Source organism: Sitophilus oryzae, unplaced genomic scaffold, assembly GCF_002938485.1.
Source record: "Sitophilus oryzae breed Bouriz unplaced genomic scaffold, Soryzae_2.0 scaffold_1274_pilon_pilon, whole genome shotgun sequence".
Lineage (NCBI taxonomy): Eukaryota > Metazoa > Arthropoda > Insecta > Coleoptera > Curculionidae > Sitophilus > Sitophilus oryzae.
Window position 1 is genome coordinate 3,863,615 of NW_022145920.1, and position 121,896 is coordinate 3,985,510.

The window sequence follows — 121,896 nt, forward strand, 5'->3', positions numbered from 1 at the left end:
ATCTAGGAAAATATTTGTTTGAAAGGTAGGCAATCTTAATAGCATTTTGAAGAGATATGAATTCTCCACTGAATATCGGAATAATATACTGGGTGTTCCATTTAAAATAAGAGAGTAACATGCTTTTAAAGGTGACCAATGTTCAATATTAATTTTGTCACCCTGTATAACATTTTGGATCAAGTTTAATTTCATTTAAAATACAATAGTTAATTTAACTACATATTAGGCTAGGGTAAATTTCAATTTAGGTAACTTTTGTAATTTAAAAATTGTTCTTTATTTCTAGAAAATGTTAAATATGTCAAAAACTTTACATTTTAATCATATACTTTCTCTTATAAAACTTACCTTTATTTTTCCCCCAAAATCCGAAAATCAATTAACATATAGGGTATTTCATTACAAAAAACACAACTTTGATATGTACCTTTTTTTGGAGACACCCTGTAGAGCTCTCTATATTTTTAAAAAGTGCTCTGAATTAATCGACATATGCTCACAAAATTTCATTTCAATATAAACTGTCGTTCTCCTTGGAGCCTCCGCGGCGTATGAGAGACGCCACCCTGTATAAGGATCCTCTGTAAAATTAATTTTTAATCAAATATAAAGGAATTTGCATTTATAACCTACATTTTATTGATATTAAAAATGCTCCAAATTTATACAATAAACTATATAAATAAGTCTTATAATAAAAATTAAATCACATAAATCTGAAAAATATACAAAATTATTTTCTTAAAACGTCATACATGTTTAAACTATAGAAACAGTTAGTACTTTAGTAAATATTAGAATAGACACAGATTCATATTTGTTCATTTATGCTGCACATCAGAAAATCTTGAGATAAGTTAGAGCACAAGTTTAAAATTATTAATTTAAAACATGATAAGTTGATAAGTTAATTGGAAAAAAATATTTAAAAACAGAAATGAAAAAATATTAATGATTACTCATTAGTTTCATTAATTCATTGCATTCAGCTTTAGTCATCCATACTAGATACATATATTTTGTACAACCACAGTATAAACACCAAAAATAGATCACAAATTTTTTACAATACTTTAGGCAATAGTTGCAATGTGGCTTTCAGAAGAAAGAGGTGGTATTGGAACGAAGATGTTCTAATAAACAGAAATTACTATGTGATCATATTTCAATATATTTATTTATGCATGTCCAATACACACATCTTTCTATAAACACTGACATAATTACAAAACAGAACATTCTGGACTATCAATCCTTAATTAAAAATGAGTCACAATCTTTATCTTTTTCTTTAGAAATGTTCTGATTGGCTTGATCATTTTCAAACTCAACAAAATCATCAAATAAGCTGGGCCACGCCTCATTATCATCATAACAACTGAGATCATCTCCAACATGATCTGAAAAATTCAGAAACATGTTCCAGGTATCTTTGGGAATACCCCGTATCATTGGATGAGTGTCCAAGAAATTTAACCAACGAGATAAAATGGGTGGTTGTCGCACTGTAAATACCAGTCTCCACAAGATAACAGCCATGTTTGTAGGTAGGATACGTTGTCCAGATTGAATATCCAATCCAAACTTAAACGCAAAACGGTATAAATCCTTGAAAAGTTCATCATTTTGTTCAACATCAATAACTAATTCTGGAAGTTTATTTTGTATAGATTTAATTGAATCACATTTAATGTTTCTCAAGCCTGTGACAAATTCATTTCTTGTAAACCTACACATTTGTTCCGCATTTAATTTCCAAGCAAGAATAAGAATTTTAAAGTCATCAGGTGGTATATTTAAATCTTTGCAAAACTGATCAATCCCCTCTGCTAAAATAGAGTCCTCTTGATCATCTCTGTAGTGGTCAAAAAGAGAGTTCAACTAAAACAAATATATATTTAGCACTAATGTAAACAGAAGTTAATAAAAAAAATGTACTTTAAGGTCTGAAGGTTTGCTTTCTGTTATACCCATTGTGGGAGCTGATTTTGTTGTTGATCTTCTGTTTGGAGGGTAAAATCGAGTTAGTGGATTAACAGATGCAGTTTCAACAGGTAATGTGAGATGATTACCTGAACAGAAAAATACACAAATTTTAAATTGCTTTAAATATAGATAAATTAGAATAAAACTCACCATTACTTAAAATAGTATCTAGTGGTGCTGATGATGCAGGCACATGGCTTGGAGCAGGATACAATCTCGCTTCAGGCATTTCTGAAAGACAAATTAATATTGAGTATATTTCCCTTTTCTTAATTGAAATTTAATACCTTCTTTGTTACAACTTTGAACTGAAGAATTTGGGGCCAACTGTTCTGGCTCCTTGCAGCAATTCAAGCAATTTCCCATTGGAGGGCCCCAAACCTAACCTTTCAGGCTTTTGCTGTAACTTTATTTGCATTGCCTTGAAAATAGTTATTTATAGATTATTAAATATCAGGTACCTAGTAACTTAAAAATCATTACAAAATGTAGAGAGACTTTTTCTAAATTCAAAATAAAAATGGTGTCACAGCATTAAACAAGTCCAAACATGATGATATTTTATAAGTGTTTGCCAATGTGCACGCATAGTTCATATTTTATTACTTTAATTATGAATCTTACTATCTTGAGCATTGGTGTGATATTTTTAATTAATCAAAATTAATTGTATTAATATAATTTGAAAATATTAGTAAATGTGTGAATCTCTAGATACTGGTATATATCGCTAGGCTATAATCTATAATACATAACAGACTTATTATTTTGAAGATAGTATTAGATATATTAGAGAAAAAAAGTATTGAATTAAACAATGACAACTTTATTTTGAATAACACCACTAATACTTACCTTAGCAAATTAAGTACAGTAGTTTACTTTTGTAAGGGATTCTTAAAAATTTGAATAAATATATTTTCTTTGGAACGTTCTCTCAGGAATTGCACTTTTGTAAGGAAATATTTCCATGTTTCAATAATATGTTTGTTGATAATTAGGCATTTATAAGCACTAAAATAAAACTACAGTTATTAAATAAAATTATCACTCACAACATTTTTCAGCCTCTCAGATATTTTATTGTTAAAAATTATGTTAAAAATATTAAAAATCTACATTAAATGACACTGATGACTGATGACGATGACACTCCTAAACTGTCATCTGTCATTGTCGGTCTGTCAAGTTTCCAAGCAATGACTCTGGCAATCACACTGGCAATGATCAGTATGATCACGAATCACGATCACCAAACCTTTGACATTTGATGGTGGGTTCATACAGCCAAATAAAATAAAATAAGAATAAAATAAAATAAGAAATAAGGAATTCTTATTTGTGTGCGTTCATACAGTCAAATAAAATAAAATAAGAAATATATATTTGCTCATGCGCAGTACGATGAGGCTGGATAAAAGTTAACTTTTACGATTGTTTATAGTAATTTTACTATTTATAGTATATTTATTTATTCGTTGCCTACTATATTATACATTTTACTTATGTGAAATTATAAAATAAATTAAATCCAAACTGAAAATATTTGTAGGTTATAATTAAGCGTGCGCAAAGCCGTTTTCACATAAAATAAAACAAGAAGTTAAAAGATAAAGACTTCTTATTTTATTTGTTATTTTATTTGGCTGTATGAACGCATGTACGGTATCCCATATAACCAACTTTCTTATTTTATTTTATTTTATTCTTATTTTATTTTATTTGGCTGTATGAACCCACCATGAAAGTTACATAGTGGTTACATACATAGGTTACATAAACTACACTACACCCTCTACATAAACTACATGTAATGTAGTTTATGTAATTTTTAAAAGTAACATGTAGTTTTCCAAACCCTGTATGTCAGTAATATTTCAGAACACACAACCCTGAATTTAACTTTTCAAGACATCGATGTTTTACGTCAATGTCCCATCACTATGGTAATGTCAAATAGCCACTAACCTTAAATAGTAATTAGTAATATTTTATTTTCTAACTTCATGTATATTGATAGAACATATTTATATTATATTTAAATACAATTTTTTATTTTTCTGGTCTAAAATTCCTAATTTACAAATAGTTTTGGGATTCAGCTTAGCCAAAGAAACTTGTCTGAGAGATTTGGAGCGATAAGGCTTGTGATATATTGAATAACTAATTCAACATGGTAAAAACATGATATTTGCTTGTTAACATTTTAAACATAATGATCATACTTACATTTAGTTATAAAAATGTCAGAAGTCTACAGTTATTTATTTGATGGACCTAACGTAGAAAAAACAAGTTTTTCCGTGTTTGTGGCGATATTATATATGCAAATGCTGTACGTTTTTGGTATGATGTTGTATGTTCTAACACGATACAATAACGACAATTAAATGAGAGATGAAATTATGGTTTATCTAAAGGATGTATGTTTTATATCAGTGTCATATATAAAATACAATAATTCCACATATTTTTAGGCATCAAAATTGAAGGATTCATGGAAGTTATCATACGGATTTACGAATTCATTAATCATTGCTAATTTTATTTTAAAAGAATTTAAAACCCAAGATTTCCTTGTGGTGGACTTTCTCTATCAAAGTTATTCAAAGAGTGTATGTGATTTGACAATGATATAGTTATTATATTATTTGATCTGGAATATTTTTAGATTAGAGGAGTTATTCTCAACGAGGATGAGGATTTTAATACAGGTTTACAAGTAGCAGCATTTTTGGGTGCTATTAATAAGCTACATAAAAAGTATTCTGTATTGATTCTGTGTTCCGATGATGCTATATATAAATGGCATTATTTTATGTCCAACTATGGAGGTTTTGGGGTAAAAATTATTAAATCAAATGATAGTATCTCTACATCTGATAGTGATATGGCTTTATTACTAAGTTTTTCAAATATCAAATTGGCAGAGAATTTCACAGAGGATACATTCTTGTCAGTAGTTATTGATAATCTGGATGTAGTGGCAACAAAGCTTGTTATACGTAAATTACAAGGCATTTTTAATATTGGATTATCATCTAGAAATTTTTATGTAAGTTACTTTAATGTTTTCCTTATTAAAAAATCTAAAATCTATTTTTTCTAGATTGAACCAGATCAAAAATTGCAGTGGAATATGTTAAATTGGGCAAATCCTGGGTGTGTGGGTAAATTAGCAGATTTCTATCAGTAAGTATTTAAATAAAATTATTATTGTCACATTTATTGTACACTGTTAGGATTTTGTCCCACTATCAGTTTTTTTATTTTTGGAGATAGGACATTTATTAAAAAACAAATTGTACAATTTTTTTTATACAGATTGGATAGTGAAAATTTTGCCAATTTACGTGACAACTACAAGGAATGGTGGTTTAGAATAACATGGAGTTTTTGTGATTCATTTGTAAAACCATCTAGAGAAGAGCTAAAGAAATATGAAACATTATTAGAAGATTGGATAAAGAAGTATTTTCCTGATGAGAATCCTAGAAAAAGAAAACCACGAGCACCTAGAGTTAAAAAAAACAATAATGAATGCAAGAAAACAAAATTTGACACAGTGAAAAATTCACATTCTAGTGATAATAAAGTAACACATGCAAATCCCTCCAAAACAAAAACTGTCACTCTTCAAAGTAATTTAGATGATCCACAGCCAACATCATCAGAAAATTTTTTTAAAGAAAATGAATGTTTAGTTCCCACAGGAATTGAGCGTAGTACATGTGAGAACAATGATTCAAATAATCCAAAAAATAACCCTAATAGTAAGGGCACTTTAGACGATACACAACCATCAATATCGGCAAAAGAAAACTTGATTGAAGATGATGACTATTCCTTATCAGAACAACTTCTTGGTAAAAAAAATAAACCAAGCCCTAAATGTTGGAATGAAGTAAATGATACTGTAGATGAATCAGAATTTTTTTTGAGAAGTATAGTATCTGATAATAATTTTTCATTATCCTCTCGACCTCACAATGAAGATTTTTTTAAAAGGATATTGAATGAGGACACTACTGTAAGTAACCTTGATGATGCATTGAAAAAATGCCCTGTTATGGTAAATAATTGTGATGGGACCAATTTGGAAGAAAATGAGAATTCAAGTAAATCAGAAAAAGTGTCTACAAACACTTTTTCTTTTGATATTGATGATTTGATAGAAGATATTTACAAAGAGAATTCAAATAAACCAGAAAAAATGCCTAAAAATTCTTTAGATATTGATGACTTGGTAGAAGATATTTACAAACTTGTGAAAAAATGTGATTAGATTATATTTATTTGGTGATATTTATAGAACTAAAATTAAAAATTAATTTTATTTTAAATAACTTTATTGTTAACTTTTATATATTAATTTTAATAGCAACTAAATTATATTTATATCGGGATCACTTTTGATCAGAAAATGAAATAGTGTATTTCTTTTTATAAATCAATTGACATGGAATTATTTTTAAAGTATGCTATTTTATTTTTTAATATATGTTCTATTATACTTTTCAAATACATATTTCAATTATAGGTATATATACAAGCTTGAATAAAATAAAATATTTATTTACATTTCAGAGATTTTATATCTTATTTCCCAATAACAACCAAAAAAATAAATAGAAGTTGATTTATATCTTTTTATCTATCTTAAAATATTTACACTTAGATGGAGTTCTACAGTTAATTTAATATGATTATCACAGTTGACAAAAGTACACTGCTAAACGTCATTCCTTATGTGTTTTTTTATTAGAATTTTAAAATATTTTCAAAACGAATTCTAAAAATTTGTTTTATTATCTAAAGCCCCGTGCCCCGTCCAGACATTTAACTTATTATGTCGTACCTGTTAAGTCAAAACATATCAAGTAAAACATTGTATGTACAGGAAAAAACGGACGTTTTGCCTGAACTGAATTAAGTCTCTGACTCTAGTGAACTGCAGTCAGTTCTCAGACAGTCTTCAAAACTCAGTCAAAACGTATGATAAAATGTTCTAGGCGGGACTAAAAATACTAACATTAACATATTTAGAATTGTTGTTACAAGTTATCAAATAAAACATAAGTTTTCTAAATTCTGTCCTTAACACTTAATAAAAATCCGAAAATAAACAAAAAATAACCTATTAGAAAATTCGGAATGTTTAATAAGTGCACTTTAATTTGGCATTCCATTTTGAAATTATACACAAGGGCATCCTAGATTTCACTTTTAAAAGAGTAAATTATCGGTATGAGTATTAAAAAGACTCTGTAAATATTGCCAAATTCTAAATATACACATTTAGAGCCCAAACGCACTGACGGCCATGTCGCAGCGACCAGCCAACGGCTAGAACGCCAGTGCGCGTTGTATCATTTGATATAATGGTATCACATGTGGCAGCGACCGCTTGGGCGTGGACGTTAGTGCGCGTTGCGTCATTTGATTGGTGGTCGTTGGCTGGCCGCTGCGACCTGACAGTCAGTGCGTTCGAGCATTTAAAGCTAAAACACGAGGCGGTTTATAGGCGTCACTATATACATATAAACTATATACAGATTATCGCCTTTCACTCCCTGCAATGTGTTGTAGTTGAAGACGAGTTAGAGACAAGTAGATAACCGATCCATGTATATTTCACATAAGTTCGCCTGTTAGGCAGACACTGGCGCAACTCCAAAATTCCGAATATCGATTAGCCCTTAAGCTTGATTTTCAATTCAACCAATAAAATTAATATCGTATCATCGTATCGTCGGATAATGGATGCACGAAAATCAAGCTCTGAGGATTAGCCAATAATTGTCGAACGGGAGCGTAAACGAAAGCCGTACGAAGTTGGACGGAGCCGTACAAATGAACAGCTGGTGCTAGCGTCTAGTCTCTTATTGGTCTAGTTATCCGATCGATAATTCAAAATCCAGGCTTGCGCACTACGCTTGAGCAGAGCTAACTGAGCGACTTATGCAATTCCTTCAGAAGATTTATATACCCATTTCACCGGCTTGGCTTCACAGAATGCAGTTTGGACTCAATATAATTACTTTATAAATATATGGGCGTCACTGATCGTAACCGCTTGCGCACTCGGCGGTTGGCGCCTACAAGATGACGTTTTTTTGTAACATTAAAATTAGAGTTTTCATACGTCCGGATTTACCCGGACATGTCCGGAAGTGCCCGGTGCGGTCTAGCCCGGGTTTGGAAAAGCGTACGGGAAACCCCTAGATCATATCGCTGCTTTTCGACAAAAGCGGCACAACTCAAAACTTTGTGATTTTGGAGTTTTCTAAACAATAGCGTATTTTGAATATTAAATACTTTTTAAAGGCAATATGTATTAAAAATGTACTTAAAACTATACTTATTTACTATCAAACCCAATATTAAGGATTAGTTAAAAATTGGTTGTGTAAGAAAACATGATTTTTCAATTGCCTCTACTGTAAAGTTTATTAATTTTGAGTTGTGCCGCTTTGTGTGTATACGACAATCGGTATAAAAGCTGGTTACACAGCTTTCCAAAACCGTTCCTCAAAACTTTTGTATGAAACTGTGTCGCGAAATAAGGTGAGCCGCTAGTTTTTTCTAAACAATGACAAATTTCCCTTGGGTAGTCCGTTGTCCTTATCAGATAAATAACAATATGCATAGGCGATTAATTTAGACTTATAGTACGCATCCTCATCACCTGTAATAATTAACAATTATAATTAATAATAAATTTAATCTAATGAATTTGAAAACAATAAGTTACACAGAGACAAAATTGCATTTTTCATTTAATTTTTAACAATACATAAAACTTTTCTATTTAACATTTAAAAAAACTTTGCTCTATCGTTGGCTCACCCTGTACATGCACACTTTGCGGCAACAGAAGAAATGCTTATAACATTCCCTTCTTAATTTCCCCTTTAAAAAATTCATAAATAAATTTATAGTTTCATTTTTGCAACGCCGACGTCCCGATTTTGTTCGGATTTCTGAGGTCACCTGTCCGGAATTTCCAAAAGCCTTTATGGAAACCCTAATTGAAATCCCATTAAAAAATCGACGCTGGCTGCACAGACGCTGCGCAGCGACGCCCATAAACCACCTCGTGCTTTTTGGCTCTAATTTAGGGTTGCCAACTTTCAAAATAAAAAAATAGAGGACAAGAGGGTAAAAAAGAGGCAGAGGCAAAACATTTTTTTGAAACCTAATGTCTAGAATTTACCAAAAAGTTATGTCAACAGTATGCGATTGATGGGCTTTCTAGGGTACTTACATAGTGAGGCATCTCGATGCGATGCTCGCCGCGAGGCATCCTACGCGTTCTTACTCACCCGTTTAAAACAGGGCTTAAAGGCAACAGTGCTTCTTCAGGCACCAAAGCGACAATAAAATCGCGAAACGTCGCAAAAAACATATCTTTTGAGACTTCCCAAACACAAACACCTACGATTTTTTTTCTGCGTATTAACTACTAGGAACTAACAATAATCATAGTGATTAAAACGTGCACGTAGGATGCATCGCGGCGAGCATCGCCCCACTATATATTTGTACCCTTACTTTCTTAAAAATATTTATACTCCAAAACTTGTTAAAATAAAAAAGAACATTTTCAACAAAACTTTTTTTTTCAAAACATAAGCTAACAGTACCCATAGGACTTTTTTGAAGAGATGAATCCGCCACAGAGGTATAGACATTTTTTAAACATTAAATAGTTAAACATGTTTATCGCTTCCACAAATATTTCCTGATAAATAAAAATTTCCATAAATATTTCTTCATTTTCTTTTCTGTACAAAAAAGTGGGAGTAGCGAAAGATACAGATTATAACAAATTTTTAAAGCATAGTGGCGATAGAATATTTTTAGATTTTGAGTTTGGTATGTAAAAAAAGAGGACTTTCAATACGGGAGAGAACAGAGGACAGTGAGATCAAAAAGAGGACTGTCCTCTGGAATAGAGGACGGTTGGCAACCATATTCTAAATGAATAGCTCCCTTAAAAAATAGTAGGTTAGCGACGCGACGCCCTTGATTGATATTAATTCTTATTGATTGAGAATCTTAAATTATATATTTCAAAAAACTGAACTAATAAACCAATTCTACACGCTATGAATAGTTTTAATCATAATTCAGTTTTAATGGATTCTTTAGATTTGCTACTGTAATCGTTAGTTAACCCGAATTTTAGTTTATTGAAATAAAGTTGGATGAGTTTTAAGTCCTCGGGTTTGTGTGTAAATAAAAACTGAAGCTGTTTAAGTTGTCTCAGATTATGTAACACAATTTGACGGTGGCGGTTATTTGATTTTCTCCATTGTTTTAGCATTTGTTCTATTAAAGCAACGGTATAACTTCTCACGCTAGTAAAACAACTTCTCTTTTCCTTTTCCAGCTGAAATTTAAAAAAAAATGATTAAGATGTTTCTGATGTTTACGATACAAGATACCCTATATTTGTTCAGCACAAATAATTTATTCTACACTGATCATATAAACCAATAGAAAAACCACAGAAATTCAATAGTTGGAAAATTTGTAAACACTCAGCATAAGAGTTTTCCTTGTTTTTTTTTGTATAATTAGCCGAGGTGAATGAGGTGCGCCAACCTGTATATTATTTAAAGAAAACAATCATGTACAAGTGACGATAATGGGAAAAACTATAGTATACGTATAGTTTTTGATCGCACTGTATCAGTGGCGGCGCACACACGGCAAAAATGCTATGTTTAGCTTGACAAAAATCGGTAGTTAAATGTGAGGACGCGCCATAAAGGCGCTCCACATGATTTACGCCAAGGCGGAATGATTTTCTTTATATTGTCTAATGGGATATTAAAGGTCTTTGCGAATCTCCCATATATGTACTCTGCAAATCGCAATGACTGGAAGGCCAATGTGTAAGAAAGAGATAGTGTGCGAACACAGTGCAAGCAGGTTTGCCGCTTACTGGTAGTCAGCGCCAATCTGGGCACCTATTCTTGACATCGTTCGCAACTTTGCGTATACGCATCACGTGTATTGTTATAAACAGGGTATCACAGAAATAAGTGCAAGTATTTTAAAGGGTGGTAGATCTCGATAAAAGAAACATATTTTCTCTTTATCGTTTTTCAAATAAGTCCAAAATAATGGAGTTATTTTACTTTGAAAATTTCCAAAAAAATTCTTTTTGCTAAAATTTTGAGAACCTTCTTCTTCATGTGCCTTCTCCTCATCGGAGGTTGGCGACCATCAATTGGAATTCCTCCCTGTCTTGAGCCAAACGGATAATTGCACTGGCCTCTCCTATATTAAACCACTGGCGCAAATTCCGCAACCAGGAAAACCGTTTACGCCCGATGCCTCGCCGTCCTTCAATCTTTCCCTCAACGATCAGCTGTAGGAAACTATATTTGTTATTTCGAAAAATATGACCAAAATATGCTGCTTTCCGTCGTTTTATTATAGTCAATAGTTCTTGGTCCTTACACATTCTTTCCAATACTTCGAGATTTGCTTGAGAACCACTGGATCTTTTCTGGATTTTCTTTCTTGTAAATTTAATCTACTACCTATGTTGCCATATTATCAAGAATTTATTTTTTTTAAAAAAAATTATTTTTTAGAAAATTCGGAATTTTTTGAAAATGTTTTTGGATTTTTTTTTTAGTTTTTATTAAATAAAATAATTTCTTGATAATATGGCAACATAGGTAGTAGATTAAAGTTACAAGAAAGAAAAATCCAGAAAAGATCCAGTGGTTCTCAAAATTTTAGCAAAAAATCATTTTTTTTAGAAATTTTTAAAATAAAATAACTCCGTTATTTTGGACTTATTTGAAACACGATACAGAGAAAATATGTTTCTTTTATCGAGATCTACCACCCTTTAAAATGCTTGCACTTATTTCTGGGATACCCTGTTTATAACAATACACGTGATGCGTATACGCAAAGTTGCGAACGATGTGAAGAATAGGTGCTCAGATTGGCGCTGACTACCAGTAAGCGGCAAACCTGCTTGCACTGTGTTCGCACACTTAGTGTTGGAATTCCTCCCTGTCTTGAGCCAAACGGATAATTGCACTGGCCTCTACTATATTAAACCACTGGCGCAAATTCCGCAACCAGGAAAACCGTTTACGCCCGATGCCTCGTCGTCCTTCAATCTTTCCCTCAACGATCAGCTGTAGGAAACTATATTTGTTATTTCGAAAAATATGGCCAAAATATGCTGCTTTCCGTCGTTTTATTGTAGTCAATAGTTCTTGGTCCTTGCACATTCTTTCCAATACTTCAAGATTTGTTTGAGAACCACTGGATCTTTTCTGGATTTTCTTTCTTGTAAATTTAATCTACTACCTATGTTGCCAAATTATCAAGAAATTATTTTTTTAAATAAAAACTAAAAAAAATTGCTAAAAATTCCAAAAATATTTTCAAAAAATTCCGAATTTTCAAAAAAAAAAATTATTTAGGAAAAACCTCATAGGCGTGTTTCTGGGGTTGAACTATACTACAAGTGAAGTTAAAATACTTGCACTTATTTCTGGGACACCCTGTATATGGTTACATAGATAGTAGCGCCGCGCCGCGCCGCCTCGCGCTTATAACCTTGAAAAATTAAAGCGTGTTATCAAATCGGCTAGTTCACAGTGAAAGCAGGCAGGCACCGTCAACCAGCGTTCATCGGCGTTCTCGCTTTTACCGGAACGAAAATTTATTTATTTCTGTTTTTGCACGCGCCGACGGCGCACAGGGGGTATTAAGAACTAAAAGTTGGCCAAAATTATGTTTTATGATTTTTTTGCTTTTTGCTAGTAATATTAATTATTAATTAGAGGAGAGGTTGCTAATATGGAACCCCATTTTGTTTTTCCTACACAATATTTTTTCCTCTACTCTGAAACCCTTTCCACCGATCAAATAGGGCCATTCTGTGCAAAACCAAGCAATTGGATGAGGATGCTAGAACAAAAAAGTAATTTGTATATTATAGACGATATTTGAGCGAGGATGGGTGTTAATAGGGTAAAGACTATTTCCTTTAAGAATCTATTTAAATCAATGTTTTTTTTGGCAGTGGCAAATATTGGCAAGATTTTTGTGCATATTCCAATGCTGGAGACTTTAAGCATCGAACGGATACTAATTTCCATGCGGAATATTGCCGAATAGTCTTACACCTTATAAAAATGCCACTGATTTTTTAAATATATAACATTATAAAAAAATAGAATAGAAGGAAACGTTTCAAAATAAAAATATGGCATAAAACAGAACAGAGCAAACAGACAAAGCTGGCTCTGTATCCATCATGACAGTTATTATAAACAATTTGCAAAAAAGCACTACAAACAATTCCACTATTTTTATAATCTTAGAAATATTCAGAATACACTCAAGATAATTCATACTTATAATTTAAATATATTATTTATTTGATAGTCAACTAACAACTTAAAAAAAAACTAATAAACGGGCTTACATTTATTATTTATAGATTTGTATTCAGTTAAGATAAAAAATGAAAATAAAAATATTTCACTTTTGGCCAGGTTTATAGACCAAATACCCCTATGTGTGGGAGCGGCGTTTGGATATGGTTAGGTTAGTGAATCAGGTAAATTTCCTCTTAATTAACTACTTCCGAACCCTGCTCGCATCTCCGAAAAAGCCATATAACAATACACGGCATATACGCAAAGTTACGCATCACGTGTATTGTTATATGGCTTTTTCGGAGATGCGAGATGTGAGCGATATGTGGTCAAGAATAGGTCCCCAGAGACGGCGCTGGTTGCCGGAAAGCAGAAACCTGCCTCCACTATGTTCGTACCCATAGAATAAGTAACGCGTAAAAAAAATTTCGTCGGTGTCCGCACAGTGATGCCAAATCTGAGAATTGTTCACCCAATTTAGAGTAAAAAATAATTATATTGATTGTATTTTTATTTTATTATTTTGTCAATTTTTACCTGCCCTGCTTTGATTTGCACCGCCGCGCCGCACATACGGCAAAATGCTATGTTTAGCTTGACAAAAATCGAAATTACAAATTTTTTTTTTCGTATGTTCATCCACTCACTGTTGTTCTTATTAAATCCGTGGACCTAATTTTAAATGTTATAATTTTTTCTAAGCAACTATAACGGTGTAAGCGCTACCGAAAGTTGATGGAGTCCGCAGTTTCTGGGGAGACCCTTGCACAAACGTGGAGCGCAAAAGTGTCATTTACACCTAGCACACACAGCCATTTGAAAATTAATTATCGTTATGGACAATATAGCTACAGACATCTAGTACAATTAAATAACATCAATGTAATAAATTTGAACTGTTTTGAATGTAGATAAAATATATTTTAAACACACTATTTTGTGTTTATTAGCCTGTTTATTATTACCTTTGTTATTACCCATACCAACAGGTATGGTAGGCTATTAAGATCGGCAAAAAAAAAGTTTTTTTAATTATAATGAATAAATAAATGACCTAAATACAAAATATTTTCATGGTGTCTGTCTGTTCGTCTGTAACACGATAACTCAAAAACCGCTAAACCGGTTTTAACCAAATTTGCAACAAAAATAATGTGGCGCCCGAGAATCTGGCCATTAGTTTTTGGTGGGGGTGGGTGGTTGGTAAGAGGGTATGGGAGGGGGCTAAAAATTTTAAAAAATCGTAACTCCAAAATTACAGTGCTAGCGAAACGCGGTTTTCAATTTAAGATTAGGAATAATATTTGCAACAAACTTTGTAATAACTTCAAAATCAATCAGTCGTAGTTTTTGAGATATTCCGTGTTTCCGTTGTCCGTTTTTGAGAAGATCCATGTGGAGAACTCCAAACTCCCATCGGACGCGACCCCAGGTGGCGGATAGGGGAAATAACCGCGGACCAAAATTGGAAAAATTCCTTTACTTTGAAACTAAAAGAACTGCCTACCAACTTTTTATTAACATATTTTAGTATGGGCGGCTATACGTGCCCCCCGGCGCCAATTTTTTTTTATAATTTTGTTTTCATAACGAGTTTTAGTAATGAGTTCCACGGAGTTACGCTTTTAATTTATCAAAATTAAAATCCCTAATATATGTTGATTCAGATATAAAAAATTCAGCTTTCCCAAATTTACCCTTTTTTGAAATATATATTATCTGCAGAGTCGCACTGATTGCTATACCAGTCTTGTAAAATCAAGAAATTATTTTTTAGTTTTAAGAAGACAGATATTCTAAATTATGAATTTCTAAGTATATTACAAGCTTTTTTTTTCATATATTATTAACAGTAGAAAAAAATTAAAATGGCTGTGCTGGGTGTAAATGACACTCTCTTGCGCTCCGCGAAAGGTGCGAAGTACATTAATTTTCGGTAACGCTTGCACTACTCTAGTTGAATGAAAAATGTTTATAATATTTAAAAGTAGCCCTACAAATATAATAAGAAAATCAATGTGTGGATAAATATATAAAAAAAAATTAATTTGGATTTTTGTCAAGCTAAACATAGCATTTTGCCGTGTGTGCGCCGCCACTGATACAGTGCGATCAAAAACTATACGTATACTATAGTTTTTGTCTTTTGCCTGACACTCAATGCGAAACCGGCAACTCTAATCCTCCTTCGGAGTCGTAGTGTTGCTGGGTAAAGCATTTCTTATCAGGTAAAAGTATTATTCGGTAATCCCGAAACATCTTGTGGTATTACATTCGATAATTACAAAAGACCTATTTTTTAAGTTTTTTAAAACATCCTGTAACTTTAAAACTATGCATTTCCGCACCTATGTTTATAAGGAACTTTTTCTCATATTTTTTGATGAGGAATCAATGAGCGCTTATTTAACACTTTGGCCAGTTAATGACATTAGGTTGCTATTAGACTTGGATTAATGCAAATTAAAAAAATTGTGTTTATCTCATCAAGGAGACTGAAATCAACAAAATATCAAGAGACAAGTTTTACTCAGAATTAAACGGCCTAACTGTGCTAACAAGAGAAAAAGTCAGTGGTACACGTTTTTTTTAGAAAAATATTCCAGTGATAACTCACAAGCACGTCCCTGGTGAACCTGTCGACACTTTTTTAGCACTAAAATATGTAGCACTTATAGTAAATTTTATCCTCAAAATTCCATTTGAAATCACTAAAAGTATTTGAAAGAAAATTATAAATAAAAAAAGACTAACCCCGGTAGCTAAGAAACAAAGCAGATTCGGACCTTAGTTGATATGAATAATAAATCTTATTTTTATGTGAGGAATCTCCCCACGAGACATGGCGTATGTTTTTTGAAAGTGTTGGATTCTATCCCTTCCTCCCATCCTTTACCCGAAAAACCTTAGTGGGTACGTAGCCGTAGTCGAATACGCAGCGTGACGAGAGAGTGACAAGATCGGCCGAGTACACAGTGTACACCTCCAAGCGCGCGCTATCCTCAAGTGTTTTGTTCAAGCAAAAAATCAACAGGTACGAGTCCAGAACGGGAATAAAGGTGAGTGCCCACAGTCCTGATACATTAACTCACCCTAATGAACTGAGCCCCTTAATTCTCGCCCGTAATAGAAAGACCCTGTAGTTTTTATAGTTTATCAGATCGTTGTAGCATTGAATTTCTTGCACTTTTGCCCAGGGTGTCTTGTATCAATATAAAAATCTTACTTGATAATGCAAACAAATAGAGTACATTGCGTTCAGTTTGGTTACCGAGTCAAAATTGCTTAACACAAACCCTAATAAATTCGTTAGATCTATTGGGATATCTGATGGAAAGACTCTCGTTTCTTCTTTCCTAGAAATTGAAAGATTTATACAATCATTAACAATTACTTAGCGACTTACTTGAACATTGGGAAAAATAATATAGTAGGAAAGGCATCCATAGTATATTCCCAAGGTAGGATATTTATGTCTCCATCTATCCTTCTGAATTGAAGATTTTTTACGAAGGATAACTTTCTAGCTAAGGTCAAAAATATATAAGAAATTCCATTACAATAAGAACATTGTTTGGAATAGTACATTACTAATACAGACTAAAATGATAAAAAAAACGTTAGTTTTATTAATACATATTATTTGATATTTCCTACCTTCCCCTCATTTAATACAACATCTAAAAAGTTTTTGCTAGTTAATTCTTTAACATATATAGGTTTGGATCTTTGAATAGTTTTATTAAAGTGATAAGATCGAGTAGTAACTGAAGTAATGTCTGAAATTGTATCTGTGGAACGTATTAACGTATTATTTGTAAAGTTCCTAATAAACCTTCTTATATTTGTACTCGTTACAGCATTTTTCATCACATAGTGACTCTCCAACTTAAAAAAATTAAAATATTGAAATTGTATCCAAAACTATACATTGATACAAAATAAATACATACAAGGTGATGCATTAGTGCGAGGAAGTCCCGTATCATCGTTGTCGCATATCCTAAAAATATTTTGTTGTATAACAGTCCCAAAAATGTAATGATAAAGTTGTAAGTTTTTTCAAATGTCAGCACCCATTTTTCTGAACAGAATTGGCATACAATTCTGCATATATTACGCCATGCTATTTGTTATTTACTAAAATTTTGATTAGAAATAGTATATCTGAAAACTAACAAACGCGTCAGCGATGGCTATAAAATGAAGATCGCTGTCGTTTTATATGTAAAATTGTATGGGAAATGTCATCGACTGTCATTTCCAAGCCATCTGGACGCCGTTTTTTTTTCGATCATGCGATATACATTGGTAGATGTTAAACTTAAACAACTTACTTTATTAATACTTTCTTTGAGACATCCTGTATAACCAGAATATTTTTAGGATATACATCATTTATATATATTTTTTTTCATATCTTCGTTAACAACGACGATATTGAATTTCCCTGCGCTAATGGGCCACCCTGTATGGATAATATTAGAGATAGGTACCACAACGCGTTTATAATTGACAAAATCGGTAATTTTCCAAATCAAACCTTTTCACACTGACTTGATCACCAAGTCAGTGATACATCAGTCTAAAACGTTGTGGAAATTAAGTCCAAAATTCTTTTAGTATATCTTAGTATCAGTAATCTTAATAAATGTTTAATCTTAATAAATCTCTTTATAGTACATGATCCGACTGCATGATTATTACGCTCATCGTATTTTTAATCAAAACCTAATTTTTACGTATGTATATTTATGAATAGGAGAATTACACAGGGTTATGAAAAAGTTGCCACATAACTATGTTTAATTAATAATAATAATAACTGATTTTGGAGTGGAACAAACATTACACTCATAAAAAACGCTTTTTTAAATTAAACTTTCACACTGTTTTGAACTACCCTGTAGAAGTTAAAATATTTTCCTGTAATACATCCTAGTATATACTTTAGTTTGGCATTTATACAAAATTCATAAGTTTTTTCAGGAGCTTTTTTTTAGATGTCCGACGCACGACCCACTATTGCCGGGCTCGTAGGAAAAACTTTGAACCGTGGCAACCCCTATTTGCGGCAAGTTTTTGATAGGCACCCTTATAACATCATGTACACAACAAACATACCTTTAATATGACATATATGATACGACAAATTTTATAAGCGTAATGTGGTCTCCAAAATCGGTTATTATTATTATTAATTAAACATAGTTGTGTGGCAGCAATTTTTTCATAGGCACCCTGTAAAAAGTGTATTCTCCTATCCATCCTCTCCGAATCATAGATTATTAGTATTGTCCATTCTAATAAATAAATCATTAATTTCGAATTATCCATTGAATAAAACGATTATCAAAGGAATTATCCATTGAGTACAAAAGATTAAGGAAGGAGCTATCAACAAACTTACATGGAACACAATGGGGGCTTAATATGGCTGACTTACATAAATTCCGGTTTATCAGTGACGTTCTAATTTTATATAAAACGTGGAACAATAGAAATTCACCACAATATACCAAAACACTTTACTTTTAAACAATGGAGGCGCGTTTCGCTATGTATAATGTAAGGTAGACTCAATAATTTGATAGTTTTGTTTTACGCTGTTAATAAATGTTATTAGTTATTGAAATTGACAAAAAAATATATTTCTAATAAGAATATATTTTGTCACAATAATTATTTAATAACAAAAATATACCAGATAGGTTACTGAAACATCATGTACCAGATAGGTTACTGAAAAGTTATTAAGTAATTATTTCTGACAAGCAGTAAATAAAAATAAAAATATAAGTAAAAATAGTTTTCTGAATATAACGTATTATAGTATTATATAAACGTTTGGGTTTATTTTTGATTGATGTCCTCTAAAGGACAAACGAAACACTTTTCTATAAAGGTAAATTATGTGCAATTAACTTATTTTGATTAAAAAATACGTAGTTGTTCTATGTCCACGGAATATTGGAACTCCCTGTATATTTTGCAAAAAATTAGTAAATACTAGAGGGACCAATTTACGAAAAGAAAATCTGTCGTCGGTCGAGTTGGAAAATATATATACTAAAATTTATGTAGAGGTGAGGGTAGTTTTCCCACTTCGCGTACTTTTTCTTGATTTTTGTAAAAGTAAATTGTTAAAGCACTTAGCAAAACATAGACATAGACACCCAAAATCTCATTCAAATCAGAATAACGCTTCTTAAAATATTGTTTGATGCCCTCTAGCGGACAAATGAAGCACTTGTGTATAAAGGTAAATTGTGTCCAATGAACTTATTCTGATTCCAAAAATACGTAGTAGTCCGATGTCCAAGGAATATTGGGACACCCTGTATAGTTATTTGCCAGTGAAAAGTTATTTCCATATTTCATTCAATTTTTTACCAAGATCTACCGCCATGTTGCACAAATAACTATTTTAAGTTTATTTTGTGGAATTTGCAATGCCATAGTTAATTTCTGACACAATATTCTTCTACGGTGCTGATAACTCTTTCTTTTGGGTCGGTATTTACATGTGTGGAAGTGAATCGGTGTGCTGTTGCAGCGTTGCCACATTCTCAGTGATACGAGTACGCCCTTCCCTGTCTAATGTAGTAAAATCACGGTCGAAAGGCGCTTATTTTTAATTCTTTTTTTTTTTTAATTAAATCGTAAAGCTGAAAACATGATGTACACCTTTCCCTAGAATTCTAAGTACTGAATTTCAATTTATAAAATTTATCAATTTATGCTTTCGATTGTGCCGAAACTGCCTTGTTTCGTCACTCTTCGTGTCTCAGCAATGTGCACAGTTACTCGGTTTATTTCATACGCGTGGCAACGTTTTTACTGTTCTCTCTTTATTCACTACATTATAAATGCATTGTACTTTTCTTACATACGGAAATCTCGACGTAAACATAAACCTTGCCAGCAGATACTCTGGGTTGTTCGCCACATACGACACGGAGTATTGTAGCTAAACGATTAGATTTTTACAAATTGTAAGTTTTGGGTTCGTTGAAGTTTATTACAGTTATAATTTAAAAATATTTTTACAAGATACAGAGTGTCCCATGATAAATGAGGTCTATATTATAAGAAAATGCATTTTCAACGAAAACTTCCAGAGATAGATAAAAAATGGTTTAATACAGTTTGATAGACAGTTAAATTGGCAATCTGATTCACGTAAAATATACAAGGTGTTCCATTTAAATTAAACAAGTTATTGCCGTTTAAAGCTAGTAATTATTTAATATAAATTTTTGGACACTCTGAATAAGGTAGTATAATTTTTATTATTGCAACACAATATCTGATCAAATAATCTTCAGTAAATATTTAGTATTAAAAACTTTGATCCCCTGGAGAAATGAAGCCTTAAACTTTTTACTGCAATTTCACAAAATTGAAAATATTTCAAAAACGGTAAGGTTTAAGTGTGATAAACCTTAATCAAATTTACCTTTTGTCAATCGTAGAATCTAAAAATAGAATAATATACAGGGTGTTTCATTTAAAAAAATACAATGATAATATGTTTAATTGGGACACTCTGTATCTTGTAAAATTATTTCTAAATTATAGCTCTAATAGTCTTTCAATGAACCCAAAACTTACAATTTGTAAAAATCTAATCGTTTAGCTACAATACTCTGTGTCGTATGTGGTGAACAACCCTGTATTTACATGTATAACTTTGAACAAATTGTGGAAGGAATAATAAATAACTCAAAATAAATTCAAAAAGCCCAAAATTTCAAATCAATTTCAAATATACCAATTCAAACGCTAAACAAAACTGTGAAAAATGGGGTGTCATGATGCCAGTTCCATCTTTAATTCATGAATGCATAAATATTAGACTCTTTCCTTAGTCTTCTTATTCAATGAAATTATCCATAATATGAAATAAGTAAAGAATATCTCATAATTTTTGAGAGTATAACAAACCACACCTTTTGATGTACAATCACAACACCACTTCTATCCTTTTTACTAAATAGGTCAAGTCCTAGACGCTCAGCAAAATTATAATAAATTAAACTATTTAGAGCAACAAACTCTAATGTCTGATTTGAACATCCAAGCTTAGCTACAGACAATTCTACAGATTCCAAATTTACTGGCTCAAAAATAGGTTTAAACAGTTTTTCAGCTTCTAATAAGTTTTTGCATTTATTATTATACTGATTTTTCTTCAGATTCGGCATAGACTTTGGATCAAATTCTGAAAGTTCAAAGTATGAATAAAACAGATTATTTTAATTCTTGAACATACATATACCATCTCTTAACATTGACGTCTTAATTTCTTTTCTTGAAATGGATGAACTGGCCTCAATCATTCTAAAGTTCTTAAACGTCTGGGGAAATATATCATAGCAATTTTCAGATTTAATATCTTCATATAAATTTAAGTTATTTTTCTTCTTTCTGTCATTATAGGTCTCATTAAAAAATACCAAATTGGTTGTTACAGATAAGACATCTTTTTGCTTTTCACCATATATTTGGCTTTTACATATCTTTTTTAAATGCTTGTAAGTTAAATAATTATCTGAAACAAAGTTGAGTTCAGATTTTTAGATGTCATTAAAAACTCAGTTACCCAATCTTTTTGATTTCATGTCAAAATTTGGTGCATAATTATTACAGTTAGCATATTCCTGAGATATTTCTTGCAGCTAAAAAAGGTATGTAATGGAGTTAAAAAATATGGGAAAAAATAATAAAATATATTACCATCATGTAGTAATCTGAAAATCCGTAAAAAGGATTCATTGGTGTAAAGAGGATTAAAGACGGTCCTGGTTGTAAAAAGTTTGACAGCACCAAACTTTTCGATCCGCTAGGTAATGTCCAAGAACTAGTTGTGTAAATGTTTTTTAATATCCATTGCATAATTACATCAACTTTCCAATCGCTTTGATTTAAATCTAAAATCTATGAAGCTCTGCTATGTAATTTTTATTATAAGATATAGGCAATTATATGTTTTACCTTAACTTCATGCCATAAGTAAAAACTTAACTGATTTTTAGTTTTTTTAACAGGCTTTACGAAGAAGCTAATTCTTCCTAATGGATCATTTTCTAAATACTTCAAAGCTGTTGAATAGTACACTGAATATTCTTCACTACCAGGTAAAGTATTTAATTCTGCAATTATAAAAGCCTAAAAGTAAGTAAATAAGAATAACATTAACAGTAAAAGACAAAGATTATCGAATTTTATTTATACAAATACATACTACATACTTACCTCTTCAAAATCTAAAATTATTTCAGATGCTTTCTTAACAGGTTTCATAAGTTTCTGTAAAAAACTTATCATATGAGAACTTTCTATAGGACCATTGTATTGAATTCCATTACCAAAAGCAGGATAAGCAATAAGAACAGGCCATCTGAAAATAATAATTTATTTTCTTTAAAATATAATTTAAAAAAGTGGTAGTATGTATGTACCTAAAAACTTTGTTATACTGATTGCGACAAGTACTGCCAGGTTGCCAGCAATTTACTGCAGCAAAAGCAACATTCTCCTTTAAATAATTAGCTGTTTTCAGAAATTCTGCCTTTGCAGCCTGACTTTCTGCATCCCAAGGGGCATAAAACATTAGAAATGAAAAATCAGAGCTTCTCGCCTGTTCAATTGCTTCAAGAATTTGCCCTCTATAAAAATCTTTAATAACAGAATTTGTTGGGAAAAATGGATATGCAGCAGGCGACTTTGATACTTTTGGGGGGCTACAAATTATAGATGTTAAATGAATTATAATAATTAGGTAAAAATATAAACTTACTCGTGAGTAATAGCAGCATACGCTGCAAATATAAAACAAAATATTGCAAGTTCCTTTATGAAATTTACCATTTTTAATATATATTCATTCACTGAATCTTCAAAGATTAAATCTGCGTTGGCTTCATCTTCACTATCAGTGTCCGTTTTGTTACTTATTTTACTGTTTTCGTTCTTATCTGCATTATGGTAAATACTGGAAGGCAGATTTTTAGCCTTTTCCCGATATTTTCGTAGCATATGCATACCCAATATTAGTCATTGGACACTTATATTGATACTTATTTGTTTTTATACATAATTCCTAGGTCAAGTCCTAGTTAAAAGCTAAATTTAATATTTTATTTCTAAAATATTAACCTAAAACACGTCACTACTCAAATGTAGAAATGTCAACTAATAAAAAATAAATACCCGGAAACATATGATTCGTCAAGACCTTGTCAAAACAATTTCTTTAAAGCTTTGCAACCAGTTAAACACTACATAATTATGATTCCTTTTATTATTTTTTAAACCACACAAAAACAAACGTTTTAAATATATTACCAAGTATATAAATTAAAAAACTAAGGCATGATAATTAGATTATATAGATACATTACATTAAAATAAAAAAAATAATAATTTTACTTTGTGAATTGTGAGTTATATAAGTTCAATTTTTATATTTTTGAGTTAGAAGATAATGACAACCAAATTTTATTCGAATAAAATCAGTTGATTTAAAAAAACAGCATTTAGTTTCACAATTATCTACAAGTTGTCTATGTCATGTAAGTTATTTTTTTCTAAGTTATCTTATTTTAGAAGAGGATTGGTGGATTGAATAAAAATGAGATTTGTCAAGTAAAAGTCCCGTTTGTTTTTGTTAGACAGAGCCCCCTGGCGTTTAAAAGATCAAGCGCGATAAGAGCAACAAACGTCGTATTTACAATACAGAAAAGTACTTTTCCTAATCAAATATCGGTGGAAATGGAAGTGCCTTATTTTTTTCCCATCGTGTAATTTTGACGTTTCATAAAAATGAACGAGGTGCAGTGATTTGTTGTGTAAAAAATCTAAATAGCGTTATTTAAATGTTATAAACAATAAAGACGGCTGTGAGACACGAGAATCACCATTAAATGTCCCGTGTGTGCTTTTGTTTTGTTTTCTGTTTGTTTTAAACATGTCCAATGTACCGCCAAAGTTTTATCAGTTGTGTAGATTGTGCTTATCTAGTGATAAAACGTCTGTGTTATCTATATTCGACGGCGACAAGGACATCCCAAAGAAAATCCTGCATTGCTTGTCAATTTTGGTAAGGTGATTCATCTCTGTGATAAGTCATGATTCTGTTTTTAGTTCTTATCTTAACCTAAAACTAGTAGGCCGTGGAATAGCAAACAAGACATCTTTTTTCTCTCTTTTGTCTTGCAACCATCGGGATACCCGAGCTGCATGACCATCTATTTTTAGACGGATCCTAATGATATAAATAATTCGGTTTTTTGTTTTAAAACATCTGCCTCTCGCGTGGGCCCGCCAGGATGCATTGTAATCTTCTGTACGTTTGATTACAGTGGCCCAGTTCGAATTTTTGTTGATCGTTCTTGGTAGTACCTGAGTGAACTCGTTTGGAAGACTGGGAATAGAAAGTTTAGCGAGATACGGTCGAAGATAAGATGGTTCTAAAATGATAACGCGGGCGTTCTTTGTGTGGAGCTGAGCTGATTTGCCGCTCGCTCGAAAATAAAATTCCCTGACCGGTTTCGTTATCAGTTTTATTTATAATGGATATTAAGCATGGATTCGGAGGATTAATTTTCCTAGACGGATCCTCAAGTAGTACCGATTACCGATGTGCCGTACTTATACCGACACATTAAATCAAAGAACAGGATACTTACTTTGATTTCCTGTGTAAAAATACCTAGTTTGATCAAAGTTTAATGTAGTTAACCTATGGGCAATTAACGCATTGTATGTATTTATGATTACGCGATATTGGCCGTTTTTATAACAAATTAGTTTAGTGTTTCATTGATAATACTGAAAATATTACGACGGAAAATAGAAACAAATCCTAACAAGTAATTATTGCATTGTTAAGTACTCAGTACTTGACTCAGTATGAATATAAACAAGAGTATGATCAAAAAGCTTTATGATCAAGCATGCTTTTGTAATTACAGATAAAAAAACTTCTCAATATTTCATTACCAAAGTCAAATCTCATCATCTCATCATCAGTTCTTTCGCTAATTTGAGATTGACAGATTCATAGACATCTAGAAATTTGCAATAGATTCCAAAAAAAACTCGTTTACATTTTCCCCATAGAAAAAAATCAAAAATTGTCATATTTTGGGGTAAAAGTAAACATATTGCTTACTGTACTATAAGATGTAGGAGGTTTCAAATGGGGATAATAAATGAACAAAGAACTATAATAACGTTTGTTTTTAGTTGGATTATAAGTGTGTTTAAAGAACGTTTACAATTTCCATGTCTCCATGGGGTAAATAAAAGATTAATTTTTTTTAAAGACTGTTATTTATTTTAAAGACTGTACTTTATTACTGTGGGGTCAAAAGTATACAAAAATATTAAGGTTTTTCAAAAACATCTATTTTCCGGAAAAAGACTATAGATTATCCTCCTTCCTATAAAATCTATTTTAGGTATTTCTTATAAAAAAGAATAAAAAGTTTCAAAAATTTCAATTATAACCCCGTATTTTATAACTTTATATATTGGGGTAAATCTAAACACGTGTTTACTATTACCCCAAACTCAAGTTTACAATTGCCCCGCCTCGTATTTTACTGGGGCATTGGTAAACACGTCTGTACTTCATTTCTCGTAAAAGCTAACCCCCTCGCTAACCCCTAAGTTTTAAAGCAGCTCTCCAACAAAATGTTCTTGCACCATAAACAAATAGTACTAGAAACCATACAATCAAATCAATACAAATCAAAGATGTGGGAACCAGTGTAACCAGTCCACTTATTATCTACCCGTCAAATTCAAAAAGTTATTGGACCTGTTTACAATTGCCCCTGTTTACGATTACCCCATCTAACCCTACAGGATATCCTACCGTTGTCGAGACCTCCAATACTGGGTACTTAGACCGAGACCAAAACATAAACTATAGTTTTGTTATGCTGTGATTGAGAGTCGCAATAATTGATATACCTATGAGATGAGGTACCTAAATAATCATATTTTAAAAAAATACTTTAATAACTTAAAAAAAAGGAACTTTTTAACTGATATCCTTATAAAAAAAAAGTATGAAAACATCCAGTATTTAGAAGCCTCCCCAAAAAACAAAATTATCAACAATTTTCTGTGGAAATGCATCATTTCCTTTTTTTCGACTTCAGAATAACTGAAATCAGATACATAAAAACTCGGTCCTGCTAGTCCTGCTTTACATTCTAAACATTTTTTTAAACATAAACATAAACACACAAAATATATGATTTTCCTCCTGGTTTCATATATTTCGGTCCTATACGATGCGTCCAACATTGGTTCCAACCAAGGTTCCAATGTTGTAACCACTTGGAACAGGTTTCGACAATGCGTCTCCTACACGATGTGGCAAATGTTCATGTGTCTATGTCAACATTGGAAGGAGTGGAAGGTGTTACATAAATAATAGGCTTTAATATACGTTAATATACGACATTAATATACGTTTCTGTTTAGATATCAATTACCATACCAAGAAAAACGAAAATAAACAAAAGAGTGAAACCAAAGCAATCAAAACACGCTTACAGCCAGTGTTGCCAACTTTTTGAAATAGAATTTCCTACGATGATGGGAAATTTCCCTTTTTTTCTAAAAATTCCCACAAGTTCTCAAATTCAATATAGTATCGTCAACATAAAACAGATTATCAACATAAAACAGATTATGTTTTTTAACTAAAAATCATACAAATTTCGAAATATACTTTTTTTCTCGCAAAAAAAAACTCCTAAGCGTGTTCCTAGAATCGAAATATATCATCCCTAGGGATATTTGCACTTACCTATTTAAAATTCGCCATGTATTCGAGGGGAGCGGTACAAGAATAATGTCTGTCATTTTTAAAACAAAGAGGTATTTTCTCCATTTATTTAATATAATCTTAGTTTGGATATGCATACAGGAATTCCTAATTATTATCTAGTAGACTTAATTTGTGAATATATCTGTTTTTTTCTCTGTATTATTAGTAATTCAGTTTAGTGCCTTTATAAGGAAATACTGCCCGCTGGTGGCCATAAATTGAACAAAGATAACGGTCAAAAGGGGCGTGAAATACAATGTGATAAAAAGGTTTATGGTCAAGCGGGTTTGAACGTTGACAGATAAACAATTCATATGTAAGGTATTGCGTTAGGAGTTGTAGGTATAACGTAAATGTTCATAAAGCTATTCGTTTTCTTGTAAACTTTATTGGAAAACTGTCCTAATTCTTGTCAGTGACCAGATTTTGAATTTTTGGATTTTTTCAGACGCTTTCTGGTGAATAGCACTACCGCGGTTTTCTCTGAGTTGATACTCAGTCCGACAGTCCTGCACCATCTCTCACTTACACGGAGCCCTCTTTGGATAATTCCTCACAGCATGCCTTCATATTTTCCTTGGGGCGATCATGACTATGTCGTCTGCATACCCTATGCAGGGTATTCGCGCTAGAGTTAATTTGTCTAGGAGTTCATCCACTACCAAAACCAAACCTCAAAGCAGGGGTGACGTTAAGGCAGCGTTTACGTATGTAAAGGTGCATTTAGTCTTGAGCACACGCGCACTGATTCTTCGCGAATGCTCAGGTGCGCGAATGCTCAGGTTCCGAATCTGTCGCGAACAGTCGTGTAACGCAGTCGCGCGCTGGTGTCGGTTTTTGGTCGCTGTTCAAAGGGATTTTATGTGTTCGCGAACGCTGAGTTTGAACGGCAATTTGCTTTGCGTGTGTGTTTGAGTGGAACTATTTAATTTATTTTCGTTTTCATTATCAAAATTGGGTGTGCCACCAGCAACGACGCGACGTGTTCAGTTGTTCTTTTTAATTGTGAACTGTAACTTTCATTACTCTTCCATTTAAACTGTACATAAAAATTAATGCAGCCGCGGCTATTTCTTGGTCGTCCATTGTTTTCACCAACACAACTCTGCTCTTCGCCAACAAGTGGTTCACTTCATTCGTCCAAAAATAAGTTTTTAATTTAAACCGAGCTAAGAGCACAAACGAATGCCGTTCGCGTATGCTCAGTGCGTGCGTGCTCAAGTCTAAACGCACCTTAACGTATACTCGTAAATTATTTAAAATCTAACTCTAGAAATGATTAAAAAATCAAACGGTTCTTATTATTAATAAGTAAGTTTTAGACCTGCAGAAGAATTCGAGGGATTCTCGTAGATAGTTCACCTTGTAACGTTCTGCAACGTTTTAATTCATAACCCAGTTTAACGAGATTAATATTTATCGCAAAATTACCTGTGCCGCCGCGCCGCTACGGCCAGTCGTTAATTTCCGATACATCCTGCTAGCTGAGCGTTAGATTGAATATACCGGGCGTTTTTTAAAAGTGGCTCACCTCTAATAACTATGTATTTTAGTATATGACTTAAATCAGGATTGATTGACGTATTCAATTATTTTCGGTCACTTTCTGTTACACCGAATAGTCATTTCTACAACTTTTGATTTTTAAACGGTAGGTACCCTCGGTATTTTTAGCCGACCATACCAACAGGTATGGTAGGCTATTAAGATCGGCAAAATAAAAGTTTTTTTAATTTCACTCAAAATGAGTTATTTGGGTCATAAATGACCTAAATGCAAAATATTTTCATGATGTCTGTCTGTCTGTCCGTCTGTCTGTAACACGATAACTCAAAAACCCGGTTTAGCGGTTTTTAATTTTAACCAAATTAACCAAATACTATTTTTTTACTAAATGTAATTCTGTCAGTTACTAAATGTCAATTCTGTCTTTTACTAAATGTAATTTAGAATGTCATATTCTATCAAATAAAGTCAAAAAATTGGCGCCGGAAGGCACGTATAGCCGCTCATAATAAAATATGTTAATAAAAAGTTGGTAGGCAGTTGTTTTAGTTTCAAAGTAAAGGAATTTTTCCAATTTTTTTTATCTCAAAAACTGCGACTTTGACTGATTTTGATGTTATTACAAATTTTGTTACAAATATTATTCCTAATCTTAAATTGAAAACCGCGTTTCGCTAGCTACTGTAATTTTGGAGTTATGATTTTTTTAAATTTTTAACCCCCTCCCATACCCCTTACCAACCCCCCACCCCCACCAAAAACTAATGACCAGATTCTCGGGTGCCACAGTATTTTTGTGCCACATTTGGTTAAAATCGGTTTAGCGGTTTTTGAGTTCATATACATATACCGCCATTATTCGCTGACGAGTATTTGACACGCATCAGAAGATGGTCACGCAAGGCGTTTTCTTTCATGAGCTTTTCTGTGACTGAAAAGCCCGATACGTGATGTTATCTGTCTACCGCACTCTAGACATTCAAAAATCTCATTGCTTTATTGCCTCTTTACTTTTTGGTTGTCGCTCTTAACTGACTTTACAATTCCTCTCCATTCCTTTCTATTGTGAGCTGCCTCTTTCCACTCATTCTGCTTGTTAATTCCCTTTAAGTTTTCGTGGAAAATATCCTTGAACCTTTTGAGTTGTCCACCCGGCCTCCTCTTACCGTCTACAAGCTCACCGTAAAGCAGAGATTTTGGTATGCGGTTTTCTTGCATTCTGCATACGTGGCCAGCCCATCTTAAGCGGGACTTTGTAATCATGACTTCATGGTTTTTGAGTTATCGTGTTACAGAGGGACAGACAGACGGACAGACAAACAGACACCATGAAAATATTTTGTATTTAGGTCATTTATGAACTCATTTTGAGTGAAATTAAAAAAACTTTTTTTGCCGATCTTAATAACCTACCATACCTATTGGTATGGTCGGCTAAAAATATCGAGGGGGTCATTTAAAAATCAAAAGTGCTCATTTTCGGTGAAACAGGAAGTGACCAAAGCTAATTGAATACGTTAATCAATCCTGATTTATGTCATATAACATACCAAACCTCGTATATTTACCTGAAAAAATAAAACAGTTATAGAGATTAGCCACTTTTGAAAAGCACCCGGTAGAGTACAAACTGACATCTAGAAATGTAATATTGCAATGAAACTAGAATGGGGTTTCGTAAAATGTATCGTTCTTAATTAGGTAATAAGTTTATTGCTTTGAGGTCAGAATTTATATTTTTATTACTGGTACCTACAGGGATTGCCCTGTCTCAAGTTCTCTTAATTTAATAGATTTTAGGGGGTGTCCATTAGGTTAGGTTGCTGGGGTATGGGATCATGTTTGATCCCTCACTCGGAGGCCTTGTGCCTTGTGCTTGTGCCTATTGCGGTACCCCTGTATTGTTGTACCAAACCTTCCTCTCATTCTTTCTTTGCGTTACTTCCAGCTCTTTGCAAAGTTCTCGATGTCGCTGATGTTGGCTTCTGCTGCTTCATCTAGTCCAGTAGTTCCCAAACTTATTTTTCTCGTGGGCCACTTTCAAAATTTTACTGGTTTCGGTGGACCCCCTGCTGCTACATTTCTACCACATTCTTAAAGTCGTCAAAAAATAAAAATTGTGTCACTTCTGAGTTCTGTCCCTATATTCCGATATGTAAAATAAAAACGAAAAATGGTACATTTTATATCACTTTATTTATTAAAAGAATAGAATTACAAGAAAAAATATTAAGGTAATATAGGTTCAGGTCATAATTTTAATTAATGGGAAGGATGTATCTGATGGAGTGTCAGCAAACGATCAATGTTTGGCTTTATTTTTGTGAGCAATAACCGCAAATCCCCCGCTCTGTGATGTTTAATTTGCTCTTTTTTTTGTTAAGAGGTTTGTAACGGCACTAAAACTCCTTTCGACAAGGTATGACGAGGGAAAAGCTATTAAAAATTTCCTTGCGATTTCCCACAGTCCAGGATATTTTTCGGGTATTTCTGCTTGCAGCCAAAATGTTGGGTAGCCTTTTCTAAATTTCACCTTCAGCTCCTCATTAGTGCTTAGCTCGAGCAGCTCCTCTTGTAATACAACATTGGCCACTTCCGTTTCATCAAATGGATTTATGATCCATGGTGGTATATCCATCGTCAGTATATCTTCAAACCTGGTTTTGAAGTCATCATGCAGAGCACTTAAATGTTGACTGTAGGTATGGATATCCTCATCAATACATTCTACCTGCGACAAGTTTGGAAATTGAGAGAATTCGCGCCGACTAATGTTTTGCTTCATAAATTTCAATTTCCCAAGAAAAGCCGAAATTATCCCCTTTGTTTTTATTAAATTCAGGCTGTCCCCTTGTAACTGCAAGTTAATATCATTAAATTTTTTAAACAAATCTGTCAAATACGCAATGTCTGCTTTGAATTTGATCAAGTTTTCTTTTAAATCTGGATCTCTACTTTCTAAGAACTCTAATATGGAATCGAAAACAGAGTAAAATCTCGTTAAGCATGCACCTTTCGACAACCAGCGTACTTCAGTATGTAAGAGCAGTCGTTGGAAGTCTTCATCATTTTCGTCGCACAATTGAGCAAATAAACGCGTATTCAATGCATTGCTTCTGATTTTGTTGACAGCTTTTATTACAAAATGAAGAGATTGGTTCAACCTGTCACTTAAATGTTTTGCCACAAGATGTTGTCGGTGGATTACGCAATGAATAGCTGTAAGTCCTGGTATAATTCTTTTGAGATGACTTATAAACCCACGATATCGCCCGACCATTGCAGGAGCTCCGTCTGTTGCCACTGAAATAATGTTTGTAAATGGGATCGATTTTTCCGTAAAAAAATTACTCAGGACATTAAATATTGATTCGCCTTTAGTGTCAGTCTCCAAAGTTCTGGCAAATAGCAATTCTTCGTGAATTTCTTCCTCAACAATAAATCGGACATATGCCAATAGTAATGCTTCATTACTGGGTAACGTTGACTCGTCCAGTTGTATAGAAAAATGAGTTTTTTGCAGATGATTGCACAAAAAGCTTTCGATATCAGAGCTCATTTCATCAATGCGTCTTTGTACAGTATTGTTACTTAATGGAATTCTTTTTAGTACGTCAAATGGAGATTTGTGCAAAACAGTTTTTAAAACCTCTTCAACAGCGGGTAAAATTAATTGTTCTCCGATAGTGTGCGGTTTTCCAGATTTTGCTATAAGTAATGAGATATTGTAAGATGCCCGCAAGCCATCATCGTTACTTTGAGATGTTGAAGCGAACATACTGTGCATGGTGGGTCTCTTTCCATATTTTTCTTTCAATGTTTGAAAATATTTTAAATCTTTACCTATTTTATCAGTATGACACCTTTTTAGATGATCTTCGAGCTTTGATGGTTTCATAGAGTCATTGCTCAAAACTTTGTTGCATAATAGGCACATGGGCAATTGTTTGTCTGCCTCTGATGGAACAAAACCATATTTCAAATAATCGATACTATATTGTCGACATTTTTTCTTTGCTGTAGCCATGTTTCGTGTCAGTTACCTTACCTGTAAAAAAAAGTTTTAGTAACCAAGTTTTTTCTGAATATAGGTATCACACCGCAGCCTTTGTCAGCACGCGGAAATAGAATTACGGCTTGTAAAGGGACCAACTAATAAACCGCTGAGACAAATACAGACGTTTTCACAAAACGGTATCAATTTTAAAGTACATAATTTACCACTAATTTTTAATAGTATAAATAAAATTGGTGTACTCAGTATCGAATACTGATCATATTTGTGTAGGAAAAAATAAAAGTCGAAATCCCAAAATTGTCCATAAAAACGATAACTAACATTTTATTAAATCAATGAGTTCACGCGCTCCGTGTATTTGCGTATTTTTGTCTGCGGCTTCATTGTTAAAACGTGACAAACTGGCATCGAAGTCCAAGCCCCGCCCTTTTCCCGTCGCCCGCGCACCGCTCGCTCTTTCCGAAAAGGAATAGTTTTGATAAAATAGTTACTTCAAAACCAATTTAAAATGATTATGAAATTACTGTTTTATAAAATTAGTAGTTATTTGCAAGAAAAATTACAAAATTAATTGCTCTGCAATATTGCTTATTCGGCCTTTTAGAGAGGCAGTGTTTCTCTCGTGAAAAAACAATTGAATAAAACGTGCTGTGTTTGTCTTCAAATCGAAAGAGGACAATTAAAATATCTGTAAGTTACTAAGTTACCTATCTATACAGGCCGTTGTGATCAACCGACTAGTACACGTAAACAAAATACTTAAGTACTATAACAAAAAAGGTAGGTTACTTACTTTTCTCCGGCACTAGCAAACACAGATATAAATTTTCTCACAACTTTTTTCCAAATTCCGCCTTTTTTTCGAAATTCCGGAAACAAATGAATGCGTTTGCCTTTGGCATCAAGTATTTATAGTGGTGATCAAGTTCATGTCTGAACAAGCATTAAGCATTGTCGGGCGGATAGCGCTTTGCAAGTCTGTACACGAAATTGTACGTAATATCGAATACGCAAGTTTGGACAAGTAACAGTCGCTTGCCTTATTAAAATATTATCTGCTTAGATAGGTACTTAAAACAATGTAGGTAGGCCCTTATAAAAACTATGCTTACATTTTTGCTCTTTACTATCAAAAGCAGATAAATTTTCGTGGACCCCCATTAACATCTTATGGACCCCCATTTTTTGTTCACGCCTACGTAGACCCCCAGCAAGTCTCCCGTGGACCCCTGGGGGTCCACCTGGACCACTTTGGGAATCACTGATCTAGTCCCTCCAAAAAACCTTATCCTAAAGTTTTAAAGCGTCGATATTCCAGTACCGGACAGTGGCACAGCAGGTGCCCTATGGTTTCTTCTTCCTCTCTGCATTCTCTGCAGTAGTCGTCGTTGGAAATCTTCCATCTCACGAGGTTTACCCCCGTGGGGCAGTTTCCAGTGATGACATCTACAATTATGCGTACTAGGTTCTTTGTGTGCTCTGGTAGTTCTTTTGTCTTTTTGTTATCTTTAGTCTTCGAGCTGTAGCGCAGTCCTCACGGTGTTGCCACGTCTCTTGCTCCTTGGCCTTGATGGTAGTTCCTATAGCTTCCTTCATTGTGTTGATCGTCACAATGGGTTACAGCCAATGGGTTGAATATATTTTTTTTAATTTGCCGTTTTATGTCCATACGCTAGCGGGTCGAACCGTACGGTTAAATTATGATTTATTATTAATTAATAATTATCATTTTATTATTAAATGATACCGAAGACACATTTTGAACGTACAGGTAAAACTGGACCTAAACCACGATTTTTACTGAACAGTCCTACCCGTTCAGTTAAAACTGTGCAAAATAACCGAAGTGTATGGGGGCCTTTAATCTTAAATCTATATGTAATCAAGCACTAGATACCTAATATCAAAAAAAATATTGTCATATACTTTTATATAGTATGTATTTATATTATTCCCGGTCCGAGCGGTATGACACTATGACAGACGCTCTATTAGACTTAAATGGATTATTTAAGTCAAATTTCTTGCAAATTTGGCACTGGCGAACCATATTTTATAGTTCTTGAACAGAAAAAGTCAATAAAATAAACACTTAAGCAGTACAAGCTAAGAAAATGCGTTAATACAGCCGGGGAGATAGCGGCAACAAAGCTTTACCGCACACGTGCGACACAAGGTAATAAATGAATGAATAGGCTCCCTCGCCTCTAATCGGTGTTGTCATATTGTAAAGAACTTATCCTTTTTAAACAGTATCCGACTTATAATTTAGTAGTATAAGGACTATTTAATACATCTCTGGAATATTAAAACCTACTTTATTAATCTGTAGTATTAATATCTCAATATATGTGTATAACAAGAAAAAAAATATTGATAATATTAAAGACGTGACAACATAGGCTGGATGAGGAAGGCTCGGTCGACTGTACCCAGAAGTAAACATGTGTACAAAAAATATTGTCTGTCCGCGTTGAGATGTAAATAGTGTACTCTATATTTTATTTTAAGTCTATGGTTACAGCCAATGGGTTGAATATATTTTTTTTAATTTGCCGTTTTATGTCCATACGCTATCGGGTCGAACCGTACGGTTAAATTATGATTTATTATTAATTAATAATTATCATTTTATTATTAAATGATAACGAAGACACATTTTGAACGTACAGGTAAAACTGGACCTAACACCACGATTTTTACTGAACAGACCTACCCGTTCAGTTAAAACTGTGCAAAATAACCGAAGTGTATGGGGGCCTTTAATCTGAAATCTATATGTAATCAAGCACTAGATACCTAATATCAAAAAAAATATTGTCATATACTTTGATATAGTATGTATTTATATTATTCCCGGTCCGAGTGGTATGACACTATGACAGACGCTCTATTAGAATGGAATAATCCACTAAAAATAAATAAATTACATATTCCTAACGACTCGTTTTTTATCTCTAGCACTTATCATCAGTGACTTACGTGTGGTTATTTTTAACTTTTAATTTTGCATATGTTAGATCATCCAGATACATAGACGGTAACACTAAATTTACGGAATTGTTTTTTAGCCTATTAGTTTTGACCTTTTTGTCTATAGTGTCCTGTGTTCTATTTATTCAATTTTTAAATTATATTGGGATTTAAAAAAGGTAGAATCTTAAAATTAAGGTTTACATTTCATCTAGAAAATAAAAAGTGATAAACCAATATAAAAGATTATAAAATGGAAATTACTGGAAATGTTTAATAATTTAAGAAATTATATTTACAGGGTGGCCCATTAGTGCGAGGAAGTCCAATATCGTCGTCGTTGTTGAAGATATGAAAAAAAAGTTTTATACAGAAGTTGCATGGTTGATTAAGGGGCATATAGTCAAAATATTTTTGTATACAGGGTGTGTCTAAAAAAGTTATGATAAATTAAATGGCAACACCGCACAGTGCTTCAAATAAAAATTGTGTACTATATGCAGAATTTAATGCTGAAATTAACAAGGCCATTGCACTTTAAATTGAACTTTAAAACACCTATTTTTTTTGTAATCGGAAACGTCAAAGAGCAATTTGACTTATTATATGTCATTCTATTCAGAGTCTAGTTTTCTATAAAGTAAAGTAAAAAATACCGAGGGTGCCATTTCAAAATCGAAAGTTGTAGTCATTTCCGGTGAAACAGGAAGTGATCAAAACTAATTTAATACGTCAATCAATCCTGATTTTGTCATATACTATACTAACGTGTCAAATCTCGTTTTTATTTATTTGAAAAAATAAAAAAAATAGAGGTGAGCCAATTTTGAGAAACACCCGGTATAAGTTTAAGAAATTCTGCTCTAGACAATCCGATGATCGTACAGGCGTGGGATAGCCGTATATTTAAATGATGCGGCTCCCATTTTACGTAGTACTCTGTATTTTACATAATCAATCAGATACATAAAGATTGTGACTCATTACCTCTGGCGGTCTACGGGTTACAAAACCGTCGTTATAAATCGTGGTTCATGGGAAATATGTATTTCACTTCTTTTTAATTTAGCAGAGAGTACTTAATGTAATTTGCATACAGATTTAAAGAGAGTAAATTATAAATTGGAAACCACAGCTTATTCAGTACTAGCTGGTCATTTTTTCCCCATGTCCGAGTATACTGGTTTCGCCTTCTGTGAGCACCAGTCTCTGTTTCATTGTTGAATGAAGAACATTTGTGATTAATTTTAATTCGGATATACTAATGACACTGTTCTCCGCTTGCAACTGATACACATACTTAATACACTTCCCCAATAAATTAACGCACCACAAAAAAATAACAAAAAGTTTAAATTAAGTTTTTGTCAAAACCACTTATCCGATTTGGACGATTTTTTTTTGAATGATAGGTTATTCTTTCCACAATGTTGCTATACTAACTGTATTTTGATAGGAACCCTTTTTATACTAATATCGGGTGTAGCAATTATAACGTGTTTTTTTAATAAAATTTGTGACACCCTGTAGAGTTGATCAGTTACAGTATCAAGTTAAAATTGAAATCACATTTTAGCCTTATCTTTTTATTTACTCCATTATTACACGAGAAACAACATTTTATAGGATGACATGATTTAATACTGGTTTTAATTAACATTTTTCCATTTTACTCAAATAGAGATGCTTGTTGTCAGTGTCAGTCGTTTTCGTCCTTTTATTATACCAAAAATATGCAACGTGCACGTGAAACAAGAAATCTTACTGGCGAAGAATGTGCTCAAGCATTAATATTGTCTGAGGAAGGTTGGAGCTACCATGGAGCTACCGAAGAATTAGTGAACGATTTAATGTAACTCACTCAACCATTTCACGAGTTATACAACGGTATAGAGATACTGGGAGTAATTGTCGCAGGCCGGGACAAGGCAGGAATCGAAGAACCAATCCGATTCAGGAACGTTTTTTAAAACTCTCAACATAAGACAACGTTTCGTAACAGCTCGGATCCTTCAAACTCAGCTCAGAGATACTAATGGTCTACAAGTTTGCACAGAAACTAGCATCTCTATTTGACATTTACTGGTACGTTGTTAACTCTTTGTTAAAATATACAGAGTGTTCCATTTAAATTAAACAAGTTATTGGTTGCGATGTTTAAACAAATTTTTAAACAAGTTATTGGTTGCCGTTTAAGGCTACTAATTATTTGATATAAATTTTTGGACGCTCTATACAAGGTAGTATAATTTTTTATTATTCCAACAATATCATATTGTTATGTTGTACAATTATTTATTGATCAGATATTGATCTGATCAATAAATAATCTTGAGTAAATATACTACGTATTATAAACTTTGATTACCTTGGACAAAAAATGGAGCCTTAAATTTTTTACTGCAATTTCAGAAAATTATAATAAAAAGAAAATATTTCAAAAACGGTAAGGTTTAAGTGTGATAAACTTTAATCAAATTTACCTTTATTTCTATCGTAGAATATAATATTTTTTACTTATTTGAGACTCTAACTAAACACTATCTTGCAAAAATATTTTTAAATTGTAGCTCTAATAGTTCTTCAACGAACCCAAAACTTACAATTTGTAAAAATCTAACTATTTAGCTACAGTACTCCGTGTCGTATGTAGTGAACAACCCTGTATTATCATCATTTCAGTAGTATAAACCGTAAATATACAAACGTAAAAAACCCGCAACACTGTATGCCGCTTTTGATTTTGTCTCTGTCTGTCTACCGGTCATTTATATTATTTTCTGTCACACGCATTAAAATCCAGACCACATAAATTGGATGACCAGCAGGGTATGTTCAAAATACTATTAAGGCAGACCTATGGCAGACCCCTCAGACAAACAATTTTCTAGTTAATCCGTTCTTATGGTCTTTCTAACTATAGTCGATGGATAATATAACATCTGCAGACGGTGGTTCAACAGTGTCATCATTACTTTTTTGTAAGCTTTGTTCCTAGTGAGAAACTTAAAAATATCATTTTACCACACGTTTCGTTTGTGAAATCTTAACGAATTTCAATCTTTACGCATTGTTTGAGTTTTCCCATCGAAACGAAAGAGGAATGTTCATTGCAACGATTCAGTTCATAGTTGAAGCTGACTGATTTCTATTTAAGTTACATTATCATTAAGGTGGGTTTTAATTACACCTAGTAAGCGGGAAGGAATCCGAGTATGATCATTACTAAAACGAGTAAAATGTGATTTATGTTTACTTGTAAAAGTAAGTATTATTGATATTAATAATTATTTTTCAACCAAATTATGTGTCTATACCGGGTGCGTCTCAAAAGTGGCTCACCCCTATAATTTTTTTATGTTTTCAGTTAAAAAACGAGATTTGGTATGTGACATAAATTAGGATTGATTAAGTACTCAATTGTTTTCGATCACTTCCTGTTTCACCGGAAATGACTACAACTTTTGATTTTTAAATGGCACCCTCGGTATTTTTTTACCTTATTCGATAGAAAATAACACTCTGAATAGAATGACATATCATATGTCAACTTTTGACATTTTCGTATATGGTTTATTTGAAATTATAACTTGCGGTTCGTAACGAAAATTTGACTTGAAATACCAAATTTGTGGTATCAAATTATTCGTAAAAAAATGGTTTTTGCAAATATGCTAATGAGCCACCCTCGTTCGATTTGAAAAAAAAATGAGATATGATTAAAACATATATATATATAGTAACCAAAGTATATCGACTCCAAACTGCATTCTGTGAAGCCAAGCCGGTAAAATGGGTATATAAATCTTCTGAAGGAATTTGCATAAGTCGCTCAGTTAGCTGTGCTCAAGCGTAGTGCGCAAGCCTAGATTTTGAATTATCGATCGGATCACCAGACCAATAAGACACTAGACGCTAGCACCAGCTGTTCATTCGTACGGCTCCGTCCAACTTCTACAATTCCGTCCTTCTACAATTACGTCCGACAATTGGCTAATCCTGGCTAATCGATATTTGGAATTTTGGAGTTGCGCTGTTGCGCCAGTATCTGTCTAACAGATGAACTTATGTGAAATATACATGAACCGGTTATCTAGTTGTCTCTAACTCGGCTTCAACTCCAACACATTGCAGTGATAGGCGATAATCAGTATAGTATACGGATTAAAAATACGATTTGGGAATTTTTTAACCTGCAAGGACAAGACACTAAAAATATTAGACGATTAAATCAATTTTCCCAAGACTCCTTGATTAAGAATTAGTTTTTTTAATATGTATAGCTATGGCACTCTAGATTGAAATTTAAAATATGATTTTTTATTAAGCGAGAATGTTAAATGTTGATATATGATATGTCATTCTACTCTGTGTTCTACTCAGACCAAAGTGACCAAAAACAATTGAATATGTCAATCAATCCTAATAAACGCAACCGCAAAGTCTAGGGATATTTTAATTTCTGCCTATATTTTTATTTCCGTAATTTATATAATTTGTAGCTGCGAAAATCCATGAATTCTTTCAAGTACAAAAAAGAACACCTCATCGCTATTTCAGTTTGTTTACTTTTACTAAGTGCGTCTATTTTGCTGTATTTTTGCAAAACATAAATAAAATATTTTTAAGTGAAATTTAAGGTACCTTGTGGTCACCGCAATCTCCAGATTTAAATCCCATTGAGCATGTGTGCGATATGTTACAACGAAGGGTTGTCGCGAATTACGTATGGGAATACCAAGGGACAACAGAAGAAATCTTTTTTTAGCTCTACAAAATGCCTGGAATGAAATACCACAGCCTGACATCGATAACTTGATTTTGAGCATGCCCAGGCGATGTCAGGCAGTTGTGAATAACAGAGGTCATACAACTTATTAAATAAACATTTGTGACACAATAAATAATGTGTTTGCTACTTAATTAGTTAATATTTTTTTATGTTTTTTTTTCAAAAGTTTAGTTTTGGATTAGAATAAAACAATGTTTTGTATAAAATTACTTTATTTTATCCCACAAAACACTAAAATTTTATAAAAAGAAGAAATCGAACAAAAATGAGCTATTAGAGGCAATTTTGAAAAAATACCCCTAGACTTTGCGGTTGTATGTATACTAAGGGCTGGCAAAGGTTAGTGTTGGGTCGAGATTTCCGTATGTAAGAAGAGTACAATGCGTTTATAATGTACTGAACAAAGAGAGGACAGTAAACACGTTGCCAAACGTATGATATAAACCGAGAAACTGTGCACATTGCTAAGAGACGTGGAAGGGGATATAGCAGATTTGTCGCAGTTGACCGGTCGACCCAATCAATACCTCTGTCAGTACTTAAAATTCTAGGGAAAGTGTACGTCATGCGTTCAGCTTCACGATTTAATTACGTCTCGTGATACTTAAATTGTTTATTTATTAACGAGTCGTTGTAATTTTCTCTATAGCTTGAATTTTTTTAAGTGCAAGCTAGAAACACTTGCATTTTTGGTAAAAATAAGTGGAATTGAGTGGGTGTTTGATAGTGGTCGCGCTATTAGAACTCTGAATTTAAAAATCGATATCTCGAAATCTATTAGAAATAATAGATTGTAGTTTTTTCAAGAACTTTGTTAATATTTCTGCTGTATTTTCTTTGTAGACAGTATGTGAAAATCGTTATCAATAAAAAAATTACACGATTGCTGAAAATTGCTGTGCTCTAAAAGTAAATGGATTAATTGTTTACAATTTTTGAATGGAAAAAACAACCTTATCGAATTTTTCTTATGTAAACATATTATTGTAAAATATCCGATCTTGAAAATAAAAAAAAGTTTCAATATCTAATGTGGTTCAATATCTTGAATTATGGTCTATTATGTGTTAAAAAGTTGAGTTTTTAAATTATCGCGATTACTGATTTTTTTCTGAAAAAATAAAAAAGTTCTATGGGTGAGCCACTTTTGAGACGCACCCGGTATAAAATTGTTAAGTTTTGTTTATAAATATCTTAAATATTTAGAAAATATTTTAAAGAAAACTAACCTAATAAAATAAACTACCTAAATGATTTGTCCTTGGATTTGTATTAAAACATCCAAAATTTTTAACACTAAATGAACAGAACCAAACTTTTTTATAAAACTTCTTTAATTTTTACTTGCTAAATTTTAATTAAAACACATTCAAATTTGTTAAAGAATGTTAAGAAGAAGTTATAAGATGATTAATAAAGATTGCTTTAGAATTTCCAATTCCTATAAGTTTTCAAAATATTGACTCTTAAATAAGTGCAAATATTTTAGGGTTAATATATTTCGATCCCAGAAAAACATGTGTTTTTTTCAGGAAAAACATTTTGAGAATTTAGAATAAAAAAATTTTCTTACAAAAAAATTTGGATTTTTTTTTAAATTTTTAGTTAAAAGACAATAATATCATGATAATATGGCAACATAGATAGTAGATTAAATTCAGAAGAACGAAAACCCTGAAAAATGAGGTGGTTCTCAAATTTAAGCAAAAAATATATATTTTTTAATTTTTAAAGTAAACTAGCTCGGCTATTTTGGACTTTTTATACTATTTGAAAAACGGTAAAGAGAAAATATGTTTCTTTTATCGAGATTTACCAGCCCTGAAAATATTTGCACTTACTTAAGACTCACTCACCCTGTATAAAGGGGTGGTGATGTGTAATTGTTTGGAGCGTCGCTTTTATTTGTTCTCGCCTACTAATCCCGGTATTTACAATTTACAATTGCTTGAACAGTAAAGTTTTACAACAATTTGTTGTTTTTTTTACTAATATATTTTCATTTCTTTTTCAGATCAAAGAAACAGATCAACTTCCTAAAATTATTTGCCTCAAATGTTCAGAACAATTAGAGTCGTTTTCGAAGTTCAAAGATGTCGCCTCTAAAGCAGAAGAAGTTTTAAATAAGTTTTTAACTTACGCTAATCAGTTACACGCTAGTGAAGAGGTAAGTTGTATTAGGGGATAAGACAAGGGAAAATATCTCATTAGTTATTTTAATTATAATTAAATGAATACATCTTAAAGTATGAATATCTACAAAATATCTTACAGTGAAATGGATTAATTTTTAAATTAAAGCATTCGTTACGTTCGCAACGTTCTTGAAAAAATGATTTATTTTACACTATAATTTTTTTTATTTCAAAATTAGTCGGCATATAAAAGTTATAATAAAATATAAAGGTGAGTAGCTTTTTTGAGCACCCTATATTATGATATGTCAAAATAAAAATAATATCTAAAAACTGGAATTGATTTGTGACATCCATATGAAAAACATAATGAAAAACTGCCCTTTGCTCCGCATAGCAGTTTTTATAGGAGCCTATATTATGTATATGAAAAACTGTGAACTGTTATGGAAAATGTTCTTTAATATTACGATTTTGGTTTACCAGGAATAATATTGGTGTTGGTTCCTACACAATCAAAGAACTTAGAAATTTGCCTCAATAATCACGTAATAATCATATATTATAGTGCCTAGGCCTAGAATCTTCGAAGTCACCTTAAATTCGTCTCATCAGGTGATGAAAGCCCTAATAAAAGGTTCAAGAATAGGCGAAAAAGCATAATTTCAGGGTTAATATCGCCCCTAACGGATTCTAGCGGTTTTTATTGTACAAATCTAGCGGGTATCCATCTTCCAGACTTGGCAACCCTATTTGTGACAGCTCTGCAGTAGGCCCAATTACAACATACCGTTAATTAATAGATGTATCGAAGAAATGACTCAGTTAAATGGGATATCTATTGGTTTTTATGTATGTAACGCATTCCATATGATACTTTGGTATGAAAAATCACACTAGCAATGTCTTGCTGAATATATGCAAGCAATACGCGCAGTCGGTATCTTTGATCTCCTAGATTTGAATAACCTTGAAGCCCATTAGGTAAAATGTATTTATTAGTGCTGAATAAATAAAGAAGAAAAATTACGCCTGCGAACCGTTCAAAACCTTTAAAAGCTACTAGGCATACCGGTTATCGCGGATATTATCATATGACTTTAATTTTAATGGTTATTAGACATAAACAAGATTGCAATCATCAATCATTATAAAATTGAAGTCTTTCGATTTTCAGAGCGTTACAAAGAGCATATTAAATTTTTAGGTTTTCAGTTATAATTAATGCTGGTTTAAAGTATGATAAATATACACGGTGTCCTATATAATAATGTACATATACAGGGTGGTAGAATACAGTGGCGTAGTCTGTTATGGTTTTCTTAAATGGAACACCCTGCATATTTATAAATTATACGATCTGGCTTGCCAGAAGCTTCTCAAAATTATATATCACTCTTTTCACTATTTATTGCAATATTCAAAAGTTTTTATTAAAATATCATATTTATTAGTAGACCATAATTGATAATAAAAGAAACTAAAGAATTATTAAAAGTATATCTACTGATCTCTGTCTCTAGTTTTATTTTGGGAGCCACTAATAAATTATTTTAGAGAAACTTAACTCTCTACCGCTATTTGTAAATCTTGAAAGCTATTGTACCGGAAATTTTAGATATTCCTTTAGCTAATTTACGTGAAATATACTTTCAGCAAGATGGGGCTCTCCCTCACAACTTTAAAAATATTTGAATTTTGTTAAATTATTATTTCTCAAATCAATGAATTGGAACCAATGAACCAATATGGTGGCCTCCCCGATTCCCGGATTTGTCCGTTCTCGATCTCTGATTTTGGGGATTTTTGAAATATGAAATACATTGTGGCAACTACAACAATGTCGAACACCTGAAAAATACTTTAGATATTTGCAAGTTCATCATAATCATGTATCGAAGTATAGGTACTAAATAAAGCAAGCGTTAAGAAAATAAAAGTATTCATTAAGTGAGAAAATTTATTTAATACCTTACGACGGCGGACTAGCATTTTTTACAGGTTATTCTAGATATTTGCTTTTTTGTAACGTACCTAAATAGAAAACTAATAACATTTCTATTAAACACATGTTTCTTTTTTAATAAAGATTCATCAAGAACTCTCAAACACATACATGCCCTTTTAATTTGTGATATTGATAAATAAAATATAAAATCGATTTTATCTAGTTATATTCTCAGTTCTTAAATAATTACAAAACTACGTTACTGTGTTCGTAATAGGGTTGTACCAGATTTGTGTTGCAAAGGGATAGCTTCTGTTCATCCTGTACTTTCTATACCTTAAGAGCAGTATCGTTATAGTTAACAGTAAACATACAATAAGAGCAACAGCTACAAGGACTGTAAATATTCGTAGAATGCGATAGTGATGGATTATGAGATGATATGGTGGAGACGGCCCCTGAAAAATAAATATTGTTTTAAAATAAACCTCCTTAACAAAAGTATATTATTATCAAAATAGATTGTTTTAATCAAAAAGCTAGATGGATTTTAAAAATTTGTTAAATTCATTGCAGGAGTCATGCTCAATTTTAAGCATGCCCCCGAAATTGTTTGTTTACATTTAAAAGGGTCCGGCAATAGTGCGTCGGCCATCTGTAGCTCCTATAATAAAAAAGTTAGGAATTTTGTTTAAGAGTCTATTACCACCGTACATAAAAATCAGTTTTATGTACGGTGCTATTACCCTGTACTGTTCGGGTCGCTCTCAAGGGTCGGGTAAAGCGGGTGTGTGGCCGAAGGAAATATATATTATATTTCAAAAATCTGCCTAAGGCTTAGCCCAATCCTGTCGTTTTAAGCCACACCTAAAATTCCAAACACACGTGCTTTGATTAAGGCTTGATTAAGGTTTGCAGAGCTTCAGCATTTGCCATAAAAGAGCGAGCAATTTGTTACAAAACTATATAAATTATATACCACTGTAATCACAAAACTTTAATAATCTATTTCCGTATTTTAAAGGAATTTTAAATTATATCTTTATTTTCGAGAATATTTAGTCCAAACATAAGGAATATTTTGTCGATTTTTGATCATCAATCTTAAAAATAAAGAAGTTGTCTAAAATGTGCTACAATCCGGATTTAGTATAATCCTTTATCTTTAATTTCCTTCTTCATTTGTGTAAAAATTTCTAGCCATTTTTACATAAAATGTTAAATGCCGAACGCTTATTTTGATACTTTTTCGGACTAGTGAAATGGACTCTTAAGTGCAGACCTAAAGTATGTATTAAGCCGGGACCCCATTAGGCCATACACCACTCCAAGCCACCCCACGTCATGAAGATCTGTGCGTATGTTTTTCCATTTAATTACATGTTTTGCGTACACACTAGGGCTCACGCCACCCAACGCCATGCTATCATACGTGTGATGGGCGATTCGTCTGTCCCAGATCTCATGTGTCTTTCCCACGTCGCAACACGAGGGCTCACGTGGAATAGCGTGGCGTGGCGTGACGTGTGGCCTAATGGGGTCCCGGCTTTAGGATGTATTTCAGGAAAATATTTTAACCTCTACTGGGTGGCTCAAAAAGTGAGTGGATCGATTTTTTTAAATGGAACACCCTGTATATTGTTGCACTATTGGCGATGAATATCTTTATTACTAACTTTACAAAATGTAAGCCTATGAAACTTCCTATAAATACGTTATTTGCTTTTATATTGTAACTAATAAATGGAAAGAAAATTCTTCGAATTATGTAAACATTTTAGTCTCATAGTTAAGTAAGTATTTGTATTAATATGAACACAATATATATTTCAAGGACTCAAGGTATTGTTTATTGATTCTGTAAAAATGATTAATCATTGATAATCATCTGTGATAGATATTTATGCCGAAACAATTATTGACAGTGGTGGGTGTGATTTTATGTGGTAAGGGTCTCGAAACGAATACACCTTTTTGTGCATTGGTGCATGTTAATATCAAAACATTGCTGGATTGCTGGTACGAGGGTTGTCCTTTACATTTTGCATTTTTTTTTGAAACATAGAAACATAGTAGGCGCCTGTCAACATATATTACATTTCAAAATTAACTGTCATCTTTAGTTAATTTCATAGATAAAGGAAATAAATTTAGATTGCAATGCCCGTCAAAATCTTGGGTCGCAAAATTGTTTTAGGTCGCGAGTGTTATACGCGATCTGGAAGAACAACCGCAAACGAAAACAGAAATAATTTTCTCTTGTTCGTATTTCTTGTCAAAGTCAGATTTTTCAAAAATTATAAAATATTTTAAAATCTAAACCTCCCTCATTGGAAAAAATCCAAAAAGTGTTTAAAGCGTCCATTCTCAAAGTAATTATTGCTATCTTGTGAGTTTAATTTAAGTTTTATTTACTCAAACCCGTGATAATTGTTGAAGAAGTGACATTAAAAACTTAAAAAGCTATGCTCTGAACTGTGAACTGCAAAAACCATCGTGGACCGTGGCATAACATCGGTTTCCAATGTTTCATAGGTATTTCATACATGTTCTTATATAAAATAAAGTTTCTCGTATTCAACACACTGTATTTTATTTATAAAATTAAAAGAAAATAATAATAAATTTGAATAAACAATATTTGGCGATATAATTCCGGAAAAAGCTGAACCGCTCCGAAATTTTCAAAAGCTTTGGGTCGCGACCGTTACAAGAATAGCGCCAAGTAGTGTTTACATTGTCCTTATGGGCACTTTCCAATCTAAACGTATTTCATTTATCTATGGTTAACCTAACGCCATATTTTTAGATCACTTGGTTTAATTTGTGTAAGCTTTACCTAAAATTTTTCAAGTTGACGAGTCTAAAATTTTTGCGAAATCATTTTTTACAATGTTCGAAGACAGTTATCTCAATAATAATGCCTTAGAGAGTTGGTTTCCGTTTTCGGCAATGAAGCACCACATCAGACGACAATTTTTTGTTGGTATGGAGAATTTAAACGCGGGAGGATTAGTCTTAGCGACGATCCAAGAATCGGTCCTCTAACAACGGCAGTCACTGATCCAAGAATTGCCAAGAACATCGATATGTCACATCGTGAAATTGAAGCATCCTTGGGATGGATTTCAAAGACTTCAATTCAAAAAAAATAATTACATGAACTATTATCTGTAAAAAATAGTTTCTCGTTGGATATCGTATCTGTGACGGAAGAACAGCAGGCAATTAGGATCAATTAGTGCCAAAAAACCCTACACCGGTTTAACGCACGAAATTCACAAAATATATACAGTGTTGTCAGTGGTGATGAATCCTGGTCATCCTGGAGTCACTCTTATGAACCCAAAATAAACATCAATCAGGAGTTCGGGTGTTCCAAGATAATAAAAAAAAACTAACGAAAGTTATCCGTTTTCGAAGTGTTTCCAAAAAAACAGTGGCGACATTTATCTCAAAAACTGGTCATGTAGAAACAATTCCTCTGCAAGCTCAAAAACTGTTACTGTTAATTGATATACAGGGTGGTCCGAACTGTATTAGGTTCGGCAACATATTCTGCAGATAAAAATAAGTAAAAAAGTTCGTATCAATGTAAGTCCTAAAATGCTTAGTTTCAGAGATATATACAGGGTGTAGAAATTTAATTTCTATTTCGATTTTTTCCAAATAATTTATAAAGTAATGTAAATATTTGGATGAAAATTGATGTCTGGGAGTTTTTTGACATGAGCAATTTGATTTTGATGTTAATATGACTCCTAGTTATAGAGGGCGCCACTTACATATTTTTTAACTGGTTTGATGAGTAATAATTTTTAGACCGTATCTGTATAAAACTATCGAGTAAAAAAATATACATTTACGACATTTTTTACATAAAAAAGGTCTCTTAGGAAAAATCGCTACGAGTAATGGTTCTCGAGATATTTAGAATCGAAATTATCAATACCTGTCATCATTGACATAAATTAAACATGTTCACTAGATACTTATTAGACTGAAATCATAAATTTAAAATGTTTTTGTGCCAAAAGTTCAACAGAAACTGTTTCATCATCATTTCTTCGCAAACAAAATTAAGACTAATTTAAAAAAAAATCAAAATTTCCCGAATTTATTCAACGTGTTCATTTTTTGACAATAATGACATGTATTCACTAATTCAATTCTAAATATCTTGAGAACGGTTATGCGATTTTTATCAAGAGACATTTTTTACGTAAAAAGTTAAGGAAATGTATATTTTTTCGCACAGTATTTTTATACAGGTACGGACAAAAAGTTATTACTCTTCAAAACAGTTAAAACACATGTAGGTGGCGCCCCCTACAAATAGGAGCCCTACAATATTGATATCAAAATCAAATTTCTCATGTCAAAAAACTCCCAGACACCAATTTTCATTCAAATATTGACGTTACTTCAGAAATTATTTGGAAAAAAATCGAAATAAAAATGTAACTTCTACACCCTATATCTCCGAAACTAACCATTTTAAGACACACATTTATAAGAACTTTTTACTTATTTTTATCTGCAGAATATGCTGCCGAAATTTCCGGAATACAGTTCGGACCACCCTGTATATCTATTTGCTTGCCTGAAATAATTGCTGAGTTTCAAAAAACTAACCCTCAACGACGGATGATCCTCCACCAAGACAAGCAAGTTCCCACACAGCTCGAAAAGAATTGAGTTTTTAAAGCAAGAAAACATCGAATTGTTGGGTTCCGACCTAAGTCCCTAACGACTTTTTTACTTTTCCAAAAGTTAAGAAGAAACCGGTGGTCAAAAGGTTCCAGTACCCAGAAGATGCAGTCAGCGCCTTTAAAATCGCAATTTTGAAAGTACCAACAAGCGAGTGGTATAACTGCTTTCAGAATTGGTTCCAATTGATGCAACAATGCATTTCTCTTCGTGGAGAATACTTCGAAAAACAGTAGTGTTTAAAACTTATCTACGGTTTTTTTTCTATCTCTATATGCAAACTATAAAAGACAACCATCCTATTGTAATTTTTTATCTATTTTAAAGTCCTTACCGTTGTTTGGTATTCGCACGCTTCTTCAGTCAATTCGTATATCATCATACTTTGCCCGCTGACCAGGTTGACACAAACTGGGCCATCTTTATCTCTTTTAACGTCTTCTTTTAAGTCTTTGGCTATGTTGTACATATTGCACCCGCAGAAAAAGTCATTTCCTGACATGTTAACTAGTTTTAAATTTGACCATTTTGTTAGGTTGTAATTTAGATCGTTCAGGGCATTATCTTGAACGTACAGCTGTAAAATAACGGGATTATTAATTATTAGAACATTTTGTCTATATTTGTAGTTATTAACATTAAAAGAATGAGAACAAAACCAATAATTAACTGAAAAACGTACAGAAGTATTGTATAAAGAGATTTTTTTTAATAATTATAGAGAAAAATGTAATGTTCTAATTAAATTTGATATTTGAACTGACTTTGTAAAACTCGTAGGATAGTTCATTGTATAAAAGTTAAAGTTGTTCATTGTATCCGAGAATTAGTGACCCTAAAGAATTATTAATTGTTACATTAATATAACACACAATAATTTTAAATTTGATGTTAATGATTATCAAAAAACTTCAGACTTTTAATTCTTTTACAAGCCTCTACAGGGTGTCCCAAATTCGAACCTCATCATTGGGATCTTTATTTTTAAAACTTTTTAACAAATGCTGCATAATATATTTATTTTATTTATTAAAACATTTTTCTGGAACCGGGGGTTAAACAAATTTAATAATAATCTAGGATTTTGTATAGTAGTAATAATTTTGTATAGTAGTAGTAGTAATCAGTAAAGAATAAAATGCGATAAAATACAGGGCGTTGTTCTATTTTAAAAATCGTGTGCCGAAACTACTACTAAGTATTTTGTTTTTTATCTTTCCTCTTTGCTTTGATACTTACTTCTTCCAGGGTTTGATTTTCTCCAAAAGCTTGCGAATTTATATCAAATAAGTTTTTGTTGGTGTGTAGGAAAAGCACCTTTAGATTTTTTATCGGTGAAAAAGTATTGACATTTACGTAGGTCAATCTTGGCAAGTTTGTTAAAGATAGTTCTATAACAGATTTTACCCCTAAAAGAGAATATAATATTGCTTTTATTATATGGTTTGTAACAATAAAAATGTGATGTTACCCAAAAATGATTCATCAGACATTTCGAATATGGGGTTGTGGTCCAAATACAGATATTCCAGTGTTTCTCCTAAATAGCTGAGTGTTTCTGGAACAGCGTCTAGGTTGTTATAGGAGAGATTGAGTTCCTTTAAGTTACGGAGACTTTTCACTGCATCACCCACTAATTCGGTCAGTTGGTTACTAGCCAAATTTAATGTCTAAAAAATAGTAAATTAGTTAGAAAGTTAGTGACAATGCCCAAAATAATACAGGGTGACAATTTGAAAAGTAGCAGTTGGGAATATCTCGTAGACAATAAAATAATACCGGGTAGGTTTGAAATCTATACTATCTATCTATATCTTTTTAATGTGTTAGATTTATTTTAAAAAGACATGACTGACAATTGACATACTGACATATTTTAGAATTGGCGATGTCACAAAATGTTTTAAATTATTTTTAACATGTTTTTGGAATCATATTGTCCATATTGTAAACATTAGATATGTTTACATCTTATAAAGAAGTAATACAAACATGGTTCTTACTCTATGGTATCGGTTGCGATTATTCTAAAAGTTAAAAAATATAATATCTGGATGATATTGCAACATAGGTAATAAATTAAATTTACAAGAAAGAAACCCAGAAAAGATCCAGTGGTTTTTAAAATTTAACCAAAAAATAATTTTTAAATTTTCAAAATAAAATAACACGGTTATTTTGGAATTATTTGAAAAAGGCAAAGAGAAAATATGATCCTTTTATCGAGATCTACCAACCCTGAAAATATATGCAATTTATATTATTTAAGATTCACCCGGTATTGTATAGTTTGTATAGTAGGTATGTAGGTATTTTTTGTTGCGAACTTAATAACTTAATTTTTTTAACATTTTCTATACAAGGTATGTGCTTAAAATTATCTTAAGAATACTGAAATTTAGCCATAATTATTTGGCACTGCTGTTTTGTGTTTAATTATGTACATGATTGTAAACGTTATACAGGGTGGTCCCCCTCATAAGACACGAAGGTTCTAAGGAGAACAACAGTTGTATTGAAATTAAATTTTCAATAAATAGTAAGTGGGTTGATTTAGAGCATTTTTAAAAATATAGGGTGTCCTCAAAAAAGTTAGATATGAAAGTTGCGTTTTTTGTAATATAATGATATTCGAATTCTAGAAGAAAAAGAAAAAAAAATGGGGATATGCTAAAGACAGTGTTTACAAAACTGGACTAACTATTGTCGATAACATGAGAAAAACGATTGTAGCTGCTTTTCGAAGTAGAACTCCACACTCCACATATGCCTTTTAAAATGAAAAGATCTTTTGAAAAGAGAATCATTTTATGCAGTGAACAGAAAAGGCAGCATTTTGAACATTTGATTTCATCTAGCTAGTTTTTGTCACATAATTATACGATTATATCTAGTTTTAATTCTGTAATAATTAAAATATTGTTACGGATTCCGTGGGTCCAGTAATTTAAACTCACGATAAAATACTTAACGAATTTATTTTCTCACTTTATACACAATTACTAACTTATAACACACAACAAACTAACTATTTATAAGATTCCTTCACCAAATTGTCCGATTTTCAATTTCCACGCGGTATATTCAAATTTCAAAAACTGTCTCAGTTGTCGATGGCTCCGGCTTATATACTCTATTGACTGCTTCTCGAAATTTCCCCAATTCTCGGAAAGCGTACTTCTTCATACCAGACAATTCTATTGTCTGATTCCCTTACTTCTCGACTTGACTAAAAGATGGCGCCTGAAAAAGTCTTTTAATTTCTGGCGGATACGTTGCGGTTGTGCAGGCAACCAGTAATACATTTTTAATTTCTGGCGGATAGGCCATTTTTCTTGACATTGCCCCCTTCTCAAATTTGATCGTCCCGATCAAGGTTTCCTGTCTGATATCTCTTCAATCGATCCAGATGAACTACTTTCATCTTACTTCTAGGGCTGCGTTGAATCCGGTACACAACATCATTTATCCTCTTGATGACTGTATAAGGACCTTCCCATGCTGGAGTTAACTTTGGGGACCTCCCTTTCTTGCGCTGTGGGTTATATAACCATACCATATCGTCCTGTTGAAATCCCGTAGAATTGGCTCTGAGGTCGTAACGAGCTTTCATCCGGTCACTGGCTAGCGTAATCTTACTTCTTACGGCCTTATGAATTTCCATTAACCTTTCCTTCAGTTCATCCGCGTAGTCCTCTACATTTGTGGTGCCGTCGTCTGGTGATCCGAACACCAAGTCACAAGGCAACCGTAATTCTCGACCAAATAAAATCTTCGATGGTGAAAGTCCGGTGGTGTTGTGAACTGCACTTCTATACGCCATTAGGAACAGCGGTATGTGTTGATCCCAATCTCTTTGATGTTCGGCCACCATTTTCGAGAGGTGTTCTTCAATGGTCTTATTGAATCTTTCGACCATCCCATCAGACTGCGGATGTAAAGCTGTTGTCCTAGTCTTGTGAATACCAAGCAGATCACACATCTTCTGGAACAGTCTTGACTCGAAGTTCCTTCCTTGGTCAGTGTGAAGCTCTAAGGGAATTCCAAATCTACTGAAGACATTATTGACCAATACTTCAGCTACAGTCGATGCTTCTTGGTTTGGAATGGCAAAAACTTCTGGCCATTTACTGAAATAATCCATCGCCACTAAAACGTACTTGTTGCCCTTGTGCGTTTCAGGGAATGGGCCTGCAATGTCAACAGCGATTCTTTCGAATGGCAGTCCAACGTTATATTGTTTCATTTTTCCCCTAGATCGAGTGCTTGGTCCTTGGCTGGCTGCACAAATTTTACATTGTCGACACCATTTCTTGACATCTTCGCAATAATCCACCCAGTAAAAGCGATCTCTCAGCTTGCTCAAGGTCTTGTTTACCCCAAGATGGGCTCCAGTTTTACCACCGTGAATTTCTTCCAATACCTGGGTAACTTTCTTCCTTGGTACCAGTAACTGAGTTGTTACTGTGCTGCCATCCGCACTTTCCCATGTGCGCTTTAACAATCCATTCTCAATAACCAGTGAATTCCACTGAGCCCAGAGAGCTTTGAAAACGAGCCCTCTGTCCGCAATATCCTGCCACGGTGGTCTCTCGCCGTTACCTTCCTTGAGCCGTAGTATTGCTCCGATGTCTGGATCTTCCATTTGATCTTTCCTCAATTGTGTCGTCGTCCACTGTTCATCGGTTCCAAGTTTAAACTCCTTATCATGACAGTGCCTTCACGTTGTTCCGTTTTACAGCAGTGCTTACAATCGGTTTGACAGGGTCTTCTGGATAAACCGTCTGCGTTACCATGCATTTTTCCAGCACGATGTTGGATGGTAAAGTGATACTGTTGGAGCTTCTCGAGCCATCGTGCTATTTGACCTTCAGGTTGTTTCATCTCCATAAGCCACTTGAGAGCCGCATGATCTGTCCTAATTAAAAATTCTTGGCCGTACAGATATTTATGAAAATGATCAACTGCCTTCACAATTGCTAGCAGCTCCTTCCGGGTAACGCAGTAATTCCTTTCTGGTTTGGATAGAACTCGACTGTAATATTCTATCACTCGTTCTTCGCCATCTTGCACTTGTGATAGCACTGCACCTATGCCGATATTGCTGGCGTCGGTATCCAGGATATACCTCCCTTGTTGTTGCGGGTAGGCTAGAATAGGACTTGAACATAAAGCCGCCTTAAGTCTTCCAAAGGCTACATCACAATCGGTGTTCCATTCGTAGCCGACTTCATCACCTGTAAGTCTATGTAAGGGTGCAGCTATATTGGCAAATCCCTTGACAAATCTTCTGTAATAGGTGCATAAACCCAGAAAACTTCTAAGTTCATGTTTGTCGCGAGGTTTAGGCCAATCCTTGATCGCAGCGATTTTCTTCTGGTCGGTGTAAATTCCGTCTGCCGAGACTACATGACCCAAGAATTCCACTTGTCGCTGGAATAAGCTACACTTCTTCGGGTTCAAGTACAGGTGAGCATTCCGTATGCGTCCGAAGACTTCTTCTAAATTTCGCAAATGCTCCTCAAAAGTTCTTCCCATAACCAATACATCGTCGAGGTAAACCAAGCACGTTTTCCAAGTTAATCCTCTTAACACCACCTCCATGAGACGTTCGAAAGTGGCTGGAGCATTGCATAATCAAACGGCATGACATTGAATTGGTATAGTCCGTTTCCTGTAGAAAAAGCCGTCTTTTCTTTATCGTCCTCGTCCAGACCAACTTGCCAGTATCCACTCTTTAAGTCGAGAGTGGAGAACCAGCACGAACCTGCGAGAGTTGTTAATGTGTCATCTATACGTGGCAGTGGGTAGCTATCTTTCTTAGTGACGTCATTGAGCTTCCTATAATCCACGCAGAATCGTGTACTACCATCTTTCTTCGTCACCAAAACAACAGGAGATGACCATGGACTCGATGATTCTTCGATAACTCCATCTTCTAGCATCTTATCTACCATTGTCTCCATTTCTTGTTGTTTGGAAAGGGGCACCCTTCTAGGACGTTGTCGAATCGGCTGAGCATGACCAGTATTAATCCGGTGCTTCACAAAATCCGTTCTTCCACTGTTGTTCTTCTCAAAAATACTGCCATGCTTTAGCAGGAACTCCTTAGCCTTCTGTTTCTCCTCAGATGTTAGGTGATCCCATGGCTGCTCTAGATGTTTTAGTGTTTCTTGGGATGCCTTTTGTGTAACAGCTGACGACACTTCATCACATCGGGTGACACTTCTTACAGGTTCGCAGATGGCTATCTTGTCACCTTTTTGGATCTTGACACAATTCGGGAAAACATTCGCAATTCTGATCGGTATATTCTTGTCGGTGTTCACCAATGATTTTCCTACTAAGTACCTATCCTGTTTGTTGTCGCTACTTTGTACCAGTCCAACACAGCACCCAGCGATTTTCTCCACTTTACCGAATACGATTTTCTCGGTATTACCAGGTATCACCACAGTTTCCGCTGATCTTACATCCATTCTGCCTGGTCCCTCGTCTGGAGATAACATGAACTCTTCATTTCCAATATTTAAGATATTTCTCTGGTGATCGAACGAAAATCCATGTTGACGAATCACATCCATGCCCAAGATGAAGTCATCTTCAATATCTGCCACTAAGACGCTATGCTGAAACTTCAAATTTCCTAACTTCAGTTCGACGATAGCCTCTCCCCGTACAACGGCCATTTCCCCCGTAACTGTACGTAAACACACTCTTCTTCCCAGAGGCATCAGCTTCAATCCTTGCACTGAGTTAGCCCGCACCAACGATACCATAGCGCCAGTGTCCACTGTCATTCGGATTCTCCTACCATTGACCTTCCCGTCGATCACTAAACTGTCAGCGGTTCTTCCCAGACTCCTAATGGAAAAAATCCTGGGGGCTCTGTTCTCCCCAGTCAATACTCGCCCCTTAGTATTGACTGATTTTAGTTTTCCTGGTGCCTACGTTCTCTGGATGGTGAACGGGATCGCATTTGAACGCGGCAATCCCGTTTAATGTGGCCATTCCTGCCACATCTAAAGCACCTTATGTCCTGGGATCTTCTCTGGTTCTCTGTCTGGGTGTTGTTGCTACTCTTGTTCACTAGTAACTCACATAGTTTACTAAACATCTCCTCCAAACGTATGTGAGAACTTCCGGGTTGTTCCTCTACCGTTACCGATCTTATCTTCGGTCTAGGGATGGCGCTAAAAGCAGCTTCAATTTCTAGCGCCCTGACCAGTGTTTCGCTGCTGGTATAAAATCGGGATATTTGCAGCGCCCTCTGTAATTCGTTGTCCCTCGGTCCGCTGATAAAGCACTGAGCAGCGAGTTCCTCCCTAAATCCTTCCGGTGCTACAGGATACGCTAGGTGTACCAGCCGACGTAAGTCTGCTTCAAATTCCTGCAGACTCTCTCCGGACCTCTGCAGGCGTGTCTTGATCTGGGCCTGGTAAAGTTGGCGTCGATGTTGGTCGCCATATCTTCTGTCCAGTGCAGCGACCAAAGTTTGGTATTCCTGCTGTTGGGCTGCAGGAATAGTTTGCAACAGTTCCAGGGCAGGGCCGCGCAGCGCGATGACAAGTGCCGCTGCTTTCTCCTGGTCAGTCCATCCGTTGGCAGCGGCGGCTGCTTCAAACTGACGGTGGTACATTGTCCATGTCGTTTGTCCATCGTAGGTCGGGGCTTTAAGGTTCGCAGTTCCCGGAACGCCAGGTGTCCTTACTTGTACCTTGGTCTTCTGTAGGTCCATCTCCAACTTTTCTATCTTCTGCTGAAGGCGCTCCTCCAGATCTTCTACGGCTTCTTGGAAGTGGTTCTGCTGTTCCTGGCAACGTTCTTCCAACATTGCTTGTTGCTGTTCCCCCAAGCTTTTCTGAAGTCGAATTTCTTGATTTTCTAAAGTTTTCTTAAGACGGTCCTGATCTTCTTGTCTTTCTTTCTGGCGGCGCGTTTCTATATCTTCTAAAATTTCCCTCCATTCATTCTTCTGACGAATTTCTAAATTGCCTAAAATTTTCTCAAGCCGGTCCTGTTCTTCTTCTTTGTCTTGTTGTCGTTGAATTTTCAAATCTTGGAAAATTTTTTCAAGCCGGTCCTGTTCTTCCTGTTTCTCTTTCTTTTGACGGGCTTCTAAACCTTCTAACATTTTCTCTTGATTTTCCATAAGTATTTTCTGTAGATGGTCTTGTTCCTCTTCTTTCTCTTTTTCTAGTCGGGCTCGCTCTTCTTCTCGTTCTTTACGGAGTCTTTCTTGCTCTTCTGCTTTTTCTTTTCTCAGCCTCTCTTGTTCTTCTGCCTTTTCTCTTCTCATATTCTCCATAAAATCGCCCAATAATTTGCTTACTTCCTCCATTTTCTTCGCTTGCTGTCTCGTACCAACCATAAAAATTCCCAAATTCGGTGTAAAAATCGTCCAATCCACTTAATTTCTTCTTAAAATCCTCTTGAATCGCACTTCCGACACCAATTGTTACGGATTCCGTGGGTCCAGTAATTTAAACTCACGATAAAATACTTAACGAATTTATTTTCTCACTTTATACACAATTACTAACTTATAACACACAACAAACTAACTATTTATAAGATTCCTTCACCAAATTGTCCGATTTTCAATTTCCACGCGGTATATTCAAATTTCAAAAACTGTCTCAGTTGTCGATGGCTCCGGCTTATATACTCTATTGACTGCTTCTCGAAATTTCCCCAATTCTCGGAAAGCGTACTTCTTCATACCAGACAATTCTATTGTCTGATTCCCTTACTTCTCGACTTGACTAAAAGATGGCGCCTGAAAAAGTCTTTTAATTTCTGGCGGATACGTTGCGGTTGTGCAGGCAACCAGTAATACATTTTTAATTTCTGGCGGATAGGCCATTTTTCTTGACAATATGTTTCAAACGTATATCTTTTCATTACCGTTGCATATTTTACTCTACATTCTTAATTTTTGTTAAATTAACGAAAGGCATATCACAGCCCCATGGATTTTATGAAAAATAAAGATCTACTAATGCTAAATCATAAAAATGAAAATATGTAGGAAAATCTTTATCTAAGGGATAGGCAACCTTTGAAGATATATGAATATGAGCATTGGATATCGGACTAATATACCGTGTGTTTTGTCTCACCCTGTATAATCTTTAGGGTCAAATTTTAATTTTACAATACAATGGATGTTTTAACGAAATATCAGGTTATACAGGCTAAATTACAATTTAGGTAGCTGTTATTGAAATAAAAATTTATTCTTCATTTTTACAAAATGTGAAATAATAATATATGTCAAAAACCTTACATTTATTTTAGTAATATGCTTCTTTAATGAGACTGACCTTTATTTTTTTCCTAATATCTGAAAATCGATTAATATATATAGGGTGTTCCATTACAGAAAAAACACAACGTTGATGCGTAACTTTTTTGGTGACACCCTGTAGAACTCTATAATATAGAATATATTTTTATAAAGTGCTTTCATTTAACTTAGGTATGTTCTCAAAATTACATTTCAATACACACTTCCTTGGAGCCTCCGCGTCGGATGAGAGGCGCCACCCTATATGAAAAAAATGTAAAATTTGATATGTATAATCCTATTTAAAAACGTATTCCCCCGTATAAAAGTACGTTACTTATTTACCTCTAAATTACTTAATGTAGATAAAGCCATTTGTGTGGGCGGATCCAATACTTTAAATTGATTCCCTTCCAAGTTGAGCTGTCTTAAGTCGGCTAGATGTTCGAATATTTTGTGGGGTAAGCTGTGGATACGGTTGTAAGCTAAATTTAGCTGAGTCAACCCTAGGGGCTCGTAAACGGTGTTGTTGTAAGGGCCTTTGAACTTTTCAGGAGAAATTCCTTCAGCTGTAAAAACATTTTTTTTCTATTACAATGGTTAGAACAGAGAACAGTGTATTATCATTAGAATTAAGATACAGGTTATAGGAATTAAGATACAGGTTATAAGTATAGGTATTACATAAAAAAGAGAAAACTTGAAGTTTATATTTTGATTATTACGCATATTATAATTTTTTTATATACAACTCCCGAATCAACATTTTATAGCTTCACAGTTTCTCACACCGATTTGATCAAAAGCAAAAATGGATTCAAGCAGTTCGACGAAATTAGCGAGTAAACAAAGTGCTCATTACATAATCAAAAAATTAAATATGCATATACTTATTGTACAAACATAGTGTATTTGTATATACCAGTTGTTTCCGATATTCTCCGATGGTGGCAGCATCGGCGAAGAATGCACCGGGCCTATAAAATTTACGTGGAAGTTTTTATGTTCAAGTTACCAATCGTACCAATCAATCATCAAGTCATCAATCCAATTCGTACAATGAATTTCGATGATACTGATATCTGAGCATATTTAAAACAACTGTTTTTTGCCATTTAAAATTTTATAAATAATTATTAATTAATAATTTTGTTGTTTAATGTAACAATATGAATAACAATATCAGATTTCGCATTTGGCTTATAATCTTGGCACTTTGATAGAAGCTCTGAAGTAACGACTTAAAAATAAATGTTAATTTTTGAATCACATCAGAACACACTTGTATTCAAATATAAGACATCTGACAAATAGTCAAATTTCTTTATCCTTTAACTAATAATATTGAGAATACCTGCTAAGTCATGCCAAGGATTTAAATCCAACTTTATATATAGATTCCCGAATCCACCTTTATATATAGGCGTATGTGTATATTATTTATGCTACATCTGTGCTATAATATTCTATTAATCTAAAAAACTATAGAAAATTGCCCTGTGTATAATATTGACACATAATCTGTTTCTCTGTCTTAATTCTCTATCGAGAATGTGGCGATTGTCAACAGTTTTCCTCCAATGTTCTCTATTTTGAGTCTCTTTCACTAATTTGTGAAATAGTTTATTTGCTGCTTGGATCATTTGATCGGTTCAGCGATCGTTTCCTGGTTCTTTGTCCCCCTACCTTTTTTGTTTTATTGGTATTTTCATTATCTCTGTTTTTCTGCCCAGAGAGAAGTCCTGGTTTTAGTATCAACGCTGAGATTAGATTAGATTCTTCGAGGTGGCTATCGGCCTGATCAACTGCGACCTTTTCAGATCTATTGTGCTCCTCTTCTGATCCTTGGGCTACATTCTCCAGTCCCATCCTTTTTAAAAAATCTAGCAACTTGGACACTGAACCCTCCATATAGATCTTTGTCAATGGCCTATCCTTTCCTATTACCGAGAACATCACATTTGCCAGGCTGTCGCACTAAATGTGTTGTGTGCAGTGATGTAACGGGTAATATTACCGGTAATTTTGTTGGATGTTCTTTCGCCAAACACAGTAAGCCCTCTGCTTCGAAACGAATTTAGGCTACAAACACAAGCAACTTATAACTTGTTAAAGCCAATCTCTAAGTGAATAACAATTTTTGACGGTAACGGGCTAACAATCTCAAATGTTTTTACCTGCTTTTTTGAAATAAGGTCTATATTAGGTATCAGATTCATCCGTAGCTAGGTCGGAAAACAAGAAAATGTGTGCAATTCTGAAAAAACGGGCAAGTAAATGTTTAAGACCTGCTTATCTTTCTGCCTACCTGTTATAACCAAACCCTACTTAACCCCTTAAATTATAACCCTACTTAACCTTGCGGCGAAAATTTAACTGAAGCTGAAAATATAATTGCAACGGAGTTCATGAAACTGTAAGGCCATCATCCAAAGTATTTTTCATAAGTAGATCTCATTATCGAAGCACCGACTGGCACAGTACAAAATTAGAGCTAATATATTAAGATTTCCAGCGAAAAGTCTCTCTCTGGACCTGTGTGGTTGGCAGGAATTTGCTTCAGCTCTAAAATAAACATGTTGGCTGTACCCGCAACACAGCCGCAACCGAAAGAACCTTTAGTACTTATGGATTTGTCCACCGGCCAAGAAGAAACAAACTTACAGTTGAAAGGACCGGAAAACTTACTTATTGCCCATAATAATTATAATTTACTAAATGGAGAACAACCAAAAATGGCAGAGGCTGCTGAGAATGAAATGGGAGAAGATATCGATTTCTAAGTAATAGACTTGACTCAATCAACTGGAAAGAGAAAGAAGAACCATGTGACAAGTTTGAGGATGATTTACCATTATTCCCTCTATATTACTTCCCTCTCTATATTCCCTCTACACTACAACATAGACCACTCATAGCATAAAAAATCGTTCTTGTCTTTTTTTGTAATGTTTTTACAGTTTTGAAATAAAAAAAAATATTATTTAAGAAGCAGTTTTTTATAAGTCATCAATGTTACCGTAATATTACCGGTAATATTACCGATTTTATGAATTACCGTAAACCTTACATCACTAGTTGTGTGACATAAAATGTGTTCTGTCGTGGTTTTGTCGTTTCTTCCTCAGTTTGGCAGAACCTGCATATCTTCGTCTATCAGTCCCATTAGGTTTATATGCCTATTCAGCTTACTAATGTTTATTAATGCCCTGTTAGTAGAGCCGCTACAGCTTTGACTGTCTTTCTGTCTTTGCGTAGGTCGTGAATTTTGGCGAATATTTTACTATGAACTTTTTCGCATGATTGCACCAATGAATTTCTCCTTTGTGGCTATTTTCGTGACTGCTTTTGCAACGCTGCAGGGTTTTGGGCCTGATGAATGACATTGATGAGCCTTGTTTGACCATTTCATATGCCTTTTTGTTACCCTTGTGACCTCGTACCATGATACTCAGACTAACCGTAACATTGCTACGCTCTCTTAAAGTATTCAGTGCACACACGCAATCCCACACTAGTTTAGAATTGACCTCCGTGGAACTGAGAGCCTTTAGCGCTGCTTGGCTAGTTATTAGTGAAGCTACTATTACTAATTTAGTGAAGATAGTCACCGAACGATGTGTTTTCATCATCACTGAGAGTCATTGTTGGATAATAGGGACGATGCGATAAGAACACAACGTCTTTTCAAGGCAGTGGGCATCAGTCGATATTTCGAAATTGCAGTGACTTTTTTTCATTTCTACTTTAGTTAACTCATCTGATTCTAGCGAGCCTGAGTTAGTGATTATCCATTCTAGATACCGATATCTATCCAGTATCTGGAAACAGTTTTTATACGAATATTCTTCGGATGGTAGTTATTCTGTCTGTCAACCAACATGATTTTTTGAGTTCTAGTTCAAGTTTGCGAGTCTCTTCAGTTGGTAGTGTAAGTTCTAGGAGTTCTTCGGAATAGGCTATGAGTGTGCGGTATAGCCCGCATAGTGCAGATTATTGATCATTCGTTAATTAGTAGTAAACCTCTTGTTGCAAAGAAGGTACCGAACTCAACTGGAAAACCTGGTCAACTTAAAATATCTAAATATGTACAACTATTATTCGATTATTTTATTTTTTTAGCAGATACGTCTGTTATAAACCGTTGACGTTATAGTGTTATTTTCGATGGAAAAATACCCAGAAGTCTTTTTATGATGAAATGAATCCCCCACAAAAGCATAGACATTATTTACGGTATATTTTTTATTACAAAATTGGAATTCATACTTACTGACTAGGTCATTATAACTCAAATCGATGAGCTGGATATTCCTAACAGCTTTAAATACCCCATTGTCAAGAGACTTGATGTTACAGTGACTGAAGATCAAGTCGGTAACTTTGTCACTATGAGGTAATACCTCTAAATTACCAATATTATTATTACTGAAAAACGTTTTGTGTATTATTAATAAAAAAATGTTAATTACAAATTGTAATAATTTTACCTGAAAGTAGCCACAAGTGATGTATCGTGTTCAGGCCATTCTGCTATAGTGTTATGGATACCTGAATCGCTGCAATCTAGTACGAACTGTCGTCCTCGTAGACATTTACATCTTTCGCATATATTCGTAGAATTTTCGTATATTTCTTCTCCCAGTACTATAGTTAATAATACCAAAGGCACCTAATAACATGTTAAGGGCTTACTATTAGTAGTTATATTAAAGATACCATACAATCCACAGAAAAACGGCGTTAGAGTCGGCTGGGGAATGACAATCTATGATAATGTTGGTTAGGTCAAGCCCTACAGGTTATTTACTTTGCCCGTACTCTTGTTTACGGATATATTAAAGAGGTAAATAACAAGGTTGTATTTTTTTATATTAAGAGTAAAAAGTAGCAAAATAAGCGTTCGGCATTTAACGCTTTATGTAAAACTGGCTAGATACTTTTACATAAATGAAGAAGGAAATTACATATAAAGCATTATACTATATCCGTATTGTAGCACATTTTTAGACTACTTCCTTATTTTTAAGATTTTGATGATCAAACATCAACAAAATATTCCGTATGTTTGGACTAAATTTTCTAGAAAATAAAGACATAATTTAAAATTCCGTTTTTGGAAACGTTCTATCCTTTTTTAATTTTTCTATAACTAGTGTTAATTTTTTACAAGTTTTGTATCAATTAAAAAAAAGGCGTCTAGAGATTGACCTCGCCGTAACTATAATCGACTGTCATTCCCAGCCGCCTTTGACGCCGTTCTTTTTTGATTATACGGTACTTTTAGAAGTTAGTACTGTTAGATATACACACAACCAAACTTATATGGAATCACTCTTTATTTTTGACTAAATTTCTTGCAAGGATAAAAATTGGTATACAACTTTAGGATAAGGCTTTTTCTTGTAAATAAACATGATAATAAAGAATAAACGACTGCTGCGATTTATTTTCTTTTGAATTTTGTGTTCAGTAGTAGAATCACGATTGTCCGGTAATTTTCATTCGATCCAAAAGAAATATAAAAAATGCCTTATGTTGGATTAACAGAGGGTATAGAGGGGAAGAATTGAAGAATTATTGCTTTCACCGAACAATGAATGCTCCAAAGAGACGTAGCAGAGATAGTAGGCGTTACCCAGGGTGTTTTGTCGAAATCATATGCAAGGTACTTGGAATTAGGAACACACAAGGATAGGCCCAGACGAAGTCGTCAAAGAGTCAGAACTGTACAAGACCCCCTTGTAGGCCAAATTGTTAGAATAAATCCCAATGTTTCTCATCCAGAGCTACAAAGACAACTTCTGACAGCTACATGTGTAAACGTTTTAGTTGAAACCATAACAAAAAGGCTTCCTGCTCGAGGATTTTGCAGTAGGAGAGAGTTACGGATCCCAGAGTTATCTCGGCAAAATAAAATTCACCGGTTAAATTGATGCCTTCAACATCAAAACTGGACAACTGAGAATTGGCAAAATGTTCTTTTTTCGGATGAGACCAGAATTGGCCTAAGATCAGAAAGCCATCGAATTCGGGTTCTCAGAGCTCCAGAAAGACGAGCGAGACTTCAGGCTTCAGGCTGCCAAATCTGTATCAAGATATAAAGGAGGAACTTAATGTTCTGGGGAGGTATTATACTAGGAGCAAAAACTCCATTGTAACCACTTCAACAAACTTTAACGGGTCGGAGATATATTGATTTGGTGCTAGACCCAATCGTTAGTCTTTAGAGAGCTGAAATTGGTTATAGTTTTAACATCTTGTACGATAGTGCACCTCTCCATACCAGCAGAGTGACTAGAGAATGCCTTGAAACGGAAGGTGTCATAGTTTTGGACTGGCCTGCATGTTCACCAGATCTAAACCCTATCGAACACTTGTGGGACTAGCTCAAAAGAAGGGTTAGAGCTCGTCGAAACAATCCAGGAAATTTTGCACAACTTATTGATGCAGCATTAGCAGAATGGGAAAACATACCCCAAAAGACAACGTTGATAATTTAATAAGAAGCATGCCAGCGCGAATAGAAGCTTGCATAAGGGCTAGAGGTGGCAACAAGGAATATTAAAATTATCAATTTTCTTTTTGTTTTTGCTTTTTGCCCATTAAAAATTTAAATCTTAATTTCGTTTCAAAAACCAAAAAATACCATTTTGTTTATTTTGGAAACTGATTAATTTTTTTTATTGCTATGTGGATTATTTTTCATTAAAAGTCATTGGGGGGGGTAAGGACTGAGTTTTATTCATAAACACAAAATTTTCATACGTCTCAAAAATTATGACAAATAATAGATGATTTTTGTTATATGTTAATACAGGGGAGAGGACTCTAATTTAATAGCACATAAAAAGGGAATAGCATTAAATTGATTCACACTATTTTTTTAAAATTATTTTATGTATAATGTTCTACCAGTTATTCCTACGGAAGTAGAGATATAATAAATGCGCCACCGTATATGTTTAGTAATAAGTATTACTCTAGACAATATATGATAATTACTTCCAAAGTCAAGATATGAAAACGCAAAGTTCACAGTGGACAATTCATATGGGGCAAAATATTGATTACCTGAGTTACTGAATATTTAAAGTTTAAATGACAATCTTAGTAAACCATTCGGGAAAAATATAAATCTATTTTAGTCCTGTTTTCTGTTACGTTTAAAAAACTATTGTTACTGTCAGCTTTGATATTTTATAACTTTCTTGTTTTTCATCCGATTTTCATGATATTATACCATATGGATTAATTGCTATATCTTTTAATTATTTCATAAATAATATTTTTTTATATATTATTAACACTGATGAGGCTTTTGGCCGAAACGTTTGTTTTTTGAAGATTAAAGATCACGAAAAAAAGTATATACCTTTTCTCCTTATTTGTACTATGACTTAATTTAGAGAAAGGAATAAATCAGAATCTAATACCAAAAACTTCACTTACTCGCTTACTTACTTCTATAAAGATCTCGGAAGAGATGAGATCTTTCAACATGCTGAATAGTTTTAACTGCACATATCACAGATTTGGCGGGATCTGTACTAGACTATAGACTGACTTTTTAATAACAATTATTTGAAGTTTTAAGAGGTAAGTAGATATTTTCTTCCGTTCGTCAAAAAATTATTGAGAAATTGAAAAAACGAATTAGGTATATCAGTACGTATCGAGAATATTATGTACTTTAAAACCAATTTGAATGTTTTAAAATAAGCAAGATTTCCTGGAATATACCGGGTGTTGCATCGTCGAGCGGGACATAGGAAATCCCATGTAAATTTTAATGGGGTCAATTATTATTGGTTTCCCTAATTATTTTAGAGAATAATTCTATTTAGGTTTATTGAAGAGCACTAAAACCCACATTTAAAAGAATAACTTTAGATATTTTTGATTAGCCCGTTTACGAGTTATCGCCGATTTCTTTTTAAATATTTCTCCTTTTCTTATAGCCCTGTATTTACTTATGAGCACCAGTTAAGGTACAAGATAACTGTCAAATGAAGTTGTCATTTCAGAAATTTATCTATTTAGTGCTTTATTATTATTATTATTAAAAACTCATACCTACATCGAAAATATTAGCCATGAATTACACTACCGAAGAAAAAGTATTGATGATTAAATGGAATGATGATTATTGGAATTAAATGGAATGATGAAAGAATTGATGATTTCATCAAGGAAATAGTTATCAAAAGGTGTCGGACATGTTTGCTGCTCTGTATCCGAATAAACCGATACATGGAAAATCTACAATCGCAAGCAAAATCCAGAGATTTGAGATCAAAGCGAGATTGTACCAAAGGTACCCTAATAAATAACTGCAGATGTGAAGCAAGGCAGGAACAAAGAGAAGATGCAAGAAATGATACCGACTTGGAAGTTTTATTGTGCGTGGAAGAGAACGATGGAAAGATCAGCACAAGGAAACTTGAGGATGAAATAGGAATAGATCACACTACAGCGTTTCGAATTTTGAAACGACATAAATACTATTCCTTCAAATATGAAAAGCACCAAGAGCTACGAGATGGAGACGAAATACGGCGGCAGGCGTTTTGTTTTGGTATGATGGAAAGAGCAAACACGGATAGGGAATTTTTAAAAAACATATGTTTCACTGACGAATGCACGTTTACCTTAAATAATGAACCCAATGTTCAAAATTATCGATATTGGAACAAAGAAAACCAACACAGGTTTGTCGAAACAAGGACGCAATATCCACAGAAAGTAAATGTTTGGGCAGGGATATTCGGACACAATATTATCGGGCCATTATTTCTTACGCGAAATTTAAATGCAGAATATTATTTGGAACTACTCGAAAATCATATTTTACCTGCTTTACATGATGCCCCTAGGGAAAATCAGGAAGTTTGGTACCAAATGGATGGCTGCCCGGCACATAGTACCTTGGCTGTTCGGGAATATTTAGACAATAGTTTTAACGGAAACATTATTGGCCTAAATCATACAGTAAATTGGCCAGCAAGGTCTCCTGATATTTCGCCAAATGATTTCTTTCTCTGGGGCCATTTAAAAAATAGGACATACAAGGATAAAAAATACCCAAATCTAGACGAGTTAAAAAAGCCATTTCTGCCGAATGCAATAGAATTTCAGTTTACCAACTAGCGAATGTAAGAAGAGAATTTTATGATCGCCTGGGTTATTGTCTAGTAGTCGATGGAGGAACATTTGAACATCTTCTTAAATCCGAAAGTTCTAACAATTTAATAGCAAAAAGTACCTAAATTAATAAGTTATTGAATATTGTAATAATACTATAATTAGCCTTGTAATTGATTACTTTATTTTACTTTAATTCATATTAATTTGTATTTATAAATACATCTTTAAGATTTCCGATGTAAGAATAAGTTTTCAATAATAATAAAGCACTAAATAGGTAAATTTCTGAAATGACAACTTCATTTGACAGTTATCTTTTACCTTCACTGGTGTTCATAAGTAAATACAGGGCCATAAGAAAGGAGAAATATTTGAAAAGAAATCGGCGATAACTCGTAAACGAGTTAATCAAAAATATCTAAAGTTATTCTTTTGAATGTGGGTTTTAGTGCTCTTCAATAAACCTAAATAGAATTATTCTCTAAAATAATTAGGGAAGCCAATAATTGACCCCATTAAAATTTACATGGGATTTCCTATGTCTCGTCCGACGATGCAACACCCGGTATATCGATATCGACTATACTCTGTTTTTTTTTTCTCAGGTAAGATTTCGACAGACGATGACAGAAGAAAAGCAGATGACGTCCCATACCAATCAATTTATTTTACTAAAAAAAGTTTCTAATAATTTTTAAGTTAACTATGGATGGGTTTAAATATAAATCCGTCATGCGTCGTCTCTTGTTGTTTTTAACCGGTTTTATTGGTTTATTTCAAAAATGACAGATCGTATTTCAATTTTATTGGTTTGCCGGAACGATGAACGACAAACGGACGCCGATGCGTATGAACTCGCCTTTAGATTTTTGACGCTTGTCAAAGTCTTGCCAAATTAGAGGTTATAATTTTGTGTCAACTTTTGTCAGTTTTGTCAAATACCCTGCGTTTTGGAAGATGATGCATTTTGATTCGTGTTATTACGTGTGTTTTGTGTCTTTTGAAGTCAAGTGGAGGAAAAATCGAGTGAAAATTAACTGTAGACCCAGAGCACAGTTTTTGGTTAATACTCGCTGCCCAGGCAAAAAGTCTTATACACCAATAAAGTTACCATCTATAAAGTTCGTATATCATCTCATCGTAGATAAGTGCATCTCGAATATGGTAGAAGAACCATACTAAAAACATACTAAAAACTGGAGTAGGTGTAAAATATCGACATCACACGATAGGTAAATAATAGATTTTAGTACTGCACAAGAAAAATAATGCCAAAGGTACTGGTTTAGTTTAGTTTTAATAAAATAGTTTGTTTTATTTATGTTGTTTTCTTTATTCCTGTGGAATATTACAAATTTGTATTTGTACATAAGTTATATTGATAAATATAATCATAAATGCGGGAAGTTTCATAAAGCTTGAACGAAAATAAGAAATAGTTCTTTTTTATATTTTTTTGGTATGTGGTGTCTTGTTCTTGTTTGTTTTGTATTAACACATACCGTTTTTTATTAAATTAAATAACTCGATTACTTTTTTTCAGTTTTATACAGTTTTTTTCACAATATTTTGAAGTAATCACTTGTCAGTCAAATTTTAAATATAATAATTTCCTGCTATGCGTTCCAGTTTTACCAACTTATTTCTTTGTAAAATAAAATAAACTACTTCGAAATTAAAATGACAGACACATCTATCACTGTCAAGGATCTTCTCGTTGCACAGACTATATCTAACTCCAATGTACAGGATGGGCCAAATTGGATACTTTTAAAGGGAAACCGCCTTTTCTATAGGAGATAGACGAAAACTAATATCGGTGTCTGTGGCTCAATTTTTTTTCAAAAACATTATGGTAAAAACCGCACATCGATATCTGTTACCGTTTCAGAGTTACGAGTGTTTTTCAAAAATGTGCATATTTAACAAATCGTAACTTTCTTGCTATCGAAAGTTTTTATTTTTATAAAAAAAACATTTCTAGAGCACCTTTTTACGTAGAATTCCATGTATTTTTAATTCACTGAGATTCTTCTCCAAAAATATAGCACCCTTGATATTTTGTTCAAGTCTTCTTCGAAATACAGAAAAATTCGCCACTTTTAACTAATATATGCTCTGGGAATCTCTCGTTGATGATCTGCCCCTAATCGAACTTGAAAGTGTATTTTTCAAGCAAGACCAGGTACAGCCTCACAATGCTGAAATTATCAGCAATTTTTTGCAGCCAATTTCGAGAATAATCGAATAGTTAACCAAGGTCTTGGTCTAGAACTTAACGCCTATGGATTTTATCTTTGAGGAGGACTAACGGTTCTTATTTTTAAATTGCCCGAATACTCTAGACAAGAATTAGATGTACAGTAGAAAAGGGTGTTTCCCTTTAAAAGTGTCCAATTTGGCCCATCCTGTACGTTCTATTTCTCATATAGTCATTAGATATTTTTTTTTATTAATGTTAAAAACCAAGGGATGTTTCTATGCACTTATACCACATACTTTATACTGTTTATTCTATTATTAAAAATATTATATTATTATGGTTTAAAAACAGAAATACTAAACTAATTGCCGATTAATTGTCGATTTGGGATGTCTTGAGTGGATTCAAATCCAGGCAATTTTTTGATAAACATGACTTTTGCATGAAATTAACTTTAAATTTCTTGAAAAACTGATTTTAAAATATTTTTTATGTAGAAACTGCCTTTAGTAAAAATATATAAAAAAAGTGCAAGACTTGCAAGATTAAACCTAAATGAATCTTGGTCTTGGTCTTGTATTTGCTTTGCCTCATCACTACTTGAGAATGAATATTATTACTATAATATATTTTTAGTCGATTTTAATTTTAATGCTTGTTATATCAAAGAAATGTGCGTAAAAAATATTAATTAAATCCTGAAATAGTTAAGGAGATAAATTCGTACATTATAAAAAAAGCTTTTGAAAATTATAGAACTAAAAAATCTCCGAAAACTTTAGTTGCTTTAGGAAGGTTTATAAAATTACAACATTAAAAATTTCACTGTTCCATTGTACCTATTTACTATTTACTAAATTATCCACCCTATCTAAATAATGATATTTTTATTTATATGATCTATTTGCTACCTTAATGCAAATAGCAGTAATATGAACTTTGTTTTATGAGATTATATTATATGAATTTCTTTATATATTTAAAAAGAAAAAGTTTAAAGCATTTTTTTCTCAAATGTACCAATCGAATATTATATGTTGCTAATTTTAAATACAAACAACCACGCTGATTTTTATTACTTATTGTTTATTTTATTGGGCGTATAGATCCAAAAAAAAATAATTAAAGGTTTCAGTAGGTATGTTCTATGAAGTTTTTGAAATATTTAACAAAAGTTATTTAATCAAAATCTGACTTACCAAACTTTTAGCAAAAAAGTGCATATTCGTTTTTCATCAAAATAATCACATCGTCAAAATATTCACCATTATTTCCTATTACTGTTTTCACAACATTTTGGTAGGGAATTATATCCTCTTATCATTTCTTATCATTTTATTTAGTCACTTTATCAGTTGTTCTACATACACACATATTAGAAATTTCAACATCCACGAAGCAGGTAATTTGCTCGACTATTAAAACATCTTAAAACCACTTTGTTTAATAATAAAATTTGCAGATAAATTGGATTTATATTAAGCTCTTCATATTACTAAGTTAAATGATATTTTGATTAAATTCAACTCACTGAAAATGTTACTTTAAACACAAAACATTCACTAACATTACCAACCGTTCAATATTCTAACATCTACTAAATGGTACCACGGATTCTTTCTGCAATTTTTTTGCATGACTCAAAACAGTAGCAGAAACGTTTGTCGATTTGAACCACAACTGTTTTGTTTAGTCTACATTTGGAATACCTTGATTAACGAAGGTACCAGCACAAAGGAAATACTTTTAATATGGTTCACCGTACGTGTTTTTATCCTTAATATTACCTTATACGTACTAAGTAAAACAATAGAGGTTCAGTCATGAATCGCATCGTAAAATCGGTTTGAAGTAAATAGAGACATTTGAATTTCAATGAAAGAAATCGTACTTTTATGAGTGGTATATAGTACCTATTTTGAGAAAAATAGGATTTAATAGTTGATGAATTATACAGGGTGTTCTGGATAAACATCTAAAAGGGATCTCATAAACTAAAGTTAGGTAAAGAATATTCCTTTACCCTTTTTGTGAATCTAAATAAATGTTTAATGCTTATGAGATTTCAATTTTTATGATGACGAGTCCACACTAAACTGTGCAGACCCGGCGGCCTGTGACGCCGGCCAAAGTCAGTTTGCTGAAATTCTTAAAAAAGTTGCGGCAATCAAAAGCCGGCGGCACGACTAGTGCGGCTCGAAATGCTTGGGGTCAAAATAGGTCAAATGTCGCCAGAGTTGGCGTGATTTAAATCAAGTGATTTTTTAGATTTTAATCATGTGATTTAAATCAAAAAAAATAATTTTATTGAAACTTTATAATAAATGAAAAAAAAAATAACTGTAGAAGTTATAAAAATGCGTCTCATAAAAAAATAATATAGAATAAAAATATTTCCATAACAGATATAACAGATAATAAATAGAAAAAATAATTGTAATTGTTATAAAACTATTTAAAAATATCTATTCATCAATTTAAATGTTGGACCGATTTTTGAAGTAATTTCGTGTGAATCCACTACACGGCTAAACGCAGGGATTTATTTTAAAATTTATGTATAACAGCGCTTTCAGATGGAGCGGAGCGTCCGCGACGGACCGTCCGCGACTTCGAGCAAGTACCGTGAGTTTATATATGAACAATTTCACATGGATCGCGTATGCTCCGTCCGGATGAGTGCTATCTTGAAAAAACATCCGCGCGGATGGACCGCTCCATCTGAAAACGCTGTAAGTGACTAGAATTCGCTGTTCGAAAATATAACATTCGCAAAATCTAATGCACAACTAGGTTCTTCTGATATAGAGACTATCTTCATTCCCGAGAATCTATAATCGTTGTCAGAAAATATGTATGTTGTTTTACTTTTTTTTGAAACGGTTGTATGTTTCCAAATTCCTATCGACATTTTGATGTGCAGTAAGTACTTTACACTTTGACATATAGATAATACATACTAATTTCATCTCGACTTAAAACTATTTCCGAATAGTGTATGGTTTTATGAGGAGTAAAAATTATACTTTTTTTGACTATGCTGTACCTTTGAAGAACCATCGCGTCGTAAAGTTATTCTGACGTACAGGGAGGCACAAAAAGTACATTTTTACTCCGAATAGAACATACTATTCTTTTTTAAACATTACAAATAATTTTTTAATCAATTTCAAATATTGCAAATAATATAAACAGTAATCGAGCAACAATTTGTACACTCGTTGAATTTGGACACTTAATATCAGTTATATATATTATATATTTTTGTACTTTTGTACTTAGGCGTAACAGTGCTTTATAAGTGTGCCTAGGGGTTAAAATGACAAAAATTAATACTTTTGAGACGTTTGAAAAAACATCCTTAAGCGAGCGACTTTTTTTGCGGATATTGGTAACCGATGTGGAAAAATGACACGCGCCGTAGAATTGTTAATGTTATCGGTATATCGGCCAGATTTATAAAGATTTAGCCAATTAGGATAGGATTTCAACTGGAAATAAGTACTAGTCATTTAGAAATCCGATTTAAATATTGTTTTGAATTATAATAAACAAAATCTGATTTAAATCAAAAAAATTTGATTTATTTGATTTTTTCCAACCCTGAATGTCGGTAAAGATTTAAGGAATGTCGAGCAACCGGCGACCAGTCCTCTTTTTGGGTTCAGCGAGTTGTATGAAATTTCTTTATTCAAGCATTGACAGTTCCTTTTGAGAGAAATTGATGGAGAAGAAAAGATACATACAAAACAGTCTAGAACCGGAGTGGAATTAAAAAATAGTAATATTGTTGCTAGAGCTTTATCATAAAGAGTACAATTTATGGAATCTTAAAAATGGGTAAACAGTAACAGGGGCATGCGGTGAAATTTTAAGTCAGTCAGGGAAGCAATTTTTATAAACTTATCTATTTGTAATGTAATTCGATTTCAGTGTGAATTCATTCATCATCAGACGTCCGTTGGTAAATAATATAGGTAATAGTTGCCTGTGTATAGCTGTAGATGTCGTCGGAAGAAAACAATATTGCGTTGACTACTGCTGCTATTGCAGAGACAAGAGAAAAATAGAAGAAGAGTTTGGATTTGTTCGTATTTAATGTTTATGTACAAGACGGAGCCGGTGGTTGACTGTATCGCCAAACTACAAGTATCTCCAAACCGAGCTCCAAACATTCCAAAAGTTTGAACCTGAATAAATCCTACATTAAATTGAAGGGGTGGCTGCAATAAACAGGCAGCTCCATTTTAATAAATGTGTGGGAAATCGAAAAATAACTGCTCGGTTCTTGCTGCCAAAGCAAGGCAGCTACAATTAACGTCGCCATTTGTATGTACTGCTATATTGAGAGAACTGATTGTTGCAGGAAACGATCGGGCCAATGTTTTTAAAGGATAATTCATTAACAGTCTCATTTTCGAAAAAAAGTGGAGCTGCCTGGTTATTGCAGCCACCCCTTCAATTGTTCATCCGTTAAACATTATTGTTTGCTAGCTTCGCAAAAAACTAAAAGTGATAGTCAAACAACCTCAGCCTATACTACCTATTATTAGTATACCACACACCTATTTGTATAGGTATTGCCTCAGCGCATCTTGGAAACACGTCGCACAGTGTCAAAATAGGTTTTCACACTAAAGTAGCATACCACGTACTACTTGCTGGCGAGAAGCAGGAAGCACACTACTTGTTATACAACATATTGATAGTTTCACACCAGAGTTGCGTTGCAAAAATACGACGGAATAACTACAACTCGAATATGAAACAGGTTGTATAATTTAACCAGTAGCACACCTAGAGATTGAGTTTGGAGGAGCAGTGGCCAGTATTTAAGTAAAGTACTTTAAAGTTTCAATTAAATTTGCACTGAAAGGAATTGTGACTATGGAAGAAAATTGAATTGGTCTGGATTTTCGATTTTGATTGATATTTACATACTAAATTATGATTGAATATAACAAACGATGTCCAAGTAATAACGCAATCAGTAAGAACTTTTTGTATCTTTAACATTATATTTGGCACCGTTAAATCAGTTTTCTTAGTCACTTCGTCTTCGTTTTTCCCTATCGTCTGTTTTTCCCCTTATTACCCGGTGTTACACTATACGTTTTAGGGGCTACGTTAAAAGCGCGAGCGTTTCAGCGGCACCGGCAGCAACCATATACCCTATAATACAGAGCGCCCATGATTACTGATGTTCAGTCCTAAGATAAGACATTTTAATTTATATAATATATATACATGAGTGATCCATGAGTAAGATGCTTTACTTGAATTTTAGATGTACTAAAAAAAATAGATTACTAGACCAAACTACACTAGCAATGCCTTAAACATACATCAAAATAAATTACATTGCATGTTCCGGTATACCGGTCTTGAAAAAGACGATACCTATACCGAAATATTTCAAAAGTACCGGTCCTGGTACCTGTATACCGGAAGACCGAACATGCCTACCCATGATGCGCCAAAAACGCATAGTGTAACAGGTCTCACATAAAGTCCTGTTTTGTCGCCATCCCTGCGTTTTTACTGCAGCCGCAAAAACGTACAATCCTTATCTTCATATAGAGTAATTAATTTTTCGGAAAATTGACAAGAAATATTACACATACTTAAAAATCTATTTATATCTTTTTAGCCGGTAATTGAAATAATGTATCAGTAAAACGGTATTTTTTCCGTATCTGATTTTGAAATCTAAAAAAAAGTAAATAACTTTTTCGTGACATTTATCGATATTTTCATAAATTATAGATAAACACGGAGATATACAGGGTGTCCCAGAAATAAGTGCAAGTATTTTAGGAGATGGTAGCTCGATAAAAGAAACATATTTTCTCTTTATCGTTTTTCAAATAAGTCCAAAATAATGGAGTTATTTTATTTTGAAAATTTCCAAAAAAAAATGATTTTTTGATGCTAAAATTTTGAGAACCACTGGATCTTTTCTGGATTTTCTTTCTTATAAATTTAATCTAATACCTATGTTGCCATATTATAAAAAAATATTTTTTTTTAACCAACAAAATTCCAACATATTTTTCAAAAAATTTTGAATTTTCAAAAAAAATTTTTCGCGAAAAAACCTCATAGGCGTGTTTCTGGGGTTGAACTAGACCTGTTCGGTGTTAAAATATGAACACCGGTGTTAGGTGTTGATGACCACCGGTGTTTCAGTCGGTGTACCGGTGTCAACACCGACACCGGTGTTCATTTCAGCACCGGTGTTCATCTACAACACCGGTGTTTACCTTGACACCGGTGTTTATATCTCAACACCGGTATCGCGATGAACACCGGTGTTGAGATCAACACCGGACCGGTGTCGATGTCGATGGTGCCGTTTGTTTTTTTTTAAATTGTAATGTAATATTTTTTTTTTCTTTATATTTTGTTTTGTTTTCTGTTTGTTTTCGATTAAACAATTTTTTACTTTATAGTTGTTTATCTGACATTTCCACTTTATTTTAGTGATTAGTCTGGCAAAAAAAATATATTTAAATTTGAAAGATTTAAGTTAAAGTCCGTGTGCTTTAATAAACGATAAAAATAAGCACCGATACGACATTATTATTATCAGGTTTATTTTGAACTTATAAATTAACATTATTTCTTCTTTAACCGGCCGTTTACCAAACATGGGTGTCGATATCAAAACCGGTGTCGTAGTTAAAACCGGTATCGAGATGAACACCGGTGTCCACACCAACGCCGGTGTCGATATGAACACCGGTGTTGTAGATGAACACCGGTATCGAAATGAACAACGGTATCTATATATATACCGGTATTATAATATACCGGTGTCGGTGCTAACACCGGTGTCGGTGTCGACACCGGAACACCGGATAGCCCATATTTGGCCACCGGTGTCAGAACAACACCGGTGTTCAAACGGTGTTCCGGTGTTTGGAACAGGCCTAGGTTGAACTATACTACCAGTTAAAATACTTGCACTTATTTCTGGGACACCCTGTATAATGCCATATTTTGCGTACTTCAAAACATGGATAATTCTTATAATCAATCAAAATAAAAAAAGAGTTAATTGAAATAAATAGCCCTAATCTATAATAACATCGTCATGTTTTTTATACAAGTACCCTGTTATGGCGGGGTTGATCAGAAAACCTACATACACTTTTATATAAAATTGTGGTTAGGGGATCGATTTTGATGATTTTTTAAGTAATTTGTAGCTAAATTATTTGACTTTTTAGTATTTCTTAGGTGCCTGGTGGCCTAGAGGTACAGCTCTCGTCTACCAATTCAAAGCTTGTGGGTTCGAATCCTACAGTCGGCATTTCATCAGCCGACGATTTTTAATAAAATAAAAATAGTTTGGGTACCTAGGTCAACTCAGCCTTAAATGAGTACTTGGGATTCACAATCCTGAGGTAATAATAGGCGGTTGAAGCGTAATGCTAGCCACATTATCTTCCTTGTATACTGAACGGCTCTAGTATGACAAGCTGTACCTTGCTACTCCCAAGGAGTTGAACGCTACGGGAGCTATTATCATTATAGTATTTCTTTTTAAATTAAAATTGTAAGTTTCCATTTGTCAGTTATTCGAGGGAAAACAAACTGTTGATATTTTGGTAAATGTTTGAAATACTCTGTAGAATCTGTTAAGACAGCAAGGAATTTACAAATCATCTAGGCACATCCTTTCTCGATAGTTTGTTTATTGGTTAGGTTTATCTAAATAACTTTTTTTTTTGTTGGATATATTCGCTTTTGAAGAAGACACTAAATTTTTTGCACATTCTTTTTTCGTAATTTTTACATTAAAACGATGCTTTGCTTTTGGTTTGATGCTACCTAGTCAACAGACCTCGTAAGTTGTGGTCCCGAAGTAGGCCTTCTTGACATAAGATTTGCTTCGTTTATTCTTCTTCTTACGTCTGCGTTCCTTAGACGCAATTCATTATAAATTTGAAAAGCTGACAAACGGCGCTTTCTTAGCAATAAGCTTACAATAAGTCAATCGAAAGAGACACTAAAAAGCCAAATAATTTAGCTACAAATTGCTTAAAAGATCACCAAAACTGGTCCACTAGAACACAATATTTAAAACTTTATTTAGGTGTTCGTTTTTCGTGCCGGTGTGTGTAGTTACAACAACAATAAAACTGTGATTCAAATTTACTTCTCTTGATGGCATTCAGTTACTCCGAGAACTGTCTTCAATCGTTCTATAAGTTTTCTTTCTTTTGTCACTTAGGAGATTTTTAAATTTCTCTCAAGAAGCCATATTTTTGTGGCTTAGTTTTTTTTGTGTTGTCTCAGTTATAGAAAAGTATCGAGAATATATTGTATAGAGATGGGCTTGTTTAACCCCATCTCTATACAATGAGGGAACAATTTAATCGTTTGAAAGTTATCTTTTTATACTGCACTTTATCTCTGTGAATGGTCATTGTTGTGTACATTATAAACTAAAACCAGGAAGGAATTGAACGTACATCTACCGTGTCTTATACAACTTTATCTATACTTAAATATCAACTTCGCATATATTACTTATACAATCACTTATCTGGATCGAAAAAAACTGATGTGATTATATTCATATGTTATGTTGCAATGTAACTGACATTTTGTTTTTTTTTCAGGAAAACATGCGCCAGTCTGAAGAGTTCTTAGCTACTATTGCCAATTCATTATACGATAAGAAAGAAATAAAATCTGAACCAGATGACAGTATTAACGCACACGCCATTGAAGATGGGCAAGAAAGCACCACGACCAACGAAGACTTTTCCAGTGAAGCACCGCAGTCAACACCCGTTATTGTTGCTGTTCCCACCGAGTGTGCCGCCGTTCAGTTGGATGCACAAAAACCATTAAGTTTACACAGGGACCCTACAATATTAAACGACGATACGCCTCCACAGTATAGAAAACCGTTATTCTTACATAAGGAACCTTCGGCAGTACACGGCGATCCGAACGAATCCATAGTTTTGCGCGCCAGCAGTCGCAGTTTACAAAACGAACCGCTGGAATTGCACAAGGAATCGACTGGATTATCGAACGAGCCCTTGAATTTGCAAACCGAACCTCTAAATCTTTATAACGATTCTGAGATGCCGGACCAGAAGCACGTCTCTGTAATTTCAACAACGCCTAATGTTGCCCAAGTATGCAAAACTGAATTGACTAGTAGTGGAGTCGAAGATGTTGACTTTCCATGTAAAGAATCTTTTATCAAGGTCAAACCGTCTTTTGTTTTGCAGGTAAAGTCATATCCTTAAAATTTGTCTAACGAGAGAATACATGGCACTCATAGTTGTTGCCGGTCATTTTAATTCATAAGGTGGAATCTCATGTATCCGATTGGCGATGGAACGATGATTAGAATTAGAATGAGTGGGAGGGGCGTTAATCACTGCGACCTTACAGATCTATTGTGTCATCATACAGTCCCAGGGCTTTAACAAAAGCCAGTATTTGGGACTGTTTGACAGAGGGTAATTCACCATCTCCAATATCAGTCGTATCAAAGTTCATGGCACTAATAGTTGTCGTCTCGGCGCACTCAGTGATGAGGTGTTCTGGTGTATCCCCATTTTCCCCACAGAATCTGCATTCGCCGTTTCTTCTTAGTTTCAATCTACTGATGTGTTCATTGAGGAGACAGTGTCCTGTTAAAAAATCCGGGACAATCCGAAGATTGTTCTTACTTAAATCCAGGAAGATCTTCGATTTTTCTTGGTCGTAAGCTCTCAAAAACTTCTTCCGGTGTCTTAGACCGTTGCAAAATGTCCATTCCAGGTTACGGATCTTCTTCCAAGTAGTCGGATTCTTTCAAGTAGTGATGGGAAAAACCGGATAATTTCAATAATCGAGTACTCGAGTTTCAAGCGATTGCAATAACCGAGTGATCGCTCGAGCGAAATATCACTCGTATTTAAAAATACGGTTTTCACCCGTCGCTTGTTGTAACGGTACTCATTAACGCCAAGCGCCAAGCAGTAAGTTGCGTGCGCAGTGATGAATGATGAATGGCAAGAAGCAAGCGGCGAACGATTCGCTTGATCGCTTGATTTAATTTATTTCTAAGCATTGTCGATGTAGGTCGTAAAATTTTGTCCCTCAGATACTCAACGGATAAATATACAGGGTGTCCCAGAAATAAGGGCAAGAATTTTAAGGGGTGGTAGATCTCGATAAATCTCTCTATTAATCGGTAATTAATTCTCGGTAGATCTGGAGTTATTTTGCTTTGAAAATTTCCAAAAAAAAATTACTTGTTGCTAAAATTTTGAGAACCACTGGATCTTTTCTGGGTTTTCTTTTTTGTAAATTTAGTCTACAACCTATGTTGCCATATTATCAAGAAATTATGTTTTTTAACTAAAAACTAAAAAAAAGTCCAAAAAATGTTTCAAAAAATTCCGAATTTTTAAAAATTTTCCTGCGCGAAAGAAACTTCATAGGCGTGTTTCTGGGGTTGAATTATACTACCAGTTAAAATACTTGCACTTATTTCTGGGACCCCTGTATATGTATACGGCGTCGTATAAATTTGCTACCACAATGTCTACATACATTGCAGGTAGCAAATTTATACGACGCCGTATATATATATATATATATATATATATATATATATATATATATATATATATATATATATATATATATATATATATATATATATATATATAGATATATATATTAATTTATCTATATATATATATATATTATATATATATAATATATATATATATAACCAATATATATATATATATCTCTCATATATATATGTTAGATTTTAATTAATTTGATCTATCTATTTCGTAAATTACCAAAAATAATACAACAATTAACCAAAAAGTGAATATATTGATCTCTCACATACAGAGGAAAATAATCAACTAATTTAAATATTGTTATCGAACACAACTTCGGTCATCATTTCTCGGATATTATGGCTGGGCGGCAGCGGCGTTGCCGCAAATTACTTTATCTTAAGAGTTTGGCCTTCTCAGGTTACATCAGGTGATTTGGATTTGTTAATTAATTCGAGCTTTATGACGTTCATTGCTTCTCTGTGTATGACATATCAAATAAGGGGTATCTAACATATATTTATCCGTTGCGTATCTGAGGGACAAAATTTTACGACCTACATCGACAACGCTTAGAAATAAACTAAATCAAGCGATCAAGCGAATCATTCGCCGCTAGCTACTTGCCATTCATCACTGCGCAAATTCGCTCGGCTTTTTATCGAGTATGTCACATTAAAATCGGATTTCAATTTATTTCATTCTAGGATCGCTTGCGTTCGTGGCTTGGTACTCGTCACTTCGCTCGTTCATAATCGAGCGATGTCGGTTATTTCAATAACCGAGTACTCGAGCGAATTTTCGCTCGAGTTATCCCATCACTACTTCCAAGTTCTTGAGTTCCGCTTTTAGTTGGTTACCAGTTGGGAAGCAGAACCCTTCTGGTCCAGTTAGTAAAGTGTTCGCTCCTTTTCTAGCTAGATCATTTGCTTTTTCTGCCTTTTATTCCTTGATGAGCAGGCACCCAGAGTAGGAGGACTTTATAAAATTTTTTTAAAAAGTTTATAAATCGTAATGAATAAGATTTAAATAGTTTTCTTTTTGTAAACAAATGAGCTAGCAATATTATCGTTTTAGCTCGTGTACATTTTGTACATTTGTTGCTTTAAAAAAAAATCTAAAATGTCAATATTCGTTGGATAAAGGACGTACAAAATAAAAACCGTTGTACGCTATCGATTAGGCTAGTAAATAGATACGTGATGATATATATTATTGTGATGGTATATATTACTTTATAAATTATTTAAACTATATATAATATTTAACAACCGTGACCATGTTTTTTTATTGGGGAGAAAAGTGCTTTTTGCGCACTTCCACTTTAAAAGATATGTTGTTGTTGGTCTCGTTCATTTACTAATCCAGGCAGTATGGGATTCGGGATTACTTCTCTATACACCACTAGAAAACTACTTCTCTTCTCTGGCAACCGGGACCATGTACTATGATCACCATTTATCCATATTGAATATTTTCAATTTTTTTATTGTATCTACACAACAATTTTTTACTCATTTTATTACTATTTAGGCACCGAGACCAGTAAAACAGGAATTTTCCTACCAGGAAGATGATATTGAACCTGCAGATCTTTCTAAAAGTAAAACATTTGAAAATATTCTAAATGTCACGATTAAAGAAGATGACATGGACACTCAGTCTGTTTCAAGTGCCAGTTCTGATCCAGATAGGTTAGAAGTCGATATGTCGCAGGTATGATAGCGGAAAATATAATCCTAAGTATAAAGTGGTATAGAAAATATTTCGTTTTTATTCAGGCGGCAGACGATCATAATACCAGTTCTACCAGTAGTGCTACACCTCCTCACGAAAGACCGCCTGATGCGTCAGATTGGTGCTTCAATCAGAATAATGGCTTTAATGCTGGGATGCCTGTTTTATCAGGTAATATAGAAATTAGATATTATTTATTTACATTTACATCACACATGGGAGAAATATTAAAAGTTTATAAATCGTAATGAATAAGATTTAAATAGTTTTCTTTTTGTAAACAAATGAGCTAGCAATATTATCGTTTTAGCTCGTGTACATTTTGTACATTTGTTGCTTTAAAAAAAATCTAAAATGTCAATATTCGTTGGATAAAGGACGTACAAAATAAAAACCGTTGTACGCTATCGATTAGGCTAGTAAATGTGTGCAGTGCTGCCACTGCGCAAATATAGCCCTAATGGGACGTTTTCAATGAGTTTTAAATTTTCTTCTAGATATTGTGTTGGCAACGCCAAGGAAGTGGTTGCAGCAATGCCACGCTTATTTGACTTTTGTCAGAATTTTCTGAACGGTAATTGAGAGTTGTATCTCGTCTCGTGCGTATTGTGTCATTTAAAGTGTTTAAAGCCTTTATCTAGCTATTATTGGAAACTGTTGTTTTCAGAATATTTTGTGTAGTAGTTGCATAGTAGTTGTTAGTTTTTTCTTTGCAAAATGCACAAACATTTAAATAGTCGGTGCACAAGGTTATTATATTAAACAGATTGCCTCGTAACTTTGGACCAATCACAGTAGTTGTAAAATTACGGCGATGACGCATGACGTCAGTTAGCGTGATATTTAAAATAACTATTGTCAAGAAAAATGGCGCATCCGCCAGAAATTAAAAATGTATTACTGGTTGCCTGCACAACCGCAACGTATCCGCCAGAAATTAAAAGACTTTTTCAGGCGCCATCTTTTAGTCAAGTCGAGAAGTAAGGGAATCAGACAATAGAATTGTCTGGTATGAAGAAGTACGCTTTCCGAGAATTGGGGAAATTTCGAGAAGCAGTCAATAGAGTATATAAGCCGGAGCCATCGACAACTGAGACAGTTTTTTGAAATTTGAATATACCGCGTGGAAATTGAAAATCGGACAATTTGGTGAAGGAATCTTATAAATAGTTAGTTTGTTGTGTGTTATAAGTTAGTAATTGTGTATAAAGTGAGAAAATAAATTCGTTAAGTATTTTATCGTGAGTTTAAATTAGTGGACCCACGGAATCCGTAACAATTGGTGTCAGAAGTGGGATTCAAGAGGATTTTAAGAAGAAATTAAGTGGATTGGACGATTTTACACCGAATTTGGGAATTTTTATGGTTGGTACGAGACAGCAAGCGAAGAAAATGGAGGAAGTAAGCAAATTATTGGGCGATTTTATGGAGAATATGAGAAGAGAAAAGGCAGAAGAACAAGAGAGGCTGAGAAAAGAAAAAGCAGAAGAGCAAGAAAGACTCCGTAAAGAACGAGAAGAAGAGCGAGCCCGACTAGAAAAAGAGAAAGCAGAAGAACAAGACCGCTTACTGAAAATTCTAGAAAATCAAGAAATTAAACAGGACCGGCTTGAGAACATTTTCGAAGATTTGAAAATTCAACGACAACAAGACAAACAAGAAGAACAGGACCGGCTTGAGAGAATTTTTGAAGATTTAAAAATTCAACAACAAGATAAACAAGAAGAACAGGACCGACTTGAGAAAATATTAGGTAATTTAGAAATTCGTTTGGAGGAGCGACGTCATAGAGAAAGACAAGAAGATCAAAATCGTCTTAAAAAGAACTTCGAAGATCTGGAAAAAAGACAAGAAATACACCTTCAAGAAGCCGTAGAAGATCTGGAGGAGCGACTTCAACAGAAAATGGAAAAATTAGAGATGGACCTACAGAAGACCAAGGTACAAGTAAGGACACCTGGCGTTCATGGAACTGCGAACCTCAAGGCCCCGACCTACGATGGACAGACCACCTGGACGATGTACCACCGCCAGTTTGAAGCAGCGGCTGCTGCCAATGGATGGACTGACCAAGAGAAAGCAGCAGCACTTGTCATCGCGCTGCGCGGCCCTGCCCTGGAACTGCTGCAAACTATTCCTGCAGCCCAACAGCAGGAATACGAAACCTTGGTTGCTGCATTGGACAGAAGATATGGCGATCAACATCGACGTCAACTTTACCAGGCCCAGATCAAGACACGCCTGCAGAGGTCCGGAGAGAGTCTGCAGGAATTTGAAGCAGACTTACGTCGGCTGGTACACCTAGCGTATCCTGAAGCACCGGAAGGATTTAGGGAGGAACTCGCTGCTCAGTGCTTTATCAGCGGACTGAGGGACAATGAATTACAGAGGGCGCTGCAAATATCGCGATTTTCTACCAGCAGCGAAGTACTCGTCAGGGCGCTGGAAATAGAAGCTGCATTTAGCGCCATTCCTAAACCGAAGATAGGCTCGGTAACGGTTGAGGAACAGCCAAAGAGTTCTCACATACGTTTGGAGGAGATGTTTAATAAACTATGTGAATTACTAGTGAACAAGAGAGTCAACAACACCCAGACAGAGAACCAAAGAAGATTCCAGGATATGAGGTGCTATGGATGCGGCAGGAATGGCCACATCAAACGAGATTGTCGCATCCAAATGCGATTCCATTCACCATCCAGAGAACATCGGCACATCGGAAGATCCCAGGACATAAGTTGCTATAGATGTGGCAGGAATGGCCACATCAAACGGGATTGTCGCATCCAAATGCGATTCCATTCACCATCCAGAGAACATCGGCACATCGGAAGATCCCAGGACATAAGTTGCTATAGATGTGGCAGGAATGGCCACATCAAACGGGATTGCCGCGTCCAAATGCGATTCCGTTTACCATCGAGAGAACATAGGCACCAGGAAATCAACACTAATGAGCGAGTATTGGCTGAAGAAAACAGAGCCCCTAGGATGTTTTCCGTTAGGAGTCTAGGAAAAACCGCTGACAGTTTGGTGATCAACGGGAAGGTCAATGGTAGAAGAATTCGAATGACTGTGGACACAGGCGCTATGGTATCGTTGGTGCGGACTAACTCGGTGCAAGGATTGAAGATGATGCCTCTTAGAAGAAGAGTGTATTTACGTACAATTACGGGGGAAATGGCCGTTGTACGGGGAGAGGCTTTCATAGAACTGGAGTTAGGGAATTTGAAGTTTCGGCATAGCGTTTTAGTGGCAGACATTGAAGATGATTTTATCATGGGTATGGATGTGATCAGTCAACATGGTTTTTCGTTCGATCACCATAGAAACATCCTGAAAATCGGAAATGAGGAATTTTCTGTATCTAAAGAGAAGAGACCAGGAAATAAGGAAGAAAGATCATCGAAAATTGTGATGATACCTGGTGATACCAAGAAGACTGTGTTCGGGAAACTAGAGAAAACCGTTGGGTGCCGTGTAGGACGGATACAAATTATCGACAACGAACCAGATCGACGACGAGCTACCTTGGGCAAGAAAATGAAACATCGTGAAAGCACTATCAGAGTAAGGAATTTTAAATTGAGAACTGACGAACAATGGACGACGATACAATTGAGAAAAGATCAAATGGAAGATCCAGACATCGGAGCAATACTACGGCTCAAGGAAGGTAACAGCGAGAGACCACCGTGGCAGGATATTGCGGACAGAGGGCTCGTTTTCAAAGCTCTCTGGGCTCAGTGGAATTCACTGGTGATTGAGAATGGATTGTTAAAGCGCACGTGGGAAAGTGCGGATGGCAGGACAGTAACAACTCAGTTACTGGTACCAAGGAAGAAAGTTATCCAGGTATTGGAAGAAATTCATGGTGGTAAAACTGGAGCCCATCTTGGGGTAAACAAGACCCTGAGCAAGCTGAGAGACCGTTTTTACTGGGTGGATTATTGTGAAGATGTTAAGAAATGGTGTCAACGTTGTAAGATTTGCGCAGCTAGACAAGGACCAAGTACTCGATCTGGAGGAAAAATGGAACAAGATAACGTTGGACGGTCGTTCGAAAGAGTCGTTAGGAAGGAAAGATTATTGGGAATTCATAAGGCCGTGAGAAGTAAGATTACGCTAGCCAGTGACCGGATGAAAGCTCGTTACGACCTCAGAGCTAATTCTACGGGATTTCAACAGGACGATAGAGTATGGTTGTATAATCCACAGCGCAAGAAAGGAAGGTCCCCAAAGTTAACTCCAGCATGGGAAGGTCCTTATACAGTCATCAAGAGGATAAATGATGTAGTGTACCGGATTCAACGCAGCCCTAGAAGTAAGATGAAAGTAGTTCATCTGGATCGATTGAAGAGATACCAGACAGGAAACCTTGATCGGGACGATCAAATTTGAGAAGGGGGCAATGTCAAGAAAATGGCGCATCCGCCAGAATTAAAAATGTATTACTGGTTGCCTGCACAACCGCAACGTATCCGCCAGAAATTAAAAAGACTTTTTCAGGCGCCATCTTTTAGTCAAGTCGAGAAGTAAGGGAATCAGACAATAGAATTGTCTGGTATGAAGAAGTACGCTTTCCGAGAATTGGGGAAATTTCGAGAAGCAGTCAATAGAGTATATAAGCCGGAGCCATCGACAACTGAGACAGTTTTTGAAATTTGAATATACCGCGTGGAAATTGAAAATCGGACAATTTGGTGAAGGAATCTTATAAATAGTTAGTTTGTTGTGTGTTATAAGTTAGTAATTGTGTATAAAGTGAGAAAATAAATTCGTTAAGTATTTTATCGTGAGTTTAAATTAGTGGACCCACGGAATCCGTAACACTATTAACAAAATGTTTAATAATAATAACAATTACACAAGTTAAATTGTCTTTCTATAAAATATTTTTTTTATTTTTCTCTAATTTTGCTGACATTTAACATTTTTAGGAAATATTTGTATTCAAAAAAAAATAGCAAAAACAACACTGAACATTAGTCTGTTACAGGTAGGAATGATCTCTATTTCTAAGGAAAATTTGATAAATAATTTTAAAAAATTATCTAGTTCAATTATAATACGTTAAGTACACTAAAACTTAAAAAATATAGTAATCTGTTGTATATTACGAATTTCGGCCAATGTCCAAAGTAATTAGACATATGGCGATTTGTCCATACTAAACTTGCCAGGGGGTTAATCTTTTTTTGGTATAATATAACAACAAAAGATTAACGCCCTCCGCATAGATTCCACAATGCAATCAAAACACTTTCGCGTAACTTTGTGGATATAGGTAGGTATATTTAATTATAATCGCCATATGTCTAATTTTCGGCATCTGCCTCCCAACATATCCACTAAAACTGTCTTATAATCCACTCGAATGCACTTAATACACGGAAAACCTTCGGAAAACAATGTAAAATTATTTGTTAACAAGCTAAAAAACTGCTGAGTACCAGACGATGACGCGCAATATGGCGGCTAATGTCAAGTTACGAAGCAACCTGTTTAATTTAATAACCTTGGTCGGTTCCAAGAATTAGTGTCATCTCTGATACAATATTGTGAGAAGGAAAGGAATAATAACGATCCGTTGAGCCTTGGGCGGCAACCCTTAAAGGCGTTTTGGGAAGTAAGTAACACATAAAAATAAAGATGTTTGGTAAAAACTAACTTTAAAATTGTTTTAAACAATAAAAGAACATGTGCTCTTTAAAAATATTTTTTGAAGCGCTGCACTGCTTGAAATGATTTAAAACTAGATTTAATTTAAAGTTTATTTTAAAATTTTTCATTGATCATAGATATTGTACATTTTTCAAAAATTTTTCTCTTTCTATTACAATCTGGCAACAATGCTGTGTAAAATGTACGCACGTGCTCAATGACGTGCAACGGTTTTTAATTTGTATCTCCTTTATATTGATAAATGAGGTCTAAATTTTAAGAAAATGCATTTTCTACGAAAACTTGTAGAGATAGCTAAAATGGTATAACACAATTTGATAGACAATTAAACTGTGCATCTGATTAACGTAAAATATATAGGGCGTTCCATTTAAATTAAACAAGTTATTGCCGTTTAAAGCTAGTAATTATATGATATAAATTTTTAGACACTCTGTATAAGGTAGTATAATTTTTATTATCGCAACACAAAATTTAGTAAATAGAAAAACTTTAGTACAATATTTGGTTTCAAAAACTTAAATACACCTAGAGAAATGAAGCCTTAAAATTGTTACTGCATTTTCCCAAATCGTAACTGTTTTAAAAACGGTAAGATTAAAGTGCGGTAAACCTTAATCAAATTTACCTTTATTTTAATCGTAGAAACTGAAAATGTAATAATATACAGAGTGTATCATTTAAAAAAATACAACTTTGATATTTTTTATTTATTTGGGACACTTTGTATCTTTTGAAGATAATTTTTTAAAATTTTATATTGTAGCTTTAGTAGTCTTTCAACGATCTCATCACTCACAATTTCTAAAATATCTAATCATTTGGCTACATTACTCGGTGTTGAATGAGGTAAATAACTAGTGATGGGAAAAACCGATTAATTTCAATAATCGAGTACTCGAGTTTCAAGCGATTTCAATAATCGAGCGATCGCTCGAGCGATGTCGGTTACTTCAATAATCGAGTACTCGAGCGAATTTTCGCTCAAGTTATCCCATCACTAGAGATAACATCACATATAGGGCTTTTCAGTCACAGAAAAGCTCATGAAAGAAAACGCGCGACATCTTCTGATGCGTGTCAAATACTCGTCAGCGAGTAATGGCTGTATGTATGTATGTAGTTTAAATGTATTGGTGTTGTTAAATATAGTTTAAAATGTTATAAAATTCTGCATCTTTCACTGAAAATATTATTTTCGTTTTAATTGCTGCCGACAGCTACCGGTAAGTATTTTTCTGTATTACGGCCGGACCCGTTCAAAGCCTACTTATTCAAAGTGGGCGCATTTTAAAAAAACTTTATATCTCGAAGAGGAATCCAGTAAAATATCAAGTATGTTATATTTTTGGAAAGGTAATTTTAAGTTCTTTTCAATGAAATAAAAATATACAGGGTGTCCGATATAAAAATCAAATTTTCTGTTGATAACTCTTAAATTATTAAATTTAAATATTAGAAAAATTATACTTAAATCATTAAATCCTACGTAAAAAGGTGCTTTGGAAATGTTTTCATAAAAATATCAAATTTTCCATAACAAAAAAGTTACAGGGATTTGTTAAAAATACAGATTTTTGAAAAACATCCCTTAACTCCGAAACGGTAACAGATATCGATGTGCGGTTTTTTACCATTATATTTTTGATAAAAATTGAGCTCTAGACACCGATATTAATTTTTCGTCTATCTCCTATAGAAAAGGGTGTTTGTTTCCCTTTTTGTCCAATTTGGCCCACCCTGTGCATTCTATTTCTCGTATCGTCATTAGACAAATTTTTTTATTAATGATGAAAACCAAGAGATGTTTCTATGCACTTATACCACATACTTTGTACTGTTTATTCTATTATTGAAAATATTATATTAATACTTTAAAAACAGAAATACTAAACTAGATTTTAATGCCGATTTGGGATGTCTTGGAAGTCTTGAGTGGATTCAAATCAAAGCAATTGTTTGATAAACATGACGTTTGCACAAAATTTACTTTAAATTTCTCGAAAAACTGTTTTTAAAATATTTTTTATGTAGAAATTGCCTTTAGTAAAAATATATAACACACACAGGAAATTTTACTCGTTTGCTCATCGTAATAAAAAACAATTTTCGTACCACGAATTAGGGACAATATTTTTATCTGTATACATATAGTATACCTAATCTGTGGTATAGGTTAGAATAATCAATTTGTTTCAGGAGAAGCATCACAACTACTCAGGAAACTAATAACTTGTAGAAAATTGGGTATGAGTATTACTCCAGCTACACCAAAGGTACTCAACTACTCCCTATTTGATGGCCAGCTTCCTTCATCAGAACCCAGTTTTTCTATTGAAAAGACAAAAACTTCTGGCAGGAGGAAACAGAGTTATCCTAGTAAAGCTAATAATGTAGAGGAGGTAAATATTAGCAGAGTAGTATCTTTAATGGAGCAAAAGCAAATTAATAAATGCCAAAAAAATTACAAATTTATATTACGGGTGCTATACTTGGTTTTTGGATAATTTTAATCAAATATATTATAAGACTATATTGCTAGTACCGCATTTACACAATGAGTGGAAATTGAAACCAAAGAAAAGAAATAGGAATATCAATCTTGCATAAGTTTATCCTTTTGGTTCAACAGGATTTTCCTGCGTACGTGCCAAATAAAACGATCTGATTCTACTTCATTGCTGAACGCTGTCACCTGCCCGCGCACTATTTTAAAATCTAAATATTAATAAGGTGTAATATATTATTTTTTTATTGGTAATAGCATTATTTCAACCTGTTATTTTAGATATTCATCATATCTATCTGTTTCTTGTTTTTGTTTAAATATGTCAGAGATTAAATTTAAATTTATAAGTAAAGGCGCGAACAGTAAGACGCTAACTTGCTTTACGTGGTAGATAGAAAAGTTAGAAAACTACTTCTATTGCTTAGTATGAAATAAATCAACTAATCGCGAAGCACTTCTCACGCTTGCGTAGTTCAAAGCTGTTGAACGAAAAGGACCGACTTCTGTGGATCTTATATAGCTCCATCTCGAAAATTTGGCTTCAATTTTTGTTCCTTACGAGCAATATAGTCTTATAATATGGTTGATTTTAATCCATTCGTTTCTTTCATTTAGATGGAGCAAGGAGAAGAAGAGAGTGACAATGCTCCTGATTTCACTGGCAGTACACCTTGGATCAACATGGCAGGAAATAAATTAAAAATCAGCGTAAGTATAGCTTCTCTTCAATACAGTAATAAGTATACAGGGTGTCCTACAATGAGCATTAGAAGTTTTTAGAGAACTACAATATCTAGATCGGAGATTTTTTGCACATCATTGTTTTACAATCAGATCTATTGATTAAAAATATTTTCATTATGGCGGCGCTTCCGGAAATACCGGAAGTTGACAACAACTTTCTTATTTTAAATGGCTACCCTTATTTTTTATTATACAGATTATTAACTGGACGGTTCCTTATTGGGGAACAGAATGGCAACACTGCCTACATTCCAAATGAGTACTAAGCTAAGCTGGCGACTCATCCCGTCGGCGTCGCGTCGTCTCGACGAGCGGGCCGAGGTTGCCATATTTCAACCATAAAGCTCTTGCCGCGAGTAATAAACAAATTAACAACCTGTATATTTAAGTTCTATATAAAATTTTATTAATTTTTGTATCAAACACTCTATACCTAACATTAACTGTTTTTGAGAAAAAAATTTAAAATTTGTAGAGGAAAAAACTGCCTGTCGAAAAATATTGTATAGCCTAAACGTCAAACTTAGTGATTACCATCACAGCCACTGTGACATAAAGAGAATTGGCCGTAGCTGTCATGGAATTCAGAGATTAAAAAATTATCATAAATAACAATTTTTTTCAAATGGAAACCTACTTTTTTTTATTTCGCTAGTGAAAAAGTTTTCTAATTCGTTACTTTTCGATTATACATGTTCCTATACCTAAAATAAATCGTTTTTAATTTATTTTAGATTTAGATTTAAAGCGTATATTTTTCTGGTATTTTTATATTTTTAACCAGTATGACTAAAATGTCAAGCGATGTAAAACTATATCGGACCATGTCGAATTGCCATTAGATTCCAGAGCCATTAGAGAAGCTAGATAAAATCAAGAAAAAATTACACTTTAAAACTAAATCTTAAGAAACTTAAAAACGATTTATTCTAGGTATAGGAACATATTCGCTTAGGTTAGGTTAGGTTTTCAAAAATCTTAAGAAGTATTCAGAATTTTTATATTATAGATTTTTATATGTAGGTATAAAGTTAAAGACAAAAGTTCTAGAGTTAGTTTTTAAATGTCTATTAGCGTGTAATAAATTTAAGTATACAGGGTCGGTCATAAAGTCGTGGCACATAAAAGTTTTATTTTTTAAATAGAACCCACTGTATATTACTGCATATTTCAATTCTTTCTTCAATTCTAAGCCAAAAACGAAATACACACAATGTACCTCAAATCAACCGTTTCCGAGTTATTGACTTTTGAAAATATCATTTAAACAATTTGATTTAATTAATTTCGATATGTTTAGTTTCATTTAAAGATGCCATTCTGCCAAAACTGTGATATTTAATAATACTTGACATTAGTTCTCAAGTTACCATTTATAGATGTGCCAATCTACAAAATTTGTAACAGGATAATTTTATGTGTTTGTGAATATACAGGGTCGCTTTTGTGTATGGAAACGGTCGATTATTAGTTAAAATATAGGAGGTACCGTAAAAAGTTAAATACAAAAGTTATAGAGTTTTTAAATGTCTATTAGCGTGTAATAAATTTAAGTATACAGGGTCGGTCATAAAGTCGTGGCACATAAAAGTTTTATTTTTTAAATAGAACCCACTGTATATTACTGCATATTTCAATTCTTCCTTCAATTCTAAGCCAAAAACGAAATACACACAATGTACCTCAAACCAACCGTTTCCCAGTTATTGACTTTTGAAAATATCACTTAAACAATTTGATTTAATTAATTTCGATATGTTCAGTTTCATTTAACGATGCCATTCTGCCAAAACTGTGATATTTAATAATACTTGACATTAGTTCTCAAGTTACCATTTATAGATGTGTCAATCTACAAAATTTGTAACAGGATAATTTTATGTGTTTGTGAATATACAGGGTCGCTTTTGTGTATGGAAACGGTCGATTATTAGTTAAAATATAGGAGGTACCGTAAAAAGTTAAATACAAAAGTTATAGAGTTTTTAAATGTCTATTAGCGTGTAATAAATTTAAGTATACAGGGTCGGTCATAAAGTCGTGGCACATAAAAGTTTTATTTTTTAAATAGAACCCACTGTATATTACTGCATATTTCAATTCTTTCTTCAATTCTAAGCCAAAAACGAAATACACACAATGTACCTCAAATCAACCGTTTCCGAGTTATTGACTTTTGAAAATATCATTTAAACAATTTGATTTAATTAATTTCGATATGTTTAGTTTCATTTAAAGATGCCATTCTGCCAAAACTGTGATATTTAATAATACTTGACATTAGTTCTCAAGTTACCATTTATAGATGTGTCAATCTACAAAATTTGTAGCAGGATAATTTTATGTGTTTGTGAATATACAGGGTCGCTTTTGTGTATGGAAACGGTCGATTATTAGCTAAAATATAGGAGCTACCGTAAAAAGTTAAAAACAAAAGTTATAGAGTTTTTAAATGTCTATTAGCGTGTAATAAATTTAAGTATACAGGGTCGGTCATAAAGTCGTGGTACATAAAAGTTTTATTTTTTAAATAGAACCCACTGTATATTACTGCATATTTCAATTCTTCCTTCAATTCTAAGCCAAAAACGAAATACACACAATGTACCTCAAACTAACCGTTTCTGAGTTATTGACTTTTGAAAATATCGCTTAAACAATTTGATTTAATTAATTTCGATATGTTCTTTTTCATTTAACGATGCTATTCTGCCAAAATTGTGATATTTAATAATATTTGACATTAGTTCTCAAGTTACCATTTATAGATGTGTCAATCTACAAAATTTGTAGCAGGATAATTTTATGTGTTTGTGAATATACAGGGTCGCTTTTGTGTATGGAAACGGTCGATTATTAGCTAAATTATAGGAGCTACCGTAAAAAGTTAAAAACAAAAGTTATAGAGTTTTTAAATGTCTATTAGCATGTAATAAATTTAAGTATACAGGGTCGGTCATAAAGTCGTGGCACATAAAAGTTTTATTTTTTAAATAGAACCCACTGTATATTACTGCATATTTCAATTCTTTCTTCAATTCTAAGCCAAAAACGAAATACACACAATGTACCTCAAACCAACCGTTTCCGAGTTATTGACTTTTGAAAATATCACTTAAACAATTTGATTTAATTAATTTCGATATGTTCAGTTTCATTTAGCGATGCCATTCTGCCAAAACTGTGATATTTAATAATACTTGACATTAGTTCTCAAGTTACCATTTATAGATGTGTCAATCTACAAAATTTGTAACAGGATAATTTTATGTGTTTGTGAATATACAGGGTCGCTTTTGTGTATGAAAACGGTCGATTATTAGTTAAAATATAGGAGGTACCGTAAAAAGTTAAAACACAAGTTATAGAGTTTTTAAATGTCTATTAGCGTGTAATAAATTTAAGTATACAGGGTCGGTCATAAAGTCGTGGCACAAAAAAGTTTTATTTTTTAAATAGAACCCACTGTATATTACTGCATATTTCAATTCTTCCTTCAATTCTAAGCAAAAATCGAAATACACACAATGTACCTCAAACCAACCATTTCCGAGTTATTGCACACAATGTACCTCAAACCAACCATTTCCGAGTTATTGACTTTTGAAAATATCACTTAAACAATTTGATTTAATTAATTTCGATATGTTCAGTTTCATTTAACGATGCCATTCTGCCAAAACTGTGATATTTAATAATACTTGACATTAGTTCTCAAGTTACCATTTATAGATGTGTCAATCTACAAAATTTGTAACAGGATAATTTTATGTGTTTGTGAATATACAGGGTCGCTTTTGTGTATGAAAACGGTCGATTATTAGTTAAAATATAGGAGGTACCGTAAAAAGTTAAAACACAAGTTATAGAGTTTTTAAATGTCTATTAGCGTGTAATAAATTTAAGTATACAGGGTCGGTCATAAAGTCGTGGCACATAAAAGTTTTATTTTTTAAATAGAACCCACTGTATATTACTGCATATTTCAATTCTTCCTTCAATTCTAAGCAAAAATCGAAATACACACAATGTACCTCAAACCAACCATTTCCGAGTTATTGCCTTTTGAAAATATCTCTTAAACAATTTGATTTAATTAATTTCGATATGTTCTTTTTCATTTAACGATGCTATTCTGCCAAAATTGTGACATTTAATAATATTTGACATTAGTTCTCAAGTTACCATTTATAGATGTGTCAATCTACAAAATTTGTAGCAGGATAATTTTATATGTTTGTGAATATACAGGGTCGCTTTTGTGTATGGAAACGGTCGATTATTAGCTAAAATATAGGAGCTACCGTAAAAAGTTAAAAACAAAAGTTATAGAGTTTTTAAATGTCTATTAGCGTGTAATAAATTTAAGTATACAGGGTCGGTCATAAAGTCGTGACTTTTGAAAATATCACTTAAACAATTTGATTTAATTAATTTCGATATGTTCAGTTTCATTTAACGATGCTATTCTGCCAAAATTGTGATATTTAATAATATTTGACATTAGTTCTCAAGTTACCATTTATAGATGTGTCAATCTACAAAATTTGTAGCAGGATAATTTTATGTGTTTGTGAATATACAGGGTCGCTTTTGTGTATGGAAACGGTCGATTATTAGTTAAAATATAGGAGGTACCGTAAAAAGTTAAATACAAAAGTTGTAGAGTTTTTAAATGTCTATTAGCATGTAATAAATTTAAGTATACAGGGTCGGTCATAAAGTCGTGGCACATAAAAGTTTTATTTTTTAAATAGAACCCACTGTATATTACTGTATATTTCAATTCTTCCTTCAATTCTAAGCCAAAAACGAAATACACACAATGTACCTCAAACCAACCGTTTCCGAGTTATTGACTTTTGAAAATATCACTTAAACAATTTGATTTAATTAATTTCGATATGTTCAGTTTCATTTAACGATGCCATTCTGCCAAAACTGTGATATTTAATAATACTTAACATTAGTTCTCAAGTTAGCATTTATAGATGTATAAAATGAGATTATATCAAATCTGGAAATTACAAAATTTTCGTTTAACATTTCAATTCTTCAATTTATGTACATTCTGTATTACGATTATTGCTTAAAATTGAAGGAAGAATTGCAATATGCAATAATATACAGGGCGTTTCATTTAAAACAAATAAAGTTTAATGTGTCACAACATTATGAGCGACCCTGTATACTTAAATTTACTAGTAGCTAACAGGCATTTAAAAACCCATTACAACAGTATCACAATTTCGGCAGAATCGCATCATTAAATGAAACTGAACATATCGAAATTAATTAATTGTTTAAGTGATATGTTCAAAAGTCAATAACTCGGAAACGGTTGGTTTGAGGTACATTGTGTGTATTTCGATTTTTGCTTAGAATTGAAGGAAAATTTTAAATATGCAATAATAATAATAATAATAATAAACTTTATTTCTAAATTACAATATAAAATTGTGATAGAATAATCAAAACAAATACAATAATAAGCCTTTTACCTATTCATCTATGTGAAAACGAAAAAATACTGATACAAACAATATCTTTCTTTTTTCTTCGTATGATTTTAACAATTTATTATACATTTTCCATAAAAAATTCATTGATGTTTTAATATACTTTTTCTAATAAAAAATTTTTCAACTTATTTCTAAAAACATTTATATTCTTACTTATTTTAAATTCAGTTGGTAAGCAATTAAACATTCTTAATCCTAAACTCTGTGGTGAATTTAACATTACATTAGTACGACATGGTATTTGATAAAATTTATGATTAGTTCTTGTATTGAAATTATGGACTTCAGAAATTAGTTTATATTTATGCTGGTGTTTATAAACAAATATACACAGCTCTTGAATAAAGATACTCGTCAAAGTTAGTAACTTAAATTCTCTAAATAAATCTCGACAAGTTTGCCTTGGAGAAACACGAGCAATACACCTAAGTTTTTTTTTGGACAGTGAAAACCTCCTTAATCCTAGTGGATGTTCCCCACAGTATTATGCCATAGCGTAATCTTGATTCGACGTATGCATAATATATATTTGTTAATTGTTGTTTAGATAGAGTCTGAGATTTCTAAAAAGGTATAATATACAGGGGGTTCTATTTAAAAAAATGGAACTTTGATGTGCCATGACTTTATGACCGGCCCTGTATACATAAATTTATTACTCGCCAATAGACATTTAAAAACTCTATAACTTTTGTATTTAACTTTTTGCGGTACCTTGTATATTTTTCCTAATAATCGACCGTTTCCATTAGTGATGGGCAAAACTGTGATTTTTAGATAACAGTTGAAACTGTTATAGTTATTTATAAAAAAACAGCTAAAATAACAGCTTAAAAATAACAGGTTTCTTTATTTTATTGCTAAATATCTGAAAGAGTATGAGGCGGTCACCGCCAGGCGTATCAACGCAGTTGCAAGTTGCAACAATGACGTGCTCGGTGGTAGTATTTCCAGGGTGTCAAAACATTTCTAAATATCGATTGTTATCTAAAATACCTCTCTAAAAACGGCGGTTGTTTACAAATAAGCGATGTTTACAAATTGCGATATAAAAAAATCCAAAATGCCGCAACTCGTCTATACCTATACATTGCGATCACCTACGCCCTGCCCCTCGATCCGCCTGAATTGCGTAGCAGTGTACAGGGTGCATCTCACTCGACGGGCGAGAAGCTTTTAGTTATGATTTTACCATTTGCGGTCAAGGAGACAAAGGAGAATTTCTACTTAAGTATTTATTCCGAAAATTTTTCAGATTAAATAAATACCTAAATATAAGAAATCTGTAAAATACATAATATTTTGTTGTTTAATAAATATATTTTTTAATAATTAGCTTACTTTCACTAAAATGTATCTTTTTTTCACTTATTATACCATTCTACAGACCTAGAATATTATAGTATTTAATAAAGTTATGTTTTTATGCATAATACATGATTTGTAAATAATAAATATGTTAATTAGAGTCTAACGTATGTTAATGTTAGTCAATTATAAATTAATAATTGAAATTAAAATTCCTTATAACTTTCAAAAAACTTCAGTCACACAGACGTAATGACTAAATAAATTTTAGTATGTTTGTTCCACCCCGTAACTGTGTAAACCAATATTTGTTCTTCACTTCTTGACAATTGCATTTGAGAGATGACCTAATTTATATTCTGTATTCTGTAAATTTGGTTACGGTCGTGGTGAACTTGTGTTTTTAATTTTTTGTTATTATAGTGCAATAATTAAAAATTGTTAAGTTAGTTTATTAGTATATATCATTATATATTACTTCTCATTATTATAATTTATAATAAATAAATTAATCACTAAATTAAGCACCATTCACAATTTCTTAAAGTAAATCTTAATAAAATTGCCTTTGAAGAGTTTTAAAATGTAGCAAAAACAATGAAAGTATATATTTAAAGATATTAATAAAAATAACCAAGTAACTCAAACTTAATAACTAAATACTGAAACATACAGCGCCATAATATCTCGACCTCCGCCCGTTATGCTCGTAACAGGTTGAAAAATAATGTATCTAAAACAACTGACGCGTTATTCTCCAACCTGTTTCGAACCTCCATCGACAATCGACCGATGCAGCAGTGTTACTTTCCCACTCCGATTATCTCGAGCGCCGTCTGTTATGCTCGTAACAGGTTAAAAAACAACGTATCTAAAATGACTGCTTATTTTCTATACGTTATTCTCCAACCTGTTGCGATCCTTCATCGACAATCGACCGATGCAGCAGCGTTCCTTTCCCACTCCTGTTATCTCGACCGCCAGGCTTTATGCCCGCAACTGTTTCAAAAAAGCTGCTTCTTTTATATCCTATTATTTTTAAGCTGTTGCAAGCCCAACACGACCATCGACGGTATCGACCGATGCAGCTACGTTCGCCGTAGTGCATTCCCCACTTCGTTGTCCGTTGTATCTCGCCGCCTGTATCGATGGTTGTCGAAATAACATGTTTTCCATCAATACTAGTTGTTTTTTGGAATTGCTTCGAGCAGCATAGAATTTCGGGGCGGTTTAGAGCGCCGACTTCGTTTCACGTGCGGTCGATCTCTACGTGTCGTTATTTTATATCTGTTATTTTTTAGAAGTAGTAACGGTTGCGTTATGTTATTTCTAAATAATTGTTATAAAATAACAGTTAAATAACAACCCATCACTAGTTTCCATATATAACAGCGACCTTGTATTTTTAATAAAAGTAACAATAATCAGAGATATGTTAATCACAGAATAACTCATCGGCTGCACCCTCCAAACGAATAGACGTCTGTTGTACTAACTGTAGGACGCAAACGACTACCATATGGAGACGAAACGTCAGGGGTGAAATGGTGTGCAACGCTTGTGGACTGTATTTTAAACTGCACGGCATAGACAGACCATTAACGATGAGACGAGATACCATACATACGAGAAGACGGAGACCTAAGGCACAGGAAATGAAGAATATGGAGGTTAAGAATAAAATGGGTAAGTACAGAAATACATAATTTTTTTGTTGAACTATTTATGTTGAATGCGTTTTATTTTATTTTTTATAGGTTTATATGGGTATTCGTTCCATAAAGGTGAGTTTATTAAATAACCAAATTTGCAGTCCATTAAGTTCACGTCGCATCATTATTTCGCATACTTTTTTAAGAAAATCAAGTATATTGAACCACTATACAGAGTGGCGCACCTCATTCGCCTCGGTTGATTATACGAAAACGGAAAGATGTAGAAACAAAATATTTTATGGGTATATGTGGGAAGACATTGTGCATAATTTAAAATTATTTTGAAATGTACATGGTATGTCAGAACTAAGATCCACATCAAAGTTATATTTTTTCTAATGGAACACCTGGTATTTTATTTCATATTTGGACCCTTCGACACAAAATAAGGCATTTATTATAAGGGTTAAATGTGTTTATATAATGGTTTTTGAGATATTTAAAGATATTCAAATGTGCATGCTATAATAAATTATAAAAAAAATTGACAACACCCCATTTAATATAAAACTTCGTTATTTCAAATACAACAGTCTGTATTTTTTAAACTAAATTCAAATGCTCTTTTAAACTATATTAGGGTTTCCTATACATCTACCTCAGATTTTGAATAAAGAGCAATTTTTCAATAAAATGGCAACCAAGAGGGCTGATGTCGTCATGGCAAGTTTCTAGTGACAGTAGCTACATATTTTCAAAATCAACATTCGTTTATGGACTTTATTTAAATTTATAGCAGTTTACTTTAATTTATCTACAATAGTTTAATAAATAATATTTATTAAATATGTATTTATTATCCTATCAAGAAAAACGAAGAAAGAAGTTTTTGATTTATTTTACGATAACTTGTAGATATATGGATTTTTGATAAAGAGCCAATCATGGCAAATTCATTTTCTTCACTTCCAAAGAGAGGTTTCTGCCTAATAGGTTTTTTTTATAGACCACACTACCAGCTCTGCGAAATAGGACAAGTGGTTTTTCATAGGAACGCTTATCAGGAAGATTCCTATTTGGATATCTTTGAACATAAGCCCTTCAGGCCAAGAAGCAATTTTCCTCACAAAATAAAATCACTAGTAACATATCCATTTGTTCCGCCAGCAGATACTGGTTTATTCTAAACTTCTGCAAAGTGAACTGTTATAAATGTCCATAACCTAATGTCGATTTTGAAAATAGTTACTGTCACTAAAAATTGCCATGGCGACACCAGCCATCTTGTTTGCCATTTTATTAAAAAAAAAACGCTTTTTATTCAAAATCTGAGCTAGATAGGTATAGGAAACCCTAATATAGTTTGAAAGAGCATTTAAATCTGCTTCGATTTATTTAAAAAAATACAAGGTATTGCCTTTGAAATAAGAAAGTTTTTATGTAAAGTAAATATTTAAAACAGATCAGCAATTTTTGGTACCCCTGTATAAATTTAAGGAAGCAATAAAATGTTTCAGTAAAGTTTATTACTCTACCTTTAAACTCGGCACAAAAATTAATTCTGAAAAGCAATGTACAGGGCAGTGGCGCATCTAGAGATTGATTCTGGAAGGGGTAGTGTCAGTATTTAAGTAAAGTACTAGCTTTAAATTAAATTTACTGTAATGTGCTGTGACTAGGAAAAACAATAACTTTGATGGGTCTGATTTTTTTATTTCAATTGGTTATTATTAATTTCTTTTGTGGCAATTTTATTTTAGACCACATTCTAGCTTACTTATAAATTTTTTTCTGGGAGGGGTAATTACCCCCATTATCCCTCCCGTATATGCGCCACTGGTACAGGGTGTGGACAATTTTTTTTTATAATTTATTATAGCATGCATCTTTAAATATCTTAAATATCTCAAAAACCTAAAATTTTAAACATATTTAACCCTTATAATAAATACCTTTTTTGAGGCCACAAGAATCCAAAAATTAAATAAAATACCGGGTGTTCTATAAGAAAAAATATAACTTTGGTATGGATCTTAGTTTTGAAACACCCTGTATATTTCAAAATAATTTTAAATTGTGCACATTGCCTCCCCACATATACCCATGAAATATTTTGTTTCTACATTTTTCCGTTTTCGTAAAATCAACCGTAAAATAAAAAAAAATTGCCGACTTATAATTTTATTATGTTTATCAAATTTTATTAAAAATTATTTTTTTTAAAGTTGTCCGAAATATGTCCAATAAATTGAGATTACTTTTTGTATATTTATGACAATTGGTACATAGATGTATCATCAAATTCTGAACCACTTTTCGACATTGTCGATATTTTGTCTTTTAACCCCACTTTTTGCACGTGTTAAATATTATGTATATTATACATGTATATTATACGTGTATGTATATTATACAGTCACTTACTAGTGAAAAGCTATTCTATTATTTCTCTCGATTTTTGACCGAGATCTACCGCACGCTACACCAACTATTTTACAGTGTTTTTCGATAAATCGCAATAGGTTCACTGTTAATTTCAGTTCTGTCACAAAAAACATTTCCTTCTAGATTTACTATCTCTAAAGCTGCGTCCTCACTGAGTCGACACTGTCGATCGACCCTGTCTATCGACGCTGTCGACTTGGTGTGTACGTGGCAATCGACAGAATTAATCGTGGCAATCGACAGAATTAATCGTGGGAATCGACAGAATTATACGGTGTCGATCGACAGAATTAATCGATCGACATGTCGATTTGTTTTCCATCGTCCGTCAGTAAACATCAAAGAACAGTCGATCGACATTAGTGTGTGGAGCTGTTTTCGACGTTCGACATTCGACAAACTGTTATACACAGTGACGTCTTGGCTAGTTGACATCCTAGTCGTGCTTTTTCGTTGAAGAAATGGAATGGCAGCAAGATAAAGTCATAGCCTTTATTGAGGCATACAAACTGAAAAGAATCTATGGGATTCTAAAACCAAAAACTATAAGAACAGAAACTTGAGGCACGATGCCCTTATGGAAATTGCTAATCAATTTAACATCGAGAAGCAAGCGGTAGGTAGAACAAAAAATAAAAAATCTTCAGTCAATTTGCAAGAGAAGTGAAAAAAATAAAGGAGAGCAAAAAATCTGGCACTGGTACGGAAGATGTGTATGCAAGTAAATGGATGGTTTTGAAAGTCAACCAAACCAAACTATTGCGTCATCTTCGTCAGACACGTTGATTTCGACTGATCGACAAACATTTCTGTCAATCTGGTGTGGACAGATGCAGTTTTGTCGACTTGTTGATCAACAATGTATAAAGGGACGCATGAGGACGCAGCTTAAGCAACTACCAGTTGTAGAATAAATAATAAATAACTGCTGATGATACAGCAATTTTCTTCAGATCAATATGTTGGAATCAATTGAAAGCAAAAGTAGAAAAATCAATGGAAATAGTGTGCAATTTCTTTAATAATAATCTTCTTACTGTTAACTTTAAGGAAACTTTCTTCTTGCCTTTTGCCTGCTATTCAGATACTCTTCCAAAATTCAATTTAGATTTAACTTATAACGATAAGCTAGTGACAATAAGCTCAACAAACAAATTTAAGTATCTTGGGGTAATATTTGATAACCACATGAAATGGAATTATCATATTCAGGTTGTGACTAAAAAGTTAAGATCACTTATTATAATATTTAAGTTTTTAAAAAGTATAATTCCTATAGAATTACTAAGAAATGTGTATTTTGCATTATCTCAGAGCCATTTACAGTACGGTATTGTGGCTTGGGGCTCAGCAAGCAAAAGTCAACTAACAAGTGTAAATATAGTTCAGAAATGGTTGCTGAAAATAATATACGATAAAAACTATAGATATCCCTCTGATGCCTTATACAAAGAAGCAGCCATTTTTGACGCTAAACCATTATTTTGGTTTAATACATTATCTATAACATTCAGCAATAGAAGAAAACATAATCTAATCCCACTTTCATACTCACTACGTCAACGCGAATTAACTATTAATGTACCTCGGATGCATAAAACTATCGGACAAAAAAGTCATTTATATGTAGAACCTAAAATATTTAATGTTTTACCTGAAGAAATTGTTAATTATCAAAACATTAATATTTTTAAAAAAAGATTAAAAGAATGGATACTTGGTAGAACAATAACCGAGATGCATACATTTATACTCAGCAAAATGTGAAATATGAAAAACCATTCACAATAAATATAATATTTGAAAAAAAAATGTAATCTTATATGCCTTAGAACTTGCAATCTACTGAATCTACCTTACGTCAATATCTGACCGCTCTGTAATGACCGCTCTGAATAACTTAGTTAAGATATAGTTTAAGAATTTAGAATAAAATATTGTAGTTATTATTGTAGAAATGAAACTCCTCAGACAAGGTTCTACCTTAAGAGGATATTATGTTTATTCACTATTTTGTATTCGTAAGTTATGTATAAGTCTTGTATATATTTTGTAATTGGATCAGTTTGAATAAACATTATTTATTATTATTATTTATAAGCTCAGGAAAGACCGACAAATCCACAAAATTTCAAATCAAATTCAAATGTGTGAAATGAATCGTCAAACAGAACTGTCAAGGATCGCCCCCAGGGCCCTACCTCCGTCAACCATGCATGGATACATGGATCACATTATTATACTCCGTACTTAGTCTTTTTATTTAGAGCTTAGAAATGAAGATAAAATTAAAAAGTGGGGTTTTTTTTATTTACCGCCATACAGTTTTGTCGCATAAGTCAAAATATGTTTTTTTTACGTAAATTCCGTACTGGATTGATTATGCAAAAATATTTTTGCGGTAACTCAAAATGTAATAAAATAAATTTCCACTTGTGAACTTTTTGGCACACCCACATTTTTTATAAAATCATTCTTATAAAATTTTTAATAAAATATAGAACCGAAACCGCGGACATATGGAGATCGATCAGTTCCCATGATTCCTACAACCATTTCAGACAATGCAGATACCCAGAATATGCTCAGCGCTTTAAGGAGACAGTTACAACCTCATTTGATGATGGCCTTATCTCAAGAAGCCGGTGGGCAAAGCACCTTATTGTCTCAGATAAATCAGGTGAGAAAAATTAGTTAAATATGTTATAAAGACGCTGGCTTATTATTGGTGAACCATTTTTTTCTTTAATAATGTATTTGCATGTTGTGTATTGCCCCCATTGTAATTATTGGCGTAAGCAGTTGCGAGTGTTGTTAAATTAAATAATTATGTAATATGGTCCAGTTTTAGATGGATTGTATTAAGCGTATTAAGTGAAGCAATAAGATGATAAACTTTTTCATATGGACAAAGAATATTATACGGGCTTAAATGAATAATAGTGAAAAAAATAAGGGTGTATTTTACATATTTTTTTAGTTGGCGTTACCCTGTAAAGTTGTTTACTTGTATAGGCTTGGTGCATTCTCCGCTGGTGCTGCCATTATCGGAGAATATCGTAAACAACTACTATATACAAATACACGGGCTTAAATAGCGAGTATACGAAAAATTTATTATACAGGGTGTCCCAGAAATGAGTGCATGTATTTTCTTAGATTGAAAGTAGTTCGTAAAGTGGCGATAAGAGACAATAGTTCTCAACATTTATTCATTCAGAAAGTTGTAATGAATAAATGTTGAGAAGAGAAGAATGTTGAAAGTTATTGTAATGTGCGCTTTTCAAGGTGTTTTGTAAAACAGTGGTTCAAATAAAACAGAGAAACATGAAAGAAAACAAACAAAACAAAAATGAATCGATTATTTGTTGGGCTGTTTTCTAAATTTCTTGAATTGAATTCTAAATTACGATAAACATTTTAGGAATTTCTTTTTGTGACCTGATTGTGAATAATATGAATCATTATATTAAATTTATTCCAAAATAAAGTTATTTTGCAGCATAACAAAGATTTTCGTAAACGTCATAAACGTAATGTTTTAGTTAATTTTCGGTGGTTTTTGTTAAGTTTTCATTGAAAGGGTAAGTACTAAAAATAATTAATGTGTTTTTTTTCTATAATTATTAATAATGAGCAGTGATAAAAGATAAATTTAACATTCCTAATTTTTTGAGTAGAAATTTGTCTATGAATTTATAAATGTAGAACTATGTTCCGCCGAACTATGTAGAATGTGGATAACATAGGAGGTTGCAACACTGCAAGGTTTAGATACACCGTAGGGAATTCTCAGGTGAATAAACAAGTGGCACTAAAAAGTTTTTTCAAATTTCCCGGAAAATGTCAAGAAATTTTTTAAATTTTCAACATTTTTTTTTCGCAAACCTCATAGGCGTGTTTCTGGGGTTGAACTATACTACCAGTTAAAATATTTGCACTTATTTCTGGGACACCCTGTATAGTTATAAAAATGTTAGAAAGTATAATTTGTAAAAATTCTAAAAATAAAAATAAAAAGTAAATATTTTGATGTCTTCACAAGGTCTAACTTGTATTATAATTTATTATTCCAGTTAAAAAAACTTCTTAGACGAGTTCAACTACGGTAGCGAGCATAGTTTTAATCATCGGTTTTGTTAGTGGGCTATTTCGGCTTGAACGAAATTTTTTAAAGGTACACAATTATAATTTTAGAAGATGTTCCTAAAACATTTAATCACTAGTTGATTAATAAAAGTATACCATTAATATTGCAAATTATATTTTATCCTCTCATAGTAGAATCCCAATTCAGTGCATATGATAGGATATGTCCTGCTCCAGGTGCGATAAAACGCTTTCGGCGGAAGAAGTTAAGACGAAAATAATGTGATTTCTGCAATGACGCCCATTGTATCCCATGCTCAGGACTATCCTCCTCGGAGACTCGGGTCACTCAACTGGCGAAAGGGCGTATTCCTTTATTCGCGTTCTCCCAATGTATAAGCATGGTGAAGATGAGAAGCCCCACAAGCACAAACAACCACATGGAACACGAGTTGGAAAAACTGCAGGTCCAACTCACGGCATCGGTCTTGTCATTAAAGGATGAAATCGCTAACGCTTACACCCAGAAGTTAGATGATCTGAAGGAAAATCTGACTAACAGATTGGAAGCATTTAAGGAGCTACTCAATACTCAGAAGGCCCATGCTATACAGCACTCCTTAACACCTAATGATGAGGGTAGGCTTTCTGAAAGGAGTGAATGTATTCCGGTGACTGCGGAGGCTGTTCGGGTCGCGGTGAGTGATGCACTTGGATCTCTCTACAGCTCCAAGCTTCGGGATCTCACGAAGCCTAATAAGGAGATTGGTTCTACGGGGGCCGTCCTCAGGGGATCTGGAAATGACGGATTGGAGGATTTTAGGGGAGAAGTAGGTAGGACGTGGCTATACATCGGGCGAGTAACCGAAAAATCCAATGAAGAGGCAGTTAAGAATTTTATAAAAAGGAAGATCAATATGAATGATAGTGACGTAGCACTCAAGGGACCAGGCGATTCTATAATTATAACAATTACTATAATGAAAACAATGCTCGAGGCTATAATTCATGGAGGAATAACAATTATCGATCATATGAACGCAGGCAGAACCAGCCAGGTAGAAATTTTCCAGGGAACCATCCAGAACAGGACCGATTATAAGTTCAAGGGGCCAGCTTCGAGTTTATTATCAGAATGTGAGGGGCATAAGAAGACTTTGGAAAGTTCTGTGGACATACTATGACATTATTGTTTTTGTAGAGACATGGCTAAACGATGACATTTTGGATAGTGAACTCGGCCTAAAAGACTATTTCATATTTAGATGTGATAGGAACCAGAGAACTAGTGCGTGTTCCAGAGGAGGTGGTGTGTTGATCGCAGTGAAACCAGGAATTTCAGCTAGTCGAATTGTGGGTCCTCCGGATATTGAATTGTGTATTTGTGGCATTGTCTAAGGGTGGCTCGGGGATTTTTATCAGTGTATATTTACCCCCTCAATCCACCATTGAACTCTATGAGGGGTACTGTAGTGCTGTGGAAAATATTATTGATAATCACTCATATCAGGATATTTTTTTGATGGGAGACTTCAACATCCCTAATGTAAATTGGATTAATGATGATCGAGGTACCCTGGCAGTGGGTAATGTTAACCCTCAGAGTCAAGTTTTGTCCAGTCTCTTTGCTTACCTTAATTTGTCGCAGTTTAATAGTATTCCAAATGTGTTGGGGGGTTACCTCGATCTGGTTCTCAGCAATGTTGAGACGGAGATAGTCTTAGCAGAGCTACCTCTACTTTCATTGGATAAGTATCATCCGGCTTTAACATTTGAATTTGGTATTTCACAGAAGCGTGGGGAGACCTTGAAGTTTGATTATGAATATTATGATTTCAAGAATGGGGATTTTGGAGCTATTAATGATTTCTTAGGCCTGTATGATTGGGAGAATTTGTTGAATTCTAATATTCTTGGGGAAAATATCTATTCATTTTACAGCATAGTTTATATGGCTTTTGATTTATATATCCCCATAAAAAAATAAAAAAAAAAACGCGTTGTATTGTTTTTTATAAAGTTTTTGTAGTTAGTTTTCACGTGTATTTTAAAAGTTGATTTTTACTACTGCATTTGAGAAATGAGGATTCTTTTGATTGTTGAGCAATGTTGTAAACTTTACCATAATCCCACTTTGGTGAGTTGCATTTTAATAGTTTTTTACAAGAATAGAAATTGTATTTAATTACTATAATTGTAGAAGAGTCCTGAAGAAGAGAACAAGTGAATTCTCGAAAGCTTGACTAAACAATAAAGGGTTTTTCCTTGAACTAACGGCCTTCTTATTAGACTGCATCCCCAAGACACCTGTTTGAATATTTTTCTCAACTAGTCAGTCGCGTAGACTACCCATCTCTTTATATATATATATATATATATATATATATATATATATATATATATATATATATATATATATATATATATATATATATATATATATATATATATATATATATATATATATATATAATATATATTTTTAGATTAAATAACAATTTATCTGCAGGGCCTGATATGATTCCTGTGATGTTTTTGAAAAAATGTTGTTTCATACTGTCTCACATTTATGTATTCTTTTTAAGCTATCTGTTGCCAAAGGGGAATGGACCAATGGAAAGTGTCATATGTAACACCAGTTTTCAAAAGTGGTAACCGATCTGAGATCACTAATTACAGAGAGATTTCTAGTAATTCCATACTTGCCAAAATCTTCGAATCAATTATTGATAGCAAAATCAAACCGGGATTTCAAAATATATTAACCGATTATCAGCATGGCTTTAGAAAAGGAAAATCTACAATTACAAATTTATTAGTAAACATCACTAGAGAAGAAACAACAAATCGATGCTATTTACACAGATTTTTCTAAAGCATTCGATAGAGTCAATCATAATCTGCTGGTGGAGAAATTGGAGAGGTATGGAATTTGTGGAAATCTTCTGTCATGGTTTAAAAGTTATTTAATGGAACGAAGACAAATTGTTAAAATTAATGGGTTCACTTCTAGGGAGGTTTTAGTCGAGTCCGGAGTTCCACAGGGGTCTCATTTATCTCCGCTGCTTTTCAATATATTTATTAATGATGTAACCGACTTTATTACACACTCTAAATTTTTGTTATACGCGGATGATCTCAAAATTTACAAGGTAATTCAGTCACTGGATGACTGCTTTAAGTTGCAACAGGATTTGAATGGATTGAGTGAATGGTGTAGGTTGAATGGGATGTCATTGAATATATCAAAGTGTAAAGTAATGCAGTTCTACAGAAAGAAAAATGTTTTATTTTGTGATTATAAGATTCAAGATGATATTTTAGATAAAACTGATGTGATGAAAGATCTAGGTGTATACTTTGTTAAGGATCTGAATTTTAATTATCATATTAACTTCATGACAAACAAAGCGTTAAAGATGTTGGGTTTTATTAAAAGAACGTTAACTGATTTTAATGACATAAACTGTATCAAAACTTTATATATTGCCTATGTGAGATCGATACTAGAATATGCTTGCCCAGTCTGGGGTCCATATTATAAGATCTATGTGGAGCAGATCGAACGTATACAGAGAAAATTCTTGAGGTTTGTGTTATTTTTCATTTAATTTTTACTACACAAAGCACGTTACATTACACAAACTTTGTACCTGGAATTTTATAGTTTCAATAACTGTACTAGTAAAAACTAAGATATTTAAATATAATAAAATACAGAGCTGGAAAGTTCTTATTTCTTCCGTACCGAGCGCTGCTCTCGAAATTTTAAAGATTGACTGAAATGCACTAAGCCTATAGAAACATGTTGCTTTATATGTTGTTATTTGTAATACACTATTTATTTCGCTGTTGTAAGACCAAAGGTCCAATATGTCCAACCTCAAACTCAAAACTAGGGAATGCAATCCCGCACCAAAATCTCAATCCCGCAAACCCGCGGGATTAAAGCAATCCATCCCGCGGATCCGCAAAATTGCGGGACTGTAAACAATAGTCATACATTTGGTCTTAAATGGTACAAAAGGCATTGTACATTTTGCATAGGCCCATAATATATTGATATAGCGTGTATCTTAAACTAGCTGTACAGAAATTTGGACCGATGTATACAGAGTGTTCAAAAAATATATTTAATATTAAATAAACTTAAATTTTATTATAATTTATCTACTTTTTTATAAATAAAAATGTTATTCTGATGTTGAAGTTTTTTTTAACTTGTGTTAGTTATCTGCTTTTAGATACACTCTATATGAATAATTTTTTGGCATATGCAGAATGTACAAAGCTTTTTATACCATTTAGGACCATACATATGACTAAAAATGCATATTTTTCGAAAAAAAACGTCGTATTTTCCTTAAAACAAAAAAATTAAAAAACCGATCAAATTGTTTTTTCTAATTTCAATACAGATTAGTCGTACTTGGTAAAAATTTCGATTTTTTAAAAATTGCAAATTTGCGGTAAAAAAGATTCTTGACCAAATTTTCACACTCTTATAAAACACCCCATATACGAGAATTCATTAAATATATTTTCGAAAACCACATAGCATCTTAATCACAATAGATGCATCAAAAACCTGGTCCAAACCGCATCCAAAATATTTTTTACTTCAAGAGATATTCAACTTTAAATTTACCCTAAAATATTGCTTGTCTCGATAATTATGTCCTGCGGTTTATTTGACGAAATTGTCCACAAGTACTAGTTAGACGCCAGAAAGAAATCTAACAACTAATCTGTTTGTTTCACTTATTTCTAATGGCCAAGCCGTAAGGGGAATCCCCCGGGTTCCGGGCGTCGACGCATCGGCCCGGAACGTAGCGGTTTGATCTTGATTGAGATCGATTCGGTTAGCCAGTAGTAATGTGTCGATCCCGCGGAATCTTAGAGACATCCCTCATTTGCGGGATTGCATTCCCTACTCAAAACTGTTGTAGCTTTTAGCTTGTTAGATATTTTTTTTCGACTATACTGTAATATTTTCTTTTTATATTAGGGTTTAAGCCAACCAAACTTCTTGCCAGCTAGCAAAGATTCTCCATGCGGCTCCGCACCAGAAATGGAGTCTGACGAGGAAAGTATAGGAGACCTACCCCTCAATCTTGTGTCTACCCATATGGCCGAAACGGAGACTCATTAGTTTCGCTCGTTTCTATACCGAATTAAATTTCAACGGCACTAATCTGTATTTAAGTTAAATTTCTAGGCCTATCTCCTAAAAATTCGGTAGGTAGGTCCAATTCTCTACCAGTGATACATTTTTTACGACGTAAAGATAGATGTTTTAGTATACTTGAGCTTAGTTTATCGGTATAAACTTGTTTAAATATTTAAATTTAACTAGACAGGTTTACCATTGCCACGATTCGTCGATAAACTAAGCTTGGACAAGCAGAAATGACATTGCTTTCAAATATTGATTTGAATGAACAAAATTTGCAGAAAATACTCTTAAGCTCTCTTTTTTACGAACGAAAAAGATATTTTATATTGTACTTACAATGTTAATAATACTCATTGTTTTATAATATTTATGAATTTATTTTAGGACGTCTATTTTACTTTTATTTTATGTTTTTTCCCTCGGTTGTTTATTTTAAAAGAAAAAAAAACTTGCCGTTAAAAATATTTTTTTATTTCTATTCAGTGTGATATTTCCAGAAACCGTATTATTTCGTACCAATCCCACGACATCCAAATAGTAGTTAAATAAAACCAAACTTTTTCTTTATGCCAGTACCTTAATTTTAGTAGTATTTAAAGATATTTTTCTTAGAAATTTACCTTATTAAGAATCTCGTTTTTAATTTTTCCGTATTTTTAACAGTATTTTTTATCAACTTCGAAAAATACAGATAAGTTTTTGAAAGATTTAGTTATATTTTAATTAAAAAAGCTAAATATTACATTTTGGACACTCCTGTATGATATTTACTTATTTATTTTTTTAAATTATTAACGCTAAGCTCTCTTATCTGTCGCCCTCGTTCAAAGTTTAAAGTGTTTTTTATTATATGCAAGTTTAATTTAATAAAAACAAAAATTAACATTTGATTTAAGCTTTATTAGAGGTCGATAGTGATTAATTATTTGGCATTTTATACCAGTGTGTGATTGTTTTAACCAATATTTATTGTAAATATTTTTGTTTTGCAATAATTTTGTACACCAGTTATTATTAGTTTTTTAGTATTTTTTACTTAAGGTTTTATTTGCGATCTTTTATCAATTAACGCTTTTTATGAGATTTGTTTTTAGCATTTTTGCAATAACTTTGCTCCAAGCAGGAAAATTTTGGTTTTACTTCTAGTATTATATTTTCATGAACTACTTCATGTAAATTTTTCAAATTCAGGTGATGCTTTGATTTTAACTTGTATTTTTAATGGTATTACACGGAGCAAAGAAAAACTAATGTAGCGTACCTATTAGTATTAACCAGTGAGTGATATTTCTTTATTTTTAACACATTGACTTAAATTTTTTTTATCTAACTTATTTTCCTTTTTAACGTATGGTTGCCAATCAAAATTTTATTGGAAATATTCATTTTTTTGTTGGGTGATTAATGAGAATTTTCCATTCAACAAGTTTTTGGTCTCAAAGAAATTCTTGTGTACAAAATATTTAGAAACTGAAAAAAATATTAATTCATTTGATTGACAATCTCTACATATAATAAAATCAGTATTTTATACATTTTTTTTATTGTTAATATCTAGCATTAAGCTAAAGAAATTGCCTTAGTTGTTAAGTTTAATATTATTATGTTGGCAGCTATGCCTCAGATTTGCAATACCAATTTTTGCCAGTTATTAGATAATAAAGATTTCTTGTTAGTAGCGGTATTTTGGAAAGTAGAATTTTGTACTTTCAATTTCCAAAATACTCTTACTAATGATATTGTAAAAATTGACTTATGTAAAAGTTGTGATATATTGTTGAGATAAACGAAGATGCGTTTTTTACTTAAGTTTTCGAGAATTTTAGAAGGTCATCTTTTTTTTAATACTTAAAAGAGGGGTTTTGTATTTTATATTTACCAGGATATATATACTTAAGGTTGGCTAAACTAGAAGTTAGGATATTTTTTTACCAATAAAAACATGGCTGCAAACAAACCAATGTTTTATTTGTACCTCTCTTTAAAGTGTAAAATGCATACCTATAGTATATTTAACAAAACTTTGGTTGCTCATCATAATACGACCACCAGCAAACTCCATAAGACGACGCATTAGCATTGATGACGTGCAGCCAAAATTTTGTTAAATATACTGTTACGGATTCCGTGGGTCCACTATTTACACTTACGATAAAATACTTAACGAATTTATTTGTCTCACTCTGTACACACAACTTATACTATTTACAACACAATTTATGCAACTACTATTACTCTAACGGTATTTCGCGGTATTATCAAACTTCAGACTTCAGACTATCTTCAGACTGGTCCAATTGTCAAAGCGCGGGCCTTATATACCCCCTGGCGATGGTTTCTGGAATTTTCTAAAGAATTCTGTAATTTTCTTTTACTTTCTGGCGAATTCGCCAGGTTCCTCAATGCACGTTGCGATTATGTAGCAGTAATGCAGTTATGCAACCAGTAATACACCTTGACCTTAATACTATAATCCAGTAATCCGGTATTTGACCATTTTTTAATGTTATGAATAATCATTAAATATATGATTTTGTAAACATTCTACTTTGTACCATACATTTATATTATTTTTTTAGTGAAAAAACACAAGGTGTCCCAATATTCCGTGGACATAGAACTACTGCTACTACGTATTTTTGGAATCATAATAAATTTATTGGACACAACTTACTAGAGATGAGCAAAACTACGATTCTCCAGTCGCAATTGAAACTGCGATAGCGATTTTAATATTTAAATATTGTACTAGGTATATAATTGTCTGTGTATGTATCTATAGCTTAATAGGTCAAAAGAGTTAATAATAATCAGTAGTTAAGTTTTTAAGTTTTTTTTAACATCTGGGGGCAACACATTATAGGTATTAAAACTTTATATATGCTGCAACTGCTGTAACTACACATACCTCTACTCTTTTTACAGTTCTCAATTATATAATTCTTTACCCAATTCTTAAAAAATCTAAAAATATTTGAAATTTAAAAGAAAACAATGCTTATTCTAACTATGTCAAGCAGCCACCCTCGTTACATTTGAAAAAATTGAGATATGATTAAAAATACGATTTGGGCATCTTTTAACTGGCTAGGAGTAGACAAGAAAAACAAACAGACGATCAAATCCAAGGCATCTTGATTGAAAATTACTGTCTTTAACACCGCCATGGCATTCTAGATTGAAATTTAAAATCGATTTTTTAAGCGAAAATGTAAAAATTCTATTCAGAGGGTCATTTTCTCTCAAATAAAATAAAAATATATCGAGGTGCCATTTAAAAATCAAAAGTTGTAGTCATTTCCGGTGAAACAGGAAGTGGCCAAAAACAATTGAATCCTAATTTATGTCATATATATAGTGATGGGAAAAACCGATTAATTTCAATAATCGAGTACTCGAGTATCAAGCGATTGCAATAATCGAGCGACCGCTCGAGCGAAATATCGCTCGCATTTAAAAATACGGTTTTTCGACCGTCGCTTGTTGTAAGTACTCGTTAACGCCAAGCGCCAAGCAGTAAGTTGCGTGCGGAGGGCACATATTCTTTCGGTGATGAATGGCAAGCAGCAAGAGATTCGCTTGATCTAGTTTAGTTCACAGATCACATACAAAAGTTTATTTCAAAGCATTGTCGATGTAGGTCGTAAAATTTTGTCCTTCAGATACGCAACGGATAACGTCGTATAAATTTGCTACCTGCAATGTATGTAGAAAATTCGCTCGGCTTTTTATCGAGTATGTCACATTAAAATCGGATTTCAATTTATTTCATTGTAGGATCGCATACCTGGGGCACATAATGCGAAACCCCAAATATCAATTCTTGCATCTGTTAATCGAAGGCCGCAGGGGTATCGGAAGGAAGAAAATGTCTTGGCTGAGGAATGTTAGACAGTGGACAGGCCTACACGATGTACAGTCGTTAATAAACACCGCCAGGAATAGAGAAGCGATGGAAAATGTTATCGCAAACATCCATTAATGGATTCGCACTAGAAGGATCTCTTGCGTTCGTCGCTCGTAACTCGTCACTTGCATCGCTCATAATCGAGTGATGTCGGTTATTTCAATAATCGAGTACTCGAGCGAATTTTCGCTTGAGTTATCCCATCACTAAATTACTAACATACCAAATCTAGTTTTTTTTTATCAGAAAAAATAAAAAAATTATAGGAGTGAAACATTTAGAAACACCCGGTATATTATGATCGTGGCCCTAGAAAATAATACCTCCTCTATAATTATTAAATAATATCAGAGAGAAAATTCAATCGCACTTTACTATAAAATGCTTCAATAGACCACAAAATTACATTCACAACAATATCGCAAATCGCAACTCCTAAAAATTCAAACTCGCAGATATAAGGTTATCACGGTCCTAGTTTACAAAATCACAATCGCAGCAAAATCGCAAATCGCAAATCGCAACTATAGTAATATTGGTTGCCTAAATTGAAACTCGCAAATAGAAGTAATTTCAATCCCAATTTCCTATGAGAGTCAATCGCAGGTTGCGAATGCGATTTTAAAATCGCTGCTATTGAATCGCAGTTGGCGATTTTTTGCTCATCTCTACAATTTACCTCTATACAAAAGTGCTTCGTTTGTCCGCTAGAGAGCATCAAACTTAAAAAAAAAAGATCTTCAGATATTTTAAGAACCTTTATTTTGATTTGAATGAGATTTTCGGTGACTATGTTTTGCCAAGTGCTTTAACATCTGACTTTCTCAAGAATCAAAAAAAGGGTAAAAACTACCCCCACCTCTACATAAATTTTAGTGTAAATATTTTCCAACTCCACCGACGACGACTGATTTTCTTTTCGTAAAATGGTCCCACTTGTATTTGCTGCATTTTTAATCTCTTGTAAAAAAACGCCACATCGCGATAGTTTCTCAGAAAAACATTTATGGAAAATTTATTTTTTCAAAGCAGAACTACAAAATATACAGGGAGTTCCAATATTCCGTGGACATAGAAGAACTACATGTTCTTTGAATTAACATAAGTTAATTGCACATAATTTACCTGTATACAAAAGTGCTTCATTTGTCCATTAGAGGGCATTAATAAAAAATAAATCCGAACGTTAATTAATTATATATTATTATACAGGGTCGCTTTTATAATGGAAACGGTCGATTAGTAGGTAAAATATACAAGGTACCGCAAAAAGTTAAATACAAAAATTATAGGGTTATTAAATGTCTATATACAGAAAACTCCACAGACTTCGAGACATAGGAAAATCAAGTCCATTTAGCGTGTGTCCAAATTTTGACAAGTTTTCAAAAATGACAGTTTTGTTTAGACTGACGTTTAATTTTGAACGCCACTGCCTTAAAACCGACTGATTAAAAGTTGTCTCTTGATATTTTATCGATATCGGCCTCCTTGATGAGATAAACGTAATTTTATTGATCACAATTAATAAAATTAATACAAAAATAAAATTAATAAATTATATATTTTACCTAATTGATTATTAAGTATTATTACAATTAAGTTAATATTATTTAGTTATTAGTTAACTATGCATTTCCATACCCATGTTTATAGGAAATTTTTTTCATATTTTTTGATGAGGAATCAGTGAGTACTTATTTAAAACTTTGCAAGTTAATGATATTAAAGTTTTTTAAAGGTTGCTATTAGACTTGATCAAGGCAATTTAATAAGATTACGTTTATCTCATCAAGGAGGCTGAAATCGACAAAATATCAAGAGACAACTTTTAATCGGCATTAAATTGTTTACACTATTTCGCTAACAAGCGAAAAAAAAGTCAGTGGCGTACATGCTTTTTTTAAATAAATATTCCATTGATAACCCATATGCACGTCCATGTCGTCCATATGTCGACATTTTTTTAGCTTTAAAATATGTCGCATTTATAGTAACTTTTACCCTCAAAATTTCATTCTAAACGCTAAAAGTACTTGGAAGAAAATTATAATAAATTGAAAAAATATTAAAACTTTAATACCCTGTAGCTACGAAACAAAGTAGAATCAGACCTATGTTGATACGAAAAATGAATCTTATTTTTACATGAGGAATCTCCCCACGAGAGATGGCACTTGTTTTTTGAAATACCCTGTATAAATTCTAACTTGAGAACTATAATGTCAAATATTATTCAGTATCACGGTTTCGGCAAAATGGCATCGTTAAATGAAACTGAACCTATCAAAATTAATTAAATCAAATTGTTTAAGTGATATGTTCAAAAGTCAATAACTCGGAAATGGTTGGTTTGAGGTACATTGTGTGTATTTCGATTTTTGCTTAGAATGGAAGGAAGAATTGAAATATGCAGTAATATACAGGGGATTCTATTAAAAAAATGAAACTTTTATGTGCCACGACTTTATGACCGACCCTGTATACTTAAATTTATTACTCGCTAATAGATATTTAAAAATCCTATAACTTCTGTATTTGACTTTTTGCGGTATCTTTTATATTTTACCTAATAATCGACCGTTTCCATACATAAAAGCGACCCTGTATATCATAATACTTTTATGAAGCTTATTATCAAATATGATTTGTACTAATATAATTCCATATTTTCGCCAACTAGATTATTAGAGCATAATAGATTTTATGGGCTTCTATAGCCTTGATGTGACAAAATACATTTTTTGGAAATCAGCTTCGGAAAAATATTTTTCTTGCTTTATTAAAGATATTCTTATTAAAGTTATTAAAGAGATATCTTGATTACGTGAATTGAACTTTACCATAAAAATCAATAAGTTTAAATATAGTAAAACACTGATTAAGACGAAAGACTATTCAGTTTATTATTTGAAACATATGTAATTTTACAATATGTACGACTATAAGTAATATAATTGAAACAATTAGTGGTATTTGTAATTTCTGTGGGAAGCTGCAAACATAAAAAAATATTAATAATTGGAATAAAATTATATAAGAGCAACTCACAAATTCTTCCGTAATTAAGGACATAAAAAACACCCATGGATCCAAAAACAAGTTGTAAGAATGGAGCTATTCCGGAACGTTTAGGTAGGACATATTTGTGTTGCCATCTCCAGAATGCTAAATAATTTAACAATTCAGAATAAAATAATAGAGCCTGTTACATTGAATAATAACAAAGGGTTGCTGCACTAATTTTACACCGACAAATACTGCAATCTAATACATAGCATTTGTTGACTAATAGTTGGGGGGCAATCAGGCAAAACGCGATATCCATTTTATAAAGTTTAGAGGTATGGAAAAAAAACGTGTCGCTAGTGCATCCTTTACTTCAAGAAAATTATAGGTAGTGTACGTGAAAGATATGATGATACAGACCTTGCAGATAAGGATTTATCTCTTTTTGCCTGAGTTAAGAATAAACATTTATTTTTTTATAATGTATTTTTTATACACTCAGATGCAAAAAAAACGCAACAGATAATTTTCTGGTCAAATTTAAAGTGTTATATTTTTGTTATTCGTAGCCCTATTTGCATGAATTTTTTAGCAAGCTGTATATAATTATATCAACTTTAATTCGTAAATTCAGTTTTTTATAAACTTTAGTATTTCGCATATTATACAGGGTTAATCGTGGGTTTTTTTTATACTAACTTTAAAACACCCTGTGCAATAATTTCGTGTGTAAATTTTCCAAAAATATAATTTTACGGTCAGAACGTCACAACCATATCTCCTGAGTATTTTGTTGTTTGGATTATGTCAATACATGTCTTGGTTATTTTTTAAGAGCGAAATTAACTTGCCACCAACAATTTGCAATTTTTTTAATTATCATTTCTTTTTGAATTTATTTTTCAATATGACACGGATGTTTTGGTGATTATTGTAAACTATATACCACTATAAACTGCCCATCATGTTCGACGTTTGGGAAATCCTTGACAGGAGGGTTAGAGGTCACGAAGCGGTACCAGCTTCATTAAATAGACTTTGCTTGGTCCTTAAAGAATGAGAAAACATAACGCAATATGATATATGCAATCTCAATGACAGTATGAACGGCCCTATAGAGCCAGTTACAGCAGCCAAGGGAGGCAATAAAAAGTATTAGGGTAGTTTTTAAATTTTTTTCTGTTTGTATGATGATGATGATGTTTTCTTTAATATCGTTAGTTCTGTTATTGCTATTAATGTTTATTAAAACCCAGACTGTATCGTTAGTCTTTAACGTTTTTTTTTAATTTAGTATAGAGTATCCAATGCAGCGTATTATGACGTTATAATAGTCACCAAAACTATCTCGTCATATTAAAAAATTACATCAAAATGTAACGATAATTGAAAAAATTGCAAATTGATCGTGATCAGTTCATTTCGCTCTTAAAAATTAACCAAGGCATGTATTGACCTGATTCAAAAAACAAAATGCTCAGAAGACATGGTTCTGACCGTAAAATTATATTTTAGGAAAATTTACACACGAAATTATTGCACAGGGTGTTTTAAAGTTAGGGTAAAAAAACAACCCCTCGAATAACCCTGTATAATAGGCCAAATACTAAAGTTTATAAAAAAATGAGTTTACGAATTAAAGTTGATATTATTCTATACAATTTACTAAAAAAAATATTAAAATGGGGCTAAAAATAACAAAAATATAACACTTTAAATTTGACCAAAATTTCTCCGTTGCGTTTTTTGTGCATTTGAGTGTATAAATATAGGTATAATAGAAAATATTTTACAATTGGGCTGCATTTTATAATTTGATTTATTATTAGAAAAAAATCGTCAAATTTGTTAACTGCAACACTTCTCAGGAATTTTAAATTGTTTGTTAAAATACTGGGTAGATATGTAGATACTTCAAAAAAGTGGGGCGGATAAAACATGCTTTTTAAAATTAAACGCCCTATTTTATATTTTTAGATTCTGTGTAAAATTATGTAACTATTTTGTGAATAATATTTATTCCCAAAAACCAGCACTTTTTTAAAATATTGGTTTTAATTTTTTTCATTTCATGGTAAAATTTTATTTTGTTAAATTGTAAAAAAATCGTTAATATACGTAGCTATTGTTTCTTTAGATTTAAATAACATGTTATGTCCACAACACATTTTTGAAACACACTGTATACTAAAGCAATTAACTCCGCTTGATATAAGGTTTGACAGCCTTGCAATCGTGCAGAAGAATTTTTAAAGAAAAAAAGATATTCACCAGATTTAGGTTGACAGACCAAGTCTGTCACAGACCAAATTTGCAGACTTGACCTGTGAGATAAAGAATAAAGACTTATGACGCTCTTTCTTTCCAAGTGGTCAGTTTATATTCCGATAAACATTTATCTTTATAAAAATTGCTATAAAAGGCCGAATTTTGACCCAAACAAGAATATTTAATCGGACAAAGATCTAATTGGCAGACAAGTCTGCAGACCAAAATATGAGAGTTTTAGTAAGTGACAGGCTAAGTCCGCAGGCCAAATCCGTAAACAAATCTTCAAATGTATGAGGGCTAATAAGTTTAACGAATTTTGTTGTCAGTTCCGCAAATGTCTCTATTCTTACCTCGACTGAATGCACCAGCCACTGCCTGTGGACTCTTATTACGGCGAGCAAGCCATGATCCGAGTTCCGATAGCTTTACTTGACTAAGGGGGGTGTCGGCTAAAAAATATTGTTAAGTCTCAAATTATTATTTCAAAATGATAATCTTTGAAATTGAATATTATGTAATACATTATATCACGTAGATCTTCTCTTACGTTTTCCATAATATCTAGCTGGATCATATGGTCCGTGCACACTAGGATTATAGTCGGCAGGATAATCACCAAGACCCATTTTACAAAGCCTTTTTATTTGTTAAAAAATTAAATTTACTTTTTTGGACTATCGGAACGAGGACTGAGGACTAGAAAATGGCAAATAATGACACCATAAATGACACTTTAATGTCAATGTCAAATTATTTTAAATTAAAAAACCAGGTGGATGACACTTCTTATGGGAGAACTGGAAATGGTTGAAAACTTGACTACAAGCGATTTTCTAGGAATCTTCTTTACCGATAAATTATTGACAAGAGTGACAGATAAAACCTTGACATTCTTTCAGTATAACTGTTCAGCTCTTTTTCTTTCTAAAGTGTGCGTTGAAAGGAGACAAAAACAATTTTTTGCAACCCATAAATTGTTATTCGAACACCACTTTTCTCCTTGTCGGGTCGTTGACGTTGACTTGTCGCCATTTTATTTCTTTTGTTTACACGCTGCAGTTTGCTTTGTAAATTGAATACATAAATTATTTAGGCAAATATAGGTTTTTGATAAAACTCCTTGGACTAACGTGTAGGTAAGTGTTGATAAATAAGTTTTTTTTCATCTTAACATGCTCATTGTCATTCTCCTGATTTAGGTGACAGAAAAGGATCATCAAATGAAATTGAATTTTATATTTTTTCATCCCAGGACCGAT

The 121,896-nt window shown here is 33.2% G+C and overlaps 7 protein-coding genes across 10 annotated transcripts; 3 read left to right on the plus strand and 4 right to left on the minus strand.

The window, feature by feature from the left end:
• Nucleotides 1-618: 618 nt before the first annotated feature.
• On the minus strand, nt 619-3,193 carry LOC115874384 (DCN1-like protein 3). Its single transcript, XM_030889532.1, has 5 exons — nt 2,845-3,193; nt 2,277-2,410; nt 2,140-2,220; nt 1,942-2,075; nt 619-1,884 (listed from the first exon to the last, which is right to left on the minus strand). The coding sequence occupies exons 2-5, from the start codon at nt 2,353-2,355 to the stop codon at nt 1,252-1,254; spliced, it is 927 nt and encodes a 308-aa protein (XP_030745392.1). The 5' UTR covers nt 2,356-2,410; nt 2,845-3,193; the 3' UTR covers nt 619-1,251.
• A 741-nt stretch (nt 3,194-3,934) lies between these two features.
• On the plus strand, nt 3,935-6,569 carry LOC115874386. Of its 2 annotated transcripts, none has more exons than XM_030889535.1 (6): nt 3,935-4,165; nt 4,225-4,412; nt 4,467-4,604; nt 4,661-5,044; nt 5,099-5,181; nt 5,314-6,569. In XM_030889535.1, the coding sequence occupies exons 2-6, from the start codon at nt 4,380-4,382 to the stop codon at nt 6,272-6,274; spliced, it is 1,599 nt and encodes a 532-aa protein (XP_030745395.1). In that variant the 5' UTR covers nt 3,935-4,165; nt 4,225-4,379; the 3' UTR covers nt 6,275-6,569. The 2 variants fall into 2 exon arrangements, with proteins under 2 accessions (XP_030745395.1, XP_030745396.1); XM_030889536.1 differs by having other exon boundaries at nt 4,666-5,044.
• A 2,366-nt stretch (nt 6,570-8,935) lies between these two features.
• Nucleotides 8,936-23,607, minus strand: LOC115874385 (thioredoxin domain-containing protein 11). Of its 2 annotated transcripts, XM_030889534.1 has the most exons (13): nt 23,465-23,597; nt 23,218-23,412; nt 22,880-23,161; nt 22,674-22,818; nt 22,413-22,586; nt 22,155-22,355; nt 22,021-22,096; nt 21,697-21,969; nt 21,368-21,639; nt 17,073-17,303; nt 16,822-17,015; nt 16,642-16,771; nt 8,936-10,384 (listed from the first exon to the last, which is right to left on the minus strand). In XM_030889534.1, exons 1-13 carry the CDS (start codon nt 23,476-23,478, stop codon nt 10,115-10,117), a joined length of 2,457 nt encoding a protein of 818 aa, XP_030745394.1. In that variant the 5' UTR covers nt 23,479-23,597; the 3' UTR covers nt 8,936-10,114. The 2 variants fall into 2 exon arrangements, with proteins under 2 accessions (XP_030745394.1, XP_030745393.1); XM_030889533.1 differs by having other exon boundaries at nt 23,218-23,607.
• A 503-nt stretch (nt 23,608-24,110) lies between these two features.
• On the plus strand, nt 24,111-113,417 carry LOC115874387 (nitrogen catabolic enzyme regulatory protein-like). 2 transcript variants are annotated; one of them, XM_030889537.1, is made up of 11 exons: nt 24,111-24,519; nt 42,571-42,723; nt 78,619-79,242; nt 82,114-82,296; nt 82,362-82,488; nt 90,202-90,404; nt 91,127-91,219; nt 99,531-99,771; nt 99,843-99,869; nt 104,687-104,865; nt 111,283-113,417. In XM_030889537.1, the coding sequence occupies exons 1-11, from the start codon at nt 24,388-24,390 to the stop codon at nt 111,424-111,426; spliced, it is 2,106 nt and encodes a 701-aa protein (XP_030745397.1). In that variant the 5' UTR covers nt 24,111-24,387; the 3' UTR covers nt 111,427-113,417. The 2 variants fall into 2 exon arrangements, with proteins under 2 accessions (XP_030745397.1, XP_030745398.1); XM_030889538.1 differs by lacking the exon at nt 24,111-24,519 and adding an exon at nt 38,858-39,028.
• LOC115874388 (leucine-rich repeat-containing protein 15-like) lies at nt 44,638-71,377 on the minus strand. Its single transcript, XM_030889539.1, has 8 exons — nt 71,188-71,377; nt 63,129-63,310; nt 62,912-63,066; nt 58,984-59,207; nt 50,821-51,019; nt 50,589-50,758; nt 49,684-49,926; nt 44,638-45,097 (listed from the first exon to the last, which is right to left on the minus strand). The coding sequence occupies exons 1-8, from the start codon at nt 71,209-71,211 to the stop codon at nt 44,894-44,896; spliced, it is 1,401 nt and encodes a 466-aa protein (XP_030745399.1). The 5' UTR covers nt 71,212-71,377; the 3' UTR covers nt 44,638-44,893.
• Nucleotides 106,356-108,492, plus strand: LOC115874389. The gene is made up of 2 exons (XM_030889540.1): nt 106,356-108,411; nt 108,475-108,492. The coding sequence occupies exon 1, from the start codon at nt 106,676-106,678 to the stop codon at nt 107,456-107,458; it is 783 nt and encodes a 260-aa protein (XP_030745400.1). The 5' UTR covers nt 106,356-106,675; the 3' UTR covers nt 107,459-108,411; nt 108,475-108,492.
• A 4,821-nt stretch (nt 113,418-118,238) lies between the features above and the next one.
• LOC115874390 (putative ATP synthase subunit f, mitochondrial) lies at nt 118,239-121,427 on the minus strand. The gene is made up of 4 exons (XM_030889541.1): nt 121,185-121,427; nt 120,988-121,086; nt 118,409-118,525; nt 118,239-118,352 (listed from the first exon to the last, which is right to left on the minus strand). Exons 1-4 carry the CDS (start codon nt 121,261-121,263, stop codon nt 118,324-118,326), a joined length of 324 nt encoding a protein of 107 aa, XP_030745401.1. The 5' UTR covers nt 121,264-121,427; the 3' UTR covers nt 118,239-118,323.
• Nucleotides 121,428-121,896: the final 469 nt, after the last annotated feature.

Excerpts from the sequence above, each read along its gene's own strand:
- LOC115874384 (XM_030889532.1), bottom strand. The coding sequence starts at position 2,355 with ATGGGAAATTGCTTGAATTGCTGCAAGGAGCCAGAACAGTTGGCCCCA. Across the intron at positions 2,221-2,276 it reads TCAAAGTTGTAACAAAGAAG|AAATGCCTGAAGCGAGATTG; the intron begins GTATTAAATTTC and ends TTTGTCTTTCAG. Across the intron at positions 1,885-1,941 it reads GCAAACCTTCAGACCTTAAA|TTGAACTCTCTTTTTGACCA; the intron begins GTACATTTTTTT and ends TATTTGTTTTAG.
- LOC115874386 (XM_030889535.1), top strand. The coding sequence starts at position 4,380 with ATGAGAGATGAAATTATGGTTTATCTAAAGGAT. Across the intron at positions 4,413-4,466 it reads TTATGGTTTATCTAAAGGAT|GCATCAAAATTGAAGGATTC; the intron begins GTATGTTTTATA and ends ACATATTTTTAG. Across the intron at positions 5,182-5,313 it reads AAATTAGCAGATTTCTATCA|ATTGGATAGTGAAAATTTTG; the intron begins GTAAGTATTTAA and ends TTTTTTATACAG.
- LOC115874385 (XM_030889533.1), bottom strand. The coding sequence starts at position 23,462 with ATGCATATGCTACGAAAATATCGGGAAAAGGCTAAAAATCTGCCTTCC. Across the intron at positions 21,970-22,020 it reads CATGAAATCAAAAAGATTGG|ATAATTATTTAACTTACAAG; the intron begins GTAACTGAGTTT and ends ACTTTGTTTCAG. Across the intron at positions 21,640-21,696 it reads GACGTCAATGTTAAGAGATG|AATTTGATCCAAAGTCTATG; the intron begins GTATATGTATGT and ends TTGAACTTTCAG.
- LOC115874387 (XM_030889537.1), top strand. The coding sequence starts at position 24,388 with ATGTCCAATGTACCGCCAAAGTTTTATCAGTTGTGTAGATTGTGCTTA. Across the intron at positions 24,520-42,570 it reads TGCATTGCTTGTCAATTTTG|ATCAAAGAAACAGATCAACT; the intron begins GTAAGGTGATTC and ends TTTCTTTTTCAG. Across the intron at positions 90,405-91,126 it reads AAGCTAATAATGTAGAGGAG|ATGGAGCAAGGAGAAGAAGA; the intron begins GTAAATATTAGC and ends TCTTTCATTTAG.
- LOC115874388 (XM_030889539.1), bottom strand. The coding sequence starts at position 71,211 with ATGCACTTTTTTGCTAAAAGTTTG. Across the intron at positions 63,311-71,187 it reads ACTTTTTTGCTAAAAGTTTG|GTGCCTTTGGTATTATTAAC; the intron begins GTAAGTCAGATT and ends ACATGTTATTAG. Across the intron at positions 63,067-63,128 it reads TCACTTGTGGCTACTTTCAG|TAATAATAATATTGGTAATT; the intron begins GTAAAATTATTA and ends AACGTTTTTCAG.
- LOC115874389 (XM_030889540.1), top strand. The coding sequence starts at position 106,676 with ATGGTGAAGATGAGAAGCCCCACAAGCACAAACAACCACATGGAACAC.
- LOC115874390 (XM_030889541.1), bottom strand. The coding sequence starts at position 121,263 with ATGGGTCTTGGTGATTATCCTGCCGACTATAATCCTAGTGTGCACGGA. Across the intron at positions 121,087-121,184 it reads AGCTAGATATTATGGAAAAC|CCGACACCCCCCTTAGTCAA; the intron begins GTAAGAGAAGAT and ends AATATTTTTTAG. Across the intron at positions 118,353-118,408 it reads CCTTAATTACGGAAGAATTT|CTTCCCACAGAAATTACAAA; the intron begins GTGAGTTGCTCT and ends TTATGTTTGCAG.